Below are 144,179 nucleotides of genomic sequence, written 5' to 3'. Positions count from 1 at the left end.
CTTTACCGTTTTGAGGATACCCCTATCTAAAGTGGTTTCAGTGACCATGAAGCAGTTACAAAAACAGTGATTACTGAAGGGCAACTTAATCAACTGGGGATATTAGGTGTTCAGTGAGTCAGGTAAACAGGCAGACAGTCAGATTTAAAAACGGAAATAAAAACATTTACATCCAGGCAAGTGCAGGTAGAGGAACTGTGGCTCAAGTTTAAAATAACAGTTTTTCATTCGCTGGATAGAATTATATCAAGTAAAAGTGCTAGTGATGGACGGACATTGTACGGTATATGGTCACTGAAAAGGAAACAGCGACCATGGCATAAAAGGTGTAAAGCAAAGCATAAGGCTGACGGAGACAGGATGAATGAAACATGTTTGTCTGTAAAAAGGACAATGCGTAACTTCAAAAATGGCTCTGAGCACTATGGGACTCAAGTACTGTGGTCATTAGTCTCCTAGAACTTAGAACTACTTAAACCTAACTAACCTAAGGACATCACACACACCCATGCCCGAGGCAGGATTCGAACCTGCGACCGTAGCAGCAGCGCGGCTCCGGACTGGAGCGCCTAGAACCGCACGGCCACCGCGGCTGGCTACAATGCGTAACTACTGTAGTACAATATTATCAAAAGAGCTCTCACAGAACACAAAGAAATTCTGGTCGCATTGGTAAGGCTGTTTGTGATACAACGTGTTGTCCTGACACTCATAGGTGACACTGACACAGGAACTCGAATTGAAGAAAAAAAAAAAAAAAAAGCTGAAATGCTGAACTCCGTCTTCAAATTTTCCTAAGGAACATTAGGGAGTATGGTACCAGTTTAATTCCGCAAACATGAGTCGTTTGCAAACTGGTAGTGGTGTTGAGAAACAACTGAAATCGCAAAAATTAAACGAGCTGCTGGGTCGAATGGAATGCCCGTAACTATAGAAAATTTGCTGCTGAGTTAGCTAACAAACCATAAGTTATACGAGTGAGTTAATACGCTACAGATCCGTTCTACAGAAAAGGTGCACACAGTCATTGGAAGAAAAATCAAGTCAAATTCATCTACAAGAAAGGTAGCAGAAGTGATTCACAAAGTTACTGTCCGATCTAATTGACGAACATCAGTTGCAGAAGCCTGTAATATATTTGAACTCAAACATAATGGGGTATCCCGAACAGAATTGCATCAGTGCAACCAACATAAGTTTCTAAAACATTCCAAGTGCAAGAACCTCAATATACATTAATCAAGAACAAGTAACAACAACTGAAGCAAACTAAGTGAATAAACACAATATAAAAGTACCTGTGTTATTAATAAGTATGATGCAATGGTCCCTCAGACATGTATGCTTCATGTCTCAAGGAACATTGCGCGGTATTTCTTAATAATACAGGTACTGCTATTTCTTATTTATTCGCCAATTCCAGGCCCTCTACATTTCAATAAATATGTCCTTCCGGGGTGGGAATGTCTATAACATACGTGTGCAGGATGTGACACGTAGACTAAGACCCACGAACGTTCGGGTCTGGCCTTGATTCCTGCATGGACAGCTGAAGTAGTTAAGGCGACTGCTCACGTTAAGTGGGAAATGCGGATTCGTGTCCCAGTTTAGCACTAATTTTCATTGCTGTCATTCCAGTATACAGCCGATTGTGGTTCATATTTGTAATTGCGAATACATTTCCTGTAAACTAAGGGCCTACTTAAGACGTCACTGAAAGGTAAATCATGCAACATTTTCTTTACTTTAAGTCTAAGGAAAAATGACAAAATGTTTATAAAGGGATAAGATAAGAAGATTATAGCGATGAAAGAGTTGGGTACACCAAGTTCCCATGTAGTACCCAAAACATTAAACAGCCACTTCCAAGGCGTTACACTGAATGTTGCGATAATTCGTACGCTGATAAAAGCTATCAAATGTCAGTTAAAGTATGTGGCACACATGTTAACAAAGGATCACGTGTTGGCAAGAGGCACAGAGTGGGGATTGAAACTGTGATAGGCCAGTAAATCGTAATGATTGCTAAAGAAAGGAGGTGATTATACTTCGTGGCAGTAACCTTTGAATTACTGGGGGTGAGGAGAAGGGGGGGGGGGGGGGGGGGCGAGGGGACAAGGAGGCTGTCGTGGGAACAGCAGGGGGCATAGACTGCGGGCGTTGGCGTTTGACACACGCCATATGCCATCTTCACTTGGTGTGTATTGAGGCGGTTTCTGTCTCCAAAGAGCTGGGCGCTTGGGTACTCCAACCAGCATTTAGTAATTCCATGCTACAAGAAGAGCGCTAAAATAAAACTTACCAAAGAAATAAAATTGATAGGCCTGTAGGTGTTCGTTCTCACATTTAATCTCCAAAGTATGTACCGCAGAAGAACCAAGATTCATAATAATGATGTCCCATACTCCGAGGAGCGTAGGGGACGATGTGGGAAAGAAGTACCGCCGTACTCGGCAAGGTCCTAGCGGAGGTGGTTTTCCATTCGCTTCCTCCGACCGTAATGGGGATGAATGATGATGATGAAGACGACACAACAACACCCAGTCATCTCGAGGCATGGAAAATCCCTGAGCCCGCCGGGAATCGAACCCGGGACCCCTTGCGCGGGAAGCGAGAACGCTACCGCAAGACCACGAGCTGCGAACAAGATTCATAATTTGCAGGTTTAAACACCAATTTTGATGATGAATTTATGACATCAATTCTGTACACAAACTGAAATATCTTAGTCATAAATGTGAGAGAAAACATTCTCTCTTATTTGCCCATTACCGTCATATTCCTACAATGAAGTTACAAGAACTGAAGTAAAATCGAATTAAATTCACATGAGAAAGATAAAATGTGCATTATAGAACATGGAGAGCCATTAGTTACAACACACAGAAAGATCACAGTGAAATGTCAACATTTAAAATAGATGAAAGTTTGTTTCTTAGCATCTAGCTCAAACTCTATAAGAACTTCGTAACAAACGACGATCACGAAAGTTTCAACGATTACAGCGATATGCAACAGAAATGGGGAAATATACTGCACACGACCTAGGTGTATTTGGGGGAATTAGTTAATTTCCGACTTAAACGGCAGCAAATTTTAGATAATGTTGGCCACCAGCTCTGAAACTCGTGTTTCGCATTTCAAAACCAACATGACAAAACAAAAACTTTAAATATCTGGAAGTACTGGAACTTATTTATTCACTTACTTATCAATGGCCTTAATATACAGCCATTCTCTTTATCAATTGCCGCTGCAATAAACATAAATTATAACAATGACTGAATAATTGTAACTGCTATAGCACAAGAAACAGACAGGGGTGTTACTACGCAGGGGAAACTAGGCCAATGGTCGAAGGGAAAAAAGGGAGAAATATTAAGGGGAAGTTTAAATGGCAAGTAAAGTGGAAATATTACTAAAAGCTATAAGTGAAGGGATGTATTTTGCTGTGGTAATATAATCATACAGGTAGATGGTTCTGTAAGTACTTCAAAAGTAGCAGTATGTGAATTGCTTACGTCCTTTCCTCATGTCAAAGATGAATCTATGTTAGGATCCGAACATTAGTCACCTGGATCTGTAAAACGAAAGGGAGTAAATGTGAGTAAACATTGCTGCCAGTCGGTGTAACGGAGCGTCCTTCATGAGTGACATGTAAAATGCTATGCAAAAAAAAGGGAATCCCACCATTTAAATTTAGTCCTCATAGACGCTGTGAAACTTATCAGGAGACACCCACGCATAACAAAACATTTGAGAAAATCAACGAATGTTTTGGCCACTGGTAGTAGCGTTCAAAAATTTGTTCTGCGAGTACTTCCGACGTAACATCATGGTGACTGAATCTATAACGTCGGTTTGAATACATGACGCGAACTACGCAAAGAGAGATTCACTGGCGTTCTTAATGCTAGTGAGAATCGATATAGCGACTAAAGATATTGAAATCTAGGAGTGTGGTCGTCACAGCTCTTATGTAAAGAAATGTCGGAACTGCTGCCATTAAAGGATTATTCGATAAACTGCTTGGCGAAAGTTTCAGGATATTTTAACGATGAGGCATGGAGTGCAAATTCCCTGTCAAACCAATAAACACCGTAGATAAGCACTTCGACGAGCTTTACCAGGACGAGAGGCTGAAATAACAATGTCATAGCTAGACTTACAGTGATGTCTATTTCTCTAATAATTGCTCACCTTAATTCTCAACTAAATACTTATTCTATGGGACTAAGCAAACTGTAGGAGCAAATAAAGCAGTACGACTTGTACCCATTATGGCCACATTCACTTTATGTTACTCGTAAAATTCACAGTTATTCAGAGAACACGAGCTGTTCTGAAAAGTGAAGTTGAAAGTATGGGTTATTTTAAGATGAAATCGAAGTATAAAAACATTGTTACTCTTAGATTTTTCTAGTTTCAGCGTTTTGAAGCCTGTTCTGCAGCTGCAGAAATTCATGAGAAGTAAATTGTAAGAGTCACAATTTACTGGGCTCCAGCTGGTGATTTTGAGTTATACACTAAAAAGCTAGATGTGTGATTGCACTTTTTAATCTCCAGACACAATTAGTTATATTTAGAGAAGGCCTAATTTAATTTTATGGCACACCTATTCGAGAACCACAGTTATCTTGCCAGTTCATATAATTTATCTCCCCCTAATACATTTAGAAAATGGGTTGTGTGAACCAGCAGAGCTTCTGTAACTAACATTTTTATAGAGATATCGGTATTGCCTCGCTATTGTAGAACTATTTTTTGTTAAATCACAAGACTAACGTACGAAAAAGGAATTGAGGACTTGAAGATATATTTTCGAAATACAGACTGCAGAGACCTACAACACATTTGCTGTTAACGAAAAATATATATTCTGTCACAAAGAGATAGGCTAGGAAATAGATAAAATGCGCTTAGAGTGTTGTGCAGAATAAGTATCAAGTAACGTAAATGATGGCAGTGTTAAATCACATTTCAAACTTAGCTGTAAAATTTTAGGAAATATAATCAGAAACTCATAATGCATGTATATGAGAGAAAGAAGGAAGAGAGGTTTTAATGTCCCTTCGACGTCTGTGTAATTAGAAACGAGCACAAGGGCAGTAATTTGGCCGTGTCCTTTAAAATGAGTCATCTCGGCATTCGCCTTATCAAATAAACCGCAAATAACGTAAATCTACGAATATGGCCTAACAGAGTTTTAACCACAGTCTCTCCTAAGACCAGAACAGTGTGACGCTATTGCATGTGCTTTCAAGAAAAAATGAATGCATACAGCATGAACTATTTGGAGGTAGGAAAAAGGAATCATGAACATAATAAAATAACTTTAAAAGCAAATAATGAAGTAATCATAGGCAGTCACAAAATTGTGACGCTTCCAATTTTTTTTCTTATTTTTAGTTGAGCAGCAGATGATTTAGATTTGAACGCTGCCTAAGAGGATACATTACATATTTCAAAAAAAGTGTTGCAAAACAAGTTCAATAAATTTAAAATCCTGTTTCTTTACAAGTATCAGCCAACATATGCTGATCAACTGCCACTGCTGCTAAACAAAACAGTTCGTTTAGCAGAGCACAACTTGCTGATACAGAGATGTTTGAGATACTGAATGTAACTGCTTCCTTAATCACTCATGTGTGGAGGGATCATAGAGAGCGACCGAATGCAGGTGATGTCACTGCTGAGACTGGCGGCGATTATGGCTCCCGTATGGGGCCCTCTATGAACTCATCGTTGATGGGGCTATTTTACGTACTACACCAGGGGCTATACATTGTAGTACGAGGTCATTGACAAATGATACTTCCTGCCTTAAATTATCAACGAATAGGAAACAGCATTTAGAAATGACGATTACTGTGACAGACCTGTTCCGTGCAGCACCGTTTTATCACCAAAGGTAGCAGCGGTAGATATCAAAATGGTAACATCTCCAGTACCACCGACCTCTTAACGATTCAAGGAGACTAGAACCGTAGAACGCAAGGTCACCTTGTACTGGGACTGAGTTTACGAACTCCAATACCATGGAAAATCGCATTTCTTCTTATTGATAGCCATGCTTTTCGAGACGTCAGTAACATAAAAGGCAAAATAATTTTCCGTGAATACTTTAAATCCGAAATATGTTAGAAAGTCTTATAAGAATGTATTATTTCTGTTCACACGTGAATGGAGAAAGTGTGTTTCAAAACATAGTGACACACTCGACTTGTCGGACATCATCTACTCAAGTCACTGCAGGGTGCTTCGTAGGGTAATGTGTACTTTGTAGTACTCATATTTTCCTGTAATTACAAGATTTATGAAATTCTGCATTCCCTGCTCAAACTGCTTCAGATATAATAATCCGTAATAAGTAGCTTGGTAATTTCCAAGAATGATTGCCTATCGAAGTTGAAGCGCTCCAAACGATACATATCGAAGTTGCCATAGTAAATCGATTATGGAAGTCTCGTGGCGCGTGTTACGAGTATGTTTGAACGTGTCACTACAGAACGACAAAAGAAAAGCGTTAGAGAAGCACTCGCAAATGGAAAGGAGACGACTTACCTTAGTCGTTGTCGGTGTTATCGTCATGTGACAGTCCGCGAGATGTATAAGCTGCAGGGACAAGTCCTTTTTTCCCATACAACACCCAGAGTAAACTCTGCCAATATCGCGTAGGAATATCGGCAGAGTGTCGCATGCGTCGACTTTCCCCTGCAAACGCAAGTTGTGAAAGTATGGGTAGTGGAACAAATACAGTTCGTTCCTCTGTCGTGGACGTTCTTCCCTTTTAATGGTTGACTTGACAGACTACCAGAGGCGTTCTATGTTCTGGGTATGGACACTGGCGTCATCTGAAGAGACAAACTCGACACAGTGGTTCACAAATTCGTGCTCGAAGCCTTCAGCTTTGAGACTCTGGTATGACTGAAACTCCTCGGTGATGACTTTTGTTCCTGGCAGTATGAAATGCTTTAGATGGCTCTGAGCATTATGGGACTTAACATCTGAGGTCATCAGTCCCCTTGAACTTAGAATTACTTAAACCTAACTAACCTAAGGACAACACACACATTCATGCCCGAGGCAGGATTCGAACCTGCGACCGTTGCGGCCGCGCGGTTCCAGACTGTGTCGCCTAGAAGCGCTCGGCTACACTGGCCGGCTGAAATGCTTTATAAGACCCACTAGAGTGACCTTGTCTCGCGACAATACCCTGACAACGAAACACTTGCGTGACTCCCTTTCTATCCCACTAAAAACCCAGATATGATGTACTTCACTTTTGCGCTGGCCGGTGTGGCCGTGTGGTTCTAGGCGCTTCAGTCTGGAACCGCGTGACCGCTACGGTCCAGGTTCGAATCCTGCCTCGGGCATGGATGTGTGTGATGTCCTTAGGTTAGTTAGGTTTAAGTAGTTCTAAGTTCTAGAGGATTGATAACCACAGGTGTTAAGTCCCATAGTGCTCAGAGCCATTTGAACCATTTGAACTTCACTTTTAGAAGGTTGTCCTCTCTGATTCTTTCGTCTAGCAATGTGAGACTCGTCTACTTCCACTATTTGATTCGGTCCACCAATTGGCACACTGTCATTTGTCACTATGACGTAGCACACTTCTCGGCAAAACCGGAAGTAATCACAGACGGTATTCGCTGATAGCTCAGTTTCTGATGCTGTGGCTTGCACGGTATAATCACGAATCCAGCACGACACAAGAATTACACTCGTCTGAATCGATAGTTTAGAGGACTCGTACCACGTATTTTTCCTAATGCTGGTTCGCTTTCCACAAAGTCCGCAATGAAATTGCAACGGAATCTCAGTGTCCGCACTCCTCTTACGCAGTTTCACAGACTTCACAGCACCACAGTCAATACAGTCTCTCCTGTCGTCATCCGGCAGAAGTCCATATTACCGGGAAAAAGTCAAACATATGTCTACACTGCATATGCATGGAATTAGAGTTTTCCATGTGAGGCAATCCGCAGAAGAAACTTGAGAAGCAGCACACATTACACTCGCTATGAAGAGAAACTGTCACAGACAATTAGGGCGTGAGCGTATTGTACTCAAAGTGAAAATACAACGCAAAACTGATACAAATGACGATCACAAGTAATTTATCATAATGCGTGCCACGAGGCTTCCATAATCGATTTACTATCGCAACTTCGATATGTATCGTTTGGAGCGCTCCAACTTCGATAGGCAATCATTCTTGGAAAATACCAATAGCTTGGACGAATGGTTTGAAAAATCAAATTACCCTGAATATTACTGCCTTGTCAAAGACCCCACATTCTGTATACATTTATGACTGTCAGAATGTCGTTGTGCGTCCGCCAAAAGGAATAATCGGCTTATTGCCTGAGTTTTGGGTAGGCACGGATTAACAGAAGTAAGACGTTGGTAGCGTACCTTCTGGCTGCTGTGGTTGCTCCATGTTCTTACTGCATTTCAAGGCCATTTTACTGACTGGGACGAACACATTCATGTTGCTCGCCAGTTGTCTTCGTCTCAAACTGATGCTGGGCAACGGCTTATGCCGCCGCCGAGTCCCCCCTGTATTGAGATGTGCGACGCGTCGTAGTGTGTTGTTTACTCTAGGAGGACGCACGACAACCGATCACTGAGTAATTAAGAAAGCTGTTAAGTGACGGTAGGAGGGCGTAATGAGGCTGGAGTAGTAAGGCCATTGTCGCATACCTCTTCCTTCCACCTTCCACCCCCTCCCCCGGGACACAATGGCGCACGAAGGATAGAAGAAAGAGAAAATGTATAAGAAGGAACTGAAACGGAAAGGAAAAATTTGCAAATCACTGACTTCTTTACCCAGTTCAAAGATCAATCCACATTAAGATTCTAACATCTACTAACTCAACCTATAGAACGAAAGGAACTAGACGTGCTCAAATGTTGCGGCCCAGGCTATGGTGGAGAATCCGTCATCAGTTCTGAATACAATAGTGTGCAAAAATGAATTAGTCCTTAAAGTTGCTGTGAAGCTAATCAAAAAACACCGCTGTATGTTGAAGCAAATACGCACATCTACAACTTTTTTTTTTTTTTTTTTTTTTTGCGACAAATGCTCCATAGGCAGTATTTAAATACTGGTTCCGTTAAAACTTCCCAAAATAACACTAAAGACACTAAATCTAACCCGTTAAGTTGGCGTATCTGAACCCGTGTATGCAGTTTAAGAGAGTTTAATTGCCAACAAATTGGTCACGCTCAGGAGACATCACGATAATTCTTTGCAACATTGCCCGTAGCCTTCACAATGACCTCATTTCGGCGAGAAAGAGGCGACAGGTTTTTTCAGGTATGTCATAACCAGCTGATGATTAGATCCCAGACTGTGAGGATGCTGGTTACTATGTTTCATCCACCGTTGCAAATAACCGCATATGGTTTCTACGGGATTATCTATGAAATACATCATCCCTCATGCGACATCTAATCTAATCTAATCTTATATACCGCTACGTAGCTCGAGGTCTACGTCCAAAGCAAAGCTACGTAGCGGCGTACAAGTCGCATGATGATGATTTACTTCATAGCTAGGTATCTAGCTAATTTACAGGCTTCTACTCTTCGGGTAGAAGGCAGTTTTGCCTTGCTGCAAGCAGGCGTCGAGTATTTGGTGTAATTAGCTCTTTAGTACCTGTAACTATATGCTGATGCACGTGGACGCCGAGCTACAATGGCGTAATAGAACGTTTTATTAATGATAGCCTACAAGTATTCAAGTATTAACTATTTTAGCCCATGCTGTATCTCTGGCGTATTCTGTGAGTTATTCAGAGTACCATCCACAATGGGTTGCCTTTGTGTAGGTTGAAGAATGAAGACAGATAGTTGGCTACACGGCAATGTTCCTAGGCATCGCTATATATATGTTAGTAATTTATATTCATGTAGTGAAATGAGTGAGATTTCGTAGGGTTGTGATTCAGCAGCACGTTTTGTTTTTTGTTCAGTATTATTTGGCTACATACGTCCGTGTGCTCATTCTAAGAAGCAGGCTGTAACAATTTTGACCGCTTTCTCCTGGCATGCCAAGTAGTAATTACTGCCTTGATATAGGCAATCGCATCGCCTAATCTTTCCGTGCTCTAAGCATGGTGTGCTGCACTATAATAGTATAACTTTAAGATTAGATGCGCTAGCTCCACACTTTGGGCTGAATACCGATGTATTTTAATAATTTCCTAAAAGTTTTTTTGTCATTCAGTCTAACTTCTTTTTATAATGTTTTTTTTTTTTTTAAATTATTTTCTCTTGTATTTATGATGGCACTTATTTAGCTATGCTGTCATAAAGGTACTTGCAGTTTTGTGATGATATAATGCATTTATCGTAAATATGATGTGTAGCATGTCTTAACTATGTTTCGTCAGGGAGAAATCATCAGAAAGTTTTTTTAGCATTTTAGAACTTTTATATTTGGAATCATGGCTGATTTTAAATTACGTATTTTACTTTTAATGGTAGAAACTATGCACTGCAGCGACGCCTGTCGTGCTTGTTGTCAGTTCATTTCACGCGTTGGCTGTTGACAGTCAGTCTTTTGGCGCCCTAGTAGGCATCGCGTGTGATCATATGGATGCAATGTTGTGGTGATTTGCGTACCTAGTAATTTTAACTTTTACTTTTGACGAGCCAAAACATCATTCATGTCATACGTTGTGCATCTGGAGATTTAATGGAAAGATTTTGTGAGCATCAAGCACAAGATTTTTGTAATAACCTGTGCGAAGGTATGTTGCCATTGATTCCTCTATGGGTTAATCTGGAATTATCTATTAAACAGTTTTTGGCACCTTTTATAATGTTATTACAGATCTGATGATGGTAACATAGTTTACCGAAACCGGTTATCCACAATACAGTGTTTTATTGCGGTCCTGGCAAAGAATTTTTTTTCCCCTATGGAAGTAAATACGGATAGCCCTTTTATACTCAATACGAGTAAACTGACTTTTTTTCAACATTATCTCCATTCATTCCTTACGTCACCTTCGAAGGAGAGCCCGTGTGTGCCCGCACAATACCACTATAATGGTCGACGCCCAGGCTGTAAGGTGGATGAGGACGAACAGTCCTAGGAATTTTTGTGAGTTTCTCCCAGGTGCGCAGATTTGTGCGTTGTTTTGCTCTGTCATGGCGAAGGAGAAGCCCGTTCGCATTTTTGTGGCGACGAACATGCCGTAGTCATGTCTTCAATTTCCTGAGAGTAGCACGATATCGTTGCACGATAATGGAGGAAATGAAACAGAATGACTGCTTCAGAGTCCTAGAGGACCTTCGGCACGACTTAACGGGCTGAAGATACGGCCTTGAACTTTTTCTTCGAAGGACACGCGGTGTGGATTGCTGTGCTGTTTCCAGTTCAAAGTAATGAAACTATGTTTCATCGCCTGTGACAGTATTCTACAATAATCGCTACGATCAGCCTCGTAAAGCGCAGGCAATTAGATACAGATGGTTCTTCGTTGCCCTTTATGGCCTGCTGTTGGGCGGCGGGGAACCCAGCAGGCATATGCCTTTGAGTATCCCAACTAGTGAGCGAGTGTGTCAGCACTAACAACAGAGACGTCCAGTTGAGCAGGGAGGTCTTCGATTGCGATTCGTCGATCACCTCGATTGAGAGTGACGTCACGATCTAACATTACAGGAATCACAGGTGTGTGCGGCTGGTCGGCACGTGGGAGATCCGACCGGGTTGTGCGACCCTGCTGCGAGGATGAGTGATACCTCGCCCAACGGCTCACAGTGCTTTTGTTCACTGCCAGGTCTCCGTAGACATTCTGCAAGTGCCTATGAATATCTGCGATGGTATGGTTTTTCGGCAAAAGAAACTCAATGGCAGCTCTCTGCTTGTAACGATCCTCCGTTACAGACGCCATTTTGAGGGCTACGTATAGCGCTGCAGCCTATGGGAACTTCACAAAATTACAGGGGCTGAAGCGGCAATATTCCACGATGTCCCACAACAAATTCTGCGGTTTTTTAACCGAAACTGGCCGAGAAAAAGAATGTGTTGCATTATTTATTCAGTGCCCCTCGTAGATGCGTCTTACTGCGAAGAGTTCATGCAACCTACTACTGACACATACACAGCACATCTCTGTCGTGATTGACTTCACAGGTGGAGAGTCAGTTGACCACCTAGTACTATTTTTGCACGATAAAAAGCGCTCCTAATACATTAGTGTCTTTTTTAAGTGGTTGAGCGACATTTGCCTCGGTGATCGTAACCCCTACGCGTAAAAAATTTAACGAAGTGCACCAGTAGGTCTTCGTAACGTAAATAAATCCTTCAGATTTATTCTTCAATGTAAAATACAAGAAGAAATGACTACACTGCCCAAGGCCTTGAAATCTGAGAATATGGACAATGCAGCCCGATATGACCACAATGCAGTCACAAAGGACCAATCGAACAGCTGCTTGGCTAAATTTTCGGCATCTACTAAGGATAGGACCACGAGTGTAAGTTCTCCAAGAAAGGAATAAAAACGAAGCACCTCGACGAGTTTTGCGAACATGAGAGGCTGGCAAAGCCCGCAGTCAGACTTAGAATTACACATTGTTTGCCTAATAATTGGTAACACTTATTCACAACCAGTTACTTGTTGTTAAGGAATGAAGTAAGTTATAAACCCATTAAAAATGGTCCCTATTCTTTGTGAAATTCCTATCCATACTTCTCATTCGTATACAAAATCCCAGATGTTATTCTCCGGGACACCAGTTTTGTAATACGGCAATGACATCCGAAGAGCTGTTTAATTCTTGTAAAAGACGTAAAAGCATTTCCATAACACACTCCCACTGTCTGCAGCGTTGTGTGAAGTCCATACGAAAATTTGTTTCATTCACCGTGTAAGTTAAATGAATACGCAGTGCAAATTACTGCTGAGAGTTAGACACGACTATAGAGGGAACTGACTTCATTACGTATTTGCCACACATCTCCCGAGCAAAAGCCTCTTTGTATCGGTGTTTTCACAGGGAGATTGAAGTCGGAGGGTGCCTGATATTCCATGAAACTGACCTTCCCTCGCACGGTACACTTCGTGCATCAAGAGACAAATATTACCGTTATGGTTCCTTCAACTGAAGTGGGGATTTTCACTAATCAGTCGTTATCTTTAACACCAACACGGCGTCTCGGTGTGACACAAATACTTTAGGAAGAGTCGTAAACTCTATGAGTCTCACAACGCACGATCATGCATGTGACCTAAAACTATGGTAACAAATTACACAGTATTTACATACCACAGTATACCACTACCGAATTACAGGAGGGTCCAAAGGAACAAGTATTCAAGTCCACCATGTTCACCATGGTCTAAATAACTTCAATGAATCGCAACCTACTGAGACCTTTTCCACGCTATGGATATTCATTCTATTCAGAAAACTGGATATGATACGTGTGAAAGGAGCTATCGAAGGTGTATCCAGTTCCTAAACCAGTCCATTAAAAAATATAATAAAAATTGGCAAAGGCTGAGTCACGCAAATGTAGATACAGGTACAGGGATTTGTTGCGCTCGGCATGCCGAGAATTTATCGATTGGCCAGTCTTTTACCAGAAAAAGAATCTACTCATTTCCCACGTAGTGGTTGGTATTACACATATGTACAAGTCCATCCTGTATTATCATACATGAAACAGAAATGCGATTAAAATGACCAAAATGGAAAACAGAATTACAGATAAATCGCCGAAAGCGATCAATAATAGAATGACATAAACATTTTTATATGATGATAACTTGATACAGAGGTCACACACATTGTTAAAAAAAAGCAAGAAATTTATTCAGTTATTCACATCATACGATACAACAGCGCATTAACCAATTAGTAACTAACGATCATGCTGAAAACAGTGGTTCAGCCCCAGACCTAGCTTAAAGTATGGAATCATCAAAATCCACATTAAAATGAGAAAATAAAAACGCAGCCTTTTTGAACTGAATTTTTTGACTGTTAATTTAAGAAAATGCGATGATTACCTCGATTGCAACACCAAAGGTTTAGAAAATCCCGACCAAAACTGAAACTGCTTGGCGTACTCCGAGGAGCTCGATATACTCGCAACGACGTCCTCAGGTAGAGTGTTTTCCAAAAACCTTTCTACTCACCCCTGTCAGCTGCCTTTGTCCGCCGCTTCTTTGCAAGGTGGGGGGAAACGTTGGCCAGTCGCGAAACACTAGGAAAGCCGGCCGATGATTGCCCGATCGAAGGATGCTAAAAGAGGCAGGAGACCATTGTTCTGGACCACGCCACTTTACCGGACAAACTTTTGAACTATACAACACCGGGCTACAGGGCACGATTGAACATGACTCAATGGAAAGTCCCATGACTTTATACAGGATAGAAGTAAAACTGATCTGGTTGGTAATGGTAAAAATGCTCACTGAATGACCCCCACATTCAAATACACTGACCGAAAGAAAATCGCAACACCAAAAAATAACTACTGTAGAGTAATGAAATTACGGGAATATATCTGTCTAGGTAACACATTTAAGTAATTAACATTGTAAGATCACAGGTCAATGTGAGCGCAAGGTAAGCCATTACAGATGTGAAATGCTAATACTTTAATAACCGGTGTAACCGCCAGAATGTCGAATACAAGCATGCAAACGTGCATGCACGTGTTGCACAGGTGCCAGATGTGAGTTTGTGGGATGGAGTTCCCTGCCCGTTGCATTTTGTCGGTCAACACATGGACGGCTTATGCAGTTTGTGGATGACGAGTTGTCGTCGGATGATGGCCCAGATGTTCTCGATTGGAGACAGATTTAATGATCGAGCAGCCCAAGGCAACATGTCGACACTCTGTAGAGCATGATGAGTTGCTTCAGCGATATGTGGGCGAGCGTCATCCTGTTGGTAGACATCCTCTGGAAGGCTGTTGATGGATGGCAGCACAGCAGATCGAATCAACAGACTGACGTACATATTTGCAGTCAGGGTGAGTGAGATAACTACTAGAGTGCTGCTGCTGTCATATGAAACCGCACCCCAGGCCATAACTCCAGGTGTAGGTCCAGTCTGCCTCGAACGCAAACTGGTTGGTTGTAGGCTCTCAACTGGCCTCCTTCTAAACAACACACGGCCCTCACGGACACCGAGGCAGAACCAGCTTTCATCAGAAAACACAACAGACCTCCACCCTGACCTCCAATGACCTCCCGTTGGACACCACTGAAGTCGCAGATGGTGGTGGTATGGGATCAGTGGAAGGCACGCTACAGGACGTCTGGTTCGGAGCTGTCCTTGAAGTAGCCGATTTGTAAGAGCTCGTTGTGACCCTGTGGTGCCAACTGATGCTCAAATTGCTGCTGCAGATGCAGCAAATGCGCCGGACCCACTCGCCGAACACAATTGTCTCACCTCTCGGTAGCGCCACGTGGCCGTCCAGAGCCCGGTCTTCTTGTCACTGTACATTCTCGTGACCACCGCTGCCAGCAATCATGCACAGTGACTATATTTGTGCCAAATCTTTCTACAGTATCGCAGAAGAACATCCAGCTTCTCGTAGCATATTACACGACCTCGTTCAAACTCAGTGATGTGTTGACAATCGCGTCTTTTTCGCCTTGACTAACATCAACTCACCACGTCTAATCTCTCACGACTGTTAGAGCGTGTATTTAAAGCAAGCCTGATTTGCATCCTCATAGTGGCGCTACTAGCTCCACTATTATGCGAATCACGTGAAATTTGAATAGACATCAATTTTCAGATGCAGAAACACAGCTACCAACTTCCGCGAGTGTCACACAACTCCTACTTGATGATGTGACTTTTTCTCGCCAGTGTATTACAGAGCGTATTCATGATGGTGATTAATGAAAAGTAAAAAGGTCGCTATTGCGAAACACAAAATAAAGTAGACTGGTCCTCAATTATTTCTCGAACCACAGGATGTAAAAATAGCAGAAAACTAGGCTGCTAGACAAATTCCGGAGTAAATGACAGTTAGATGAAAGTGGGCTGAAAGAGCACCTCTTCAACATATAAACCAACTCAACCTTTATTCATATTTATCGGCTATCACGATGATCTTAAAGATGAGACAATTAGGTTTGCCTATGCCATCCGCTCATGATAATTATCTTCTGTCTTTTACACACATCGAAGTGATGATATGTTCGAAGAAAATGTAATACCATAATTACAGATTTTTGTAAAAAGTATATCATTCTGCACATACGGTACGAGGAAAACTGATTTAAGTAAGAAAAGAATTTGGTGCAGTGAGGGCAGAAATATCATTAGCAGTTTAAAATTTACGTTAATTTACCTACTTCTTTGAATTATGTTTTCATTCCTGGTTTGCCTTTTCTCTCTTTTCTGCGGGGAGATGGGGCCCACATTGTATCATTGCCCCCAAGTTCCCATTACTATAATTACGCCCCTGAATACCAAATGAGTTCAATCATGGTGTTACATGAGTAACGACGGCCAGCAGATTTCATTTACACTCATTTACACATAGAATGATATTTGAATAGAGGCAATTCATTTTTTTTAATTAATAAACCAATGCCTGTCTGAGGCAGAAACGAAGTTAAAGTTTTGTAAATGGTATAATTGTTCCCATGCAATAAAGCAGGTACTGAAGTGGGAAATGCAACACCTTGTTTCCAAAGTTACTTGTTTAAGTCTATTTGCCCTTCCCTGTACTTTTTACTTGCCGGGATGATGTTTCTGAGATCATCTATTTCGAAAGATATCTCGGGTCATCGGGACAATATTGCCCGTCCTTCACTTTTATTCTTTGTAGATAGTTCTGATAATGCACATGTCAAAGGTGCATCATGACCATAGATGTAGTATGTCGTATGCAAAGATTCAGTTACAAAATTCATGGTTTTCGTAGGCTAACACGTTGTATTTGGGCGTGCTGTAGAGAATAATGCAATTGGGATTTAAAGTAAGTGAGTTGCGTTGGGCTACAGGGAAATTCATCGAATATATGCCTACGATGAATTACAGTGTCGCAAACTTTAAAACGAAACGCAGAAGGCAAACAATCGACTGTACACAAATCGCAGAGACCGGTAAAATCAAAACTGTGCGCAACATTTCTTGTTGTTACGAGTGACGCCTGGAAATAACAACGAGAAAAGGTATTTCGAAACAGGAGACAGGCAATTCTCTAAATGTTAATAACAGTGTAGAGCGTAATTACTTTTGAGGTACTAGAACGGATTAGTCAATCGGAATAGCTGTTCTTAAATGTGGCGGACTTTATACAACTTTTTCGTTTCAAAGAAATGCATAACCACCCAGTACTAGTTCTATACCATCAACACCGACCAATATGGATTTTCAAGATCTGCTGAGCTCACATAAAACACAAGAAAATTGGGGATCATTTCTGCTCTAGCAAGAGAAACTGAAACTTCAGATAATAGGTGACAAACATTACAGAGATTTGCATAAAAATATTCTAGCTCTTAATGGTACAAAATCTATTCCACAAAGATCTGGTCAGAAGAAGGATGGCAGAAGGTAGAAAGAGAGAATCATTTCTGATATAAACACATAAAAATCACTTCAAATTAAAATGTTTACTAAGTAAACATTGCATAAAATAATACAATAATTTCGTTCAGTATTAAGAATTCAGAAATTAATTACATTACTTTAAAAACCAGAATAATGTAATAACCTATAATTAAATGAACAAAATAATCTCTCAATCAAAAAGGTTGCAGACTATTCCCACAAAATACTTCGTTAAGAACAGACTAAAAAGTGCCTTAAAAGCGTGTCTCCGACTATCCTAGTTGTTAAACATTGAACCGTAACTAGAAGTAGCACTGAAACTATCCTCGCATATAAAATGTGACATTATCATACGGAAGCACACAGCGAACCGTTGATTAACAGTTTTGCAATTTTTAATAGTCTTTGATCGAAAAGTTTTTTCGTTTGTTTTATTACTGTTTCGATTTATACGATCATCACAAAATACAGTATGTCTAAAAGACATGTAGTATACTATTATAGCTTTTAATGTCTTTACATCTGTTGACGGTGTCTAAAATTTTTTGTGTTTTATAAAATAGTGTAAAATCGAAGGTATGTTCCCTCTTACCTGTCTTACATAATTTACATAAATAGCCTCTACAGTATCGTTGTATACCACTGTAATGGCATTTCTGATAAATTTTGGACATTAGTTTTGTTTTCAGACATACATTATGATTGTATAGATCGAAACCGCTAATAAAATAAACAAAAAAATGTTGCGACGAAAGATTGTTTAGTATTCTGAAAGTATTCTCGCACATTTCGGTTTGATTCTGAACAGTGAAATACATGGTTTTTCTTTCGATATGAATATACAGCCTGTCTCGCGTCTGTCGCGATACTCTAATGGAAATTTTCTTTCACGTAATATTTAGTGCAGTTTATAAGACCGACCTAGAACACTAATGTTTCCATATCAGGTCGTCAAAACAATATTTATCGCGTCTGTCGTGACATTCCGAAAGAAATATTCGTCTGGTAAGCCAAGAAAACAATATCGAAACTGCAAAAATATTTTTTTCGTGAGATGTTCGATGATTCTGAGCGGTTGATTCCCAACACCGAGTTTTATACAGCTTTGGGCATTTCGTGGTCATAATAAAAGGGGATCAGATTTCGATGAAAGTCGTGAGTTAGTGATTAATCAAAATGTTCAAATGTGTGTGAAATCTTATGGGACTTAACTGCTAAGGTTATCAGTCCCTAAGCCTACACACTACTTAACCTAATTTATCCTAAGGACAAACACACACACCCATGCCCACGGGAGGACTCGAACCTCCGCCGGAACCAGCCGCACAGTAGTGATTATTATTGGTGACGCACATTTCCTTGAGTCTTTCACATCTGAAGTGCACAACTTGCCGTATAAGACGCCAAACATACTTCGAATCAAAGGTGACGAAAGAAATATCTTATTCTTTTTTAAATTTTTAAATGCGGTGTATTTGAGATTTGTGGACGGCTCTGTTTTGAAAAAATCAAGAAAGTTAGTGTAAGGAAAGGAGTGTGATGGAAATAATGATGGTTAAAATAGCTCTAAGCACTATGTGACTTAACTTCTGAGGTCATCAGTCCCCTAGAACTTAGAACTACTTAGACCTAACAAGGGAACCTCCCAATCGCACCCCCCTGAGATTTAGTTATAAGTTGGCACAGTGGATAGGCCCTGAAAAACTGAACACAGATCAATCGAGTAAACAAGAAGAAGTTGTGTGGAACTATGAAAAAAATAAGCAAAATATACAAACTGAGTAGTCCATGGCAAGATAGGCAACATTAAGGATTCTGGGAGGTCAGCAGCGCCGTGGACCCGTGGTTAGCTTGAGCAGCTGTGGAACGGGAGGTCCTGGGTTCAAGTCTTCCCTCGAGTGAAAACGTTAATTTTTTATTTTCAGATAATTATTATCTGACAAACTCTTATGTTTTCATCACTTTTTTGGGAGTGATTATCACATCCACAAGAAAACCTAAATCGGGCAAGGTAGAAGAATCTTTTTACCCATTCGCCAAGTGTAAAAGTTACGTGGGTCGACAACATATTCCTGTCATGTGACGCACATGCCGTCACCAGTGTCGTATAGAATATATTAGACGTGTTTTACTGTGGAGGAATCGGTTCACCTATGACCTTGCAATCAAATGTTTTCGGTTCCCATTGGAGAGGCACGTCCTTTCGTCTACTAATTGCACGGTTTTGCGGTGCGGTCGCAAAACACGGACTCTAAACTTATTACAGTGAACAGAGAGATCAATGAAAGAACGGACAGATCATAACTTTGCGAAAATAAAGAAAGTAAACTTTTCAATCGAGGGAAGACTTGAACCAAGGACCTCTCGTACCGCAGCTGCTCACGCTAACCACGGGACAACGGCGCTGATGAGCTCCCACTATCCTTGATGTTGCCTATATTGCCATGGACTACTCAGTTTGTATATTTTGCTTATTTTTTTTCATAGTTCCACACAACTTCTTCCTGTTTTCTCGATTGATCTGTGTTCAGTTTTTCAAGGCCTATCCACTGTGCCAACTTATAACTAAATCTGAGGGGGGTGCGATATGGAGGTTCCCTTGTAAGTAATCTAAGGACATCACACATCCATGTCCAAGGAAGGATTCGAACATGCAACCGTAGTAGTCGCGCGGTTCCAGACTGTAGCGCCTAGAACCGCTCGGCCACTCCGGCCGGCGAAATAATGATAATAGGAAGGAACGTCAAACACAACTTGCACACTCCGTAGTATGAGCTCCAGGATGAAAATGTAACTTTTCATAAATCATCATCCTAACCAAACTGCGTAACCGTTACAGAGCACTCAACCTACGAAACACTGATGTTTACAATGCCTTGGAATACACCGGGACAAAGCTGAAAAGAAAACATACGATAAAAACTTCTTGGGTCGTTACAGGCAGCGGCATTCACTAAGTGGCTATGTCTGCTCTGTGTCAAGGTTTCACCAGGCTACACACAAGCTGTGAAACACTTACAGTGGGTCTACTGCTTCCAGTGCCCGCAGCGACGCGGCTGCGGCACAGAGCGGCCGGCAGTGAGGACTCAGCGGCGCCAGGGGGAACCAGCAACCACAAGACGGCTGTGAGCGCTTCCCCTAGCATAACGTACGTACATTCACGCACACTGTCCCTACGAATGTGGCCCGGTTTATCGGTCCTAACTTTGGTGCACCTGTACAGAATATATGAAAACGTTCGCTAGACGGTCACCCTGTAAAGCGGGGGAAAGAGGAATTCGACATCGCACTTCTGGTCATCGATTTGCACAGGACACTTCTGGTACAGGACACCGAGTAGATTGTAGATGGAAAGTAGTAGGTGATTGAGAGATATGAATACAACAGAAAAAAGTCTGTGTTTATTGTAGAAATGTGGTTTACATTGGCAGCTTTCAGAGTACATGAGCTACAGGGATAAGAGGCAATAGTTGAAGACGGTCGAAAGTAACCGTTACGTTTTTATGGGCGAAGGAATAATGGAGAGGCAGAGAGAGATAGACAGACGGCCCATTTCCTCTGGAAGAGAACTCAGCAAGAAGATGCTGATAGTGGCAGATCAGAAAAAGAAAAGATGCAGCCTTCTGCTTTGCAACAGAAAAAACACAAGATAGCAAAGGCAAATGGCCCAATCCAACCGTCCTAATTCCCCTCTCACCGTCCGAACAGTCCAGGGAAGGCCCATCGGTACCGACCGACCGCCGGGTCATCCTAAGACGAAAGCGCTATTGAATGCGGATACTGAGGGCCACATGGTCAGCACACCGCTCTCTTGTTCATTGTCAACTTTCGAGACGGAAGCCGCTACTTCTACATCAAGTAGCTCCTGAATTGCCCTCACAAGTTCTGAGTGCACAATACTTGCCAAGAGCGCTTGGCAACCTGAACAGTCACCCAACGAAGCGCTTTCCAAGCCTGACAGAGCTTAACTTTGGTGATCGACAGAGCTTAACTTCGGTGATCCGACCAGAACCAGTGTTACCACTGCGACAAGGCCGTTGGCCATACGTCATAAGACAGAGCTAAAACATAAGAGACCAAGACTTCCAAGTTTCTGTCTGAAGGCAAATCAAATGACTTCACCCCCACTATTTCTGATTGGTTATTGAAGGAATGCAGGGCTATACTGCGTGTTCGCACGGAATCTGCACCGTCCTCGTACTTCGGATAGTTCAGTATTCAGATAATCGACACGTGTACCTAGCTAAACAAATGGGTACTTAATGAAAAATGTTAAGAAGATCTGAGAAATGATAAAAAATTGTAGAGGTCGCGTTCAGACCGACGACTGTCTTACACCACCCCTCGTCGCCGACAAAACTTCTAAACAGGAGCTTCCTTCCTTCGAATAAACCACCACCTGTCTTTTCAATTCACACCTACATAAATAAAACTTTAATTTCCATCCGCAGCAGCACCTGAAAGTTCTGAAAAAAAAAAACAAACAGATTGGCGTAGTTTCTGTGGCAGATCTACAAAAATTTGTAGTGATAACTTTGCTTGCTGCCATCGGCATACTGTACAGTTATTTCTTTGCATGCATATTACAGCAAGAATTAGGTAGGACAGAGCTGCAGAGAACTTTTTAGCTTTACAGATGTGACCTTCGTGAGAAAATTGTGAAAAGCAGTCAGATCAGCTTGCAATAGTACTTTTTATTAAAACCCCATGACCTAGGTTTCGACGCCTGTGAAAACGTCTTCTTCAGACAGATCAATTACTAACACTGGCTATATAATGTTCTGGAGGTACGGTAAATATGTAGCCATCAGGCACAAACGAAGATCAAATTCACCTTCATAATAATAAACCACAAAAATCGTGCTGACTGTCGTTAGAAAGTGCTTCATGAATGCAACTAGTTTACTAATTTAGGTCAGCAGGTTCTTAATAAACTTTACTACTGAAATTGATTTGGCTGTTTTCTACCTTCTCCTCACTAAGACTGCATTCTACAGTTGCTGCCTCCAGCCGTGTTCAAAATTTGAAAATTTACCGATGTACTTTCTTTGTGACAAAGTCTATATCCGTTGTTCACTTCCTAGGATCAGTACCGGTCTCCCATAGACCCATCCGTGAATATAGGTCATAGCTCTCGTTACTATCCCACTTATTTAGTATTACAATGGGGATAAGAATTTTCTTTTGTTCAGAATTTGATGATTTGTGGTCACTGCATTCCACGTCACCCTTAGATGACTTCTGTAATTTAGTTGCTTAGTTAACGTGTTATTTTTCTTGAATAACGATCAACCATTATTCCTATTTCTCTGTAATTATCGTTCATCCCGGAACCATTAATTATTTATCGTGCTTTCTTGGTTGCATGTGCCATAACCATGGGAGCGCACTTGAACAATTACGTTCTGCCTCCAGTGGAACTGTTTTTTATACAAGCTACCATCGGCAGATTATAAAGTTACTTTTTTGCATGTATATTGCAGCAAGAATAAGATAGGTCTGAGCGGTAGAAAACTTTCAGGCATGTGCTGTTCTTGAATATATTGAGAATGACTAATGTGCTTCATGATTCTTCTGCACAAGTTTTAGTTTATACGACAATGAGTCTGTATCCCCACTGCAAGCATGCTGCCGCCTTTAGGGGAGAATGCTATACACTTTCATATCGTGTTAGTAAGCTTTACATTGGAAGTAATTTTACATTGCTTGAACATATGTTCAAGATCCACTACATTTACTGTTGTGCTATGAAAATTTTTCCTACCCCAAATACGTAATAAAAAGAAATCGATACCGTTGGCATTCAATTACGAGCCAAAATCTTGTACACGAGGGAAATATTTTCAAGGCGTTGACACTAAAGACAGTACTCAGATTAAATTTGAAAATGGTTAGGAGGTTTTCAGTGTGTGACCAACACACTGCCAATGTGATGAACGAAACACGAACTACAGACTTTAACATACGGGAGTATGTGTTTTATAAATTAATATTCGAGACTGATGTGGGAAAATAAGTTTATGATTTTAAATAACAAGAATTATTTCCACGCATCACGCTCTGCGACAAAAAGATTTCAAGCTTTCGCTGCTACTAATGTAACGTTTTCGTTGTATACACCACTTCACAAGACGTAAATGCACGTTAATATTGGCTATTTTATTTGATTTTACATATCGCTTGTTCAACATTTATAAAGAGAATTTAAAAAAATGTTCCATATACCTATTGGACGAAACAAGGTCCTGCAAACATATACCTGGAAACAAATACTTCTTTTGAGATAAGGGCCATTCTGTTGAACGATAGTCGCCTGTCGGTTGATACAACAGGGGGTGATCAATGAAGTAACCACTCATTGCGATATATTCCTTGGTCATCCTACTCAAATAATCACGAACTCGTATGAATACACCCGACTGCCCTCGTATTTAGCAGTATTCATGGGACACATAGGGTTGTAATATGTGCACATTGTTGGTAGCTGTGAAATACACAAATGTGTTGAATATTTCCAAAACCATAACTCTAAGTGATTAAGGTCAGGTGAACGAGGTGACCATGATGCTAGATCTCCACAATCAATCCATCGTGCGTTACTGTCTTACCAGCCTTAGAAAATGTGGTTGTGCCATGTCGTGCATAACCCCGTTCCCTTATCTTTCTGAAGGGCAACTTTCACCAATGCCGCGGATACTTTATCATACCGAAACTGATGACAAATAGCACCTGTTATTTTGTCCCGTAAATGGAATGGCCCTAAGAGTCTGTCACCCACAATTCTTGCCTACTCTATACTAAAGTGAAACAGATGTCTTGCTTCCATTATCGCACGACGAGGTTATTTGTTATCGTACTTCGAGCGTATCCTCTCTCATTAAATCAACTGCAAAACTGTGAACTGAAGACCTTCATCGCCCCGTCTTAGAACCTATCGGCAGAAGTTTAATCCGACACGGTGGCCTAGACGACCGAGAGATTGCTCACATGACATGATTAAAGTAACTGCTTGTGCAGGACTTACCACACAAGAGCGTAGTTTACCTCTTCAGCAGCTCCAATTCTTCACACGCTTGTTTGAAGATCACGCTCGACGCAACACTCGCTCCTCGTATTTCCAGCGTGCGGGGGTGTCTTCATAGTTCTCTCATCCTTGTTGAGGATGACTCCGTGACTGCAAGTCGCTGCAACAGCCTGCTGAATATTTGCTTCCACAGGAGGATAGCAACGTTGCGGATATCTTTCGTCGCACGTGACATGATCTGTCGCCTGATGCTGCTGCCTAAACCATAACAGAATTCCAGCTCTGTCATTTCCAGCGCGAAATAATAGGATTCAATTTCACTGTATACTCACAAGGAATCACTAGTCTTGTTCTGATGCCAGCCCAGCCTCAAATGTACGATATGGTAGTAAGTTCTGCGCCTTGCAGCAGCATCACAGTCAGACAAATACAAACAAATTAAAAACTGAACTGAACTGAGTACTTCCAGAAACACGGTATGCGAAAAGATAAGAAATGCACTTCTATGAAGAAAACAGCGGATAATTAATAATCAAGTCAACTCGACTTCTTAACCTTTCGTTAGTCACGTATGTACCTGTGAGGCACATGGTCTAATTTTCCTTCAATATTACCGCGATAAATAGAGATTAGTGCTTTCCGGCCCAGGAGAGCTTGCATCCTGCCCCTGCTGTTGTTTAACGGAAGTCTCAACATTATCTCCATAATGCCGATTTCGCGAACGAGGCAGATGTTAACACGTGTGTCATGCTGCGCCTATTAGGTACATCGCGCCAATTCACGTAACGCGTTGTCACCGCTATTGAATGTAAAAATGTAAATTTGTGGTAAGATCTTATGGGAAGAAACTGCGTAGGTCATCGGTCCCTAACCTTACACACTACTTAATCTAACTTAACGAAATTACGCTACGGACAACGCACACACTCATGCCCAAGGGAGGACTCGAACCTCTGACGGGGTAAGCCACCCTACTGAATGCAACCGTAGCAGTGTTGAGAGTGTGCACAAGTCGGTAGTTATGTTGTTGTCTCGTAAATGAGGGTACATTTCGTTATTAAAAGAAATCCTAATGTTGAAAATTAGTAAAGTTTGATAAAATACTGAGGAATTGGATGATGTTGCGGGCTTTCAAATAATAAATTGAAATGATGGTGGTGTGGTGGCCCTCAACTACGTACCCTCCGACTCAATGTTGAAATATTAAAAGTTTTGACTGGTTTCGATCTCTGGGGCTGTGATACGTAGTTGCAGCATTACTGGCCAAATACTACTGAGTCTACAGTATACAGTATGACTCTACACATGATTCGAATGGCCGAAGGTTCCTATCACTCGGCAATTGCAAATTTAGAACGTAACGAAGACGTTTATAAATGAAAGATTAGAATTAAATAAAATCTGCAACTACTTTCTTAACGACTTTAAATGATGAGTACAATAGTAGAAGTATCTATGAGAATGCGATATATTTCTGCAAAACACTTATTGGTGTCGACGGTCCAGCAATTGAATAAAAGATAAGTTGAATAACAGGGAAACAATAGATTCCTACTGCACGTAATCAGTTATGAACAACAACAAAGCTCGCGAGATATTCACTTCTAAACGCACACTACGTCTTCTCTGTAGAAGCCACGGAAATCTCACAAGTGCGTAAGTCAGCACTACGAAATGTTTCTATCCGCCGCGACCACGCGTAAACCACTCCACACTCTCCAAGTCCCTCTCGCGACTGCCCTCCGTCGCGCCGTCGCGTCCAGCCTCCCCGTCTCCTGTCGTACCGTTCCGAACTACTTCTCCTCTCTCAAACTGTTCTCCCACTTCCATACAGTCACCCCATTCACGAGCGCTGTGATTGGCTAGAGCGCTCCCACCCTGTCTTCAAGCCAACGCACACTCACAATCATAATGAAACATTTTCGACATAACTTGAAATTAAATAAATATTCCTACGGCTGGATCATAAACACGCTCTAACACACATTATTAAATACATAAAAAAATTAAATAGACATATATCAAAGGTATAGAACAAAAGGAAGGCCAATAGCCTAATGTCTCTATACTTTCTAAAACACAGTAAATATTTAACTAATTTCTTTATTAATAGTATATATCGGATATAAACGAAGACATAGGTGAATAAATATATTTATAAGCACGCTGCTACCGTTATTTCGTGTAACTGTGGAGTACTTATGGCCCGACACGCTCGATAGGATTCGGCCACTTTGATCTCCAATAACTCATATACTATTCAAGTTACATGCCTGTAAGTCATACCAATTTAGGTTTACACTGATAGCTTTCTAAAGACACGAAGATCGACGTAGAACGGATGAAACGTTTAGATTTTGGATATTCGTTGCTGGGTGTTACTTATATAATTTACTGACAGATACTAAACTTTAAATTAATAAAGCTATTGAAAATCTGATTACAACATCAGAATCGTTGTGCAAATAATGGTAATGTACGTGTTTATTTTTGAGGTATCATCATTCATCTGCCTACTATTAATCTTTATACGAACTGTGAAATGTCTGCCATTAAGGTTTCACAAAGACCGCCATCTTTGGAACTCCCGGCATGTCTCCTTCATCAGCACAGCGTCACCATGGAATTCCCAGCCACATGGCTGAACCATGCGCTGGGGCTACCCCTCTCGTCCGACTAACGTTCAGCATCACGTGTTAGCTACCGGGCCGCAGCTTTGTCGAGTGCCCTGTGCGGCCGCTCCAACTACGAACATATAATATTTCTAGGGCGCCACAGCTCGCCTGTTAACTCATACACCTCCATTTATTAACATTCTGGCTTGCCAGAATGTTCAGAAGTAGCACCCTTCAGTTCATATAAGTTGTGAACGTGGGGTTGATCTGAGATTCTGTTATTCTGCGCAATGGATTAACCTCAGATGTACCCTTTACCCTGTGGCTCCTGCAAGATGCAATTTCCACCCCCACACTACTAAAGAAGTCAGACAGACGCTCCTAACGTTCTAAGGAGAAATGCCTGAAAAACTTTCAGCAATGAATATCTTCTGGAGTCGTCCACTGTAAGCAAATGAAATTTTTTTTTTTTTGGTCATCAGTCTACTGACTGGTTTGATGCGGCCCGCCACGAATTCCTTTCCTGTGCTAACCTCTTCATCTCAGAGTAGCACTTGCAACCTACGTCCTCAATTATTTGCTTGACATATTCCAATCTCTGTCTTCCTCTACAGTTTTTGCCCTCTACGGCTCCCTCTAGTACCATGGAAGTCATTCCCTCATGTCTTAACATGTGTCCTATCATCCTGTCCCTTCTCCTTATCAGTGTTTTCCACATATTCCTTTCCTCTCCAATTCTGCGTAGAACCTCCTCATTCCTTACCTTATCAGTCCACCTAATTTTCAACATTCGTCTATAGCACCACATCTCAAATGCTTCGATTCTCTTCTGTTCCGGTTTTCCCACAGTCCATGTTTCACCACCATTGCTGTACTCCAGACGTACATCCTCAGAAATTTCTTCCTCAAATTAAGGCCGGTATTTGATATTAGTAGACTTCTCTTGGCCAGATATGCCCTTTTTGCCATAGCGAGTCTGCTTTTGATGTCCTCCTTGCTCCATCCGTCATTGGTTATTTTACTGCCTAGGTAGCAGAATTTCTTAACTTCATTGACTTCGTGACCATAAATCGCGATGTTAAGTTTCTCGCTGTTCTCATTTCTACTACTTCTCATTACCATCGTCTTTCTCCGATTTACTTTCAAACCATGCTGCGTACTCATTAGACTGTTCATTCCGTTCAGCAGATCATTTAATTCTTCTTCACTTTCACTCAGGATAGCAATGTCATCAGCGAATCGTATCATTGATATCCTTTCACCTTGTATTTTTATTCCACTCCTGAACCTCTCTTTTATTTCCATCATTGCTTCCTCGATGTACAGATTGAAGAGTAGGGGCGAAAGGCTACAGCCTTGTCTTACATCCTTCTTAATACGAGCACTTCGTTCTTGACCGTCCACACTTATTATTCCCTCTTGGTTGTTGTACATATTGTATATGACCCGTCTCTCTCTATAGCTTACCCCTACTTTTTTCAGAATCTCGAACAGCTTGCACCATTTTATATTGTCGAACGCTTTTTCCAGGTCGACAAATCCTATGAAAGTGTCTTGATTTTTCTTTAGCCTTGCTTCCATCATTAGCCGTAACGTCAGAATTGCCTCTCTCGTCCCTTTACTTTTCCTAAAGCCAAACTGATCGTCACCTAGCGCATTCTCAATTTTCTTTTCCATTCTTCTGTATATTATTCTTGTAAGCAGCTTCGATGCATGAGCTGTTAAGCTGATTGTGCGATAATTCTCTCACTTGTCAGCTCTTGCCGTCTTCGCAATTGTGTGGATGATGCTTTTCCGAAATCAGATGGTATATCGCCAGACTCATATATTCTACACACCAACGTGAATAGTCGTTTTGTTACCACTTCCCCCAATGATTTTAGAAATTCTGATAGAATGTTATCTATCCCTTCTGCCTTATTTGACCGTAAGTCCTCCAAAGCTCTTTTAAATTCCAATTCTAATACTGGATCCCCAATCTCTTCTAAATCGACTCCTGTTTCTTCTTCTATCACATCAGACAAAACTTCACCCTCATAGAGGCTTTCAATGTATTCTTTCCACCTATCTGCTCTCTTCTCTGCATTTAACAGTGGAATTCCCGTTGCACTCTTAATGTTACCACCGTTGCTTTTAATGTCACCAAAGGTTGTTTTGACTTTCTTGTATGCTGAGTCTGTCCTTCCGACAATCATATCTTTTTCGATGTCTTCACATTTTTCCTGCAGCCATTTCGTCTTAGCTTCCCTGCACTTCCTATTTATTTCATTCCTCAGCGACTTGTATTTCTGTATTCCTGATTTTCCCGGAACATGTTTGTACTTCCTCCTTTCATCAATCAACTGAAGTATTTCTTCTGTTACCCATGGTTTCTTCGCAGCTACCTTCTTTGTACCTATGTTTTCCTACCCAACTTCTGTGTTGGTCCTTTTTAGAGACGTCCATTCCTCTTCAACTGTACTGCCTACTGCGCTATTCCTTATTGCTGTATCTATAGCGTTAGAGAACTTCAAACGTATCTCGTCATTCCTTAGTACTTCCGTATCCCACTTTTTTACGTATTAATTCTTCCTGACTAATGTCTTGAACTTCAGCCTACTCTTCATCACTACTATATTGTGATCTGAGTCTATATCTGCTCCTGGGTACGCCTTACAATCCAGTATCTGATTTCGGAATCTCTGTCTGACCATGATGTAATCTAATTGAAATCTCCCCGTATCTCCCGGCCTTTTCCAAGTACACCTCCTCCTCTTGTGATTCTTGAACAGGGTATTCGCTATTACTAGCTGAAACTTGTTACAGAACTCAATTAGTCTTTCTCCTCTTTCATTCCTAGTCCCAAGCCCAAATTCTCCTGTAACCTTTTCTTCTACTCCTTCCCCTACAACTGCATTCCAGTCGCCCATGACTATTAGATTTTCGTCCCCCTTTACATACTGCATTACCCTTTCAATGTCCTCATACACTTTCTCTATCTGTTCATCTTCAGCTTGCGACGTCGGCATGTATACCTGAACTATCGTTGTCGGTGTTGGTCTGCTGTCGATTCTGATTAGAACAACCCGGTCACTGAACTGTTCACAGTAACACACCCTCTGCCCTACCTTCCTATTCATAACGAATCCTACACCTGTTATATCATTTTCTGCTGCTGTTGATATTACCCGATACTCATCTGACCAGAAATCCTTGCCTTCCTTCCTCTTCACTTCACTGGCCCCTACTATATTTAGATTGAGCCTTTGCATTTCCCTTTTCAGATTTTCTAGTTTCCCTACCACGTTCAAGCTTCTGACATTCCACGCCCCGACTCGTAGAACGTTATCCTTTCGTTGATTATTCAATCTTTTTCTCATGGTAACCTCCCCCTTGGCAGTCCCCTCCCGGAGATCCGAATGGGGGACTATTCCGGAATCTTTTGCCAATGGAGAGATCATCATGACACTTCTTCAATTACAGGCCACATGTCCTGTGGATACACGTTACGTGTCTTTAATGCAGTGGTTTCCATTGCCTTCTGCATCCTCATGTCGTTGATCATTGCTGATTCTTCCACCTTTAGGGGCAATTTCCCACCCCTAGGACAAGAGAGTGCCCTGAACCTCTATCCACTCCTCCGCCCTATTTGACAAGGCCGTTGGCAGAATGAGGCTGACTTCTTATGCTGGAAGTCTTCGGCCGCCAATGCAAATAAAATAAAAATTCACAAAATTTCTTACGTAACTAGTGGGATACTTGGGTACTGCAGTAGTGCTAGTTAGTGTAAGAAAAGCATGAAACTAAAGGAATTTATTATTTATTTTGCCAAAATTCTGAGAAATCACAATGGCACTTTTAGTTATGAATTGAGCAAGTTATATCCTGGTTCTTTTTGGAATGTGAAGTTACCTCTTAAGGATAGGATTCGCTAATGAAATTTCTATACAAAGTTTAAGATTGTTGTTGACTTGGCAAAATGGCTGAGAGGCGCGCCTACTCAACTTGCATAGTTATCCTTTAGAATGTTGTTAGGTACGGTCGAGGCTGTCCCGTGTGAAATGCAGTGAAGTGTACTGTTGTGGAGGAAATATAGGGCTCGCAGTAGCTGTAGTGCACAATACCGTAAGCTGTGATGACTGCTGTCTGCACCACTCGTTGCTGACAAATAAGATAACTCTCGTTCTATCTGGATTGACATTCGCCAATCAAACTCTCCCTACGCCTTGATGAAGTCAAGGGTTCCCATTCGCCCCTAATCTAACTATTGGCGTGGTACACCGGTCAGATAACCAGTCCACCATGATGCCACTCAAAAGTTCCCTCGCAGGCGTTTAACTATAACTCTGTCCGATTACACCGCACAATAAGTGTGTCAGCCAACACAGTGAACAATGCTTAATCACAAGGACTCAATATGGAGAGTCGCACTTCGATTCGCTCTCGACAGAGGTGCTCTCCCAGTGAAGTGCTGAGGAGAGACTTGATCTCTGCTCCAAGAGTGAGAATGGAATGGCGCCTCTCCATGCCAGATGTGAAGGGGTATATCTTCCGGTCTCTTCCATTAGTCCTTCAGCTCAAGGCGTCAGAAATATAGTCTGCCAATCAGCATTGATCTTCTAAAACAGGAGAATGACGTTTTGTTTAAGGCAACCAATCCGGAAATCTGTAGTATCGGCGTTTGGCGTTTGCTGTCTGCCTGTGAAAATCTCTGAAACTGCGTGCTATGTGTAAAGAATGCATAGGCTGGCCGCTCCCATACAATGTAGCAGAATTTGCTTTTAAGCCGAACACGGGGTTGTTCCTCCTTTCCCTCAGGCGAACGCTGTCTGCTCCATGGGCGTCGACCGGCCGACATAGATGGGTTGGGACTGGCCTCTTGGTGTGCAGTTGCCTCTCTCGAACTAAAAGCTCCTGTGACCGTTATGTCTGGAATGTATGTGTGTACGCCAGCCTCAAGTATTTCAACCACGTTTTGCACTTGGGATTTATTAGTTATTTGCATATCGTTCACATGAATTCATACAACATTGACTTTATCTTATCGAGTCTGGGTTCAAATGAAGCGTCTTGATGTGCGAAATATAATTGTGAGGGTGGAATATGTAAGCAATGAAGGTCAAGAGACCTCGATGTCTTACATACCTCCCTCCTTCTGACAACATTTTTGTCTGGGGTTTGTCAATGCCGAGGAAAACATTGACAATGTCAGGCAAAAATTGTTCTTTTAGGTTTTCCAATAAACGTTTCTCAGCCATTCTTAACAATTTTGTCTAATGATCTCTTTATAGCTATTGTTTCTATTTTTTTAAATTCTACAATTTATGTTTTGTTGTTAGGCAAATATAGAGGCCCTTGAGCCTTGGGCAGTGCCCTATAAATTAGTAAGGGAGAATATCCGTTCCCCAATGATGTTATCAACGATCGGGCACATGGTTGGAATGACGGAATCCTGGCAGGAAACTGCTGAGGTCCTCCTCCAGTGCCTGCTGATGATAGGAATGATGATACCGAAGGACAGCAACAACTAGAAACCAAGACCTTGTTAGGTACGAGAATGATGGAGCAGTCCTCCCCTTCTCTGAGGAGGAGGTTGCCACTCTCATCAAGTCACTAAAGAGAGGGAAATCTCCTGGGCCAGACGGCATTGTGGCGGGTGTGGTGCAGTTCTTAGCCCCACAGCTAGTTGCACCACTTACACGCCTTTTCAATGAATGCCTCCGAAGATCTGGAAAGTTGCTAACGTAGTGATTATTAAGGAAAGCCCTGAGAAGGATCCTACCGAGGCCAAATCCTACAGACCCATCTGTCTGCTGGATGGCTTTGGTAAACTTCTGGAAAAACTACTAGCTAACAGACTGACCGCTCACCGCATGCTGCATGGGATGAGCAACAGGCAATTCGGTTTCAGGCCTGGACCATCGGCATCTGACGCAATCGCCTTGGCGGCAGGGGTCTGCGGCTCAGCCCTGTGTAAGTATGTTGTTGGCATCATGGTGGACATCAGTGGCGCCTTCGACAACTTGTGGTGGCCTTCGCATTTCTCCTGGCTCCGGGAGAAAGCGTGTCCAGGGCTGCTATATGGCTGTCTGAGGAGCTATTGTGAGGATCGGGAGGTATGGCTATCATCCCCTAGCGGGAAAGTCGGAAAAACTATCACCAAGGGATGCCCCCAGGGCTCCGTGTTGGGTCCCCTTTTCTGGAACAACCACATGGAGCCTCTCCTGAACAGCTTGCAACGGGCTGAAGGTGTGCTAGAGGTGATAGCTTACGCTGATGACCTCCTCCTGTTGGTCGGCGGCCGAAGTCGCGAGGACATACAACCTAAGATAGAGCAATAGACAAATTACAACAATGGTGCCACAACACTAAGATAACTATTTCACCTCCTAAATCGAGTTATCTCTTACTCAAAGGGCAGCTAGTTAGAAACCCAACCGTGAGAATCAAGGGCACGCCAGTTCTCTGGAGACGGGAAACACGTTACTTGGGAATCATCATCAACGAAAGGTGGAACTTCGCAAAGCACATTTAAACCGTAACCCAGAAAGCATTACAACTATTAAATAACCTCGTTTCCATTGGACATAAAAGATTTCACCTTCCGCCTTATCTAATAAAATTATATCATAACAGTATATTGACGTCAATAGTGGGTTACAGCTCGGGAGTCTGGGCTCACAGTCTCACGAGGGTGGTGCCCGCCATGACGGTGAGAAGAGTGCAAAGGAACATGCTACTAAGATCTGTAGGGGCTTATAGAACATCCTCGGGGGGAGCCCTTGTTAATGGGGCTGTGTCCTGTGGATATAAAAATAAGAGAGCAGGCCGCATGGTACTGGGCCAAGAAAGATAACATTACAAAAGTAGAAGAAATTATGGGAGCATCTGTTAGGGATAAGGGGGAGATAAGGAGGAGGGGTGAAGATTTATGGCAGGAGTTATGGGAGATAGATGAAACTGATAGAAGAACTTTTCAGTTCCTACCAAATGTAAAGGAAAGAATTGAAATGAAATATTTTGAGCTAACTCGGGGATTGTTCGACTTCCTCACTGGTCATGGCCTCTATCCGACATATCTATGTTGGTTTGGGAAAAGGGCGACGCCCGCGTGTGACTGGCGCATTAGAGGGTACTCCTGACCATGTGGTTTACGAGTGCCCCATTTTCGATGATGTAGCAGCCGCACTAAGTCAACAACTACCAAGTAACAATACCTGCGACCTACTCAGACAAGAAGAGACCTTTCAGAGAGTGAACACGCTAGCCAACGAGGTATCACGAAAAGTACTAACAATTTTCTTGAGAGACTTTCGTGACTAGTTAGTAATCACTGATCGCATCCAGCACTCCAATCCCGTACCGCCTGTTCGTGGATAGGTCGACTCAACAGTTGGAATCCGCCACGTGCAGGACTAGGGGGACTGGGGTGATCTACTTCACGAACTTGACAAACGCACCGATTATGACGTAGATTAGGTAGTAGTTTTTAGTAAAATAGAATAGGATAGTAGATTAGGAGCCTGCAGCGACAATTAACTTCTTGCCTGCACTGTGCCAGGGGCATGCGCATAGGGTTTAGCTCTATGAGCCAGGCACCCAAGTAGGTTTATATTAACACTGGCACATATGTAACGCTGCAGGCAGTTAACACCAATCACTTGTAATTATTAGAAATTATGCTAACACTAGAAGTAGTCTGCCCATTAACCCATGTAGTGCTGTCTGTAGTAACGCAAATTAAATATGTAGTAGCTGCTATTATAATAGCATTATAGAAACTTAAGACCCACTAATCATTAAGGTGGTGGGTTACTTTTGATAATTATTATTACGGAAATAAAGATTTTTTCTTTTTAAATATAGAGTTTACAAAGGTAGTTATTCTTTGTCGTTGCCAGTACGTGTCTCTGTTTTTCTTTTTCATTTCCAAAAATTTGTTTTTGCAATATTAATTTTCCTAAACTCGTAAGTGTCAGTGTATCGTGTTTTAGTGTGGTTATATCTTTTCTTTAGTTAAGCTTGCCTAAATGTTCGCAAAAGCTCTGTTGTGTTACTTTGTTTTATTTATTTAGGCATTATCTTTTTCTTTGTGTGTCACTGTTTCTTTTTTTTGTATGAATGAAGGAGTGTTTCCTCTTAATTCTATCCTTGATATTAACATATTAATATTATTACCCCAAAAAGGTGTTTTTGAATGTCACTTAAACAAGAAAATTCCTGCATAAATCCTTTTCTAATTTTACATATGAAAGAAATAAATAGACTTTCCATGAGTTTGTGAGATTATATAACTATACTAACTAAGTTTCTTTCCAAAAGGTTTAAGGTATCTATAAATTGTGGACTTAACATGCATAATAAAAATAATTACTTTTACAAGAAAGGAAAAAGGTACTTTTACAAATATATCGTTTCCTTAACTTTACATTTGTGTTATATCAGTCTTTTCCTTTTTTGCTGCGTCAGTTTCTGTGCTCGACGATCCCCACTGAAATACTGGAAGGCGTCGACTCATTTGTATGGGTGTCACAAATCATGAGAAAAGCACTCTAGCATGCGATACCGGGTCTTACTTGTTGACATTGTCATCATGGAGTGGTACTTTTAACTGATGATGATGACTGTGGTTTACTTCATAAACAGTGTTGTCTTGGTACTCCTTTGCTGTCACACCTGAGACGGTATGGCAGTTCGATGATTGTAGTTTACTACCGACGATCGTCACCCAATATTGTGCTGTGACGTCTTGGTACTTGACACCTGGTTCGGTATGGTGATTTGATGATGTGGTAGGGAAAATACTGTTCGTTTTGTTGAATCTATTTCTAGATAATGTTGGTTGGTACTACTTAATATTCCGTTTGCCGTTCGCTTGTATTGTTTGACGATTCAAGGTTTATTTTTGGAGAGGTGGTTGTAGTAGTTGCCATGCCTCAAAGTTCATGGAAAGACGTTTGTAGCAATTTGCTTTGTAGGATAGGAGAGAAAGGTATCTTCCTGTCTTCTGCCCTTCTTCATCTTGCATCTTCTGTTCTTCTCTTCTTTCTTGCATTCTTCTGTTCTTCTTGGGCTAGGAATATGTGAATTTTAGTGTAGGAGTGATACAGGATTTGTAGGATCTGACTGCCTTTCCAACTGTTACTTGATGAGTTTGTAGATCTTAGTAATTTTTTGTACCTTCATTGTCGTCTCGTCATATTATGATTCTCCCCACGCTCTTCTGTTGTGTAGCAGTGTCGTGACATATGAAATGTCCGTGCTGCGCGTTGTCCTCCTGAAGTCCAACCTGGTTGCAACCTGCATTTCGAGTGTGGCGTTGGACTTCATGTTGTTGTTATTGCCCTAAGTGCTTTCTCAACATGTCTGTACCCTCTCCGTCGCTATCTCGAAGCATCTGGTGTTAAGGGAGCTGGTGACTGGTGCTGGTGGCGATGCCCCTCTGATGCGTAGAAATATTTACAATTTTTGTTTTACATATATTTGTTTTTAAAAAAACTCTGACTTTATATAATGCAAACATTTTCTGATAGTGGCAAAAATTATTGTATATATATGGTTTCTTTTCTTTATTCTAATTATGTCCTACCACTTCTTCATTCTTTTAATTGTTGTGTACCATTCATTATTTGTGTGCATATTGTAGTATACTTGATACTACAAGAGATTGTTAGTGTGTATTGTGTCTCTTTTTCTTTTAATTAATGTGTTATTTTGTTGATCAATTGATTTAACTTTTATTTAGTGGTTAGTATAAGATAGAGAGGACGTTAGTTTGCCTAACCTCTTCCGCATTTTTCAATTCAATGTTTATGGTTTGCAGTGTTCGGAGGCCTAACTTCTGCATCTGGTTTCTCTTTGCTGTGTTGTTCTTGTCTTTGTGGACCATAATTTCCTCAGTAATTATTCGCGCCCTGTTTCTAACATCGTGACCTCTTTCGAAATACCCTTGACCGTTGACATTTTGATTCCTAAACCCAAATCCGCCACTGTATGAGTGTCCATTACCGTTCCTATTTCGGTACCAATTATTCTGGTTATCGTTTCTATGCCAGTTGTCTCCATTGTGCCACTGTCCTTGTCTGTTAAATTGCCTGAAATTATTGGTGTTAGGATTACTATTATTATTATTGGAATATTCGTTCCGAGTTCTCTCCTTTTGCTGTTCTCTTTCCTTTCTTTTTCCTTTCACCTCTTCTTCTTTAAACATAAATTCAAGTTCCCTTAAAACCTCGTTGAATTCTTCATTATTTTCATTTTTTTCCTACACTCGCCTGTTGATACTTTACCGGTAATTTCATTCTACAAAAACGTATCAGCTCTCCGTTACTGTATGGTTTGTGTAGGCTTTGATTCTTTTTGTCCGTTGTATCAAAGAATTTTACCACACTTTCCTATCCTGAGTTTTCATGTGGTGTCATCTGAAGTAACTTGTATTTAATTTTGTTTTGCGCGACCAATATCTTTCGAGAAATGCTGTTCTGAACTGTACGTAAGACGTACAGGTAGCCGCGATCTTTTGCATCACCTCTGCTACTGTCCCTGACATGTGTGCACAAATGAAGTCAAGTTTGTGAGCTACGCTCCAGTGGTTTGGTAAGCCTACTTGAAACTGGTCGATGAATGTGCGTGCATGCAAGCTACCGCCTTCTTCCTTGAAATGTTGAAATTTTCTAACTGTAAGGAAGTGGTCTGCATCATATCTACTCATAAATCCTGTTTGTGTCGGATTCATGGACTCAAATAATCTGTCACTGCTTGTGTCGTCGTGTTTATTCTATGGTAATCTACTGCCTGTCTGCCTATTCTCAATTTCTTGACTCATATCCGCGTCATATCGTATCATTGGTGAACAAAAGTGTTGTTCGTGTGTTTCTACTCTCGTCGTTCGTGGTATAGTACCTGTGCTGCTATTATGTTGTGTCATTGGATTTACTGGTTCAGTTGTCTGTCTTTCGATTGGTATCGGCTGAATGTATGTGTTCCGTTTTTCTAGGTACTGTGCCTGGTCCTGTGGCATGCCACGTATTACTTTAATCGGGGTTTTCTGTTTCGATTTCTGCGCGAGTGTTACGTCTAGCCTTGGTTCTACTTGAACTTTATTAGACGGCGCGTGTTCGTGTACTGAATTAATGCTTGACGCGTCAGTTGTTTCGCTACAGGTGTAATCGGTCTCGATCTTTTCTTCGATAGTTTGTATCAACTCTGTTCGAAGCTTTTCAAACTGATCTTTGTTTTTAAGATCTATTTTATTGATCCGCTGATCATATTTTTTCAGTACAACCTTTGCGACCTTGCTTTGAATTGCTTGTTCTTCCGAAATTTGCATTGCTGTTCGAGTGGCTTTTTTCGTAAAACGTTCCACCTTTTTGTCAACGTTTACAATGTCCAATTGGACCTTGTCCACGTCAGTGCGTAATTGCTGCTGACCTTGTGTTAGTACCTGAATTTTTTCTCTAGATTCTTTCGCGTCTTTGTTTATATGAGTGATCTGACTATCAATTCTGGCGATCCCTTCTTCCATCTGGATTTTAACCTGTTGGAACTGTGTCTTAATCTCTTGTCTCAAGTTCTGATTATCCTGATGGATCTGTGTCTTAATAGCCTGATTCTGTTTCGTCATACTAGCGTTCATTTTTTGTAACATCTGCATGATCGCGTCCTGTCCTGTAACACTACCTTCTGCTGAACTATGTATTCTCGATCTACTGTTTTCCACTCGGCCGGTTGCGTCGTTTACTGGGCTATGCTGTGGCGTTTCTAAGTTTGATAACGGCAATAACCCGTGCTGTCTGTGTTGAGGACTAGTTGCGTCTGTCATTGAACCATTACGTGGCGCAAACAACTCCGCATTCTGCCCTCTCTGTTGTGTATGTCTTGTGTTTGCAGGTACAGTTGCGTCTGTTACGGAACCTTTCCGTGGCGCTCGTAACTCCGCAAAATTCTGTGTCTGCTGTTGGGGCATATATAGAATGTGCACGATAGGTTCGACGTATTCTAAATGTTCCCCCTCTTCCCCACTGTCTACTTCTCTGTGAACGTTAGCTAACTGCCGGTTCATTGACTGTATTGACGCGTATTCTGTCCCTGAATATGCGGCAAACAAACGCGTTTCCTGTGCTCGTTTCGCTTCTTATCTTTGCCATTTCCTACGTATGTTGTCTATTTCTGGCTCAGAATGTGCCCTACCTGGAATTTCATATTCTGGAAATTCGATGTTCTCGTCCCTTCGATTCCTATCTGTCTAATCTGTCTCAATTTCATCACAGTCTATCTGAGCCTGCTGATTCTCCAACTCCGCAACTGCCCTATTCTCTGATTCACTGTCTGTCCTATTTTCAGGTTCACCTTCTGTCCTATTCTCAATACGCTCGTTTACCTGCTGTCTATCTGGTTGATTCTCCCCCATCTTGTCTACTTGCTGCTCTCACATAACCTTTTGGCTTGTGCTCTCGTTAACATGGAAATTCTTTCAACACACCACAACCCTATCTACAAAACTGTACGACCACTTACTAGTTGGTTGAACCAACAACAACAACAACAACAACGTCGTGACTTCTCAGCTAATGTTCTGTCTGCTCTGCTACAGTCTCCAATCTCCACCTGTGCATTTGCAAAGGGAGAAAAATGTTATTTCTTAATTCTAATTTATATGATGCTGCGTCTCAGCATCACTCTGCGTCTGTGCCTATCACCTGAAAATTCTATGCCCTAACAGCTACACAAAAATAGTAAAAAATGCAAAATTTTCCAACACAGTAACACACGCCCTTTTCCTTACAATTCTGCTTTCTTCACTACCTGTATCTATTCTGATCCCAATCTTTTCAAATAGCTATTCTATATATGAAAGAAAGTTCTTCAAAGTGCTACTGCTGCGACCTGCCATACCTAACTATCCTGACACTTTCCTATCCTGGTAGTTTACCTATTTTTCCTATCCTGGCAAGGTCGCCATTTTCTGTGCACAACAGATTGATCTGCTATTCTGTTATTATGCTCAACGGATTAATCTGAGATGTATCCTTTACCCTGTGGCTCCTGCAAGATGGAATTTCCACCCCCACACTACTACAGAAGTCAGACAGACGCTCCTAACGTTCTAAAGAGAAATGCCTGAAAAACTTTCAGCATTAAATATCTTCTGGAGTTGTCCACTGTAAGCAAATGACACAAAAGTTCACAAAATTTCTTACGTAACTAGTGAGATACTTGGGTACTGCAGTAGTGCTAGTTACTGTAAGAAAAACATGAAACTAACAAAAGTTATTATTTATGTTGCAAAAATTCTGAGAAATCACAATGGCACTTTTAGTTATTGAACAAGTTATATCCTGGTTCTTTTCGGAATGTGAAGTTACCCCTTAAGGATAGGATTCGCTAATGAAATTTCTATACAAAGTTTAAGATTGTTGTTGACGTGGCACAATGGTTGAGAGGCGCACCCACTCAACTTGAATAATTATCCTTTAGTATGTTGCTAGGTACAGTCGAGGCTGTCCCGTGTGAAATGCAGTGAAGTGTACTGTTGTGGAGGAAATATAGGGCTCGCAATAGCTGCAGTGCACAATACCGTAAGCTGTGATGACTGCTGTCTGCGCCACTCGCTGCTGACAAATAAGATAACTCTCGTTCTATCTGGATTGACATTCGCCAATGAAATTCTCCCTACGCCTTGAGGAAGTCAAGGATTCCTATTCGCCCCTAATCTAACTATTGGCATGGTACACCAGTCAGATAACCAGTCCACCGTGATGCCACTCATAAATTCCCTCGCAGGCGTTTAACTATAACTCTGTCCACTCGCACCGTACAGTAAGTGTGTCAGCCAACACAGTGAACAACGCTTAATCGCAAGGACTCAATATAGAGAGTCGCACTTCAATTCACTCTCGACAGAGGTGCTCTCCCAGTGAAGTACTGAGGAGAGACTTGATCCCTGCTCCAAGAGTGACAACGGAATGGCGCCTCTCCATGCCAGACGTGAAGGGGTATATCTTCCGGTCTCTTCCATTAGTCCTTCAGCTCAAGGCGTCAGAAATATAGTCTGCCAATCAGCATTGATCTTCTAAAACAGGAGAATGACGTTTTGTTTAAGGCAACCAATCCGGAAATCTGTAGTATCGGCGTTTGGCGTTTGCTGTCTGCCTGTGAAAATCTCTGAAACTGCGTGCTATGTGTAAAGAATGCATAGGCTGGCCGCTCCCATACAATGTAGCGGAATTTGCTTTTAAGCCAAACACGGGGTTGTTCCTCCTTTCCCTCGGGCGAACGCTGTCTGCTCCATGGGCGTCGACCGGCCGACATAGATGGGTTGGGACTGGCCTCTTGGTGTGCAGTTGCCTCTCTCGAACTAAAAGCTCCTGTGACCGTCGTGTCTGGAATGTGTGTGTGTACGCCAGCCTCGAGTATTTCAACCACAGTGCGCACTTGCGATTTATTAGTTATTTGCATATCGTTCACATGAATTCATACAACATTGACTTTATCTTGTCGAGTTTGGGTTCAAATGAAGCGTCTTGATGTGCGGAATATGATTGTGAGGGCGGAATATGTAAGCAATCAAGGTCAGGAGACCCCAACGTCTTACAAAGTGCATATAAAACAATTTTCAAAGAACAGAATTCAATCATTAAATGCCAGGCCAGTAGTATTTAGAATAAATTGGTAGTGGTGCGGGAGCAACATGAATTTCAAAGTAACTTAAACTAACACATATTTTGAACAAAATGGCATATTAGTTAAACGCCTGCATTTCAGTTATGCATCATCAAGTTTTTGGACAAGAAATAAAATTTTTAAATCACTTTCACTTTTGTGTGGTTTTATAAGCACTTCTTGTGCCAGTCACTCAGCGCTAAGGCTCCTTCTTGCACAAATTTTTTTCGTCACACTACACACACTCACATGGATTTTGGCACTAAGTATTGATCAACTCACATCAGTCTTTTGACCATGTGCCTCACAGAAATCGTGTCTGTCTCTTAATTCCGAGTTCCACCGTTTATCGTGACAAATCTGTATACAATGAAAACCAGAAGTAGAAAGCCATCAACAAACGATTTCCCAAAACCAACCAGGATCCTCGCTAACGCTTCCCTCCAGCGGAAAACGATGTTTTAGGATCAAAGTCACAAGGCAAACGACTGAATCACAGTAAGCTCAAATTCCCATAAGTTCTATTTAATTGATCTTAATAAATCCTTCCTACCTCCACGCACCAAAAAATGGATTCACATACAATTACAATTTTAATACTCTTCCAATTGACCACTAAATTCTTTACCACACTCATACACAAGCATAAATCAATACAGATTTTTACTTAAATCCACGACGTCACTCACCTCCAAGCATCCTCAGGGCCTAAAATTCCTCCTTTTGCATACTTACAATGCCACAATAAACTAACAAATTACTAGTGAATCCCCAAATAAACATATAAATTATCCCTCCAAAATTACTACCACTAATTACAGATTAGAACAGCTTTTCACTTCTGCCCTTTCTCTATATACTCTTAGCAATTTTAAACTTCTGTCGTTTCCATATATGCGGCAGCAACGACAGTAATGTTCTACCATACCAACGCCAGTCAGTCTCACTAGAATCACACTCCTCTTTCGTATACCAATTCGTACGAACTTCATTACACAGACTATCCCCATCCATACTATTTACTTCAGTCCTCTCTAAATTTTCCGTTTGTTCTTCCACACATTCGCCGATTCACTACCCACAGCATGCACAACTTTACTGTTTTTCCCCTCCAAATTATCGACACTTGCAGCTCCAACAAAATTACTCATCTGTTCACTGTTAAACACTTTATCTTCCTGAGATAATACATCGATGCCTAAGCCATCATCACCATAAATATTCATCCCACCAACCTTATCTCCTGATACACCATTTAAATCACTACAAAAATTCACATCAGAAACCTTACTTTCCTCCGTCGACAAATTAACTTTACGTGAATCGTACACAACTTTATCCCGCGCCGCTACATTACAGAAATTGCTGCTACCCTGTTGTACAATTTTGGGCCTTCCAGACTTGCTACATTCCGCTGTGATCGGACAAAAATCATCACACACTGCCATTTCTGCATACTTTCATCCAGATTAACCCCCATCCTACTTCACGTACATTCTCACATTCATACTCTGACAAACGTTTTAGATCCACACATTCATCAATAATTTTCGTTACGCCTTCATTCGTGACTAGAAACACGTAAATTCCTTCCTCCGAAGTATCAATACCAGTAGCTTTTACATCATTATATAAATTACCATCAGTCTGTTTCTTTAAACAGAAATTATCTATCTCTGCCGACACGTTTTTAACTTCAACTGCTGACGAGGCCAACGCTAAACCCCCCTTAGTAATATCGACGCTTTCCGCCGAAACACAATCACCCTCACTTGCAGCTGGCGCGACCAAACCTACGTCGCCTTCACTAACATCGCCGCTTTTCGCCGCTTCACAGATACTGCAATCGCTACTATTTGCTAATACCTCTTCAGAACTCTCCACACGATTTGCTTTCACAAAATTCATCTCCTTTTTAACTTCTTTTTGAACCACTGAATCTTTCCATTCATCACCATTCACACACTCATTCATTACACATTCATAACTTACATCATTTCCCGCAAATTTATTCTCATTACTTTTACTTAAATCTCTCATAAATCAATGCTTCCGCCGTTCGCGCCTGCTTTTATTGAAAGAGACACCTATATAGCCTTCGTCTTTAAAATACCCCATATACATATTTGTTGCCTTTCTCCAAACCTATCAACATTTCTACCATTACCATTATCTCCACCCCTTTTCATCTGTTCAGATCTGTTCAGATCGCCATCGCCGGACCTGAGATGTGGCGAACATCAGTTTCCCAACCAGTTGTTATGCGACTGCACTTCGCGCGAATTTCTCCCTTCAAATCTGCGTTCTTTACTCGGATCCCATTCACGGAGGTTCCTGTTCGTTCTCCGACCATTCTGCTCATTCCAGCTACTATCTCCCTGAGAATTCTTTTGATTTCTCTCACGATTATTATTTTGGTGGTGGTTATTTGGATTCCCATTTTGATAACTACCACCCAGTTTCCTCTGAGGTTTGAACTTCAAAGCCCTCTCTAATTTTTCTACAAATCCCAGAAATTCGTCCACAGAATCACATGGACTATGGACCAGATCCCACTGCAAATCTTCGTGTAATCGCCTTTTTAACATGGTGATTTCCGTTAAAACCCCCAACGGATTTTTCACATGCATAAGTTTGTCAAGTTCTCGCTTGCAAAAATCTCTCATCGTCCCATTACCGTACCTGTAACTTGGCCCGTTTAAGAATTCATTTTGGATTCACATCTGTTTTACCTTTCTCCAAAATCTATTCAAAAAACACTTTTCGAACTCTTCGTACGATTCACACGAACTACATTTAACATTTGCCCAAGACTGTGGATCTCCCTCCAAATGCCGTTTAACGTACTTTATTTTCGCTTCGTCCGACATGCCGTGAACAAAAGCGTCCCTACACGAAGCCAAGAAATTTACAGGGTGATATCTTCCGTTATCTGTGTAACATTTCACAGATCCGGTATTTGCCCAAGGGATATTTATAACCGCCGTGGCCTGTTAGAAGGCTACCAAATTTAAATCGCTTTTTATCTGTTGCATTTGTTTTTTAAATTCATTTTCCCTAGTGATACTGGACTCTGTTTCATCTCTAATTTTTCCCACGTCTTTCTCCCCCTCACCACCTACACGATTGGCAATGCCACTAGTTGTTAAATTTACATCGCTTTTATGAGCATCTTGCGCTTTTCTACAGTCGCTTACCTTGCCCCCAAAAGTTCTGTCTCTATCTTATCCATTTCTTCCCCAAGATCTATTTCCCTTGATTCGATTTTAGATTTTACTATTACAACTTCGTCTGTGATTTTCCCCATATCCACTCGGACACATTTTATCATCAATTGCTTTTTCAAGGTTACCCATAAGTTTTTCAACATCATCTTTCACAGCGGAATCTATTTCAGTACGCATTGTAATCAGTCCAAATTGTATCTGTAACTGTTTGAATTTTACTGATATTATTTGCCATTGTTTTCATATTAGTTCCCAATCCCTGGATCATTTGCATTAGCTGAGACACCATATCTCCCCCACACTCATTCCCCTTGCCTGAATTCCTTGTAGTTACACTTACGCGCTCTGATTTCGGACTAACCGGCTCACTTCCGTTTTCAGATTTACACATACTAGATGACTGTTTTATATTCACGAGATCTGTAAGTGGAGCTTGAACTTCAGAGTTAAACACTGTTTCATTACTTGCGCAGGCACTTATCTGATCTGAAAGGGTTCCCTCTGCCGTCGGTTGTAGTGGAAGTCGACATTGAAGACTGCCCTGGAGTACTCGAAGAAGCTGCTGGCGTACTGCTGTTGAAATGCGTCCTCCACTGGAGAAAATCGCCTCGTGAAACTGTAGCTGCTGCCGATGACCGTGTGTTCCATCCGTCTCTGATGCCGCTGTCTGTAAAACGCACTAACCGCTACTGTTCCCTGCACTCAGTTTATTTAGACTCTGAGCCCCCACGCAAATTGCCTTTAACGCGATAGATTAGGACCTCTATCGATAGCATGTGTTAGTTGTGAAAATTACTGCGTAATTTCTCTATTTGGAGAAACCTACTTGCGGAAAAAAAACCGATCTCGCACTGTATTTTGTGGGAGGTTCACTCTGCAGAAATCTCTACTGGTTTTGCGAAGGATTTTACACTTCACACAGAATGCTGAATAACAGAGAGCAAAGGAATTACCATTTTGCAGGACACATATCCTGGACGAGCCCCCAATTGCGGGATTTCAAATAATAAATTGAAATGATGGTGGTGTGGTGGCCCTCAACTTCGTACCCTCCGACTCAATGTTGAAATATTAAAACTTTCGGCTAGTTTAGTTGTCTAGGGGCTGTGATACGTAGTTGCCGCATCATTGGCCAAATACTACTGAGACTACAGTACACAAATGAATCTACACTTGAGTCGAATAGTCGAAGGTTCCTAACACTCGGCAATTGCAAATTTAGAACGTGACAAAGATGTTTATAAATGAAAAATTGCAATTAAATAAAATCTGCAGATACTTTCTTAATGAGTTTAAATGATGAGTACGACAGAAGAAGTATTTTTGAGAGTCCGATATATATCTGCAATATACTTATTGGTGTCGACGGTCCAGCAATTGAATAAAAGATAAGTTGAATAACAGGGAAACAATAGATTCCTACTGCACGTAATCAGTTATGAACAACAACAAAGCTCGCGAGATATTCACTTCTAAACGCACACTACGTCTTCTCTGTAGAAGCCACGGAAATCTCACAAGTGCGTAAGTCAGCACTACGAAATGTTTCTATCCGCCGCGACCACGCGTAAACCACTCCACACTCTCCAAGTCCCTCTCGCGACTGCCCTCCGTCGCGCCGTCGCGTCCAGCCTCCCCGTCTCCTGTCGTACCGTTCCGAACTACTTCTCCTCTCTCACACTGTTCTCCCACTTCCATACAGTCACCCCATTCACGAGCGCTGTGATTGGCTAGAGCGCTCCCACCCTGTCTTCAAGCCAACGCACACTCACAATCATAATGAAACATTTTCGACATAACTTGAAATTAAATAAATATTCCTACGGCTGGATCATAAACACGCTCTAACACACATTATTAAATACATAAAAAAATTAAATAGACATATATCAAAGGTATAGAACAAAAGGAAGGCCAATAGCCTAATGTCTCTATACTTTCTAAAACACAGTAAATATTTAACTAATTTCTTTATTAATAGTATATATCGGATATAAACGAAGACATAGGTGAATAAATATATTTATAAGCACGCTGCTACCGTTATTTCGTGTAACTGTGGAGTACTTATGGCCCGACACGCTCGATAGGATTCGGCCACTTTGATCTCAAATAACTCATATACTATTCAAGTTACATGCCTGTAATTCATACCAATTTAGGTTTACACTAATAGGTTTCTAAAGACACGATGATCGACGAAATCGGATGAAGCGTTTAGATTTTGAAAATTCGTTGCTGGTGTTACTTGTATAATTTACCGACAGATACTAAACTTTAAATTAATAAAGATATTGAAAACCTGATTACACCATCAGAATTGTTGTGCAAATAATGGAAATGTACGTGTTTCTTTTTGAGGTGTCATCATTCATCTGGATACTATTAATTTCTATACGAACTGTGAAATGTCTGCTATTAAGGTTTCACAAAGTCCGCCATCTTTGGCACTCCCAGCGTGTCTCCTTCATCAGCAGAGCGTCACCATGGAATTCCCAGCCACGTGGCTAGACCATGCGCTGCAGTCATGGACGGTGTGGCTGATCCCGGTGTAGGTTCGAGTCCTCCCTCGAGCATGGGTGTGTGTGTTTGTCCTTAGGATAATTTAGGTTAAGTAGCGTGTAAGCTTAGGGACTGATGACCTTAGCAGTTAAGTCCCATGAGATTTCACACACATCTGAACATTTGACCATGCGCTGGGGCTACCTCGTCCGGCTAACGTTCGGCACCACGTGTTTGCTGCCGGGCCGTGGCCTTGTCGTGCGTCCTGTGCGGCCGCCCCAACTCCGAACATATAATATTTCCAGGGCGCCACAACTCGCCCGTTACCTCACAAGGTACAGCGCCTTCTTCCCTACTGTGAGGTACCCACTGAAGATCATTTTGTAGAAATTGATTCTGAATCTGAAGACACAACTGAAAGATAATCCGTAGACTCAGATACACATCCTGAAGTTGATGAAAATAATGAAGCACAGGAAAGTATTGCGAATTATTATTTTCGTGAGTACAAAAGACAACATAAAAAAAGAATTTGTAATAACAATGTAACAATAATAATAATAACAGTAATAATAACAATATAGTAATAAGGACATAATAGCATCTATTTTTTATTCAGGTAAGGATGGAACGAAACAGAGAAAAGTGCCTTGAAAGCAATACAGCACAGTCGCATAATACACGGACCAAACTGTCTTATGTAGTGGGAAATGCTAAGAATTGACTACTGTAACCTTTTCATCAGTGATGATATGCTACTTTTAATTGGGGAAAATACCAATAGGCAAATAGATGATTTGAACAGCATCTTTGAACACTGTAGTGATTGCAAGCACACAGACTAACTCGAAATGAAAGTCTTTTGGCTTATTATACATAGCTGGTGTGTTTCGTGGAGGATGACAGAATATTTACAACTTAAGGACAACAAATGACCTTGGTGTCAACATCTTCAGAATGAATACCTCCGAAAACCGATCCAGATTTCTAATAAGATACATTCATTTTGATGATGGCAGCACGAAACAAGAACTGCGCAAAATAGATAAACTGGATACGGTGAGCAACATGTTTGTGAATAACTGGAAGACACGTTACTTCCTCGGACAAAACGTCACTGTTGATGAGCAGGTAACAGCATTTCGAGGCCAATGTGGATTTCGCCAGTCCATACCATCAAACCATATCAAGATTGCATAAAAACCTTTTGTCTGTGTGACGCTAAGCTATGTTATATTTACAACATGCAGATATATCGTAGTCGACAGCCAGAAGGTCGCTTTCGGAATAACATTCGTGTCAAAGCAGTAGTTTTGAGCAGTACTCAGCCAATATATGATACTGGCAAGAACACTACGGCGGAAAAATTGTTTACTATTTTGTAATTAATAAGAGTGCAGAAAAGGAGGTTATCCTTAGCAGGTACAGGTGGAAAAAAGAAGAAAGAGACTTCAAATTTTATATCCCCAAAGGGTAGACAGCAATATAGTATCCTGTCCGCCTACAGCTACAACAAAACACTTGCTTCGTATATCCTAAATCAGGAAAAACCGTGTTCCTCCTTTCGAGTATGAATGTATCATTGAGACTTTGGATTAGAGAAAATGCCAGCAATTATATTTCACTATAATGATACTAAACTCTGTGTAATCCACAGTACAGCTAGATCAACAAGGAGATGGCCTATGGTGGTTTTCCATACACTACACGTTGCAGACATCAACTCACGAGTAATTTTCTTTCGGAACATAAAGACTCAGATAGGAGTGAGTACCTCAGTGCTTTGAACCTGACTCTGCTGGAAGATCAGCTCAAAGGAAGATGATATAAAGTCAATGTCGGTAAACAAAAACAAACCTAAAGGACCACAGCAAAAAAACGCTGAGTTTTCTTTGGAAGCAGGCGAGAGGAAATCAAAAAGTTGCTACTCATTGTTACCAGGAGAGAAATAAGACTTGCCTCATCAAAATATACTTGTAAAAAATGCACTACGAATGGTTGTCTACGAAATCATGCATAAATAGTTTGTGAACATTGTCTATCCGTAGTGAGCAATCAAGACCTGAGATACACTCTGATTGGTTTAATAATTTACTTAAATCTGTAATATACTTCTGTTTTTCTATTTACTATACTTCTGCATTACATTAAGTTAATTATTGATGTTAATTTTAAGATATAATGAGCCTGATGTTCAGTTCTGTATTTGCCAAATCTATGCCAATCAAGAGAACCGCCATCTTTCAAAAAATTAAAATCGTCACATGTGTCCAAGAGATACATCTCGAGTAGCGGCGTCACGAAACTGACGGAAGGTTAAATGCCACCAAAGTTTCTGAAAGCAGCAAACCCGACTATGGTACATATGACTGAATACATACAAGTACATAAAGGAAAGAGAAGGAAAGAACCACCATTGTGACCACAGACAGGCTGATGGGAACCAACCAAGCACCGTGTCATCCTCAGCCAATGGCGTCATACGGGATCGGTATGAAGTAGCGTGCGGTGAACACGCCTTTCTCCCGCCGTTGGCAGCTTTCTAAATCTTGGAGCCGCTACTTCTCGTTCAAGTAGCTCCTCAGCTGCCATCATGAAGCTCAGTGGACACCGTTTCAGTCCTACCACCAAGTAAAAATTCATGGCAGTAACATGAACCGAATCCAGGTCCCTAAAATGGCAGTCAGCTGAGGCTAACGACTCAGTTACGGAGGCGAACAAGACTACATACATAATGATCCTTAACTCCTTAGGGTTACAACATGATCTCTGACGATCTCATATATGGCGAGAAGCCTCCGCATTTAAGATTCAGAGCAGCTAAACGTCATTACATAGGCCTTGGTGTTGCAGAACAATGGCGAGCAAGTTTTGGACTAACCGTTATGTCAGGGATATTTGACGGGTAACACAGTGTGTGGGCCGACTCTTCTTCGAAGATGGCTTGCACTTTTCAACATCTACATACGCTGAGGTGACAAAAGTCATATAATACCTGTTACTATCGTGTCGGACCTCATTCTGCCCGGCGTAGTGCAGCAATTCGCCGTGGAATGGACTCGACAATTCGTTGGAAGTCCCCTGCACAGATAGTGAGCGATGCTCCCTCTACAGCCGTCCATAACAGCGAAAGTATTTCCGGTGCAGGATTTTGTGCAAGAACTGACCTCTCGAATACGTCGATCTGGGTGCCCAAATCATTCCCTCGAATTGTCCAGAACGTTCTTCAAACCAATTGCGAACAATTGTGTCCCGGAGAAGGGCTGCAAATAGTCTCCAAGTAGCCGAACATAACCATGTCCTATCAATGATCGACTCAGTTGGACCAGGTGACACAGTCCATTTCATGTAAACACAGCCCACACCATTATGGAGACACCACCAGCTTGCAAACTGCCTTGTTGACAACTTGGGTCCGTAGCTGTAGCTTCGTGAGGTCTGCACCACACTCCAACACTATCAGCTGCTCTTACCAACTGAAACGGGACTCATCCGACCAGGCCACTGTTTTCCAGTCACGTAGTGCCAACCGATAATGTCATGAGCCCAGGGAGACGGCACAGGCGATGTCGTGCTGTTACAAAGACGCTCGCGTCGGTCTTCCGAAGCCATAGCCCGTTAACACCAAATTTCGCCGCACTGTCGTAATAGATATATTCATCGTACGTCCCACATTCTGCGGTTACTTCAGGCAGTGCTGCTTATCTGATGCTAATGACAACTCTACGCAAACGCCGCTGCTCTCAGGCGTTAACTGAAGACCGTCGGCCACTACGTTACCCTTCGTGAGAGGTAATGCTTGAAATTTGGCATTCTCGGCACACTCTTGACACTGTGGATCGCGTAATATTGAATTCTCTAACGGTGTCCGAACTGGAATGTTCTATGCATCTAGCTCCAACTACCATTTCGCGTTCAAAGTCTGTTGGTTCACATCATGCGGTCATAACCGAGTCGGAAACTCTTTCACGTGAATCACTTGAGTACAAATGACAGGTACGCCAATGCACTGTCCTTTTATTCTTCGTGTACGTGATACTGCCACTTTCTGTACATGTGCGTATCGCTGTCCTTCGACTTTTGTCACCTCAGTGTAAAGCTCTCTGGGCTTAAGCTTATAATTCTCCAAAACAATTTCTGTAAATCCTGAAGCAACTTCCCCAATTGTAAAGTTCTAACGTAGCCGCCTGCCGTTAATTTTGTTACTCTGCATTTGTCGTAAGTGCTATTAAGGTTCTTTGAAATGTTATTTACTCGACTTAAGATTGGTAGCTGTTATCGGTAAACTGGCCTCAAGGCCGAGAAAACTTGTTTCTTAACGAACTGTGTGGCTTGAAATAGTTTCGTCAAGGTAGACACTTAGCATTGGGCCTTAAGCCATTTATGCAGCTGTTGAGAAAAATTTGTTTGGTCTTGACCTGTAATTGCTTGTTAAACGCTTGTACTGTATCTGCTTTAAACTCTAAATTATTTTTGGCTTTGTGTCAAAGATGTGTATCATTGGCCCTTAAAGCGTTGGTGCAGTTTCTAAGTATGATCAAATGGCGTAAAGAACAACGCCGCAGGGCGATTAACAAATTTCTAGCAGCTACTTAGTACATGAATTATTTCGTAACTTTCATTTTGGTCCTCCAATGTGGGGCGTCCCTTGTTGTTTTTAATTATTATCTTACTAGCATTTCAAGAATTGTTTTTAACTGTGTACTTTACTATTGCAAATACTTTAATTTTTTGGGCCATAAGTTTCTGTTCTAGTGTACTTTATTTTGTGGTCCTAGTACCCCCGCACCCCCCCCCCCCCACCCCACCCCCCCACTGCCCAGCGAGCTCCTTGCCGCCTCAAATGCTTTTATGAAGTCAGTAAATGCTGCAGCCACAACATGTGACAGAACATTGTACTGCTGATCTGTGGGACGTGCAGTTGTTTGAAGGACGAACGGCACCTCAGGCTCTAAAACTTCCCTGCTCCCAAGACTGCCCTAGTTCCATAGTTGTTCGCTGTGCCGATCTGCAGTAAATGCTGCCCTTATGCTGGCCACACGGTAATGTAGTCCTCGCTGTAGGACAGACTGGAGCGCCTTCGTCCCAAACCACGACATTTTGTGACGTCGACGTCTTGTTGTATCAATGACCCTCGTACTGCTTCGAGCGAAGAGCCTCCTTCATTGGGCCAAACAAATGGACGTCGGAAGGTGCGAGATCCGGGCTGTAGGGTGGATGAGGAAGAACAGTCCAACGAAGTTTTGTGAGCTCCTCAGGTGCGCAGACTTGTGTGAGGCCTTGCCTCGTCATGAAGAAGGAGAAGTTCGTTTTATTTCGTGACAACAAACACGCTGAAGTTGTTTTTTTTTAATTTCATTAGGGTAGCACAATACACTTCAGAGTTCATCATTGCTCCTTGATGGAGGACATCAAACAGAAAAATCCCTTCAGGGTCCCAGAAAACCATCGCGATGATTTTCCGGCTAAGGGTTCGGCCTTGAACTTTTTCTGTTTCCGGTTCGAAGTGATGAACCCCCGTTTTGTCTCCTGCGGCGATGTTAGAAAAGAAAAAAAAAGAAACAGTCACGATTATTCTCATAAAGTGCGAGCAATTCCGCACTAATGGTCTTCCGTTAGGCGGCGAGGAAACTAACGGGCACACGCCTTTGAGTATCCCAACGGGTGAACGAGTGTCAGCAGTGGCAAACAAAGACGTCCAGTTGAGCAGCGAAATGTCTGGTTGTGATTCGTCCATCACCACGAATGGGAGTGTCCGCACGTTCCAAAATTGCAGGAGTTACAGTTGTGTGTGGCGAGTCGGCACGTGGGATATCGGACAGGTTTGTGCAATCTTGTTGCGATATGATAGATGCCTTGCCCAACGATTCACGGTGCTCTTTCACTGCCAGGTCTCTGTAGATATTCTGCGAGCTCGTATAAATACTGCGATGCTCTGATTTTTCGCCAAAAGAAACTCAATGGCAGCTCTCTGCTTGGATCGCAGCTCCGTCACCAAAAAACAAAAAAACAAAAAAAATGGTTCAAATGGCTCTGAGCACTATGGGACTTAACATCTGAGGTCATCAGTCCCCTAGACTTATAACTACTTACACCTAACTAACCTAAGGACATCACACACATCTATGCCCGAGGCAGGATTCGAACCTGCGACCGTAGCGGTCGTGCGGTTCCAGACTGAAGCGCCTAGAACCGCTCGGCCACACCGGCCGGCCAGTTCCGTTGCAGACGCCATTTTGAAGGCTACGTGTAGCGCCGCCACCCATCGGAACTTCATGAAACAATAGAAGCTAAAGCGGAAATACTCTAAGATGTTCCACAACAAATTCCGCATTTTTTAACCTAAGTCGGCAGAGAAATAAAAATGGTTGCATTATTTACTGAACGCCTTTCGTAGAGCTGCCTAGTGTCTGTGTACGAGTACAATGAGTTTCTACGAAAATATCTTCACAATAATGAAGAAGCCCGTAATATACAATAACGAAAACGTACAACACAGTGTAACGCAACAATTCTCGGATGCGAAAGTAATGTGAAGTGGGTGCCATCGGTGCGGAAACAGCTCAGTAGAACGTCGTTATGCCACTCTTCCATTGTATTCTGTGAACTCATATACCAAGTACATATCGGCCAGCTCTTCATCAGTAAACCTATCCATAGTACTGTTGTTTATCACTGTTAACACACAAATAACACATCCGGAAAACAAAGCCTCAGACTGAACGGAGAAGTACTGAACGAAAACTGGAGACCAACGAGTAAAATAGGGTATTAATATCGGCAGCAGCAGGCACCATCAGCGAATGAAAACGAGACACACAGCGCATAACTTCGACTGTTGCACAGTTATGTACCATTTTCAGTGCGGTATAGATACAAAGCTGATACAAGAAACCAAACGCAATAGCTCTGTAACGAGCCTTTATACCAAAATACTCTGATAGTATCCCTGAAAACGTCTGAAAGCTTGTCGGTAGAGTTCTGATTCACCTGTACATATCATGAACAGCACAGTGATTGTGGTAAACCAAAATCCACTTACCGAGCGAAGTGGCGCAATGATTAATACAAAACCAGCCTCCGGTAAATGGTGGTTCAAATCACACTATGGCCATTCAGATTTAGGTTATCCTTGATTTTCCCGTAGCGCTTGAAGCAAATGTCGGGAAGATCCCTTAGAAAACACAGGGCCAATTCCCTCCCCTACCCTTTATCAATCCTAGCTTGGACCGACGACGCGTAGTTGACAAGACACGACGCTCTGATCTTGTTTTCCTTCCTAGGAGACGTTAAACTAACTCCCTTCCTGTGTTCCAAAGCTACATTCACCACTGGTGATTCATCATTGTGGGGAAAGACGCACTAAGTTCTTTTACACTGAGAAGGTTTTAATTTACTCGTAAAGTTCGTCCGAATTCCCTAAACTCGTAGTTTTTCAACTACGTGACTGTATATGCCTGCATGCTGAAGTCAAGAAACAAGGCACCAGCTTCAGCGCTGCTATCTATTTGCCTTCAGGATCTTACTGACGAACCAAGTGAGCTGAGTTTCATACGATTCATATCGACGAAATCAATATTCGTTCATATGCAAGAGACGTTCACTTTCCAGGAAGGGCATAAGAAGCGAGTGTGTAACGTAATTGTACAACATACTTGCGACAGTATATGTCTATATGCATTGCGCAACTCAACTGAAGGATCACTTTTTTCAAACACGGTAATTCATCTCCCATTCCGACGTAGAAGTTTGAAATTTGACTCAAAGTTGCCTGCAATCGTCCTCTATAATAGTGTAAAAGCGTGGGGCCCTGCGACGCCCCCTTTGGACTCGGTGACAATTCGAACAGAAAAGTGTCGACACGTGCGAAAACCGCCAGAGCACAGGTGTAAGATGGATTAATGATGTTGCATTGGCACCAAATTCCACCAAAACTCTGCCCAACGTGTGGACGTGTCACATGGTGCACAGGTCGTCACACTCCCTCTTACTCCCATTTCATTCCTTCTTTTGACGCTTTTCAGAGGTCAGAACCGCGATGCTTAGAGTTGAAACCACCAGTTCTCTGATGAACATTTCAGACAAACCGTTGCTCAGAATCGACACGATAATGTCTCAGGGGGTGGCGTAAAGGGCGTCAATGAAACCATCCTTTCCTCCGAGCGTTGTGTCCCACACATTTCGCCTTCGAAAACGACAGTTCGCAGTGTGACGTACAACAGAACGACGTTGTTGACCTTTGAGACTGCTGACATCCCTACATGATTCAACTATTCTCTAAGGACATCGTGGACCTGTAACCGCACTGAACACGATCGCACCCCACTGGAGTGTAGCGAGACCGCAATTTTTCCTCTGGCGTACAGGGAGGGACCAGTAGGGACCGTTCAAAACCATTCGACGAAATCTGATTCAAATGGCTCTGAGCACTATGGGACTTAACATCTATGGTCATCAGTCCCCTAGAACTTAGAACTACTTAAATCTAACTAACCTAAGGACATCACCCAACACCCAGTCATCACGAGACAGAGAAAATCCCTGACCCCGCCGGGAATCGAACCCGGGAACCCGGGCGCGGGAAGCGAGAACGCTACCGCACGACCACGAGCTGCGGACGACGAAATCTGAAAGTGATCTGAAGCAGCTAAGGGGGTTTATGCTATTTCAGTCCTTCTGTTTTGCGCCCTCCTGTGGTGTGGTCATGGGAAGTTCGACATTGACAAATGTGTGAATAAAACGGCTAAGGGTCCCTCTAAGTCCCCTACAGTTGGGCAATGCCCTCAATGCCGCCATGAACTTCGGTTGGGTACTTCAGAAAATGTACCTGCACAGAGCCAATCTATGACGGACTCCTAGACGCCTGCAGGCAGACAACCATTGACACTTCTCAGATTCCACATGTCCAAACCCAAGCCCTTCTTTTACGCGCCTTTCTGTGCGCCATTTAACTGAAAGGTATCAAGAAATTTTTGCAGGCGCCCAGGAATCCATCACGGGTAGTCTCTGTACAGGGTTTGATGTGCTTATCAAAGGTGCGTGGGTGGCACTGAGGGTGTTGTTGAACTGGGCCGTCTTGCAAGGACCCTTCGCCATTTTATTCACCCATGTGTCAATATCACTCTCCTACGCCACAGGAGGAAGAGAAACAGGAAGGTTGAGCACAAGCACCCTTCACTGCTTCGTTCAGATTTCGTCGAATGGTTTTGAACGATCCCTTATGGTTCCACCCTGTACCTTTGAGCAAAAACTGCGGTCCCGCTGCACTCCTAAGATCCCATGATGTCTTAGAGAAAAGATGAATCGCCCGGGAGTGTCAGCCATTTCAAAGGTTGTCAAGAACGTCGTCCTGTTGCACATCGCACTGCGAATTGTCGTTTTCGACAGCGAAATGCGTCGCAGTCAACGCCCCAAGGAAAGAGGTGGTTTCATTGACGTCCTTCATGTCACTCTCTAAGGCCTTTTCTTATCGATTTTAAGCTGCGGTGTATCTGAAGTGTTTTCCTCGGATACCCAGGAGAAAACAGCGTGATTTCAATGGAGGGCGTTGCGTTTCTGACCTCCATCCCACAGGTGTCAAAAGAATGGGTGAAATGTGGGTAAGAGGGGGTGTGAAGGCTTTTACATCATGTGACACGCCCACGGTGGCGTCAGGCGGAACTGTGGTGAAATATGATTTACCCGCCTAATACTGCACGTTAACTCCTGAGTTCCGGACTTTTTTCGCTGTCTCGACACATTTCTGTTTGAAGCGTGGATGAGCCCGAGGGTGGCGCCGCATGGCGCCATGCTTTCAATAATGTTCAAATGTGTGTGAAATCTTATGGGACTTAACTGCTAAGGTCATCACTCCCTAAGCTTACACTCTACTTAACCTAAATTATCCTAACAGACACACCCATGCCCGAGGGAGGACTCGAACCTCCGCTGGGATCAGCCGCACAGTCCATGACTGCAGCGCCCAAGGCCGCTCGGCTAATCCTGCGCGGCGCCATGCTTTCGCATTTTTATGGAGGACGGTTATAGGCACCTCTTAGCCGAATTTCACATTTCTGCGTCACAATGGTAGATAATTACTGGGTTTCGAAAAAATGGCCGTTCAATTACGTTGCGCTGTGTAGCTATGCATATCTATGCGCGAATAATTTTGGTAATGAGACTGACCTACATCATGTTCCAATTGCTTCGAACAGTTTATTGGCACTGTGATCTACAACAAACTGCTCTAATTCGACAGCAGGTTCTCTAGTATAATCTGCATAGACCAGTGTAAATATTACTTCAGATCCTGTGGCCTTCCCTCTCTGAGTGATTGTACTTCATCTATATCGGTATTTTTAATATTCGTACGTCGATCAAAAGGAATCTTTACAAAAAAATTTCGAAAGATAAATGTCAGTGTGCTCTGCCTTGCCGAGCCGTTTCGGTGCCAATATGAACAATAAGTGACAAGGTAGACGACTAACTTCACTTACAATCAAGATTTGCTATGTTTCTTTCTTCAGTCTAATACATGCTTTAATTTACGTCTACATCTACATACATACTCCGCAATCCACCATAGGTGCGTGGCGGAGGGTACCTCGTACCACAACTAGCATCTTCTCTCCCTGTTCCACTCCCAAACAGAACGAGGGAAAAATGACTGCCTATATGCCTCTGTACGAGCCCTAATTTCTCTTATCTTATCTTTGTGGTCTTTCCACGAAATGTAAGTTGGCGGCAGTAAAATTGTACTTCAGTCAGTCTCAAATGCTGGTTCTCTAAATTTCCTCAGCAGCGATTCACGAGAAGAACGCCTCCTTTCCTCTAGAGACTCCCACCCGAGTTCCTGAAGCATTTCCGTAACACTCGCGTGATGATCAAACCCACCAGTAACAAATCTAGCAGCCCGCCTCTGAATTACTTCTATGTCCTCCCTCAATCCGACCTGATACGGATCCCAAACGCTCGAGCATTACATGCTTGTCCCACTTGATTTCGCTCTGCAATGTTACGCCCAAATATTTAATCGACGTGACTGTGTCAAGCGCTACACTACTAATGGAGTATTCAAACATTGCAGGATTCTTCTTCCTGTTCATCTGCATTAATTTACATTTATCTATATTTAGAGTTAGCTGCCATTCTTTACACCAATCACAAATACTGTCCAAGTCATCTTGTATCCTCCTACAGTCACTCAACGACAACAGCCACACATTGCTATCCGCTCTATCCAAAAGATCATTTCTGTAGATAGAAAAGAACAGCGGACCTACCACACTTCCCTGGGGCACTCCAGATGATACCCTCACCTCCGATGAACACTCCCCTTCGAGGACAACGTATTTGACAGTTATCATTTATCTTATTATTGGCTATATTCAGCTATTGTTTCACTTTAAGTCTTTATCTTTGTTTATAACTGTAGTAAAATTCACTCTCCATTAATAGTATCCTTCTAACTTAACTACGGTCTGTCTTTTCCATTCTTCAGAACATCGTTCGTCACATACCTGTCTAAAACACATTCGAATTTTTTCCCTCGACCCTTCACACTTTTAGCTCAAGAGATGAATATCGTACTTGCTAAGCAACTGCCTTAACTTTCGTAAGGTCTGTTTCAACAGACTTAGTTACTGATGCTAGATCACTCTTAGGTCCACGATTAACGCCCCTTCGTTAGACTTCGTTTCCTAGCTGGTGTTATTTTACGCATCATTTTCAAAGTTCCAGCGAAAATTGTTAGTCTGAAACTGTGGTTCAAAATTTCTTTAGCTCCTGTATTCTATGCGAGTGCCGGCTTTCTCGGCGGATTTCGTATATGAAGTCTTCACGGGTAGTCAGCCGAGTAGCATCGTCGTCTCGTAGCAACGTTTCGATGGAATGCGTCTCCATCATCTTCGCTTGAAGATGATGGAGACGCATTCCATCGAAACGTTGCCACGAGACGACGATGCTGCTCGGATGACTACCCGTGAAGACTTCATATATGCTGTATTCTATGCTTCTAATAAATGTCATCAAACTCGAAATACAAGTCATGCAGTAATTCTTGATTTTTCACTGGTTTATGGAAATCGGTGTGATTTGCTTTTTATTAAATCCGTAACTTAGATATTATGAGTCAATGTTTACAAACTCTTCCTGAGCGCTAGCGACAGACGACAATGAGTGCCTTCTTAACACTTCCGTCATATCTAGATAAACCCTTGTTCTTCTTCCTGTGAAGTAACCTTCACAAACTCTTACCAAGCACTTGAGCTTTTTAACAGACCTGCAGTTTGGTAAGCCCCTGTCCCGGTTTGTTATCACCTGAGATAATGACGTAGCTATTGACTTACACCGATGTCACGCACTTCCTGCCCGTAGATTGTGAACCTTTGAGTAAGTACTCTGGGAAAATGACTTCGCCGACAAATATCTCATCAAAGAATCCGTCTTAAGCACTTCTCTTCCTGTCCTGATAATATATGGTACAATCATTACGTTGTGTTTGACAGCAGACTGCAGGTGTATAAACACGCACGCTAACAAGCTATTGTCGTGTTTCGCCGTATTTTCATTCCTACTTTTCGTATTCCAAGCCTGTCTTGATAATGTTTAGCACATCCGCTACGTCGCTTTTAGTCTCATATATTACACACACTGACGAATTATTCGCATGTGTCTGCAGAGTTATCATCCATGTGATTTGTAAAAAGTTGTTTCTCTACAACCTTTCGCTTCATATTCGGAATGTTAGTTCATATTTCCCTCTTTTGGACAACGACAGCATTCTCATGATGCTCCTCGTTCACAATTCAAGGTTGCTTCCCTGTATAATTTTACTATTCAAGCGTGATTTATCAGTCGAATCGGCAAAACTGTAAACAATGAAATGTTGTTAAATTTACACTTCATAGACGGCCGAGTGGTAAACTTTAAAATGCGCATCATTTTCAACAAATTCACCCATGGCGTTCACAGTTCAGTACTTTAGCTGCCTGAACTTCATCTCAAATGCTGTCTCATCTTCGCATATTTATCAAAAACCACTAGTCTGATTCATTTTGTAGTTGTACCCTCGCCATTTTCATTCGTTATTGGTTAGTTATTGTCCAGCTTCACTGCCTTCAGATGGAATATGTGAGGTAAATCAGTCGTACCTGGATATTTGTCTATAAGAGAATTGTCCGCGAAGGACAGGACGCAGGTTCGATTCCGCTGGCAAATAGAATTAATCTGTCAGAAAGGTATGCGGCAGCACACACACGACAGATTCTTTCTGTATTTGATGACGTCATTTGATAACGGCCATTGTACAGCGCTTGACGTACCACGCACTAGTAACGAAACCAACTGCATCTCACTCACAGACTGAAATGTCTAGTGCGCCATTTGATGTTTACGTTTGTTACTCAGAGTGGTGAATACAGGTAATGGAAGTAACTGCAGAACGCCGGCCGTTGTGGCCGAGCGGTTCAAGTTGCTTCAGTCCGGAACCGCGCGACTGCCACGGTCACAGGTTCGAATCTTGCCTCGGGCGTGGATGTGTGTGATGTCCTTAGGTTAGTTAGGTTTAAGTAGTTCTAAGTTCTAGGGGACTGATGCCCTCAGATGTTAAGTCCAATATTGCTCAGAGCCATTTGAACCATTTGAACTGCAGAACCTGTTAGTTCAGTTAGAAAACAGTTATTTAAACTGAGTGAGACACACCGTGGTATGATGTAACTCACTTGGGTTCCGTGAGACTTTGGCTAATACCAGCTGCAAACACGCAACAAAGACAACCTTGGTAAGAAAAACAATAGATCGCGATGTGTCTGGAGATTACGGGCACTCAATGGCCCTTATGCATATTAAATAAAACGAATGTGGATAAAGTTAGGAAAATTGTTATTGCACAGCGAGGAGGAAACCTAAAAACACTCGCAGGTACTATACCTGCGATTAAAACGTAAGTAAATGCACAGAACAACTAAATGAAAGGCCCCTCATAGGGCTGTGGCCTAAGCGAAGGCGAGTAAGGAGGACAACGCCCCTTCGACGTGGCTGGAAGGAGGCACGCCACGGCCGCGCCATGGGCCCTATTATATGGAGGTTATTGTCTGTCACTTCTAGCCCCTCATCTTCCCACTGACACATGACGCTGCACCCAGCGAGCGGGAGGATGGCACACTGAACTTTGCTGCGATCAGTCAAGGATGGTCTAGGACTCCGGAAACTGGGAGTTTACCGCATCCCTTGCCAGTGTAGGAAAATGTATATAGGCAAGACCATCTGGATGATGCAGGGGAGATGCACTGAGCATAAACGAACAGCCGACAAAGTCCGCTGTGAGAGAGTACAGAACATTCCCATCCCTCATTATTTTCTCTAGATTTCCTCCATCTCGTGTTGTGGTGTCGGCTCCTGGCGACTAATTTCCTGCCCCAGTTCAGACCGCGCACTCTCATAGAGCGAGGCCGTTGCCTCTACGTACAGCATGAACAACATCGTAAAGGTAACCTCGGAGCAAAATGGACGAAAGTGACGTGGATGTGTTAATAATTTCTTTCTTATGTATGGAAGAAGAAAGGTTGAAGAAAAAGCAAGCAAGAAAAACACGACGCATATTGTTGTATAACATACACATCAAAAAACGTTTTGCATCTCCTCGGTTCCGAGAGTTCCGGAACCTGTACAGAAAAATGGAATAGAGATAAACATCATTTCCGTCATTTTTATTGCTCATGAAAACCACACATTGCATGTTGTAACACCATACGACGAGACCTTGAGAGGTGGTGTTCCAGATTGCTGTAAACACCGGTACCACTAATAGCCAGCAGCACGTCCTCTTGCATTGATGCATGCCTGTATTCGTCGTGGCATATTATCCACAGGTTCATCAAGGCACTGTTGGTCCAGACTGTCCCACTCCTCAACGGCGATTCGATGTAGATCCCTCAGAGTGGTTGGAAGGTCACGTTATCCATAAACAGCCCTTTTCAATCTATCCAGGGCATGTTTCATAGGGTTCATGTCTGGAAAACACGCTTGCCACTCTAGTCGAGCGATGTCGTTATCGTGAAGGAAGTCATTCACAAGATGTGCACGATGGAGCCGCGAATTGTCGTCCATGAAGACGAATGCCTCGCCAATATGCTGCCGATATGGTTGCACTATCGGTCGGAGGAAGGCCTTCACGTGTCGTACAGACGTTTCGGCGCCTTCAACGACCACTAGAGGCGTACGTTGGCCCCACACAAAGCCACCCCAAAACAGCAGGGAACCTCCACCTTATTGCACTCGCTGGACAGGGTGTCTAACGCGTTCAGCCTGACCGGCTTGCCTCCAAACACGTCTCCGACGATTGTCTGGTTGAAGGCATATGCGAGACTCATCGGTGAAGAGAACGTGACGCCAATCCTGAGCGGTCCATTCGGCATGTTGATGGGCCCATCTGTACCGCGCTGCATGATGTCTTGGTTGCAAAGATGGACCTCGCTATGGACGTTGGGAGTGAAGTTGCGCATCGTGCAGCCTATTGCGCTCAGTATGAGTCGTAACACGACGTCCTGTGGCTGCACGAAAAGTATTATTCAACATGGTGGCGTTGCTGTCAGGGTTCCTCCGAGCCATAATTCGTAGGTAGCGGTCATCCACTGCAGCAGTAGCCCTTGGGCGGCCTGAGCGAGACATGTCATAGACAGTTCCTGTCTCTCTGTATCTCTTCCATGTCCGAACAACATCGCTTTGGTTCACTCCGAGACGCCTGGACACTTCCCTTGTTGAGAGCTCATCCTGGCACAAAGTAACAAAGCGGACGTGATCGAACCGCGGTATTGACCGCCTAGGAATGGTTGAACTACAGACAACACGAGCCGTGTACCTCCTTCCTGATGGAATGGCTGGAACTGATCGGCTGTCAGATTACTTCCGTCTAATAGGCGCTGCTCATGCATGGTTGTTTACATCTTTGGTCGGGTTTAGTGACATCTCTGAACAGTCAAATGGACTGTGTCTGTGATACAATATCCACAGTCAACGTCTATCTTCAGGAGTTCTGGGAACCGGGGTAATGCACAACTTTTTTTATGTGTGTATTTCAAATTCACGGTACGAAGAAGGAGAATAGTACACACTTTTGCCACAGTTTAAAAAGGTTCGAAAGAGATTTCATACTTCCTTTAGCAAAAGCGCATACACTATTCAAAAACTCGATAGGCTTCGAGAAAAAAATCCTCTTATTAACTATTAGATAATTATTTTTTTATTTGCTACAAGGTGCAAATCATTATAGTCATGTGTAACATTTTGCGACTGTAGAAACCCATTCGACGTTATGCCATTCTATGTGGTTTGTTTATTCGGATTTACGTCTGAAATGCTTTCACAACCGTTTTCCTTCCCTCTGGGATAGTCGTAGGTGGCTGTATCAGATATTTGTGCTGATGATTACTAGAAGCAATCAGAACTTTCTGTATTTCAATATTCTGAGGACGTGATATCGGTATATTCTCCAGTTTGAGGAACTGTTTGTTTAAGTCACATTTAGGTGAAATTGGTTTGTGAAATAGTTTATTTATATAATTAGATTAGCTAGAGCTGTTTCCTTTGTTACTGCTCTGACTTGTCCTGTGGACGATGTCGAATTCCTCAGTAGATTCTCGTATACCCTGAGCTATAAGTCTGGAGAGAAGGTTTCGACGAAGTCAGCCATAGCTCTGAAAAAGGAATGTATAGGGTCTCCACTTTCGGTTGTTGCCACTTTTGTCGTAGCTGGTCGTGAATTCAAATAATTCTGTGGAACACTGGTTACTAATAATTGATGCGTTCGGTTCCTTTTCCTGGCAGTAACATTTTGGAACACCGATGATGTTCCCGTTGAAGAAGATAGAGATGAGTTTACTGGCTCAGGAGAAACTGCCACTACACCGCGAAGAGAAATGTCATTAGCAACATTATCGCTACTAATAAATGACTCAGTGTCTTCAGTCTTACTCCCTGTAACTCTCTCCCGAAGATACGGCCGTAAGAACTTAATTTGACTCGCGTATTTCCAATTTTTACTTTTAGTAGCACCATCTCCACTCTTTTATTGATAGCTGCCTCTCAAAGCTTTCCATTTCTCTTTGTAGAGAATACCATAAAAATATTAATTTTAGTTCGTTTGTTTTAGATTCCTTATCATTGGCGATTCATTCACGATTATCACAGAATATTTTCGTTTGGTATATGCAACCATTCAAGAAATCGTACGCACTACATGTGCAGCATTGTGGGTAGTGTTATCGAGGACGGTAATGCCTATACCAGATGAAAAGAAATGGAAGAAAAGTGAAACAGAAGTTTCTGAAAAATGGAATTATCCCTACCGTATTGGTGCATTATATGGGAAGGACATAGAAATTTAGTAGCCACCAAAACGTGGACCAGTATATGTTAGTAGCAAGAAGTTTTTCTCTCTAGCGCTATTTGCTTCAGTAAGTGCAGACTGTAAATTTATATATGTGAACATTAGTGAACTTGGACAGAACAGCGATGCGAGGATCTTTTCACGGTCAAATGTAGTTCAAATGGCTCTGAGCAGTACGGGACTTAACATCTGAGGTCAGCAGTCCCCTAGAACTTAGAACTACTTAAACCTAACTAACCTAAGGACATCACACACATCCATGCCCGAGGCAGGATTCGAACCTGCGACCGTAGCGGTCACGCGGTTCCAGACTGAAGCGCCTAGAACCGCTCGTCCACGGCGGCCGGCTCAAATTTAGTAACAAAACTAGAAACAAATACCTTGAATATAACAGACCTATAAGTACTACTGGGAATGAGAGCTCGACTGCCTCACGTGATGGCTGGATACGAAACTTTTCCATTAAATACCTATTTGTTGAGGCCTTGTCATAGTACACATTTAGATGGCTAATCGACAAAGTGTACAGTTACAGACATAACAGAGCACGAAGAGTTTCAGAAAATGCTTTTTGAATATGTTTCCAAAAATTTAGGATTCACCATCGCAACACCTGTCCACAATATGTGGAGAAAGCGATTCTTGCCACTTGTGTCTTGTACAATTTTCTCAGACATGATACACAATGAAGAGACTGAAGAGATAGGCGATTTCGTAAATAATTCCATGTGGGCTAGATTCAAAGCTTATTTTAGTTCCTCGTTAGGTAGTTTAGTCTAGCAAACTGACATGGCAAACAGGGGATGTCGTCTAAGAGAAAATGATTAGTAAAAAATTTTAATAATAAGTACGTGGTAATAAAAAAAAGAAATACCAAGGCGCCTGTATTACAAAATAACAAACTATCTAATTTTCAGGTACTTTGTACGTTACTTTTTACAAAAATAAATAAATGTCTTGCACCAACACATAAAAAAATATGAAATTTACTTACCTTTTAAACCATTTACCTTGGAAATTCCTTTCGATATGTTGCATTTTTGGTACTATCCATATAATGTTCGTTTTGGAGGTCATGTAAATCTAGCGCCATTTTGATAAACAAACTTCCGTTTCGAACGTTAAAAGAGTTGCGATATGAATGACGTGCAGTGTCACGACACTTGCTACACTACAATAGTGACAACAGCACTACGCTTCGCCGCAAGGCGCGTCATAGTTGACCAGTTGGACAGCTTAGCAGCGAGTGTTGCGTACGCATTCGTGGTCCAGTGGCTAGCGTTGCAGCCAGTGGATCACGGGGTCCCGATTTCGATTCCCGCCCGGGTTGGTGCCTTTCTCCGTCCGGGGGCTGGATGTTTGTGTTGTCATCATCATTCGTGAAAGTGACGAGATTGGACAGTGTAAAGGTAGGAAATTTTTATGGGCGTTGATAGCCGCGCAGTTGAACGCCGTACAAGCCAGTCATCATCGTCGTCAAGTGCTGCGCCGCGCCCCGCCGTTCCGCTGCTGCGTAGTGTGTTCCATGTCACACGATTTCATACAAACAATATTTGGTCGCGTCGTGTCGCACCGCTCTGCTGCAGTGTAATTCCACTCAGTGCGGTCTTAACCTTCACTTTCAGCGCAGACGACCGTGCCTCCACAGGGCACGGCAGGCGGTCACATGCCCTAACAGACGTTCGAACCGGGAGCTCATCATGACACCTTTGACTTCTCTGTGTCAGCATCAAGTGTCAATATCTCATGTGTTCAACACGTCACCAGATTCTAAGACGAACTTTTGCAAACGTTACTTGATTCTCTCTTTGGTTCATCGATTTGATTGTCTTTGCTCAAGTGTTATACGACCTGGGCTCTTTAGAGATCACGACTGTTACATTTATTTCTGTGTATGGTATTTACGTATTTGACATACACTTGGTTCACTCGCCGTACTTGCTGATTGCAGACCCTTATTTCACGATTCTCTGTGAAGTCTGTCCCACAATTTGGTCAAGTAAGAGGTGAAATATTTGGTTCGCAGGAGAAGGTAGCCGCCTGGAGGAACTGAACTGCTCGTTAATGGACATATTTGTTCTCCTGTTTCTCCTGTGACAGCACCAAGCTCAAAAGCATTAATTCGCTACCTGTCTCTGATCTGAAGGAACCATATTTCGAAACCACAAAAGAAGACGGAAAACACGAGTTTTTCAACAAGCTAGACCTTTGTGCTGCTCGTTATTACTCTGCTAGATCTTGGCAAGCTTCTTCATAGTCACCTAGCATGATACATCTTCTTATCTCATCTTCACAACTCGTGTCGCAAATGGCTGACCCAAGACAGATAAAAGAATACACGGCTTCCACTTACTTTAATCGACCTCTGAGTTGGACCCGTGTTCCTCGATCAGTTATGAGTTTGGACTTCCTGAGATTGATGTCTAATCCCTATTACAACATAGCGAGTCTAGGAGAAAACCTGTGGCTGGAACTGAACACAACAAGTAGTTAGTGTTTGTTGAACGATAGAAGTAAAGTTTCTACTCCGAAAGTGCGACCAGGGCGTGCCTACAATGGAAGACTTTAACTTAATGAGTTTTGGGAGAATCGCGAGCGAGCAGTGGGACGTACCAAACACTGAAAGTGGGTTTTGAGCCCTAATAAATATGAACAGCAATCTGAAAGGCTGGAAATGGTTTGCGCAGAGCAGGTACAAAGATGGCCTACGGACAATGAGTGAAGACAGCTGATTTTGCCGACATAGCGTTTACAGGTAGCCCGGGGCGCACTAGAAGTACAGGCCCTTCAACGAACTTGTGACATCACACTAGTCGGCTTCATACCATACTTCGCGAAGGCTGGGCTCCGAGCAGGGCCCGCAGGAAATCAGTATGTAATTGAAAAGGTGCACCCTAAAAATCTTAACTTTCTCGTGTGCTATCGAGAGCGTGCAAGCATTTATACGTGCAGTAAGAATTATTAAACTCGTCTGAAGTAGTTACTCGCTCTTCGCCAGAGACGGCTACTGGCACTCATAAGACACGCACCGTCACCTGCCGTTACGCACGCGCCACGTCCTGTTTGTCTCATGGGCTTCAGGTAGCCGCAGGTCAGCCGCACTGGACTGCAGATAGTTGGACCCTAAGTAGGGAATACGGTTGGCGAACGACAGACATAGCACGCGCTTTAATAACCTGAAAGTATGTAAGGTGATGTACAGGGTGTTACAAAAAGGTACGGCCAAACTTTCAGGAAACATTCCTCACACACAAATAAAGAAAAGATGTTATGTGGACATGTGTCCGGAAACGTTTAATTTCCATGTTAGAGCTCCTTTTAGTTTCGTCAGTATGTACTGTACTTCCTCGATTCACCGCCAGTTGGCCCAATTGAAGGAAGGTGATGTTGACTTCGGTGCTTGTGTTGACATGCGACTCATTGCTCTACAGTACTAGCATGAAGCACATCAGTACGTAGCATCAACAGGTTAGTGTTCATCACGAACGTGGTTTTGCAGTCAGTGCAATGTTTACAAATGCGGAGTTGGCAGATGCCCATTTGATGTATGGATTAGCACGGGGCAATAGCCGTGGCGAGGTACGTCTGTATCGAGACAGATTTCCAGAACGAAGGTGTCCCGATAGGAAGACGTCCTAGGGGGCACGGAACATTCCAGCCTATGACTCGCGACTGGGGAAGACCTAGAACGACGAGGACACCTGCAATGGACGAGGCAATTCTTCGTGCAGTTGACGATAACTCTAATGTCAGCGTCAGAGAAGTTACTGCTGTACAAGGTAACGTTGACCACGTCACTGTATGGAGAGTGCTACGGGAGAACCAGTTGTTTCCGTACCATGTACAGCGTGTGCAGGCACTATCAGCAGCTGATTGGCCTCTACGGGTACACTACTACGAATGGTTCATCCAACAATGTGTCAATCCTCATTTCAGTGCAAATGTTCTCTTTACGGATGAGGCTTCATTCCAACGTGATCAAATTGTAAATTTTCACAATCAACATGTGTGGGCTGACGAGAATCCGCACGCAATTGTGCAATCACGTCATCAACACAGATTTTCTGTGAACGTTTGGGCAGGCATTGTTGGTGATGTCTTGATTGGGCCTCATGTTCTTCCACCTACGCTCAATGGAGCACCTTATCATGATTTCATGCGGGATACGCTACCTGTCCTGCTAGAACATGTGCCTTTACAAATACGATACAACATGTGGTTCGTGCACGATGGAGCTCCTGCACATTTCAGTCGAAGTGTTCGTACGCTTCTCAACAACAGATTCGGTGACCGATGGATTGGTAGAGGCGGACCAATTCCATGGCCTCCACGCTCTCCTGACCTCAACCCTCTTGACTTTCATTTGTGGGGGCATTTGAAAGCTCTTCTCTACGCAACCCCGGTACCAAATGTAGAGACTCTTTGTGCTCGTATTGTGGACGGCTGTGATACAATACGCTATTCTCCAGGTCTGCATCAGCGCATCAGGGATTCCATGCGACGGCAGGTGGATGCATGTATCCTCGCTAACGGAGGACATTTTGAACATTTCCTGTAACAAAGTGTTAGAAGTCACGCTGGTACGTTCTGTTGCTGTGTGTTCCATTCCATGATTAATGTGATTTGAAGAGAAGTAATAAAATGAGCTCTAACATGGAAAGTAAGCGTTTCCGGACACATGTCCACATAACATATTTTCTTTCTTTGTGTGTGAGGAATGTTTCCTGAAAGTTTGGCCGTACCTTTTTGTAACACCCTGTATTTGGTTTACGTATTTGAGGATTGAACACAACTGTGTGAGCTGTATTGACTTGTTTAATGTCGCAATATTTGCATTGAAATACACGCTTTAACACAGTTTACAATGTACCAATGTTAATACAGTTGTCAGGATAACACATCTTGTCAACATCAAAAAGTGAAATAATCCTAACACAACATTATTAATTATTAACCCTCAGAAAGTTAAATTACCCTAAACACGACAATATTAAATTTTAAGTATAAGTTGCTTTACAAAATTATTCTTACGATTTCTTTATGATGTTGGTCAGTACTATGATAAATCATCCAATTTCGGTTCAAAGTTCGGTTTTATTTTTAGGATGACAATCAAGTCTAAAGTGGATAGTTAGATATGTGACAAATTGAACAAAAGATTACCCAAGTTTGCTCGAGTTCACAGTGGACGCAAGCTTTACGCCTCTGCACGCGATATATGCCTTCAGCTGCGATGAGCTGTCGTCTGCTGGCTGCTCTCTCCTCTGAAACTCCTATAAAACTAATTAAAACCTTTGCTGAACTTTTTCGGCATAAACTTTCCCTATGTCTCTCATTCTGTGAGAAAACATTTACTCATCCCTAGTCTTAGAATATGGCTATATACACGTGCATGCCTGGAGCAGCGTGCATATTATAATGCCCTCAGTTCTCAAAAAAACAATTAACTAATTAGCTGGTTTGTTTCTCCACAGTTGGGGCTAAACGATGCTACAGCTAATTTCTAGCTGGATGTCAGCCACTGTGAACGCAGTGATCACCCAAATTTCTTCTCTGCGTCGTACAGAGAGTTATGTGCTCCATTCTGCATTGACGCCGTTTCAGAGAAGAGTCCACTCAAAATTTCCATGTTCTCTTTCTCATAGCTGAACTATCTCCCCGCCTGGGTTATTTTGTTCGTCATCTCAGACCTTTTTTCGCTCAAGTTTGTGGAATCTCTCTCTACCAATCGCAAGGTCCCTACCATTAAACTGCATCGAAACTTCTGCTCTTTACTCCTTGCTAGTGCGTTTCCGCCAATCGGACGTTTTGTCCGCGCCAGACGCCAAAATGCATACACTGTCTCTCATGCGTGTCCCACTCGCTGGACATGTGATCGCAAATGTGTCACTGGTCTTGTTAGTATCCATTTGGAATTCTTCTTACCTGTCCTCCCTCACATGGCCCGTTAACTCGCTCTCCCCTCCTGAGTCACCTGGTCGGTCGTTGACCTGGCTCTGGACGCCCCTTTAAGTGATTTCCGTTGTATCTCCCGCGGCGCGGCCTTGCCTCTGCTCTCGCCCCTCTGAATTCCAAACTAAAATGCCTCTCGCTGCTTGTTGCACATGCATTATATAGGATCGGTGTGTTAATTACCGTCGATTGAGTGTCATGCCTTTTTGCGTTACTTACTGATAGGCAAATTTGCTCATAACCACCAAATTAAGTTAGGTGTCATATTCCCCTTCCCATTGCGATATATAAAGCTCTCATGTAAGGTGCGAATCAGACCTTCATTTATTCTGCCACCTTACATATCCTCCTTCTTCTGCATTCAGTTTTGTACTGGGTCAATCAATGGTTGAGAAATCGATTGAAGTCAGTGCAAAATTGGTTGCAACTGCTGACTGTAGCAATTGACATATTTACTGACCAACTTCCTATTTTAATATTTTGTATAATTTAAACAGTGGTTCCATTCAGTCTCATTACACTTCTAGTATACGTTGTACTTGGTTTCCTGTTTATGGATTAGACCTCTTAAGTGATTTTCTTTCTTCTTTTTAAATTCTAACATTCTTTTTTATTTTCTGCCTCTTATATAATTCTATTTAACTAATCTAAGGTTTTTTCAAAAAAAAGTTGTCTACATTTTAATTGTAATTTGAAATTCAAGCAATTTAAGTAGATATATAAATTTGTATCACCCCCCCCCCCCCATAGTTTTTCTACTTTGAGACTGATCTGTTTCTTGCTTGCTTAATTTATGTTAAATGATGATGGATATGCATTTAAGTTGAGGAAATCTTCATTTGACATTATCCTCCCCTTTTATAATAATTTTTTTCAGCTTCCATATAAATTACAATTTAAGCAGTATAATTACTTACAATAAAGCTTTATGTTCTATAACTCAACCATTCCCATGACTTTACAGGCATAATCCTATACATGAACATATTTATATTCCCCAAAAATCTTAGCTCTATGTATTATAACTTTACAAAATTTTTCAAATTAGATTCTCACAAACATATTAAATTTCTAATCCTACTAATTACTTTACAAAATTTTAAACTGACATCATTGAATAACTAAACCTCATCATGTTTATCGATCCTATATATTTTAATGAACACATTACACTAGAATCTTAACCCTCCAAAAATGTTAACATTAGGTTTTCTTAACTTAAACATGTTTAAAAAATATATAATTCAAGGAAATATTATTGTTATGTCAAGATAAAAAAACATCGTTAATGAAATCTAGTGCTAACACACAAAAGCTTTCTAATTCAAATTATTTTTAAACAAAAAAAAATTTAGATTGTTTCCTTTTTGTTCGGATTGTAGTCTGTCACAGACAGTTCTTTTCCTATATCTTTAACATGGTTAACTGAAAGTGTCACTTTTTTCTTCATGTGTTTCGACGTGCCTTGTTGTGTCTCTGCTGAGCATGGAATGACGACCTGCAGAGAGAAAGGTTGTTGAAGGTATGAGCGTGTCGTGAATGCGTGGTAGCCTTTGTTCTATGATGCATATGCCCATGGTGACGCTGTATTGGAGATTCACTTTTGGCAGCATAAAAGTTTTCTTCATCATTCGTCGTATTTTTTATGCTGGTTCATCGTTGGTCAATTCGTCTCTAGGTTTCCATACGAAAAGTTATCTCTCATTTTTCGGTATGACATATGAAGGTTTTGCAATTTGCCATAATGAATATCGGATGCTTATATCGGTAGAACAGTTAAATTGAATACTCGTTTGTATTTAAATGCAATAATGGTCTTGTGATTTGAAAAGATTTCTTAATCTCTTCTGGTCCAGGCTCTTCATTCTTCTAGCACACTGGACTCGCATTCGGGAGGACGACGGTTCAATCCCGCGTCCGGCCATCCTGATTTAGGTTTTCCGTGATTTCCCTAAATCGCTCCAGGCAAATGCCGGGATGGTTCCTTTGAAAGGGCACGGCCGACTTCCTTCCCCGTCCTTCCATAATCCGATGAGACCGATGACCTCGCTGTCTGGTCTCCTCCCCCAAAGAACCCAACCCAACCCTCTTCATTCTTCCAAATCTTCTGCGTTGCATCTTCTGTTCTTGGTGCATCTTGCTGTCTTCTCACTTGTATCTTCTCTCTTCTGGCCGGCCGGTGTGGCCGTGCGGTTCTAGGCGCCTCAGTCTGGAACCGCTTGCCGCTACGGTCGCAGTTTCAAATCCTGCCTCGGGCATGAATATGTGTGATGTCCTTAGGTTAGTTAGGTTTAAGTAGTTCTAAGTTCTAGGCGACTGATGACCTCAGAAGTTAAATCGCATAGTGCTCAGAGCGATTTGAACCATTTTTTTCTCTCTCTCTTCTCTGGACTGGGAATTATGATTGAAGACCTGTTTAACACCATTCTCGTTTAATCCGTTCTTATGACGTTCTCATGATGTTGTAAACAAAACCTGCATTCATCCGAAAAAATGACGTTTTGCCATTCGTGCACCCAGGTTCGTCATTGAGTACACCATCGCAGGCGCTCCGGTCTGTGATGCAGCGTCAAGGGTAACCGCAGCCAAGGTCTCCGAGCTGATAGTCCATGGTGCTGCAAACGTTATCGAACTGTTCGTGCAGATGGTTGTTGTCTTGTAAACGTCCCCACCTGTTCGAGACGTGGCTGCACGATCCGTTACAGCCATATGCATAAGATGCCTGTCATCTCGACTGCTAGTGATACGAGGCCGTTGGGATCTAGCACGGCGTTCCGCATTACCCTCCTGAACCCACCGATTCCATATTCTGTTAACAGTCGTTGGATCTCGACCAACTCGAGCAGCAATGTCGCGATACGATAAACCGCAATCGCGATAGACTACAATCCGACCTTTATCAAAGTCGGAAATGTGATGGTACGCATTTCTCCTCCTTACACGAGGCATCACAACAACGTTTCGCCAGGCAACGCCGGTCAACTGCTGTTTGTGTATGAGAAATCGGTTGGAAACTTTCTTCATGTCAGCACGTTGTAGGTGTCGCCACCGGCGCCAACCTTGTGTGAATGCTCTGAAAAGCTAATCATTTGCATATCACAGCATCTTCTTCCTGTCAGCTAAATTTCGCGTCTGTAGCAAGTCATCTTCGTGGTGTAGCAATTTTAATGGCCAGTAGAGTAAAAATAAATGTGTGTAACTGTAAAAGGCAACCAATAGTAACTAATTACGGCCCCGTCCACAATCGTAACCAAATCCTGCCTTCCTTGACAACCAGGTTTCACTATCCTTATCGTGAATCTTACGGACGAACCTCATGTGCACTAATTGTAAGTTCTTTTCTTACGATTACCTCAGTACAATGTCAAAATCTTAACGTTGGTGTGATATCTGCCTCTCAAGGTTGGGTTAGTCTCCTTTCTTGCTGTCCTCCTCTTGTTGTGATTCCCCCTAACCCCAACCCGTCTTTTCTCTTGTGTCACGGATGATAAATTTTGTTTCTAGTTTATTCAGATTTTTGCCTTGACGTATGAAATATTAGAGGATAATCAGTGTCCATACTTTATTACAGAAGAGCATTTATCTAGAGATATCTGAGGTTTTAGTTAACAAGAAGATATTTATTTTTGAACAAGATTTTAGGTTGCACAAACACATTAGACCCCAAGAAATATTCTAGTATCCTAGGAGATTTACAATTTACAATAATGTGTTTAGTTTCCAGAAACATCATTACTGCCAAGGAGAGTTTTGTATCAAATATGATTTTGGTTGTTAAGAAAGAAATAAGATTCCAACAAGAGTTTCTCTTTTGGAGAAGAATTTTCAGTGAATCATATTTCTTTACCCATGCAACGGCTCGAATACTGACATCCAGGATCTCAGGTCAGCAGCCGACACCAAGCCGCAGTTTAGCAGACAAGGCTTCCTCAGCGGGTGCTTCCACGTGACGGGCGTCAGGCGGATTCCCGCCACATCATCGACCGACCTGCCATAGGTCATAGACGCCACTGCACACGTTCTGACGCGGCCTCGTTGTATAGGGCCTTCCACAACTGTGAGCCTGTGAAAACAGGATTTGTAGCACCAGGACCATTCCGACAGCAGGTCGTCACAGCTGGGACATCCGGTGGCGCACAAGCTGTGTCAGTAGTCGCCGCATCTAGGACACTGCCTCCACCCGCCCGCGAACCAACGACCGCTACCTGAGTGTCCAACCCGATCACAAGGACACCGCCGCCATCCCGCAGCCGTCGGCCGCCATCCGCCAGCATACTGTGGTTACCGGGGCGCCGCTAGCGTCCACGGGGAACGCCCGAGTCGATACGCCCGTACTGGTAACTCATCGAATCAGGTGATGTGGGAACGCTATCTGTAGGCACTAACTTAATAAAAGTGTGGAATTTCAAATAATTCAACGTTTATTTAAGTGCACGTTTACTATGCTAAATCACATTGTGGTATTATAACCTTCAAACTCGCTACGCACTGTACAAGGAAACATCAGGCTTAACATAATACAGCCACTAATCCGTTATGTATGAGACACAGGATCGCGGATGACAGAAGATTAGTTGTATGGCTCTATTACTCACGCATTTACGTAGAAATAATTGTTACGCTCCATCTCTTTTCCACTACATCTCTTTTGCTGTAGCCGCCCGGTTTGGCCGTACGGTTCTAGGCGCTTCAGTCTGGAACCGTGTGACCGCTACGGTCGCAGGTTCGAATGTTGCCTCGGGCATGGATGTGTTTGATGTCCCTAGGTTAGTTAGGTTTAAGTAGTTCTAAGTTCCAGGGGACTGATGACCACAGATGTTAAGTCTCATAGTGCCCAGAGCCATTTGAACCATTTGTTTTGCTATACATATTGAACCAGCATTTGAAGCCAACATAGTACCTCACATATCCTCAGAACAAACAGGTTTTCTCGAAGGAAAACATCGAGAAATCGCGAGAGTTCTGTGTTCCTCTTTTCATTACTATGAATTGCTTGTCTGCGTAAAGATGCGGCAGGTGCTTGCAGAGTTCGGTATCCCACCACACTTGTTAGCAGTGATCAGTAGTCTCGTAATCACCTGGGAGCTGTGAAGACAAGTGCTATCACGCCTGATTTCCTTAGTGTATCAAAAGTTGTTCAAAAATGATTCAAATGGCTCTGGGCACTATGGGACTTAGCGTCTAAGATCATCAGTCCCCTAGAACTTAGAACTACTTAAACCTAACTAACCCAAGGACATCACACACATCCATGCCCGAGGCAGGATTCGAACCTGCGACCGTAGTAGTCGCGCGGTTCCGGACTGAGGCGCCTAGAACCGCATGGCCACCACGGTCGGGCAAAAGTTGTTGGCCAGGGTTGTTTCCCATCCTCCCAATTGGCTCTGAGCACTATGGGACTTAACATCTTAGGTCATCAGTCCCCTAGAACTTAGAACTACTTAAATCTAACTAACCTAAGGACATCATACACATCCATGCCCGAGGCAGGATTCGAATCTGCGACCGTAGCAGTCCCGCGGTTCCGGACTGCAGCGCCTAGAACCGCACGGCCACATCCTCCCAACTGTACAACATCTCTGCCGAATATGTCATTAGGAATGCTCTTGATGGTTGGACTAAAGGCATCTCAATTGATAGAATAACTATTAACAGTTTCCGGTTCGTTGATGAAACCATGCTTACAGCCAGCAAAGAAGACCTTCTGCTTTACAAGCTGTTGCTGTATTAGCAAAATAGTTTACCAAAGCTGATCCTGCGGTCGAATAATAGAGAGTAGATAAATTATGCGTAGAGTAGACAAATAACAGAGAGTAGATAAATTATGCGAATTATAAATTAATGAAAATAGGCAACTCTGGCGATTTAACTTTTGAGCTGATATGGTTTATTTAGTAAAGTCCGAACTCCTACTGAATGCTAGTCCTACAGAAATTGTTACGTGCATTACGTCAGTTACTGAAATATATCACCAGCCCTTGAGTTCTGTAATGTGAAACGAACGTGGACCCAGTACATAAGTTCCTTTGCCCGCATTCTTAGACGCCCGTAACGAAGATCCAGTAATTGCTCCGAAGTGTCTCTACACGATTAAAATCACACCACTTTGTCGTACTCTCCGATGGTAGGAAACTAGAACCTCTCCTTCTCGACCGACGTCCCAAACTGTTCTCCTCTTTCTTTGTCCATCCTGTTCCCAATAGCACCACCAACATTCCGCAATGTCGTGACACTTCAGCCAATGAGAGCTCGAGCAGCTCCCCACCAAGTTACTCACTTCGTAGAACAGTTCGACATTTATGAAAATGGACCAACATTCCTACAATAACGATTCTATAACTTAAAACACATATTATAGTTGTGGTATTATTCAGAGACCACGGCACTACGCCAAAGTCAGTAACGCGAACCGATACCACAGACTATTAGCAATGCCTCGCCGCGGTTTGCGACAGCCAGGGGGAGGCACTGCAAAAAACCACCCTTCCCTCTGAGCAGAGCAGCGACCTCAAGCTGAAGTCGGTATGGTGCTGAGCATCCAAGAACTCAGCTGAGTTCATAATCTCATATGAAGGATTCAGCGTCATAGTGTAAGGCCAACGAGTCGTTAAAGCTTCAGATGAACTACTATTGTAAATGACGAACATTGTGCCTCAGGAGAAGAGTTTGTCACTTAGTGCATCAAGTGATGCATTGATAAGCAATGATGGCTGTAGGTTATACAACAGTCCTGTGGCAAAGAAGTGTGTCAAATTTAAGTAAATCTTTTATTCAATTACGCCATAAAGTGAACTAATATTTCATGCATTCTAGTTTGATAATCCTTCTCCTAGAGCAATAAAAGCACCTGCAGTTATAGCTAGACGAATTTAGATCCATATGTACGTGGTGTCTGTTCTTTCAGACATGTCTGAAAGAACTGACACCATTTTCATCCTGCATCCACTGTGAACCAAGACACAAAGGAATTAAAGACATTAGCTGCCAGCTGCCATTGATTTATATCAATGGGGCATGTTTGAAATTTGAGGAAGACTGGGAAATTCCAGTCTCCTGCTTACTAGACAGATGTGCAGACCACTACCCCATCCAGACACAGTGGTCACTGCAACTGCATGGACTACCCCAGCGCACATCCCTTCTGATCCAAATTCTCAAGTTATACCGCATACTACCTCCTCATTACCCTCATTACTTGCGACATATCGTTGATTCCTGTAAGAATTCGAGCTTGGTGTGCATCAGCAGTGTAGAGATCATTAGCTGTCATCATCATGCGGTGTCAATGCATATGCACATCAAACTCGCACTTACGGGAATCAGTCGTGTGTGGTAGCCTACAAGTTGAGAGGCATGATAGGAAGCGTAATAGAATAGTCTGTGTGGCGGTGGCGACCACTGTGTTCGGATGGCGTAGTGGTCAGAGCATCTCTTCAATAAGCAGGAGACATAGTTTCGAATACTGGTCTGGCAGAAATTTTCAACTTACTCCACTAAATTAAATCAATGCCCACTGGCAGCTAATGTCTTTAATTCCTTTGTATCTTGAAAAAAAGTTTAGTCTGGTCACAGCAATAATGGCCAGATTATGTCATGACGTGCCTTCTGATACCAATTTTTAAGATTTTTAATTACATATCTTACATATCTCATTAACATCGATATATCTGCACTTCTAGTGCATCCTTCTTCATATTATTATCAGCACTGATGATAGATTTAATAAATCGATTCTCTAAAAATTATATGCTGGTTCATTGTATCATTGCAAGTGTGGAGATTGATCTGATTTGTCGCCCTTAGACATAAAAACTAAATGCTGCAGAATATTTAACAAGAATGTACTGTGCAGTGCCTTTACTGGACAAACGGTATACTACTGTAGCATATTTGTTCCTCAGTAAGTGTAAACATTTGTGTTGGAATGAAAGGTTTAATTGTAAATTTGTTTATGACTGTAGTTAGTAATTTTTTACAAGATGTACTGCATTTCACTGATTGACTTAATGATCATGCATTTATTGCACCATTTTTTTGGGTTCATTGTAAGGTGGCAGAATAAATGAAGGTCAGATGCACACTTTTTACATGAGAGCTTTATAATCGCAATGGGAAGGTGAATATGACACCTATCTTAATTCAGTAGTTATGAGCAAATTTGCTTATGTAATGCAAAAAGGGATGACAATCAGTCAACAGTAATTAACACACCACTCCTATATAATGCATGTCTATGAGCAGAAGATGCAACAAGCAGCGAGAGGCATTTTAGTTTGGAATTCAGAGGGGTAAGGTCGCACCATGGGAGATACAACGGAAATCACTTAAAGGGGCGTCCCACGCCAGGTCAACGACCGACCAGGTGACTCAGGAGGGGAGAGCGAGTTAACGGGCCATGTGAGGGTCTAGTATAAAAAAAAGGGGTAGAGTCTTTGATTCATAATCAAAACGTCTTCGGTCCCGGGTTCGATCCCCGCCACTGCCTAAATTTTGATAAATAATCAGCATTGGCGGCCGAAGACTTCCGGCATAAGAAGTCAGCCTCATTCTGCCAACGGCCTTGTCAAAGAGGGCGGAGGAGCGGATAGAGGTTCAGGGTACTCTCTTGTCCTAGGAGTGGGAAACTGCACCTAAAGGCGGAAGAATCAGCAATGATCAACGACATGAGGATGCAGAAGGCAATGGAAATCACTGCATTAAAGACACGTAACGTGTATCCACAGGACATGTGGCCTGTAATTGAAGAAGTGTCATGATGATCTCTCCATTGGCAAAAGATCCCGGAATAGTCCCCCATTCGGATCTCCGGGAAAGGACTGCCAAGAAGGAGGTTACAATGAGAAAAAGATAGAATAATCAAAGAAAGGATAACGTTCTACGAGTCGGGGCGTGGAATGTCAGAAGCTTGAACGTGGTAGGGAAACTAGAAAACCTGAAAAGGGAAATGCAAAGGCTCAATCTAGATATAGTAGGGGTCAGTGAAGTGAAGTGGAAGGAAGACAAGGATTTCTGGTCAGATGAGTATCGGGTAATATCAACAGCAGCAGAAAATGGTATAACAGGTGTAGGATTCGTTATGAATAGGAAGGTAGGGCAGAGGGTGTGTTACTGTGAACAGTTCAGTGACCGGGTTGTTCTAATCAGAATCGACAGCAGACCAACACCGACAACGATAGTTCAGGTATACATGCCGACGTCGCAAGCTGAAGATGAACAGATAGAGAAAGTGTATGAGGATATTGAAAGGGTAATGCAGTATGTAAAGGGGGACGAAAATCTAATAGTCATGGGCGACTGGAATGCAGTTGTAGGGGAAGGAGTAGAAGAAAAGGTTACAGGAGAATATGGGCTTGGGACTAAGAATGAAAGAGGAGAAAGACTAATTGAGTTCTGTAACAAGTTTCAGCTAGTAGTAGCGAATACCCTGTTCAAGAATCACAAGAGGAGGAGGTGTACTTGGAAAAGGCCGGGAGATACGGGAAGATTTCAATTAGATTACATCATGGTCAGACAGAGATTCCGAAATCAGATACTGGATTGTAAGGCGTACCCAGGAGCAGATATAGACTCAGATCAGAATATAGTAGTGATGCAGAGTAGGCTGAAGTTCAAGACATTAGTCAGGAAGAATCAATACGCAAAGAAGTGGGATACGGAAGTACTAAGGAATGACGAGATACGTTTGAAGTTCTCTAACGCTATAGATACAGCAATAAGGAATAGCGCAGTTGGCAGTACAGTTGAAGAGGAATGGACATCTCTAAAAAGGGCCATCACAGAAGTTGGGAGGGAAAACATAAGTACAAAGAAGGTAGCTGCGAAGAAACCATGGGTTAGAGAAGAAATACTTCAGTTGATTGATGAAAGGAGGACGCACAAACATGTTCCGGGAAAATCAGGAATACAGAAATACAAGTCGCTGAGGAATGAAATAAATAGAAAGTGCAGGGAAGCTAAGACGAGATGGCTGCAGGAAAAATGTGAAGACATCGAAAAAGATATGATTGTCGGAAGGACAGACTCAGCATACTGGAAATTCAAAACAATCTTTGGTGACATTAAAAGCAAAGGTGGTAACATTAAGAGTGCAACTGGAATTCCACTGTTAAATGCAGAGGAGAGAGCAGATAGGTGGAAAGAATACATTGAAAGCCTCTATGAGGGTGAAGATTTGTCTGATGTGATAGAAGAAGAAACAGGAGTCGATTTAGAAGAGATAGGGGATCCAGTATTAGAATCGGAATTTAGAAGAGCTTTGATCAAATAAGGCAGAAGGGATAGATAATATTCCATCAGAATTTCTAAAATCATTGGGGGAAGTGGCAACAAAACGACTAGTAGTAGTAGTAGAGGGGCTTTTTTGGGCGCACGACAGCAAGGTCTTCAGCGCCCGTACAAAACGACTATTCACGTTGGTGTGTAGAATATGTGAGTCTGGCGACATACAATCCGACTTTCGGAAAAGCATTATACACATAAATTCCGAAGGTGGCAAGAGCTGACAAGTGCGAGAATTATCGCCCAATCAGCTTAACAGCTCATGCATCGAAGCTGCTTACAAGAATAATATACAGAAGAATGGAAAAGAAAATTGAGAATGCGCTAGGTGACGATCAGTTTGGCTTTAGGAAAAGTAAAGGGACGAGAGAGGCAATTCTGACGTTATAGCTAATAATGGAATCAAGGCTAAAGAAAAATCAAGACACTTTCATAGGATTTGTCGACCTGGAAAAAGCGTTCGACAACATAAAATGGTGCAAGCTGTTCGAGATTCTGAAAAAAGTAGGGGTAAGCTATAGGGAGAGACGAGTCATATACAATATGTACAACAACCAAGAGGGAATAATAAGTGTGGAAGATCAAGAACGAAGTGCTCGTATTAAGAAGGGTGTAAGACAAGGCTGTAGCCTTTCGCCCCTACTCTTCAATCTGTACATCGAGGAAGCAATGATGGAAATAAAAGAAAGGTTCAGGAGTGGAATAAAAATACAAGGTGAAAGGATATCAATGATACGATTCGCTGATGACATTGCTACCCTGAGTGAAAGTGAAGAAGAATTAAATGATCTGCTGAACGGAATGAACAGTCTAATGAGTACAGAGTATGGTTTGAGAGTAAAGACGAAGGTAATGAGAAGTAGTAGAAATGAGAACAGCGAGAAACTTAACATCAGGATTGATGGTCACGAAGTCAATGAAGTTAAGGAATTCTGCTACCTAGGCAGTAAAATAACCAATGACGGACGGAGCAAGGAGGACATCAAAAGCAGACTCGCTATGGCAAAAAAGGCATTTCTGGCCAAGAGAAGTCTACTAATATCAAATACCGGCCTTAATTTGAGAAAGAAATTTCTGAGGATGTACGTCTGGAGTACAGCATTGTATGGTAGTGAAACATGGGCTGTGGGAAAACCGGAACAGAAGAGAATCGAAGCATTTGAGATGTGGTGCTATAGACGAATGTTGAAAATTAGGTGGACTGATAAGGTAAGGAATGAGGAGGTTCTACGCAGAATCGGAGAGGAAAGGAATATGTGGAAAACACTGATAAGGAGAAGGGACAGGATGATAGGACACATGCTAAGACATGAGGGAATGACTTCCATGGTACTAGAGGGAGCTGTAGAGGGCAAAAACTGTAGATGAAGACAGAGATTGGAATATGTCAAGCAAATAATTGAGGACGTAGGTTGCAAGTGCTACTCTGAGATGAAGAGGTTAGCACAGGAAAGGAATTCGTGGCGGGCCGCATCAAACCAGTCAGTAGACTGATGACCAAAAAAAAAAAAAAAAAAAAAGTGAGGGAGAACAGGTAAGAAAGCTTTTAAGAACTGCGTTTCAGAATTCCAAATGGATACTAACAAGACCAGTGACGCATTTGCGATCACATATCCAGCAAGTGGTACACACATGAGAGACAATGTATGCATTTTGACGTCTGGCACGTGCACAAAACGTCCGATTGGCGGAAACGTACTAGGAAGGAGTAAAGAGCCGAAGTTTCAACGCAGTTTAATGGTAAGATCATTGTGATTGGTGGAGAGAATTTCCACAAAATAAGAGAAACGCTCCTATTGGTCGAAAAAAGGTGACGTGACGAACGAAAGAACCCAGGTGGGGAAAAAGTTCGGCTGTGAGGACAACATGGAAATTTTTTGTGGACTCTTCTCTGAATTGGTGTCAAGTGCAGAACATAGCACGTAACACTTTTTATGATGCAGAGAAGAAATTTGAGCGAACACTGCATTCACAGCAGCTGATATCCAGCTAGAAATTAGCTGTAGCATCGTTTAGCTCCAACTGTGGAGAAACGAAAAGCCAATTAGTTAACTGTTTTTGCAAGAACTGAGAGGGCGCTATGATATGCACACTGCTCCAGGCATGCACGTGTATATAGCCATATTCTAAGAGTAGGGATGAGTACATGTTTTTTCACAGGATGAGAGACATAGGGAGAGTTTATGCTCAAAAAAATCGTCAAAGGTTTTCATTAGTTTTATAGGAGTTTCAGAGGAGGGAGCAGCCAGCAGACGACAGCTCATCGCAGCTGAAGGCATATATCGCATGCAGAGGCGTAAACTTCTTGGTTCACCAGCTTGCGTCCACTGTAAACTCGGGCAAACTTTAGTAATCTTTTGCTCAATTTGTCACATATCAAACTATCCACATTAGACTTGATTGTCATCCTAAAAACAGTACCGAACTTTGAACCGGAATTGGATGATTTTTCATAGTACTGACCAACATCATAAAGAAATCGTACGAATAATTTTGTAAAGAAACTTATACTTAAACTTTAATATTGTCGTGTTTAGGCTAATTTAACTTTCTGAGGATTAATAATTAATATTTTTGTGTTTAGGATTGTTTCATTTTTTGATGTTGACAAGATTTGTTATCCTGACAACTGCTTTAACATTGCCACATTGTAAACTGTATAAAAGTGTTTATTTCTATACAAATATTGAAACATTAAACAAGTCAATACAGCTCACACAGTCGCATTCAATCCTAGAATAAGTAAACCAATAATATCACCTTACATATGGCGACCCTGCCAGGATGGCAATTGGTCTGCCTGGATGACAATTAGTCAAAACTATAAAGAAGGAAACTCGTCTAGCTTCAAGGAGGAAACCAGATGGCGCCATGGTTGGCCCGCTAGATGGCGCTGCCATAGGTCAAACGGATATCAACTGCGTTTTTAAAAAATAGGAACCCCCATTTTTTATTACATATTCGTGTAGTATGTAAAGAAATATGAATGTTTTAGTTAGACCACTTTTTTCACTTTGTGATAGATGGCACTGTAATAGTCACAAACATAGGACTGGCAGTTTTAGACGAACAGTTAGTAACAGGTAGGTTTTTAAATTAAAATACAAAACGTATGTACGTTTGAACATTTTATATCGGTTGTTCCAATGTGATGCATGTACCTTTGTGAAATTATCATTTCTGAGGCATGCTGTTACAGCGTGATTAACTGTAAATACCAAGTTAATGCAATAAATGCTCAAAATGATGTCCGTCAACCTCAACGCATTTGGCAATACGTGTAACGACATTCCTCTCAACAGCGAGTAGTTCGCCTTCCGTAATGTTCGCACATGCATTGACAATGCGCTGACGCATGTTATCAGCCGTTGTCGAGGATCACGATGGCAAATATCCTTCAACGTTCCCCACAGAAAGAAATCCGGGGTCGTCAAATCCGGTGAACGTGCACGCCATGACCAATTCATCTGTCATGAAATATGCTGTTCAATACCGCTTCAACCGCGCGCGAGCTATGTGCCAGACACCCATCATGTTGGAAGTACATCGCCATTCTGTTACGCAGTGAAACATCTTGTAGTAACATCGGTAGAACATTACCGAGGAAATCAGCATAATTGCACCATTTAGATTGCCATCGATAAAATGGCGGCCAATTATCCTTCCTCCCATAATGCCGCACCATACATTAACCCGCCAAGGTCGCTGATGTTCCACTTGTAGCAGCCATCGTGGATTTTCCGTTGCCCAATAGTGCATATTATGCCGGTTTACGTTACCGCTGTTGGTGAATGACGCTTCGTCGCTAAATAGAACGCTTGCAAAAAATCTGTTATCGTTCCGTAATTTCTTTTGTGCCCAGTGGCAGAACTGTACACGACGTTCAAAGTCGTCGCCACGCAATTCCTGGTGCATAGAAATATGGTTCGGGTGCAATCGATGTTGATGTAGCATTCTCAACACCGATGTTTTTGAGATTCCCGATTCTCGCACAATTTGTCTGCTACTGATGTGCGGAGTAGCCGCGACAACAGCTAAAACATATACTTGGGCATCATCATTTGTTGCAGGTCGTGGTTGACGTTTCACATGTGGCTGAACACTTCCTGTTTCCTTAAATAACGTGGCTATCCGGCGACCGGTCCGGACACTTGGATGATGTCGTCTAGGGTACCGAGCAGCATACATAGCACACGCCCATTGGACATTTTGATCACAATAGCCATACATCAACACGATATCGACCTTTTCCGCAATTGGCAAACGGTCTATTTTAACACGGGTAATGTATCACGAAACATATACCGTCCGCACTGGCGGAATGTTACGTGATACCACGTACTTATACGTTTGTGACTATTACAGCGCCATCTATCACAAAGCGAAAAAAGTGGTCCAACAAAAACATTCATATTTCTTTACGTACTTCACGAATACGTAATAAAAATGGGTGTTCCTATTTTTAAAAAACGCAGTTGATATCCGTTTGACCTATGGCAGCGCCATCTAGCGGGCCAACCATAGCGCCATCTGGTTTCCCCCTGCAAGCTAGACAAGTTTCGTACTTTGTAGTTTTTCCTTTGACGCTTATTTCGTGAGATATTTGGCCCGGTCGCTATCAATGGACCACCCTGTGTATGAATAAAAATAGGTTATCCTCGAATGAGAACACCACGTGCTAGTTACTAGGCAACGCTCGCATGGGGTCCGCTAGGAGCAGAAATGCGCGAACTCCGAGTAGGTAATTTTCGCCAATTTATTCTCAAATACAAGTTACAATAATATGCACGCTTTCCAACCCGCTATCACTGTGTCTGTTCCGTAGCCCGAATAATTACAGACTTACTGAGACTCACCAGTGTGATTCGAGAAAGACCTTCACTTGTCCGATCCTCTCGCAGCTAAACAGCTTTTCCGATAGTTTACCACGTGCAGGTGGCCAGCGACCCAGGTGGTGAGGCAGTGTGTGGCGGGTGTCCACCTGTACTATGACGCAAGCATGCCTTCAGTTCCACACCCTCCTCAGAGAAGAGGAGCTACCAAAGGTGACGTCATGAATCCGTCGTGCTAGTTGCGGCCTTAGAAGGGAAGGAACTCTATTGTCAAGTTTATTTCTGAATGCGAAAAGTATTCGCAGTTGCGAATACGAACAACCCTCGGCTGTAAAAGGGAATGCCGGATTTCCCGCATGCGGGAGATCGTCTTAAACGCTTTGACTCTCTGTGCAGGACTCACGGCCATATGCAAAGTTCCTGCTTCACGACCTGTAGTCGTACTCACATTATGTAATTCCCGTACAGGTGAGGACATTTTAATTGAATGTCGCTGCCTGGTATCGGCGGATAAACACGATACTGCGGTGCCTGTGTTGCATCGTTCTTCTTAATAAAGCAGGCACTGCAATTTCGTGTTTATTTCTTTACCAGACACAGTAACGGTTAGTACTGACGTACGAGCTTTTAAAATAATAGCTTGGCGCATGACATATGCTACAGACGCAAGACAAATTAATACAACTATTACGAACACAATACTGGATTAACGTTACATAAAAATTCAAAAGACTTAATCCTGTTTGTTACTTGGATGAAACTTAACTCATTACTAATAGTCATTACGTTTCAATAATTAAGTCGTTATCCTTGAGCAACTAGACAAAAATGGATTGCATAATTATTCATCGCAATAAACTGATAACATTCTCGGTAACGAACTCTTTCCAGATGCGTGAAAAATAGTTAGCAACATAGGCAGCACATCAAGCAAACCGTATGATAGGTCACAGTGGATAGCATTCGCAATTAATCCACTAGCATTCATTTGAGGGTGAAAATTATTTCAGTTGTATCAACATTTTTCACCTAAATGTTACACTGAAGATTCGATTGAAGGAGTAAATTTTCTCATCAGAATATCGTTTAAGAAGTGGCTGATACAGACGCATTAAAATTCTAGGGCAGTCTTCTCTCGGGGATCATTTATTAACAGTTGTCTCTCATAGCTCTATATACTGGTATGTAAGAATATTTCAGAAACGGAGCAGTCTAACTTGTAATCCGTGTACACATATGTGTATCTTCCTTGTTCAGAGATACAAAATACCGTCAATCCTTACTGATCAGTAAATAATCCCTGATACATGATTTGAATGCCGGTTTGTCAGCACATCAAAGATGTCTCGGAATCTTGCAGAAAACCCAAAGAGATTCTGGTCATACACCAGTGGCAAGACGCAATCAATACCTTCATTGCGCGATAAAAATGGTGAGGTCACTGATGACAGTGCTACTAAAACAGAGTTATTAAACACGGTTTTCCGATACTACTTCACCAAAGAAGACGAAGTAAATATTCCTGAATATCAATCAAGAACAACCGCCAAGATGAGAAACAATGAAGTAGATATCCTCGGTGTAGCAAAGCAGCTTAAATCACTTAATAAAGGCAAGGCCTCCGGTCCAGATTGTATACTAGTTAATTTCCTTTTAGAGTACGCTAACACAATAGCTCCATATTTAGCAGTTACATACAACCGCTCGCCCACAGGAAGTTCCGTGCCTAAAGATTGAAAAATTTCTCAAGTCACACAAAGACCAAAAAAGGGAAAGTAATCCGCTGAATTACAGGCCCATATCACTAACGTCGATTTGTAGTAGGGTTTTGCAACATATACTGTGTTCGAACATTATGAATTACTTAGAAGAAAACGATTTATTGACTTATAATCAACACGGATTTTGAAAACATTGTTCCTGTGAAACTCAACTAGCTCTTTATACTCATGAAGTAATGAGTGCTATCGACAGGGGATGTCAAATTGATTCAATATTTTTAGATTTCCAGAAGGCTTTCGCCACCGTTCCTCACAAGCGTCTTCTAACCAAACTGCGTGCCTATGGAATATCGCCTCAGTTGTGCGACTAGATTCGTCATTTCCTGTCAGAAAGGTCACAGTTCGTAGCAATAGGCGAAAAATCATCGAGTAAAACAGAAGTAATATCCGTCGTCCCCCAAGGAAGTGTTATATGCCCTCTATTATTCCTGATCTATATTAACGACATAGGAGACAATCTGAGTAGCCGTCTTTTATTGTTTGCAGATGATACTGTCATTTACCGTCTTGTAAAATCATCAGATGATCAAAACGAATTGCAAAATGATTTGGAAAAGATATCTGTATGGTGCGAAAAGTGGCAATTGACCCTGAATAAAAAGAAGTCTGAAGTTATTCACATGAGTATTAAAAGAAATCCGCTAAATTTCGATTACGCGGGAAGTCACAGAAATCTTAAGGCTGTAAATTCAACTAAATACTTACGGATTACAATGTTCTACGAATAACCTAAATTGGAACGATCACATACATAACGTTGAGGGTAGAGCAAACCATAGAGTGCGAGTCATTGGCAGAACGCTTAGAAGGTGCAAGAGGTCTACCAAAGAGACTGCTTACATTACGCTTGTCCGCCCTATTCTGGAGTATTGCTGTGCAGTGTGGGATCCGCATCAGCCGGGATTAACGGATGACATCGATAAAGTTCAAAGAAGTTTTGTACTACCGCGAAATAAGGGAGATAGTGTCACAGACATGATACGTGAATTGGAGTGGCAATCATTAAAACAAAGGCGTTACCCGTTGCGGTGAGATCTTCTCATGAAATTTCAATCCTCAGTTTTCTCCCCGATTGCTGAAACGTTCTGTTGGCACCCACCTACATAGAGAGAAATGATCATCAGATAAAATAAGAGAAATCAGGGCTCTCACAGAAAAATTTAAGTGCTCGTTTTTCCTGCGCGCCGTTCAAGAGTTGAATGGTAGAGAGAGAGAGAGCTCGAAGGTGGTTCATTGAACCCTGTGCCAGGCACTTTATTGTGAATAGCAGAGTAATCACGTAGACGTAGATGTAGGGTAGAAAGATCAGTGTATGGACCTTATACATCTCCAAATTATGCTTCAATGTATCAGTTAGTATAGAAACAATTACAATCATTAAGGAGTGGACTGTAGTTATAAGAAGGGTATAAATTATAACAATTAACATGATAAATCATAGTCGATGCTGAGTCCAACTTACGTTCAGCTAATAGTAGGACCTGCAGACTGGTCTGGATGGAATAGCACGCTGCTCAAACAATCAGTCGAATTATTTTCTAGGGGTTTTCATTAAATTCAGGCAACAATTCTAGTATTTGATAGACTGTCAGTATTTCTTGAGAATAGGCTCTTGAAATCTGAGCACTCAACATGCAATTCTTGGGACAACTCACGGAGGGTTCCGTTCATCTCATCACGAATTATGAATTGCTTTAAAACCTGTTCCAATAAAACTATGTGACTACTGATGGTTCTTTGTATGTTTATTAATATAATTATTTCATTTGAGAAGTTGATTCAGTTCGTACTAGACTGTTGTTCAAAACCTAATAATTTGTTTTTAATGTCCAATACCTCTCGTCCAAATACGGTATGAAGGATACTACTTCCAAAATCAAACGAGGTATGTTTGTGTCTTTACGAAGAATGGTCCGGCAAAAAATTTACGAAGCAGTTAAACCCTCACTCATAATTAGCGTATGTAGACTCTACGAGCCTTTTCGCGGCGATCCATTGCACATGCACTAGTACTAGCACCAAACAAGGAAATTTCCTTGTCTCAGTTCTAAACGATCAGGTTAGTCTTGAATGCTCTTAATCATTCCCCCAATCGCATACATTTCCACTGTTGACTGGTGGACAGTATACTGCTAAAATGATAAACTTGTTACTAGGGTTATTTCTCATCATCACAACTGCCTATTGGATACAGTAAACTTCCACGCCACACACACTATATGCGTTACGACACAGAAACTTTAAGACTTTTTGTGGAAGAAGCAGCCAGCAGAGAGCATTCACAGATACAACCAAGAAGGAAGACATAAGAACAGATTAAAAAAAGTGTCTAAAAACAAGTGACACAAAAATGACAAACATTCTCCTTTCTTACCCTAGGAGACAAGATTTAAAACAGGCATTGTTGTAAGTCCAAATAGCATGCAGATCCTTTTTTCGTAATAACAGTATTATTTCCCTTTCAATACATCAAATCAAGTTATGGAGGCTAAGAACGAAGAGAAAAATATCATTGTGTTCTTTCTTTCCCCCCTTTACTGAGGCACGGGAATGGTTACACTGGAGTGCTAAAAGCAATTATAAACACTTGTCACTAAATCACAATTTTCATACGTCATGAAGATTCAGCAGGATTGATGTATTATAAATTCTCCTTTTATTGCAAATGCTGTATTTTCCGACCTAAAGGTCTGGATCAATATAATACACTCAGCTGGGTTAATTAATTTTTGTCCCCCCAATCGGGTGAAGCCAAAAGGAAAACACTGAGAACAAAAACTGCTGCGGGACCTTCAGACTTTATCTTTGATTTATACAACAAATTAGTTTAGAGTTGAGAACAAGCCATTATGCATGCTTTTTTTTAGTTAATAACATATTTTGTTCTTATGTGCACAGTATATAGAAGCAAGTTTTCATCTGACACTACACGTTTTAATTTTTGCAATGTTTATGTTGGTTATATCATCATTATGAGTAAAGTTTTGTTAATTTTTAAGTTTCTGTATTCACTTAATATCTTAACGCAAGAGCACGAATTATTTAATTTTCGTGGAAGCTTCTTTTTAAAGGGTTTCAAATGGAAATGAGTTTCTTCATTTACTACAATTTCAAGAGTACGAGTAGGATCGGTTACTGATGGTTGCGTTGCCGAAAATTGATAGATTGCGAAGAACAGCAGACATGGCTGCATAATGGTGCAGGAACCATCATCGAAAATCAGAGACATCCACGACGGGTTATCGGAATCCATGGAATGGGTACCTAGAGGCTGTTCAGGGTAGGAGACAATGAGAACGCCCGCGTTTGGTGGATCATATGAAAAGTTACATATGCTCGAATTAGAATTGTTGAGCAAGCGAAATACATATGTCTGCAGAAACAAAAGTCCACGTTAGTGATTTGCTTTGCGAATTGATACTAGTCAATATTATATTAAGCTGATATTTATTATGCATTCTCGCGGCTTTAACAAGAGGCCGCAATTTTATCCCATAACCATGACAACTTTAATCTCAACACAAACTATTTTTGGGAGACGCATAGGGTTCCTTTCTGCACTAGTTAATGATCAGTCAGTAAATAGTCGCACAGCATACAGTGCCTGTGCGTCATTTTCCAGGTGGTAAAAACCTTTTACATGTTCTTAACTCCCATAACAACCGAGTCTAAACCACTTTATATCACCACTTCACATTATCTTCACTTGGGCTAACAGCTCTGAATGCACACTACACCGCTTATTAATTGTACTGGACCAGTTAAGTTCATTTTTCCTCTTGCCTTATTTATATAGTATTTTATACAGTCTGGCCCCACTCACGAGAGTTTTAATTCCGAGATAATGAGAAATTCTCCTATTAATTTTACATCGGGTTACAGTACTTATATTTTCTCTTTCTCTTGTGCAGTGAGAACGCACAATTGTTCGGGAAGTAATATTTCGTGTTCAGCGATATCAAAACTGGAACATATATCAATATACCTGGTACCCTCGTTAGCTGTATATGACAAGGCAATGCCACTCATTCATTTTCTGATGGTTAAGTTAATGTCTTTCAATTATGCAAAATGATACGTTAGAAGCACCAATTCGTGCACTTACTAGTATCAACTGAAGGAGACGGAACAAAGACTTTATCGCGAAATTACGAAGGAAATTTATTTATTTGAGACTCACCCCTGTAATTTCACAGCATCCCTTGTTTGAGTATTCATACATCGAACGCAACATGTTTCCTGGACAAGATAATGGTGACTTCTGCTAACTAACCTAAAAACTAAAAGATATCCTGACTACCTACTATTTACAACCTTATTGATTAAGTCAATCATTCAATGAAGCTATTATTTTACCAAACTGTTATAAAATTAAGATTTTCGTAAATAAACCAAGGAAAAAAGTCATTGTTCTGCTTCATGGAACAAGTTAAATGATATCTTACATCTGAGGGGCTGTAGTGCATCTCTACGACCCGCTCCTTTTTTTTAAAAAATGCACATTTTGTTTCTCAGAACATGCCTTGGGGAAAATGCATTTGAAAGGTTTAATAAAAATGATCTGGTGTACAATTTTCTTTTCTGGAGTAAGCAACTGAAACTACCGGTCTTTCAAAAGACTCTCTTCCAGCAAAGCAGAAGAAAGAGAGGACACTGCCCCTATACTCCCTGTTATAAGACTTTGTGGTAATCGATTGATACTACATACTTCATCAATATACATGTTTTTGGGAGACTCTGGACTGTGACAGACTTCATTAGTCCTAACCATACGAGCTGCACCATTTCTTACTTATTCCTTAACACCATTCCATTCTTTCTCTGTACTCTCTCTCTAAGTAATAAGCTGACACAACTCTTGTGTCAGCGTCTTCTGTATTTGTCCTAAATCGTTCTTAATCGTCTGCGCTGAACTGCTTTGCTCGGTATACACTTCAGTAATGGTTATGACTCTAAACGTTCTGTAATCTGATCATTGTTCTCTCTTAAAAACTGATCTACCTTTTTTTCGTGTTTGGTAGGATGATCTCCTACTTATGTTACTACCTGCTGGGGTGTTGAATTTAAAGTGTTTTATTCTAACTGTAGAGTATTAAGATCTTCAGTTAATTCGTTTACCGATTCAGGGATACCCCTAATTGTTTTTTGTACTCCTGAAATTTCGTTTTATCTTCAAGATCTCATTGTAACAAGCCGGTTACGTGATTGGCAACTGCTGTTTTCAACTGCTCGTTTTAATTTTTAACCTGTTTAGTGACGTGTGCGACTGGACTAGACAAACTGTCTGTTTTTGACTTATAGAATCGAAATCTTTAGGCAAACTACACTCCTGGAAATGGAAAAAAGAACACATTGACACCGGTGTGTCAGACCCACCATACTTGCTCCGGACACTGCGAGAGGGCTGTACAAGCAATGATCACACGCACGGCACAGCGGACACACCAGGAACCGCGGTGTTGGCCGTCGAATGGCGCTAGCTGCGCAGCATTTGTGCACCGCCGCCGTCAGTGTCAGCCAGTTTGCCGTGGCATACGGAGCTCCACCGCAGTCTTTAACACTGGTAGCATGCCGCGACAGCGTGGACGTGAACCGTATGTGCAGTTGACGGACTTTGAGCGAGGGCGTATAGTGGGCATGCGGGAGGCCGGGTGGACGTACCGCCGAATTGCTCAACACGTGGGGCGTGAGGTCTCCACAGTACATCGATGTTGTCGCCAGTGGTCGGCGGAAGGTGCACGTGCCCGTCGACCTGGGACCGGACCGCAGCGACGCACGGATGCACACCAAGACCGTAGGATCCTACGCAGTGCCGCAGGGGACCGCACCGCCACTTCCCAGCAAATTAGGGACACTGTTGCTCCTGGGGTATCGGCGAGGACCAGTCGCAACCGTCTCCATGAAGCTGGGCTACGGTCCCGCACACCGTTAGGCCGTCTTCCGCTCACGCCCCAACATCGTGCAGCCCGCCTCCAGTGGTGTCGCGACAGGCGTGAATGGAGGGACGAATGGAGACGTGTCGTCTTCAGCGATGAGAGTCGCTTCTGCCTTGGTGCCAATGATGGTCGTATGCGTGTTTGGCGCCGTGCAGGTGAGCGCCACAATCAGGACTGCATACGACCGAGGCACACAGGGCCAACACCCGGCATCATGGTGTGGGGAGCGATCTCCTACACTGGCCGTACACCACTGGTGATCGTCGAGGGGACACTGAATAGTGCACGGTACATCCAAACCGTCATCGAACCCATCGTTCTACCATTCCTAGACCGGCAAGGGAACTTGCTGTTCCAACAGGACAATGCACGTCCGCATGTATCCCGTGCCACCCAACGTGCTCTAGAAGGTGTACGTCAACTACCCTGGCCAGCAAGATCTCCGGATCTGTCCCCCATTGAGCATGTTTGGGACTGGATGAAGCGTCGTCTCACGCGGTCTGCACGTCCAGCACGAACGCTGGTCCAACTGAGGCGCCAGGTGGAAATGGCATGGCAAGCCGTTCCACAGGACTACATCCAGCATCTCTACGATCGTCTCCATGGGAGAATAGCAGCCTGCATTGCTGCGAAAGGTGGATATACACTGTACTAGTGCCGACATCGTGCATGCTCTGTTGCCTGTGTCTATGTGCCTGTGGTTCTGTCAGTGTGATCATGTGATGTATCTGACCCCAGGAATGTGTCAATAAAGTTTCCCCTTCCTGGGACAATGAATTCACGGTGTTCTTGTTTCAATTTCCAGGAGTGTATCTATCTATTTTGACGTGTTTCGTTGTTCATTCGTCAAACTATCTTGTTTCCGATTCATAGTACCCATCATAGTTTCTAATCTTTGGAGCATTTATACAATAAGATTTGATGTCACAGCAGTAGACTCAACAATAATTTCCCTCACTTACTGAAAAGGAAAGTTTATCTACATTTCCACTGGCGAATTCGCCTTCTGGAATTTGATCAGATAAATACAGAAAATGTAACGAAACCTGCTTAGGAATGTGCCGTCCTGTTTTTACCACATTAATGTACAAGGATAACTGGTTGAAGTTACAGCTGAGCAAAGTTCGATTACACGTGTACAAGTCACAGATGGTATTGGTATACATAGCAACGTTATTAATGAAAAATATTTCTTTGAAAACAACATCACCTCGGGATTACAAAATGCGCACATTCAGACATGAACGTCCGCCATCTTATGGTTCACTTACAAAATTAGAATAATTACAAAGCAACTACAATTTTGGCAGATGATAATTTCTCTACACACGGTGGGACATTAACAAACAGATTTCGAAATTTTACACCATCATTCGCTTCTGAACGAGTCTAATAATACCCTACCTTGTGCTCCGTTGCAGGCAACAACGTAGTTTCAACGATTTTCTTGATTTTGTAATTTTACCAGTAGCGACCTTTCTATTAATTTTTATTTGTTTTTAAATTATTTCTTGATTATTATCATAATTGTTTTCGTTCATTTGAATGTGTCTTCGATTCTCAGGTGCATCGCATGATTACATGGAAAAGAAATAAGTAGTTATTTAATATGCATTTCTGAGTAAAATTACACATACAGACTATTACATTATCCTCGATCAACATTGTATGCGATCTGAGCAGAGAAAAAATTACGAAGAATATTTCTGACTAAATAATGTCCAAAGTCGGACCGATTTGTTAACGAATTGTGGTTTCAGATCACATAAAACGAAACATTTGTGAGAGAGAAAACTAGGTTGAAATTGTTCATTACAGATGTCCTACGCAAAATATCTTTCTTTCACCCTTTAAATTAATAACGTTAACGTGAAGTATTACCTTTTGGATTAAAAGACTTGATTAAACAAAACTGAATGATATTTACTATTAAAAACAGTCTTGATCACAATTTATTCATCAAGGTAACCGGTTTCGATCACTGCTGTGGTCATCTTCAGACCATTGAGTAGGAGCTTCTTTCTGTTGTTGAGTAGTGATTCTCCAACAGAAAGAGGTTCCTACTCAGTGGTCTGAAGATGACCACAGAAGTGGTCGAAACCGGTCACCTTGATAAATAAATCGTGATCAAGACTGTTTTAATAGTAAATATTTGTAACACATTGATCACTGCCACTCCCACAATGTATTCAAAATTAATTAAAACTGAATGATGGTGAAATTTAAAATTATGTGTGCACCAATTTCTATTCACACTAGCAAAACTGACTTCGTCACTGTAAAAAAAGTAGGTTCCACATAATATAAGTTATAAATTATCTTAATTAAATGGCCGCACTGGCGGATGAACAGATCACGGCCAAGCTGACTAATTCTGATTACAAAAACTCACTTGTTATTCCATGAGATAAGTTATTATTGTGATTAAAGTGAAAGACCACAATGCAGTACACTCCTTTTTATCTTATCACTCAATAATTAGACATACATGGACCATATGTCCATGCATCAAGAAGAAAAACATAAGAACAGATAACAAGAGAAGAGTCTAAAATCGAGTGACACAAAAATGACAAGAATTCTCCTATCTTATTCTTCGAGATAAGAATTAAATCAGCGTTATTGTGAGGCCAAACAGCGTGCGAGTCCTTTTCTCATAATAACAGTGTTATTTCCTACACAATAAAACATAAATGTCGTTTCAAATCAAGTTATGCATACTAAGAAAGAAAAGAAAAGTATCACTGAGTCCTTTCAGCTTCCTGAAGATCCTACTACCCCGCGCGGACTAAGAAGAATGGGGAAGGAATTTATAAAGTTTTGAAACACTGGGAAACACTCATAGGAGGCGGAGTAGTAAGAAACGAGGAAGTTCCATCCCCTAGCTGATAAGCATCCCCCTTCATCACTTTCACTTTTTTTCCTTTTTTAAATTTTTACGAAAACCCGTTCATTTTTTAAATACATCTATTATAAGAAAAAATATTTCTAGCGAAATTATACTCAAAGAAGGTCATATGTACGATTAAAGCAGGACTACTAATTTTCAAGGCGTTCTGTCTGGAAGATTAAAAATCCTTTAGCCTGTGAGTTTGATACAATTTTCAACTTAGGTTTTAATTCAGTTAAATCTTTCTTTTGGTTCTCCACAACTACTTGCCTTTTATACATATAGAAACGTACATGTAGCACACAAATGTTAGTACTAAAATCGGAAAGTTTTGAAAAAAAGGAAGAGAGAGAGGGAAATTCCTTTTAAAACTGATATTTATTTATCCGCAACATTTCTGCTATATAATTTTTTGTTCAGTATTAAGCACCTTAATGTTTATACTGGGATCAACATCATTTGTCATGAGAATTAAGAATTATTATAGAAGTAATCAAGATATACTGTCCTTATAATAAATTCATAATCATCACATGTACGACGCTTACACAATTGAAATACCATCATATATGTTGTATTAATAAGCCATTCTGTATAATTATTAACAGAAAACCATGACGTAAATCTTGTGTCAAATCGCTGCGAGTCACGTTTGTGCAGCTTTCATCTCGACAGCTTTTACACATTGTGGTGTAGCGTAAGTCAGCCTTCACATATTTGCACTTTCTTCCGAAATCTTGAGCGCTTTCCCATGAAATCAGTAGTAATATCATGTCTGCAGCTGGTGGTCGTTTCATGTGAATTGTAGAGAGGATTCAGTTTGATTTCCTCTAACCCAGTTTCTGGGGTCCAAGCTGTTCCCAACCATACCTGCACTTGTACAGATACTCTTTAGGGTTGGAGGTATGCTGTATCTTTAGGGGGTGACAAACGAGGGAGTATGGTAGCATTGTTTGTCTGGCCCATATGTACATTAAAACATTGAAATCTGATATCGTTTAAGGTTTCTTCACCAGGATTCTTTCCTGCTTTTCCGTAGGGAGAGAGGCCTCAAGAGACGAAGTTGGATCACTGAAACTAAATGAGTAAACGAAGACGATCTTATTTTACCATCTAATTGTGCAGATTTCTGGTTAACTAGTTTCTTTACATTACATTGCTTAATACCTCCATGTCGATATACCTTACGCACTTCAATAGTTCCAATGTTTTGCGGAAGAGTATGGGCCCCATCCATCCGTTCCTTGCTGACACGTATCAAAATTTCCAACTCCTTAATCACTTTTAATGTTTCTCCTTCCGAAAGAGATTTACCGAAAAATAAAACAGATGATAGGATCCAGCATTATTCCTCTCTCAGTCCACAGAAAAGAAAATATAGTAAAAATAAAAGCTGCGGAACACAACAATCTGAACTGTCCTGCACTATTTTAATATGTCCACCACATAAACTGAACCCAACTGGAAAAAACGGTAGCGGCAGTGGTGGGAAACGGTGAGTGAATGGGAGGGCGAACTCACCGTTGTCATTGTAGGGCCCCTAATCCTGATTTCAATAATACTGAACACGCAAGAAATTTCATCAAGTTGCATGTTAACGAAATATTTCCATAGAACTTAACTAGTCCTTTCATGTACATAACTGACTAAGCAAAAAAGAAAACTAACTAAAATTGTGCGTTAACAGAATCCTGTTCCAACTCTTGTGTTTCCCAAACTATTTTTCAAACTTAAAATACGCACATGACGAATTTTTTACAGAATTTATCGAGGGATGTTTTTGTAATTACAGTTCTCTTCCAAAAATGAGACATTTTGTGAAAAATTTTGACTGACGTTTAGTGGGATGGAAAGGGGGAACGCACCTTCCCTATGAGGGGGAACTGTTTCTTACTACTTTACCCTAAAGGAGTATTTCCCTGAAGTCTGACAACTTCACACATTCCATTTGCTTTTTTTCGACTAATTTGCCTAGGGTATATTATTATGCAGTGTGAACGTAATTGATAACGGCCAAGCTAATCTGATCCGGAATTTGAGGAGATTCAAGTAGAGAGACATTTTCTGTGGCCACAGTCTCTGTTGTCAGTTTCAGCAAGTTACAAGAAGAGGGCAGTTTGACGTCTCTTCTAAATGGCCCGATAATGCTGTTAAAATGGAACCTTTTAAGAGACCAGATCATTACATTAAGAGACAAGTCTATAAGGAGAAAGTCCATCACTAGACATCTCGGCGCCTTCTTAGACGAACGACAAAATTATGGAGCGTATGCTGAAGAATTGAGCAAGAGAGCTAGGAACACGATGAACAAAACTACTAGTCTCGCCATTTACGGTTATATGATGCCAATGCAAACAATAAGAACGTATCATAACGCTATCTTAAGTGCGATAATGGGATACTGAGTGAGTGCTTTGGCCCACAAACGTTTGCTCGTGATACCGACAGGGATAGTTTGCAGGCAGTTAGGGCGTTGCAAGTAGTACTTGTAATGCGTCCACTCGATCTCCAGATAAGGAAAAAAGCGGCGATGTATTGGCTGAAGAAAGAACAATATCATGAAGTGCTGAATTTAATAGGAATAAGGGCCTCAAGCAAGCAGCAAGTTCAAAATCAGATTCCCTACCTGTGTCAGAAAAGATGGGATGGTGCCCAAATAGTGAGGCGCACCTGTGGTTTTCTGCCAGATATGAGACAGAGACTAGGAATGAAATACCTGAATCCTTCAAAAGGTCTGACACGCTTCTTGACTGGTCGTGTTAGGTCTTACGCCGCTTACTGGCATCGAACTGATAGAAGACAGAATTCCGAGTGTGTCTGTTGTGAAGAAGGTACGTCAGAACATAAGGTTACAGGCTGCATTGAAATGGAATAAATGAATAAACACTTGCAGTTTCAGGACCAGGTGGTAACTGCACTGGGCTTGCGTTCCAGAGGAATTTGGCATAGGGTCGTCCAAATGTATGTATATATTATCCGGTGGATAAGGTCGGAAGTTATACGCGGCTATTCGCAAATGGTGTTGTATATAGAGAAGTCGCAACGCTGGAAAACTGTAACGAAATTCAGGAATACCTGTAGGTGATTTTACTACTTAAAAAAATTAGTTTGTCTTGGTGGTTTAATAAAACTTTTGTCTTGAAACAATTCTTTATTTCATTGCTTTAACCCTTACGCGTTTCGGCATTAAGCCATTTTCAAAGGAACATGTAATTAATTTCTTCGCGACACTTTCTATCAACAGGGTTTTATTCCTTTGACAATGGCATAATAATGGAATGCGTAAGGATTAAATAAATATAGTAAATAATTGTGGTAAAGACAGAAGTTTTATTTTGAGTGTAGAATATGACTGCCGCTTTATGCAATAAGTACCTGGCTTGTGGTTACAGAACCGTACTTCAAACAATTTGGTACAAATATGAAATCATATACACGGAGAAATTACAATATAATCCACCTGAAGAACGATGTGAGATTATTGTACAGTGCCCACGTATGCGCAATACTGACAGCTACAGAATCTTCATATGATATCAATTATAGGCAAAATACACTGCATGACAAAAATGTGAGCACCCACAAGACATGGTCAGATGTCAATATAATTTCTTAGACTTACACACCATCAACGGAGTGGAGTCGAAATTTTCTGTGACAAATAGATCGGCCATCAGAATGCATTGTTATCTTTCGGGTTTATTGTTGGTATGAGGCCTGGTAGGGAACAGAAGGGGCGTGAACAGCGTCAGATGCTGAATGATCACTGTGAATCGCAAGCTTCGGTGGTATGGGCAGATAATGAGAATGAACAGCGAAAGAGCTGCCAAAAGTATTTCAACCTGAACCTCAGAGCAAGAAGACCACGGGGAAGACCAAGAAAACGCTGGATAGAGACTGTAAGAACAGATGTGGTGGAGAAGGGACACAATTGGGAAATTATCCTGGAAAAGAAGATGTGTGAAGACAGGATATTGCGCCGCTTCTACACCACACCCGGGAAACTGGAGTTAGAAAACGATGATGATGATGATGATGATGACGGAGGTCACGGAGATACTGCGTACTCGAGCCAGACAACATTATTACTACCTGACAGAGTTTCAAAGGCGTCATGTCTGTATTGGCCGCCTGGTCGAATCATGCAATAACCATGTTTGAGGGGCATTCAGATGAGACAATGGTGCAGTGATGGCAGGCATAATCATCGTCAAGCTTCTGATCGAACACATCTGCCCACCACAAGAGAGGATTACCGTATAACGCACCAAGCACATCGTAACGCTTTCACACCTGCGTTGCCATCCAAGGACAGTAATTAATGGACGCCCTGCAGCATTCTCTGTCTTCCCCCGAGGTTGATCGGCAACCAGCGGCGGCCGGACTAGAGTATTTCCGCCCCATGCGTAGGCTGGCGTTAACAGTGCAACACAAACTACCGTGTTTGGAGAGGATCCGTAAAAGGGAGGCATGGGCTGTGAATAAATGGCGTCTTATTGTGTTCAGCGACGAACCGCGGTTCTACGCTACCCAGAAAGGTACAACGGCTTTATGGCAACCCTTTCAAGCGAATCAGTGCCTCCATTCCGACCAGAGGGAGTGCACGTCATGATGATTGGTGTTTTTGTTATGTCCACCCTTTTGACTGGCGGTCTGGAGGACACGGCCGTTTACTATTGTAGCCGACCGGGTGGCCGAGCGGTTCTAGGCGCTTCAGTCTGGAACCGCGCGACCGCTACGGTCGCAGGTTCGAATCCTGCCTCGGGCATGCATGTGTGTGATGTCCTTAGGTTAGTTAGGTTTAAGTAGTTTTAAGTTCTAGGAGACTGATCACCTCAGATGTTAAGTCCCTTAGTGCTCAGGGCCATTTGAACCATTTGAACCACTATTGTAAGAAAATGAAACACCTACATCATAAAAACGGCTGTAGATGTTCCATTTTCTGATAATAATGATAAATGGGCTAGTACTGCCAAGTTCTTTGAAAATTTGACTCGATTTTGTAATCACTCAAATAATATGAATCCATTCTTAACCTGTGAGGTCTCATGTAGTTTCCCACTGCTCTTCTGGGTATGTCACTTTTTTTGTCAAGCAGTGTGGACTATGGTTAAAATCTCAATAGAGATTGCGGAACATTCCCTGCTTTCTGATTTGCATTTAGCTCGTATGTAAACTGGATTGGCGTGGTTATTATCAGATTTGATAATGTTAACTGGATGCCATTCCTGTCGCCGTCTCTCCAGGAACGATTTACTGTACTCCAACTGTCTGTGTGTAGTGTTATCCACGTCGAATTGTGAGGACGTTTTCGAAATATTTGCGAATCGTGTAATAGAGGCGATACGTGCGTACCAGTCCGGTATTCACCTGGTCAGATTTGGGAAACCGCATAAAAAGCACACCTAGGCTGGCCAGCACACCGGCCGTCGTCTTTTGAGCCGGAGCGCCCACCCGAATCCCGGAAGCGGCGTACTGATACGTACTGCTATGTGGGAAGGTTAGAGACTAGGGAATGTAAGCCTGGAGATTACAGTGTTTATGCAAGCACAGATAGTACGTCAAATTTCAGACCCCCACGTTACTGTCTCGTACAAAGTAGGAAAGGGTTTTGCACAGGGGGAATGATCAGTATTCAGGGATATAATAGAGACGATCATTCTAAGCAAAAATGCCAAGTCAAGACGGGGTCTAAAATGAGTACCTTAAGAACTATGAGCACTTGTTCAGTAGAAGAGGTGTCTTTCACAGAAGTGAAGATGAACAAGCGCTCAAATCTCTTAACATATGCATTTTAGTGCCCATTGGTGGCTTCTTGTTTTGGCCATTCTACTACATTTCAAAATATGCAACAGAAGGTACCTGCAGTAAAAGGGATTTGTTTCACAGCACCTAAAATGAAGAAGTGCTCATAGCTCTTAAGGTATGCGTTTTAGAGTGCACGTATACTAGACTTTTTGCATCGAATAATCGTTCCTGTCATATTCATGAATATTGACCATCCATCCTGGGACATCATGCATATCCGAGTATTCCCATGACACAAGAAAACAGGAACATTTGTTGGAAAGGGACACCTCCTACTTCACAAAGATTTGAAACAAGCGGTATGGATGTGGTTTGAAGAAACTGCAGGAACACAGCAAGCAGTTTATTCTTGTTCTTTTTCTTCTGATAGTTACAGCAAACGTCAACCTACATATCTATCCGATGTAAGTACAAAGGCCTTATACCATTATCCTTGGTGCACACTCGACACAGACAGATGTAGTGTACTGTGCATAAATGTGCTCTAAGAGCCATTAGTAGATATCTGAGAATCTGAGACTACGCGTACGGCGTGATTTTAGCTGGGACAACCACTTAACGCTCGTCATAGGAAAGGCAAATGCCACATTGAGAATAATTGGACGGATTCTCAGGAAGAGCGGCACACCAATGAAGGAGGCAGCTTAAATATATTTTGTACGACCGATACTTGATTATTCCTCTTCAGTCTGGGAGCCTCGCCGTGTACAATTGATGCAGGAGATCGAGAAGATCCAAAGAAGAGCAGCACTGTTCGTCCTGGGTACACAGCCAAGTTCACTGTTAAAATTACGAGAGCGTGCGATTTTAGAAGTAGCCTTCTCATAATTTATCTCACGACAAGACAACGAGGGTAAAATTATATAGATTCGAGGTCACACATAGCTTTAACTAAAGTCATTCTTCCCTCGCACCCTTCACGACTGGAACAGGGAAGGTGGTAGTGCAACAGCTTAACCCCGCCGTAGCAGAATTACAGGAGTTGAACAAAAAAATGGAAACACCACGAGAAATTCATTCTTCAATATAAAAAAATATGTTAGGCGAGCCTGCAGGCTGCGCTGTTGTTGAGCACGAACAGCACCTGTGCAATGTCCTCAGTACGTCGCAAGTGTCTGTCGTGCCCAGAACATTATTCTGTGTGGTTGTGAGTGTGTTATATCGTAGCCAAGTGAATTCGATCGTGACATCATTGTTGGAGTTCGTATGGTGGGTGGTTCCGTAAACAAGGTAGCCGAAATGTTTGGTGTTTCAAGAAGCACCGTATCGAATATTTGTACTGCATACGGGGAAAGCGGAAAAATATCATCCGCTAATCCACGACGCAGACGAAATTATGTGATGAGTTATCATGACGGCGGTTATTGAAGAGGACTGTGACGAAAAGAGAGGACGACAGCTGCAAAAGTCACTGCAAATTGAATGTCGCACTCGCCAACCCTATCAGCACCAATACAACACGAAGGGAACTCCATAAGGAGGACTGTGGGGCAATGGAAGAACATCATTTCGTCGAATGGGCTTGTTTCACGCTCAAATGCTTTTTTTCCAGTCTTTGATCGCAATATAGGTTCGCCTGCTTAGCTGGGTGATAACGTGCTCCCCTCCCACGCAAGCGGGCCCGGGTTCGATTCCCGGATGAGTTGGAGATTTTCTCCGCTCAGGGACTGGGTGTTGTGTTGTCCTCATCATCATTTCATCCTCATCACCTGCGTGCAAGTCGCCCAATGTGGCGTCGAATAGACTTGCATTTGGTGGCCGAACTTCTCCGAATAGGGGCCTCCCGGCCAACGATGCCATACGCTCCATTCAATTCAATCGCAATATAAAGCCCTTCGGCGATGACCGGTTTCAGTCAGTAATGACCATCTTCAGATCTACAATATAAAAAATACACAACTACTGGGCAGTCCATCTTTCACAACAATACAGTATTTCACATCACGATACACTGTCATACAAACTGGGAATGTACAGATAAAATAAGGTAAAACGTAGCTGTACTACACCATGTCCTAATGTGATAAGGCCATAATGGCATCGTCAAAAGTGAAGCATTATCACGTACAACTATAATATGGTGTAAAATAGGCTAAATCGTACACCCACTCATTTGGAAACTGGCGTTACTGTTAAAAACATACTGAAGTGCGGTAGCTACCAGAGATATGTTTGTTTCACGCTGTTTCCAACTCCTGGCCGAGTTTACGTCCCAAGAGTGAAGCATGGCAGGAGTTCGGTAACGAATTGGGCAGCCGTATCGTGGTATTCTTTGGGCCCCAATGGATACTCTGCAAGGTCGAATTACTGACAAGGATTATGTGACCATTTTGGCTGATCAGGTGCATCCCATGGAACCCCAATGGTGGTGCTATGTTTCAAGACGACAGAACGCCTGTTAAAACTGCTCGCATAGTCCAAGACTGTTTCTGTCAGTACGAGTATGAGATGCTACACCTGTCATGGCAACCACTGACAATAGATTTAAATAGTAGTGAGCCTTCGTGGTCTACTTTGTAGAGTAGGATGTGGTCGCTATCCACTTCCATCATCGTTACCTGGACTGGCCAGTATTTTGCAGAAAAGATGGCATAAGACAAGATTTCCTTGAAAACCCTACAGGACTTGTATTTATCCATCCCGAGACCACTAGAACTTCGAAAGCCAGCAGTTTACGTATTAGGCAAGGTAATGTATTGTGTTTGTGGTGTTCCATATTATCCACTCGCTGTAGATGTATGGTTCTTCTACTTTCCGTAAATCATTTCAGACAAATGCGGAATTGTTCCTGCTCTCCTTCGCCTTTTCTTATCAAAGCACAGCCTGTGTTCCATCTTTGTATCACATCGTTCCCAACAGCACGTTAAACTGTTGTAAGTAGGCTGTTTGGGTTTTTACGTTGGTAGTGCCACGTAGTGCTGTGTACGAAAATCGCTGACTGCGCTGTGTGCAGTCTGTGGCTGGTTGGACTCACTGTTGGATGTGAACGGCGCGTAGCGTTGGTCAGTTGGAGGTGAGCCGCCAGCAGTGGCGGATGTGGGGAGAGAGATGCCAGAGTTTTGAGCGGACGATCTGGACGTGTGTCGGTCAGAAAAAGGAAATTTGTTTAATTGGATGCCACAAAATTATATACCCTACTAGCCATTAAAATTGCTACACCACGAAGATGACGTGCTATAGACGCGAAATTTAACCGACAGAAAGAAGATGCTGTGATATGCAAATGATTAGCTTTTCAGAGCATTGACACACGTTGGCGCCGGTGGCGACACCTTCAACGTGCTGGCATGAGGAAAGTTTCCAACCGATTTCTCATACACAAACTGCAGTTGACCAGCGTTGCCTGGTGAAACGTTGTTGTGATGTCTCGTGCAAGGAGGAGAAATGTGTACCATCACGTTTCCGACTTTGATAAAGTTCGGGTTGTAGCCTATCGCGATTGCGGTTTATAGTATCGCGACATTGCTGCTCGCGTTGGTCGAGATCCACTGACTGTTAGCAGAATATGGAATCGGTGGGTTCAGGAGGGTAATACGGAACACCGTGCTGGATCCCAATGGCCTCGGATCACTGGCAGTCGAGATGACAGGCATCTTATCCGCATGGCTGTAACGGATCGTGCGGCCCCGTCTGGATCCCTGAGCCAAGAGATGGGGACGTTTGCAAGACAACAACCATCTGCACGAACAGTTCGACGACATTTGCAGCAGCATTGACTATCAGCTCGGAGACCATGGCTACTGTTACCCTTGACACTGCATCACAGACAGGAGCGCCTGCGATGGTATACTCAACGACGAACCTGTGTGCACGAATGTCAAAACGTCATTTTTTCGGATGAATCCAGGTTCTGTTTACAGCCCGTGTTTGGCGACATCGCGGTGAACACACATTGGAAGCGTGTATTCGTCATCGCCATACTGGCGTATAACCTGGCGTGATGGTATGGGGTGCCATTGGTTACACGTCTCGGTCACCTCTTGTTCGCACTGACGGCACTTGGAACAGTGGACGTTACATTTCAGATGTGTTACGACCCGTGGTTCTACCCTTCATTCGATCCCTGCGAAACCCTACATTTCAGCAGGATAATGCAGGACCGCGTGTTGCAGGTCCTGTACGGGCCTTTCTGGATACAAAAAATGGCCAGCACATACTCCAGATCTCCCATCAATTGAAAACGTCTGGTCAATGGTTTCCGAGCAACTGGCTCGTCACAATACGCCAGTCACTACTCTTGATGAACTGTGGTATCGTGTTGAAGCTGCATGGGCAGCTGTACCTGTACACGCTATCCAAGCTCCGTTTGACTCAATGCCCAAGCGTATCAAGGCCGTTATTACGGCCAGAGGTGGTTGTTCTGGGTACAGATTTCTCAGGATCTATGCACCCAAATTGCGTGAAAATGTCAGGTCTAGTATAATATATTTGTCCAATGAATACCCGTTTATCATCTGTATTTCTTCTTGGTGGAGCAATTTTAATGGCCAGCAGTATATATATATATATATATATATATATATATATATATATATATATATATATATATATATATGACTTTTGAACACTATTAAGGTAAATACATTGTTTCTTCTCTATCAAAACCTTTCATTTGCTAACTATGCCTATCAGTAGTTAGTGCCTTCAGTGGTTAGAATCTTTCATTTAGCTGTCAGTACTGCCGCTCGCTGTATTGCAGTCATTCGAGATTTTTGTGAGATAAGTGATTCATGAAAAGTATAGGTTATTGTTAGTCAGGGCCATTCTTTTGTAGGGATTATTGAAAGTCAGATTGTGTTGCGCTAAAATATTGTGTGTTAGTTTAGTGATGATGAGAATGAGTAGAGAGAACTGTCTGAGTATGTTCAGTTTTGCTCAGCTGTTTGAAAATCAAATAACGTAGAAGTTTACCAGCACATCATTCATAATTTTTCAAAGGGGACGTTCCACTCTAATCGTCATTCTTTCCTTAGCATCAGCACCACTAATTTCAAAGCAAATTGCCTGCCGACATCACCATACAGCTGCTTTCTGCGCCAAATGACTGATAGTACGCGTCCTGTTTTGCTTAGGTTAGAGGGAGGGGCATCTCACTATTCGTGGATGATGCATTCGCTTTAAAGTTGTCATCTATGCTGAGCTTTGTCTTGATGTTTTAAGGACGCACCTAGTGTACCGACTGACAGCGAATGCAAAGAGTTGTGCGGAAGTAAAGAAAGTAGATTGTGTTGATTCTCCGTGTTAGATTCAGCGATAAAGCAACAGAGTAAGCTACATACATTTCTTACATACACCTGTTCCTTAGAAAGCTGTGAAGGAAATCCAAAAGAAGTTTGAAAAGCAAAGTAAAGCTCAAGAAATCAGACACTAAACGTGTTAGATGATTTTTCTTATTTGGGCAACTGAGTAGGCGATGATGACCGAAGTAGAGTAGATACAAAAATGCAAACTGGTAGTAGTTAGAAAATCAGTTCTGAAAAAAGGAAATTTCTTAATATCCAATACAAATTACAATGTAAGGAATTTTTATTCTGGAGATATTTATCTGATATAGCCTTGTACCGAAGTGAAACGTTGACAGAAAGCAGTTCAAACAAGATGAGAGTAGAATATTTTGAAATGTGGTGGTACAGGAGAATGCTAATCGAATAAATATTTTGAGGAGATACTGATTCGAAATGTGAGAAAGAGTAATTTATGATACTACTGGACTAAAAGAAGGAAGCAGTTGATGGGACGCGCCCCACGCATCAAGGAATCGTCAATTTGATAATGGAGCGACGTGTTGCGGAAAGGGGAAGGTATGAAAATTGTAGAGCGAGACCAGGTTTTCATTATAATAAGCAGGTGCCGACTGATGTAAGTAAAAATAAAATCTTATGGCACTGTTGGATGGAAGATCTTGAAGGGCTGGTTCAACTGCCTAATTGTAAAGGTTTTTCTGGAGTACTGCGTGGTGTCATGCTTGTGTTGGATGATGATGAAGAGGGTGTAGCCCGGTGTCGTCTCTCGAGTAACACTAAGGGTGCGTCAAACTTAACGCCCCCATGCAACGGACGCACCACCATCAAGTGTTCATGAGACACTGTGGTGATCTTTGGAATTCAGTCCAGGACACTGTCGCAAAGTTTGGTGACTAAGGACTTTACGCCACCACCCCTCCCCCTCATAGGCCAAGGGAAAGCAGCCAACAGTACGTGGCGTACTCAGGTGGCTACCCATCCAAGAGATGGCCATGCCCGACTTTGCTTAACATCGGTGATCTGGCGAGAACCTTTATATTTGACGAGGCAAGGCTATTGGCGTTGGTGTAGGTTGCAGTAGTTATGCAGAGGTGAAGAGGCTTACACGTGGTAGACTAGAGTGGAGAGCTCAGTCATACCAGTCTTCGGACTGGAAACCACATCAACAACATATATTGGTGTGATCAATCCGAACGAACGTAGGTGATATACTGCATTCATCGGCAAGATTCTGCTCCAGTAATTATGAAGTTATTTACAGGAAGATCGTGCGACTTGTGAAGTACAGTATTACACCGTCTGGCAGCCGCTTCATGCTGGAGTATGGCTGACGTTCACATTAGAGCTGTATGACATCAAAGGTGCATCTACATCAGATGCCCTTCCTCCGAAGTATTTATTCCGCGAAAAGATGCAATAAAAATGTTGTAGAAAGTTCATTACCAAACATCTTGTAGAAGCCTCTTTAGGGTGCTAGAGATTCTTTCAGTTACATTCCATGTACACATAACCATAATGGTATTTGTGATTAGTAACGGAAGTGCGTTTAAGATACGCCGCGCTGCTAATGACACAGAATTGCGAAACCCGTACAGTACAGTCCAGACCCGAGAAGATAGGAGTACGCAAAGTACTCGTGGACGCACAGCTGCCTCCTGTTCATACGTGCGCATCGCCGAAAATGCAGCGATCCAAAATTACCAGTGCTGTACTTTCACAAACAAAGGAAATGGGAAAACATTGCCACCAGTAGATAACCTCACGTATTAAAAATGTAGGAAAACATTTGACTGAAATAATTCTTTCAGTATACTATTTGCAGAGAATCATGGAGAGACGGAAAATTTTATCAAACGTCTCCCGGTCACTTTGAATGTTTATTAACATTAACTGAACCGGCAATAATGGACGACACAAGCTATTTGAATGCTGTAACTTGAAAAGAGAGATTCGCAATGAATCTATTCTATTTGGAAATGGAAATAGCTCTAAGAGCTTGATGTACTTTCAAAACATCCAAAGTGTATCGATGATTGTCAAGGAAACTGGCACTGATTTATTGAAACCCTTTATAAAGGAGCTACTGTTCTTTGTCTTTTTATGTAAAGTATCGTTTATAAAGATTGTAATTATTTATTTTAAGATGGAAAACAATTTGAGCTCACAAGGTTAGGGTAAAAAATATTAAAGGATAGAACTGTCTAGAGACAAATTGAAAGCATTATTGCCCTTGGGACAGCTATTTACAGACATTTTTTTCTTGTATTTAGTGATGTGCCTGGCTACAAAAATTTACAAATACCGAGCAAATTAGGCAGTAAATTAGTCACCCAAAGGAGACATTACACTAATGCCGTTGACACTGCCTCTATTCTTGATAATGGCTGAGCCGTAGTAGAAATTGCTGTTTTTATGAGCGCGCCGCAGCGCGTAGTGTAAAGCAGGCGCCTTCCGTTTCTGGCGGTGGCCCCGCTGTGGCAATCGCAGCTTTGGTGTCTCTCTCTGGTGGAAAAGGGGAAAGGTTGCCTCTTCACTTGAATTTAAGGGGCGCTAGAAGCTCGCCAGGGAGATTCGAGGGTTGGATTCCTTCACTTCCTCATCGAGGACTCGCACTGCCTGGGCTACTCTCAGGGTGTATCTTCGACGTGGAAGAGCCCCAACCGCCCCTGTCATGTTGTTGCCCGTCTGCACGCCGTCACTGCTGCCCGCCGTCCGGTCGCCGCCGCCGCTGCCGCCGCAGCCGTCTCTCGGTCTTCGCTGCTACTACTACTGCTGCTGCTGCCGCCGCCACCGCCGCCGCCGTCTCTCGGTCTTCGCTGTTGCTACTACTGCTGCTGCTGCCGCCGCCGCCTGCCGCCGCCGCCGCCGCCGTTTCCCTGCGCTCACCGCCGCCCAGTGCTCGTCGCCACCCCCAGTTTTCATTCCCTTTGTCCTTCGGCGTCTCCTGTCGCCCGTGGGGACTGCCTGCAATCATGGATACCCCAACTACCACCATCATCTACACCTCCCCTTCACCTACCCCCACTGTAACATCATGGAGTGCTTCCTCAGGATTACCCTGTCTCATCCACCTCCTCTAATCACAGTCTCCTCCCCATCTATCTCCTCCCCATCTCTGTATCCCCACCTGTATGTCACTCCTGCCCCTACCCCTGCTACTGTATCTGCTGCTGCTCCTGCCCCTGCCCCTGCTCCCACCCCCCGTTCCGCTCCTGTAGCCCGCCGAGACGACTTTCCACCTCTCCCTCCCTACAACTACCACTGCTTCCCCTGCCCGAGTCACCGCGCACCGCGCCACAGTCGCCGCCACAGAGCGCCCTACCCTCTCATCCAGTGCTACTGCCTCACAGGAGAGCCCTGCCTCCCACCACCTCCCCATCCATCCAGTCCCTCATACCTCCTCCCAGGCAACACCCGCCAAAAAATCTTCCAAACGGCCCAGTGGCGACCTCTACTCCCTCATCCAAAAAGCCACTGCCCGCCCCACCTCCCACTGACCCCGCTATGGATACCATGCCCTCCTCTCCAGCCCCTCCCTGTATACCTTCGTCCTAGCTGACCCTCACCGCCGTCGTCACAAAACTCAGCCCTGTGGTCATGGAGGCTGAGGTGTTGCCAGAACTGAACGCCCACCCCGCCCTGGAAGTCAGCTTGGCCTGCCGTATTTACAACTCCTCTGGCCCTACTTTCCTCATGCGTATATTTACAGAGTCCGCCTCCTCCATCAACCACCTCCTCACGCAGGGAGCCCTGATTTTCAACTGCCGCCACCCTGTTGACCTGTCCCGTTCCCCTCCTCTATCCTACGGCTGCAAGAACCCACCCACCTGCCCCCATTGTAAAGCCTCCCACTTCCTTAAACAGTGTCCCAACCTCGCCTCCCCCCCCTTCCTGCAACACCTACAATTAACCTCACCCCACCTATTCCTCCATATGCAAAGCCAAGCCCCCTCCCTTTTTTTTTTTTTTTTTGTCATCAGTCTACTGACTGGTTTGATGTGGCCCGCCACGAATTCCTTTCCTGTGCTAACCTCTTCATCTCAGAATAGCACTTGCAACCTACCTCCTCAATTATTTGCTTGACGTATTCCAATCTCTGTCTTCCTCTACAGTTTTTGCCCTCTACAGCTCCCTCTAGTACCATGGAAGTCATTCCCTCATGTCTTAGCAGATGTCCTATCATCCTGTCCCTTCTCCTTATCAGTGTTTTCCACATATTCCTTTCCTCTCCGATTCTGCGTAGAACCTCCTCATTCCTTACCTTACCAGTCCACCTAATTTTCAACATACGTCTATAGAACCACATCTCAAATGCTTCGATTCTCTTCTGTTCCGGTTTTCCCACAGTCCATGTTTCACTACCATACAATGCTGTACTCCAGACGTACATCCTCAGAAATTTCTTCCTCAAATTAAGGCCGGTATTTGATATTAGTAGACTTCTCTTGGCCAGAAATGCCTTTTTTGCCATAGCGAGTCTGCTTTTGATGTCCTCCTTGCTCTGTCCATCATTGGTTATTTTACTGCCTAGGTAGCAGAATTCCTTAACTTCAATGACTTCGTGACCGTCAATCCTGATGTTAAGTTTCTCGCTGTTCTCATTTCCACTACTTCTCATTACCTTCGTCTTTCTCCGATTTACTCTCAAACCATACTGTGTACTCATTAGACTGTTCATTCCATTCAGCAGATCATTTAATTCTTCTTCACTTTCACTCAGGATAGCAATGTCATCAGCGAATCGTACCATTGATATCCTTTCACCTTGTATTTTAATTCCACTCCTGAAACTTTCTTTTATTTCCATCATTGCTTCCTCGATGTACAGATTGAAGAGTAGGGGCGAAAGGCTACAGCCTTGTCTTACACCCTTCTTAATACGAGCACTTCGTTCTTGATCGTCCACTCTTATTATTCTCTCTTGGTTGTTGTACATATTGTATATGACCTGTCTCTCCCTATAGCTTACCCCCACTTTTTTCAGAATCTCGAACAACTTGCACCATTTTATATTGTCGAACGCTTTTTCCAGGTCGACAAATCCTATGAAAGTGTCTTGATTTTTCTTTAGCCTTGCTTCCATTATTAGCCGTGACGTCAGAATTGCCTCTCTCGTCCCTTTACTTTTCCTAAAGCCAAACTGATCGTCACCTAGCGCATTCTCAATTTTCTTTTCCATTCTTCTGTATATTGTTCTTGTAAGCAGCTTCGATGCATGAGCTGTTAAGCTGATTGTGCGATAATTCTCGCACTTGTCAGCTCTTGCCGTCTTCGGAATTGTGTGGATGATGCTTTTCCGAAAGTCAGATGGTATATCGCCAGACTCATATATTCTACACACCAACGTGAATAGTCGTTTTGTTGCCACTTCCCCCAATGATTTTAGAAATTCTGATGGAATGTTATCTATCCCTTCTCCCTTATTTGACCGTAAGTCCTCCAAAGCTCTTTTAAATTCCGATTCTAATACTGGATCCCCTATCTCTTCTAAATCGACTCCTGTTTCTTCTTCTATCACATCAGACAAATCTTCACCCTCATAAAGGCTTTCAATGTATTCTTTCCACCTATCTGCTCTCTCCTCTGCATTTAACAGTGGAATTCCCGTTGCACTCTTAATGTTACCACCGTTGTTTTTAATGTCACCAAAGGTTGTTTTGACTTTCCTGTATGCTGAGTCTGTCCTTCCGACAATCATATCTTTTTCGATGTCTTCACATTTTTCCTGCAGCCATTTCGTCTTAGCTTCCCTGCACTTCCTATTTACTTCATTCCTCAGCGACTTGTATTTCTGTATTCCTGATTTTCCCGGAACATGTTTGTACGTCCTCCTTTCATCAATCAACTGAAGTATTTCTTCTGTTACCCATGGTTTCTTCGCGGCTACCTTCTTTGTACCTATGTTTTCCTTCCCAACTTCTGTGATGGCCCTCTTTAGAGATGTCCATTCCTCTTCAACCGTACTGCCTACTGCGCTATTCCTTATTGCTGTATCTATAGCGTTAGAGAACTTCAAACGTATCTCGTCGTTCCTTATTACTTCCGTATCCCACTTCTTTGCGTATTGATTCTTCCTGACTAATGTCTTGAACTTCAGCCTACTCTTCATCACTACTATATTGTGATCTGAGTCTATATCTGCTCCTGGGTACGCCTTACAATCCAGTATCTGATTTCGGAATCTCTGTCTGACCATGATGTAATCTAATTGAAATCTTCCCGTATCTCCCGGCCTTTTCCAAATATACCTCCTCCTCTTGTGATTCTTGAACAGGGTATTCGCTATTACTAGCTGAAACTTGTTACAGAACTCAATTAGTCTTTCTCCTCTTTCATTCCTTGTCCCAAGCCCATATTCTCCTGTAACCTTTTCTTCTACTCCTTCCCCTACAACTGCATTCCAGTCGCCCATGACTATTAGATTTTCGTCCCCCTTTACATACTGCATTACCCTTTCAATATCCTCATACACTTTCTCTATCTGTTCATCTTCAGCTTGCGACGTCGGCATGTATACCTGAACTATCGTTGTCGGTGTTGGTCTGCTGTCGATTCTGATTAGAACAACCCGGTCACTGAACTGTTCACAGTAACACACCCTCTGCCCTACCTTCCTATTCATAACGAATCCTACGCCTGTTATACCATTTTCTGCTGCTGTTGATATTACCCGAGACTCATCTGACCAGAAATTCTTGTCTTCCTTCCACTTCACTTCACTGACCCCTACTATATCTAGATTGAGCATCTGCATTTCCCTTTGCAGATTTTCTAGTTTTCCTACCACGTTCAAGCTTCTGACATTCCACGCCCCGACTCGTAGAACGTTTTCCTTTCGTAGATTATTCAATCTTTTTCTCACGGTAACCTCCCCCTTGGCAGATCCGAATGGGGGACTATTCCGGAATCTTTTGCCAATGGAGAGATCATCATGACACTTCTTCAATTACAGGCCACATGTGCTGTGGATACACGTTACATGTCTTTAATGCAGTGGTTTCCATTGCCTTCTGCATCCTCATGTCGTTGATCATTGCTGATTCTTCCGCCTTTAGGGGCAATATCCTACCCCTAGGACAAGAGAGAGCCCTGAACCTCTATTCGTTCCTCCACCCTCTTTGTCAAGGCCATTGGCAGAATGAGGCTGACTTCTTATGCCGGAAGTCTTCGGCCGCCAATGCTGATTATTTATCAAAATTTAGGCAGTGACGGGGATCGAACCCGGGACCGAACACGTTTTGATTATGAATCAAAGACGCTACGCCTAGACCCCCTCCCACCAAACCTGAATTCACTGTCCCCGTTCACCCCATCGACCCACCCATCCACCCTAACAATTCCCTCCACCCTCCCCCTACAGCAGAAGACATCATTCGGTTCCTCACCATCGTCCTGCAGAACATCCACCCCTTCCCCCCTTCCAGCGCCCCACACACTCCAGCATATTTCCCTTGCCGCCCGCTCTGTTTTCCACTTAAACACCTACGCCACCTACTCCCACAACCAGGCCCACTTTACCTTCACCCGCCTCCCTCATTTAACCCCCTCACTCCCCTTCCTGCACTTCCCACCTCAAACCTCCTGGTGCATCAACAGTATCGTCTCCTCTGCCTCAACATTCACTCTCTCCCTGCAAACAAGTTCCTCTTCATGCATACCCTCCCCCAGCACCAGGTTGACTCCTTCATCCTTAATGAAACCTTCCTCCAACCCTACCATGTTGTCCGCACCTCCCCCTATCTCCTTCGCTGCACTGACAATACCCTTTCCCTAGCCTGAGGCGGGGTCGCTATAGGCCACCTCAAGCATCTCCCTGTCCAGCCACAACCCCTCCTCCATGACCCGACCGAACACCTTCTCCTCAGCCTATTTTTCCCTTCTTCACCATCACCTGTGCCACTATCTATATCCGCCCCGCAGCTCCTCTCCCTTTTGACTTCATTTCCCATGTTGGCCGTACCTTCTCTACCTATGTGATCGCCGCTGACCTCAACATCCACGGCCGTGACCCTGCCACCCTTCGGCGGTGGCATCAGTTCCTTGCCACCCTCCATGATGACCTTGTTCCTCTCCCACAGCACACCTGTCCTGAAAGTAACTCCACCCCCGATGTTATCCTCACTTCCCCCAACCTCCTTAGTCTGGAACCGAGCGACCGCTGCGGTCGCAGGTTCGAATCCTGCCTCGGGCATGGACATGTGTGATGTTCTTAGGTTCGTTAGGTTTAAGTAGTTCTAAGTTCTTGGCGACTGATGACCTCAGAAGTTAAGTCACATAGTGCTCAGAGCCATTTGAACCATTTGAACCCAACCTCCTTGGTCGTATTGCCATTGATGTCCTCGATCCCGTCGGTAGCGACCATCTCTTCGTCCTTCTCACCATCTGCTCTACTCGTCCCACCACTGCAGCCACCCACCCAGCTGCCCCTCCAAATTCTGTCCATGACTACCACTGTGCCAATTGGGATACCTACCGGGAATCCATTGCCTTCCAGGTCGAAAGCCACCCCCTCACCTTTCACCACCCTGATGACATCACTCATGCCGCTTCCTTCCTTCAGAAGACCATCTCTGACGCTGTGGAGGCTCATGTCCCTACCAAACTCATCCACCCTCACCGCCCTATGCTTCCTCCACAGGCCATCCTTCTTCTGTGGAATCCCGCAGGCTCTACCGCTTCTTCCTCTGCACTCATGACCGGGATACTCTCACCCACCATTGGCCATTACAGGGACACATCTGGAACCTCCTTACAGCAAAGAAACGACGGGACTGGCGCCAGACATGCACACACTTCAACTCCGCCCTCCCTGTACTGGTCAGCCTTCCACTGCCTTACTGGTAGCCATCCCACCCCACATTACCCCATCCTCCATGACGATCGACCCTTTCCTGACAACCTAAATAAGGCTAACCATATTGCTTCCCACCTATCCAAGGTCTTCTCCATTCCTGATGATCCCCATTTTGATTACTCCCTCTTCCCCACCGTCCTTGAGCGCACTGACACCTCTGTCCCCCCGCTCGCCCCTAGCTTCCAGTACTTGGATCAGTTACCCCCCTCAGACATCAACACTCCCATCACTGCACAAAACATCACACTCGTCCTCCGCTCCGAACGCAACACTGCCCCTGGGGATGATGGTGTCACCTACCGTCACCTCAAGGAATCCCCTCCATCCTTCCTGTCTGTCCATGCTACCCTGTACAATGTCCTCCTCTCCACTGGATTTTACCCCAACCTGTGGAAGACTTCCCATGTCCTTCTGTCCCCTAAACATAACAAACCCCCCTCTGATGCCTCTTCCTATCGTCCCATCTGCCTCACCTCTGTGTTCAGTAAGGTCTTTGAGGCCATCCTCTCTCGCCATATTCACTGCCATCTTAACCAGCACCGCTTCCTTCCTTTTACCCAATGTACCCGCCAACGACCAGCTCCTTAACCTTACCAATCTTCTTTCCCTCCAACTTCTGTCGCTCTGCTATCTTTGTTTCCCTCAATCTCCAGAACGCCTATGACCTTGTCTGGCATCCCAGGCTCCTCTTCAAACTCCAGACCTATGCTCTCCCCATGAACTTAGCCCGTCTCGTTGCTTCCTTCCTCTCCCATCGTCCCTCCTATGTGACTATCCACAATTCCAACTCCCGTACTTTCTATTCCTCTGCCGGCGTGCCCCAAGGTTCTGTCCTTTCCCCTCTCCTCTATCTCCTGTACACTGCTGATATGCCCAAACCTCCCCCACCTGTTCATCTTCTCCAGTTCGCTGATGACACCACCTTCCTAGCCCTTTATCCTACCCTTCAACGGTCCCAACGTACCCTCCAAACCCACCTTGACCAATTCACCACTTGGTGCAACCAGTGGTTCCTCCATGTCAATCCCTCCAAGACCCAGGCGATCATCATAGGCAGCACCACCAACTCCTTCCGCCTCCATGATTTCTACCTCACCATTTATGGCCGTCCTATCCACCTCACTCCTACCCTCAAATACCTTGGCCTCACACTTGACTGCCACCTCACCTGGACCCCCCATCTCCTTACCATCCAAAACAAAGCTCACAACCGCCTCAGACTCCTGAAACTCCTGTCTGGCTGGATGTGGGGTCTGCATCCTTCCACCATCCTTCACACCTACAAATCCTTGATCCACCCCATCCTCTGTTATGCCAGTGTAGCTTGGATTTACAACCCTCCCCAGTTCTATAAAGCCCTCCAAATCCTCGAACGCCATGCGCTCCGCCTTGCCTTCCGCATCCACCTTCTGTCCCCCACGTGCATCCTCTATGACCTCATCCCCTTCCCCCACCTTCTCCTTTTCCTTGAACACATCCACACACTATATATTGTCCGCCACCTTGATCCCCCTCACCCCCTGGTGTTTCCCTTCCTCTCCACCCCCAACCAGTTGCTGCGCCTTTACCGTTGTGTCCCACCCTTTCTCCATCTCCACACCCTCCATCTTCTTTCCCCACACAACTTCCATCATCTACCCCTCCCGGATGATGAGCTTCGCCCTGACATCTACCCTTCCTACCAACTCTAACCCCATCTTCCTGCCTCCTCCTCAGGACTCCCCCTCCTCCCCCTCTCCTCCTGAGCGGCTTCCCCTCCCCCTCCATCTCTTGTGCCTCCTTTCAGTGTCTCTGCACTCCCTCCTGCCCTGTCTTCCCTCAGCATCTCCCGCCCCATGTGTCTCCTGCCTCTTCGTGTACCCACTGATGCCTCTCCTCTCTTCATCCTGCCGCTTCCCCTGCTGCCCCTTGCTCTCCCCTCCTTTTCCATCCTCTATGCCCTTTTCCACAGCAGGTCCTGCCTGGCAGTTTTATTCTTCGTCGTGTGTGCTCCAAGTGGGTTTTAAGTGTGTTGTTCCAGAGTGTTTTTACTACTGTGGCCGACTTTTAACCTGTGCATATCCATTCAGTGTCTTCTCTGAGTTTTGAAGAATCGCCAACTGTGTTTTTTAACTTTCTGGTGACTTTTTTTAACTGTCCTCCATGAACGTCTCCATGTTAGTCTATTTTTACCTCCATTTTTCTCCCATTATTCTGTTTTAAGTTCCCCTTTATCACCTTATGTATGTAATATTTTATTCTTTAAGTTATCATGTCACTCGGCTGAAGAGCGGCGGATTGTGCCACTGACTGCCCTCCACTGCCCATATGGGGCATGGGAATGAAATCACAATAAAGAAAAAAAACGAACTCGCCAGGGAGAGTCAGTCAGTCGGAGGCAGTTGGACAGCCAGGGCAGTCTGTCAGTCTGGGCTAGTCTAGTCAGTTGGTCAGCCAAGTTAGTCTCGGTCTGTCTCTCTTCCACATTGGTGAGGCAGCTAGTGTCTGTCGGTCGTACGGAGTGCTAGTATGTGTTAGGCCGCCTGTCTGCTCGAGTTTGCTCAGGCAATAGGTATTGGCGGTTGGATCGATCGGTTGGTCGGTCGCGCACTGAGACACAATATGACTTCCACGCCTGGAGCGTTGGCGCATGTGAGCTCGCCACATGAGTCCAGTGGCCGCGCCGTATAGCGAGGGTAGTGGCTTCGCGGTCAACACGAGAGCAACAGGAGTCAACCCACGACATCGGTCTGGCCGAGACAAGTTGCGACGACATGAGGCGGGAGATCGGCGCGCCTTCCTGCGTCCGTTGAAGAGGCTGGCAGCGGACAGTTCGGGAGAGCGTTTTTGGGGTGCTGCGCCAGTTCTTCGCCAGAAATCGCAGTTTATTAGAAGCTAAGCGACTGGAGATATGTTGTTTCCATTTACTTGTTAAATTCTACTTGTTTTCTTGGTTAGTCTCTCGTCCCCTGCTCGCTCGTCTGTCTCCATCAGCATCTGTTAGGCAGTTAGTGTCTGTCTGTCAGTCTGCCGTACATTAATAGCTGCCTCTGTCATGTTTGTCGGATTCGGTGTGTTAACGAAATTATTGCTTGAAGTGACGGCCGAATTCTTGAAATATGTTTTTAACTTGCCTATCATCTTTCGAGGTGGTATATGTGTAATGTAGAGCATGTTGTACGCATTATGTAAGTCTGAATTTCATGTGTTTTATTTAAATAGTCATTTTTATACAGTTGCCACCCTTCCACCGTAAGAGTCCCTTTAAAAACAAAATGCACTTTTGGTGGAAAATAAGTTCTTAGTGTGAATATTTGTACCATTTCCATCCCTCTTATGGGGAGTATAGTCAATGTGTTTGTGTGAGTTGTTAAAAATTTTAGTTTAAAGTAATCTGGTGTGTTGCAGATGTGCACCAGTGTAGTTTTTCAGAGGTCGTTGTGAGCGGTCCTGACTACGGTCGTGTCAAAAAAGAGCGACAAGGTTCTCAGCCCAAAGGCTCCTACTGTGACAAAAAAATTTTTTACTCTGCCTCTGAATAATTGTAACTTGATATTTCGAGGGTGCTTTTCTGCTTATAAATTTTAAATCTGTTTTTGAAAAGTCTTATGAATAAAATTTCCATTGGTTGAAATTTGTTTCCATCATTAACTCCTTTGCAACTACTTCCATGCTCACATAGTGTGTTGATGTTCTTGATGAATCGCTAGTAAATAAACTAAATTCTTTAAGAAAACAGTTTGAAAGTAAATTTTCACGGCTCATTGCTGGGTAAAAAAAAGAAAAAAAGAATGTTATTGCTAAAAGATTTTTGAAAACGGTTTTAACATTATAAGCAGAAAAGCATCCTCGAAGTATCAAGTTACAATTATTCAGAGGCAGAATATATATGTATATATAGTTACAGTAGGAGCCTTCGGGATGAGAAGCTTCCGCTCCCTTTCAACACAGACGTAGTCACGACCGCTCACAACGACCTCTGAAAAACTACACTGGTGCAAATCTGCAACACACCAGATTACTTTAAACTAAAAATTTTAATAACTCTTTCAAACGCATTAACTATGCACCCCGTAAGAGGGATGGAAATGGTACAAACACTCACACTAAGAAATTATTTTTCCACCGAAAGTGCAATTTGTTTTTAAAAGGGCTCTTACAGTGGAAGGGTGGAAAATTTATAAAAATGACTATTTAAATAAAACCCATGAAATTCAGACTTACATAAAGTGTACAACATGCTCTACATTGAAACTTCCTGGCAGATTAAAACTGTGTGCCGGACCGAGACTCGAACTCGGGACCTTTGCCTTTCGCGGCAGAAGTAAAGCTGTGAGGACGGGGCGTGAGTCGTGCTTGGGTAGCTCAGTTGGTAGAGCACTTGCCCGCGAAAGGCAAAGGTCCCGAGTTCGAGTCTCGGTTCGGCACACAGTTTTAATCTGCCAGGAAGTTTCATATCAGCGCACACTACGCTGCAGAGTGAAAATCTCATTCTGGAATGCTCTACATTACACATATACCACCTCGCAAGATAATAGGGAAGATAAAAACATATTTCAGGAATTCGGCCTTTATCTTAATTCTATAAATTCGTTAACACCGAATTCGACAAACATGACAGAGGCAGCTATTAACGTATGGCAGACCGTCAGACCGACACTAACTGCCTAACAAATGCGGACGAAAGACAGACGAGCAAGCTGGGGACGAGAAACTGACCAACAACACAAGTAGAATTTAACAAGTAACTGAAACAACATATCACTAGTCACTCAGCTTCTAATAACTGCGGTTTCTGGCGGAGACATGGCGCAGCACCCTCAAAACACACTCCCGAACCGTCCGCTGTCAGCCGCTTCAACGGATGCAGGAAGGCGCGCCGATCCCCCGTGTCACGGCGTCGCAACTCGTACCGACCAGACCGATGTCGTGGGTTGACTGCTGTTGCTCTCGTGTTGGCCGCGAGGCCACTACCCTCGCTACACGGCGCGGCCACTGAACTCACGTGGCGACCTCACATGCGCCGACGCTCCAGGCGGACAAGTCATCTTGTGTCTCAGTGCGCGACCGACCAACCGATCGATCCAACCACCAATACCCATTGCCTGAGCAAACTCTAGCAGACTGGCGGCCTAACACATACTGACAGACAGACACTGACTGGATCCTCCTCATCCGCTTGTCTCACCCATCCTCTCCCACCCCCGCCCACTGCCGCGCCTGTATTCCCACGTCCCACCTGGTCTCCATCTCTCCACCCTCCTCACCCTCTCCCAAGGTGGCTTCCGCCAGCTCCCCCTCCCTGATGATGTCCTCCTCCCCTCCATCTACCCCTCCTATCAACTTTGATCCTCCTACCCCACTTCCTGTGTCCTTTCCTTTAGGCAGCCTCCCTCCCTTCTCTTTCCTTTTCCCCCATCCCCTCCCTCCTTCCCTCTTCCCCCGGGCTTCCCCTCCACCTTCCTCCCTTCCCACTATCTCCCCAGCCCATGGCATCTGCTCTCCCCTCTCTCACCCCTTGCTCCTCTCTTGGCAGGTACCCGGACTCGTACACGGTTAGTGAACATTCGCTCGATGGGGATCAACGCCTCGTGTTCTGTGTGTGCCGTTGTTTTGTGCTTAAGTGCTGAAGTGTTATTCGTTTTGTGCACCTAAGTTCACGTGTGACAATTTTCGTCTCTGTCTGTGTCCAAGTGTCTGAACAATTTTATCTTGGACTCTACGCCCGTGAACGGCACCTTGTATTTTAAAAAGTGTTTGTCTCTGTTTCTATGTCCACCATGTTTTTTCTCTAAATGTCTTCATTTGTATATTTGTGTTTCTCTGCGGCCAAAGAGCGGCGTAGTACGCTGCTGCAGGCCTGCCTGTAATACAGGTTTCAAAATAACAATAAAGAAGAAGAAAAAAAAAAACACTGACTGGCCCACACTGACCCGGCTGACCAACTGACCAGACTCGCCGAGACTGACCGACTGCCGAAATCATAGCGCCCCTTAAATTCACGTTAACAGGCAGCTTTTCCCCTTTCCCAGCAGAGGGAGACACCAAAGCTGCGATTGCCACAGCGGCGCCACCGCCAGAAACGGAACGCGATTGCTTTACACTACGCGCTGCGGCGCGCTCTTCAAAACAGAAAAGTGTGCAGTATACTGCTGCATCCATTTTCAATAAGCTACCACTGGAATTCAAAAATGTTGCCAGTAATCCACGTGCTTTCAAATCGAAACTGAAGAGTTTCCTCGTGGGTCTATCCTTCTATTCTGTCGAGGAGTTCCTTGAAAATTTAAGCTAATTCTTGTTGTATTGTTGATAGCGTTTACTTAAACTTATGGCTTGACTTTTTTAGGTTTCATAAACATTTTATTTTATCTGTCATTACTTTTATATTTTAATTTCATGAACTGACTCGTTCCATGACCTTGGAAATTTGCTCCTAGTTTTGGTCCTACGGAACTTGACGTGTAAATAAATAAATAAATATCTAGGAAGTATGGAGTATCCACAGTATAATCATCATGAAGACGTAGAAGAAAGAGCAAAATAACTGGTCTCCGAGAATGTTTAAATAAACATCCTGGTTAATGTTCAAGGTAATCTGAACGAGTGGACCCAATTCATGCCGAGGAAAACACCTCAATATATGACAGTCTTGAATGAAACCCTCCACACATTGTGAGTCAGACGCCTCGTTCGGCCGTTGGTGCACTCGACGCTTCGCGTCATTTGAGAAGGGGCGAAAGCGCGACTCGCCGTCAGTCAGTTACTGCCTAGTTTCTTTGTTGTATGGCCCACTGAAGGCTTCACGGGTCTGTGAGCGATGGCCTTTTGCAAGGTATCCGACTTGAAATGTTCGTTGTGTGGAGGTCCCTTTGCAATGTTTGGCAAGAAGCTGCACGAGGTGGACCTGCATTCACTGACAGCAGTACTTTCTGTAGGATTTGACATGAACTGCTATTGTCAACGTGTGACACTCTCCCCAATCCCTGTAAATTTGGGTCTTATTACGACATCTATTCTTACGTTCTGTTGCATGCCTGCGAGTGGTTCGTCATTCCCTGTACACACGCTGACCAGTCTCCGTTGCTGCACCAACAAATCAGACAACTTCTTTGACAGTTAGCTATGATCACTCCCATCCACGACAGTCTCATTTTGCCTTTCTGTCATCTCTCGACGTTGACTTGTCTTACTATTATGATTCCATACAATCTTGTGACACATACACACCACTTCATTGACACTACTTGCGTCAGCGTTGGAGGGTCACGTGACTACCTGCAGCGTTCCACTGCCACCAGTGGGTGCATTTAAGAAGGTGACTAACATCCTGTCCTATGAGCTTATTTAAACATCGTTACAACATTCACCGTACTCAAGAAATGATTACTGCATTGTCGGCCCTGGTAGTCTAACGGCACACATTTCCGCTTGCAACGCCGTACGGGTAGGGCGTTCTTTACTTCTGCTCCGTCACAGCCCTATGAGTGTTGGAAGTTTGGTATTTACGTGACTTTTGTGCTTTGTGAGTGTGTACCTTACGTCGAATTAGTCTTTGTGTTCCTTTAAGTGTCCTCTTGGTGGCAGCGTTGTCCGGTTCTTTTGTCCCATTGCGTCCAGGCGTCTTCCATGTAATGGCACTCTGAATTTTTCTTTTGATAAGCCGACCCGGCATGTGCATCCCAGTTCTCTGGGAATCCATGATTGATTGGTAGATACTTTCACCTTCACTTCGGATCATGCACACACAGCGTATTTCGACACTGAATTCGATTTTCTTTGTTAAATTTGTGTACCCCTTAAAAGTCGAAAAATGACTGCTTAAACATGGTTCTCAGGCTGTTTTCCGTCACAGAGATGACTTAGTGCGTGCAGTCCTGCTTGCGAACGCTAACGTTGAAAACACGAACGTGCGCGTGTACATTCTGCCTCCCGAAGTAGATAATGTTTACCTCAAAGACGTTTTGCTTAAGCGTGGTGAAGTCAGAAACATTCGCCTTGAACGACGGTCCAGTCAGTACAAACTTCAATCTTACAGCGGGATTCGTTGTGTAGAAATGCAGGCGGAACACAATATTCCGTCTTATTTACAAGTAAGTGGCTACCGTATACACGTTACATACAGTGGCCACGTGGGGACGTCCTTTTTGTGTAACGAGAGTGCCCATCATCTCAATAACAGTCCGCAAAAGGTTTTTGTTTTGCGTTTTTGTCTTGAACAGTGGCGTAAGCTAACGGTGGCGGACCTTGTCCTAAATGGTACTGAATCAGGGGCCGGACAGTCTTCTGCTTCCACCGCTACTATCGAAGACGGCTTCTGATGTGACTGCCCTTCGCACGGATGCTCAGGTGATCCCTACGCTGGATGTGGATACTGCTGCTGATGTTCCCCCTGCCCTGCCCCCCCCCCCCTTTCTCCCTCTCTCCACCTGATCGTCGTGTATCTGCTTGTCCTCTGGATGATGGGTATTGAGCCGGGAATTGTGACGGGGGACTATATTTCCCCTTCTGAACCTCTCCACGGATCGGAACACCCTCCCCCCCCCCCCCCCCCCCCCGACTCCCATTCCTTGCCTAGTACTCCTGTTCTCTGCTCTGATTTCTTGCTCTTAGAGAAGCCGGACTTGTAGGTGGGTAGTTTCACATATTTCGTCTACCGTGACGCGCGTTCTCCATCTGATTGTCATGTTGACCTGGGTCAGTCACTTTCGCTAGGGTCTCTGCTGTGCAGACAGCACCCGATTCAGGGCCAGCAATGGTTGACTTGGATGCAGTGAACGACCCTCCCACCACGCCGGCGGCGGAGGGTAACTTGCCACATAGCCTGCATAAACAACGAGTAGAGCCGGATCGTGCTGTTGCAAGAAAAAGCAGAACCGTGAAGTTTCTACAGGACGCAGCACTATCCCCCCTCCCTCAGATTCGTTGAAGAATGCCGCGATGGACTGTGACGATCGAGGGGTGAAATAAGTTTTGTTTCTTTGTTTCTGTTTTCATCTGTTTCTTATCTGACCAATGACTCAGGTTTACACCTTTATTACTCAAAAATGGCATAGTTGGCCGGGAGGCCCCATCAAGGGAAGTTCGGCCACCGAGTGCAAGTCTTATTTCAGTAGACGCCACTTTGGGCGACTTGGGCACCGGTGATGAGGATTACTTTAAATGTTAGTAGAATTGACACGGATGCGCGTTTAGCTTCATCACTTTGTTTATGATTTCCGCGCTGTAATCCTGCTTTTGCAAGAAGCTCTGTTCACCAGGTTTGCTTTCCCTGTGTATCAGACAGTTTTTAATGTGGCCCCGCATATGCGACGTTTACTGCCTTGTTCTTTCGTGAGAGTATTATCATTGCCGACATTGAATAACTTGTTTCTGGTAGGGAGATAGGATATCGTGTTTTTAATATTCTCCGTCTGGTTCGGGTCACGCAGTGGGGGGTTCACAGTTTCGCAGAGAGGATATTGGCTATCTTTTGTGCAAGAGTCATCGGTGTCTCATGTTAGGTGGTGATTTTAATTGTTTTAATTCCTAGCAGTCAGTTCCCACATTATAATTTTTGTCCTGATTTAAGTGAGTTGGTCCATTCGATGCGTTTCCGTGAAGTGTGAGGCCAGAAATACCTCACCTTGGTTAGATACAAATTTTTTACCGCCACCTATCGTAGCCGTGTTGACAGGTTTTATCTATCAGATTGTGATATGATACCCGCCGTTGACGTCATCCCCGTTTCCTTTTCTGACCACTGTGCTGTAGCAACCACTACAGACTTTAAACGGCAACCTACGAAACTGTTGCGGACTCAATGGACGCTGAATGTCTCCCCCCTCACGGATAGCGCGTGGTATTATGTGATTGGCATCGTGCGGGAGCGTTGCCTTCGCACCGGTGTGCGATACTCTTAGCTGTTGGATTGGTCGACAGATTTAACGAACCTGAATCTTTGTCAGTCCTTAATATCATACTGTGCTGCTTGAACCAGGACTTTAGGAAAACTTTCGAATTTTATTACAATCTTCTGTGTGAGGTTTACAGGTCAAATCTAAACCTCGGGCGCTTGTTGAAGGAGAGTTAACACCATTCTGTCACCTGCTTTGCCATCAGACACGACGTCGTCGCTCCTTCATTATGTCGCTCACAATTGCTGAAGACAGTCACCTGACTGCGCAAGATGATACTGTTCATGTTCTCCACCAGTATTACACGGAACTATATGTGGTGGACGACAATGCGACACCCCTTCCAGATGATGTTCTTGGAGCCCTATGCAGGAGGATCACGCCCGCGCAGGTCGTTGAATTTTTAGCCCGCCTTTCAGGCAGATGAGGTTCATTTTTTCTATTTATTTACACGTCAAGTTCCGTAAGACCAAATTCAGGAGCAAATCTCCAAGGTTTTGGAACGTGTCAGTACATGAAATTAAAACATAAAAGTAACAACAGATAAAAATAAAATGTTTGTCAACCCGAAAAAAGTCAAGCCATAGGTTTAAGTAAACGCAATCGACAATACAACAAGAATCAGCTTAATTTTTCTAGGAAATCCTCGACGGAATAGAAGGAGTGATCCATGAGGAAACTCTTCAGTTTCGATTTGAAAGCACGTGGATTACAGCTAAGATGTTTGAATTCGAGTGGTAGCTTATTGAAAATGGATGCAGCAGCACATTACACACCTTTCTGCACAAGAGTTAAGGAAGTCCGGTCCAAATGCAGGTTTGATTTCTAACGAGTATTAACTGAGTGAAAACTGCTTATTCTTGGGAATTTATTGTTAAAAGGAAATCACAGTAAGGAAGATATAAATTTAGAGGCCAATGGCAGAATACGCGGACTCGTGAACAGGGTTCGACAAGAGGTTCGTAAACTTACACCACTTATTGCCCGAACCGCCCGTTTCTGAACCAAAAATATTCTTTTAGAACGGGAAGAGTTACCCCAAAATGTAATACCATACGACATAAGTGAATGAAAATAAGCAAAGTAGACTAATTTTCGTTTCGATCGATTACTCACTTCAGATACCGTTCGAATAGCAAAAATAGCAGCATTATGTCTTTGAACAAGATCCTGAAGGTGGGCTTTCCACGAGAGTTTACTATCTTTCTGAACACCTTGAAATTTGAACTGTTCAGCTTCGCTAATCATATGCCCCTGTAGAATTGTGTGTAACAAACTGTAAAAACTGATTCTTACTGTGATTTAGCGTCAGTTTATTTTCTACAAGCCATGAACTTAAGTCATGAACTGCTCTATTTGATATCCGACCTAATGTTGCACACAACATCCTTTACTACCAAGCTAGTGTCATCAGGCTCTGAGCACTATGGAACTTAATTTCTAAGGTCATCAGTCCCCTAGAACTTAGAACTACTTAAACCTAACTAACGTAAGGACATCACACACATCCATGCCCGAGGCAGGATTCGAACTTGCGACCGTAGCGGTCACGCGGTTCCAGACTGAAGCGCCTAGAACCGCTCGGCCACCCTGGATGGCGCTAGTGTCATCAGCAAACAGAAATATTTTAGAGTTACCAGTAATACTAGAGGGCACATCATTTATATAAATAAGGAACAGGAGTGGCCATAATACTGATCCCTGGGGCACTCCCCACTTGACCATACCTCACTGAGGACCCACATCACAGCCATTCTCAACTTTGTGAATAATGACCTCTTTCTGTCTGTTGCTAAAGTAAGAGGTGCACCAATTGAGAGATACGCCCCGTATTCCGTAATGGTCCAACTTCTGGAGCAATATTTTGTGATCAACAAAATCAAATGCCTTAGTTAAATCAAAAAATATGCCTATCTTTCGAAACTTTTTGTTTAACCCATCCAGTACCTCACAGAGAAAAGAGAATATTCTAAAGTCGAACTGTACATTTGATAGCAAATGGTGTGATACAAAATGATCAATTATCCTTACATACACAACCTTTCCAGTAACTTTAGCAAACACTGATGGCATATACATAGGTCTAAAATTGTCTACATTATCCCTTTCTCCCTTTTATAAAGCGGCTTTACTACTGAGTACTTTAATCGCTCAGGAAACTGACCATTCCTAAGGGAAAAATTACAAATATGGCTAAATACAGGGCTAACATGTACAGCACAGTACTTTAATATTCTGCTAGACGCTCCATCATAACCATGAGAGTCCTTAGTCTTCAGTGATTTAATTATTGACTCAATCTCCCTCTAGTCTGTATCACAGATGAGTATTTCAGACATCAACCTCGGAAAGGCATTTTCCAAGAAGGTTATATGATTCCCTGTAGAAACTAAATTTTTATTTAATTCACCAGTAGTGCTCAGAAAATGATTGTTAAATACTGTACATATATCTAATTTATCAGCAACAAAAATATTTTTACTAGGAATTGACTTTATATCGTCGACCTTCTGCTGCTGACCAGACACTTCCTCCACAACTGATCATATGGTTTTAATTTTATCCAGTGAATTAGCTATTCTTTTTGCATACCACATACTCTTTGCCTTCCTAACAACATTTTTAAGCACCTTACAATGCTGTTTGTAATGGGTTACTGTAACTTGAGTGTGACTACTTCTAATATTTTGATATAATTCCCGCTTTGTTCTACACGATATCGTTATCCCACTAGTCAGCCACCCGGGCTGCCTATTACTGCTAGTACCCCGTTTAGAACGTTCTAATGGAAAGCAACTCTCAAAGAACGTTAGAACTATGTTAAGGAAAGCATTATATTTGTCATCTATGTTATCAGCGCTATAAATATTCTGTCACTCTTACTGCTTGAAAAGGTTTAAAAAACTCTCTATTGTTGTTGGATTAACTTTTCACATAGTTTGTAATTATATGTGACATTTGTTTGAGTACAAAAGCCTTTTAGTGTGAAACTTTGTGCATCATGGTCGTCTTTCACCCTTTTACTGACAGAATACCCATCTAGTAATTAACAATGAATAAAAATGTTGTCTACGACTGTGCCAACGTTCCCTTGCACCCTGGTTGGAAAAACACAGTCTGCATCAGATCATATGAATTTAGGAGATCTACCAACGTCCTTTTTCTTGCACCATCGTATACAAAATTTACATTGAAGTCACCACATATAACTAATTTCTGGTACTTCCTACAAAGTGAATCAAGAACCCTCTCTAGCTTGAGCAGAAATGGTCTGAAGTCAGAGTTAGGGAACCTATAAACAACAACTAGTTTAGTTTCACGAAATTCAACTGACCCTACACAATATTCACATATCTGTTCAGTGCATTGCCGTGATACGTCTATGGACTCAAATGGAACATTGTTTTTTACGTACATAGCCACTTCCCCACTTCGATGCTTCTCCCCACCGTAAACCACATAAAGAGTTGTGTGTCCGCTCTTGGCCCAACTTGAGAGCGACGTTCACGGCGATGTTAAACGCTGTCATGCGGGGGAAAACTGCACCCACAGCCTTTAAGGAGGGTAACGTAGTGTTACTGCCGAAACACTCTTGTCGTGTCGCTGTAGATTCTTTTCGTCCTCTCACTTTGATTAGTTCTGATTATAAAATGTGTTGCGAGGCCAATAGATAGCAGGTTATCTTCTCTGTTGGCGACGTGGTAGTAGAGCATGAGAGTTGCCTTCCTGGTCGCTCGATTTTGACTCCAGTAGCGGATTACCGAGTGTGATTTCAGTTATCCAGCCACTTCCGTTAACTCTTCCCTCACTTTTCTTTATTTTAACAACACAATGTGTTTCTCGTAGTTATTTCTCCCGGTTATTGGAGATATTCGATGTTACCCCCGCGGCTCCTGTGGTTCTTTCCCATATGTTTCAGGGCATTGCGGCGAAGTTACTTGCGAATGGTCAGCTGACACCGCCGATCCCGATCAGTCGGGATGTGCCACACTGTAACGTGCTTCCCATTGCGTTGTTTGTTGTCTTCCTGTAACCGCTGCTTCGCCGTCTCTCACTAGAGTTACGTGAGTGGAATGACTCCCTCTGGTGCGATCTTCACGGTTAGGGCGTACGCCGTTGTGATGAGTTCCTTTGCTAAAGACAGCATTAAATGATTATTCTTGAGTGTCAGGTGACGAGATGAATGAGAGTAAAATTCTTTCTCTTCGGGGCTTCGATGATATTGCTGTTGTGTACGCTAGTCTGGCCTACGTCATTGGGGATCATTGTCGCTCTTTGCCCTATTAATCAGATGACACTTGACGAAAAACTGTAACTGACAAATTCCAGGAGGCGTGCTGGAATACGAACGGCGCCGAGTTACAATTCTCCTACATTGTCCAGTTGTTGCCACTCCCTGCGATGATGGCAAAAAATTGAAGCAATTCTCTGGGCGCTTTTAAGGAAACGTCACATATTTAGGTTGTGCTATGCGATCACGACAAAATCAACTATCTTAGTGGGTCTGGGCATCTCTGACATCAAGAGCAAAGCTTCTGTTTTGTACATTCGGCACACGGTTTTGATTGTTACGCAGAAGTCATATATTTTCACAGCTCGACTGTCCACACTTGTTCGCCTTGCTCCGCCTGTTGGCTACGCCACGTCAGAGAATTTTAAAAGTGTCATGATGATCTCTCCATTGCAAAAAATTCCGGAATAGTCCCTCATTCGGATCTTCGGGAGAGGATTGCCAAGTGGGAGGTGACCACGAGAAAAAGAAATAACGACCGAACGGAAAAAGTTCTTCCAGTCGGGGCGTGGAATGTTTTTGATGCTTGAAGGCGACAGGGAAGCTAGAAAATATGGAAAGGGAAATGCAAAGACTTAGTATAGATACAGTGTGGGTCAGTGAAGGGAAATGGAGAGAAGACAGAGATTTCTGTATCATATGAGTATAGTTAATATCAGCAGTAGCAGAAAATAGTATAACGGGAGCAGGATTCCTTATGATTAGGAGGGTAGCACAGAGAATGTGTTACTGTGAACAGTTCAGAGATGAGGCTGTTCTCACCAGAATCGACAGAAAACCAAGACCGACAATAGTTCAGGTATACATGCCGACGTCGCAAGGTGAAGATGAAAGAGAAAGTATATGAGGATATTGAGCGGGTAATGCAGTACGTAAAGGAAGGTTGAAATCTAATATTCATGGGGGACTGGAATGCGGTTGTGGTGGAAGGAGTGGAAGAAATGGTTACGGAAGAATATGGGTTTCGTACTAGGAATGAAAGAGGAGAAAGGATAATTGAATTCTGTAATAAATTTCAGCTAGTAACAGCGAATACTGTGTTCAAGACTCACAAGAGGAGGAGGTATACTTCGAAAAGGCCGGGAGACACGGGAAGATTTCAGTTAGATTACATCATGGTCAGACATGGATTCCTAAATCTGGATACTGGATTGTAAGGCGTACCCAGGAGCAGAGACAACTCGGAGCACAATGTAGTAGTGATGAAGAGTAGGCTGAAGAGATTATTCAGGAAGAATCAATGCGCAAAGTTGTAGGATACAGAAGTACTAAGGAATGAAGAGATACGTTTGAAGTTCTCTAAGGCTGTAGATCCTGCAATAAGTAGGCAGTACACAGAAGTTGGCGAGAAAAACATAGGCACAAAGAAGGTAACTGCCAAGAAACCGTGGGTAAAAGAACAAATACACACATCAAAAAAAGTTTTGCATCACCCTGGTTCCCAGAAATCCTGAAAATAGACGTTGACTGTGGATATTGTATCACAGACACAGCCCCTTTGACTGTTCAGAGATGTCACTAAACCCGCCCAAAGATGTGAACAACCGTGCATGAGCAGCGCCTATTAGACGGAGGGGGCCCAACAGGCGATCAGTTCCAGTCATTCCACCAGGAAGGAGGTACACGGCTCGTGTTGCCTGTAGTTCAACCAGGCCTAAACGGTCAATTCCGCGGTTCGATCGCGTCCGCTTTGTTACTTTGTGCCAGGGAGGGCTCTCAACAAGGGAAGTGTCCAGGCGTCTCGGAGTGAACCAAAGCGATATTGTTCGGACATGGAGGTGATACAGTGAGACAGGGACTGTCGATGACATGCCTCGCTCAGGCCGCCCAAGCGCTACTACTGCAGTGGGTGGCCGCTACCTACGGATTATGTCTCGGAGGAATCCTGACAGCAACGCCACCATGTTAAATAACGCTTTTCGTGCAGCCACAGACGTCGTGTTACGACTCAGACTGTGCGCAATAGGTTACGTGAGGCACAACTTCACTTCCGACGTCCATCTTTGCAACTACGACACCATGCATCATGAACCGTACAGCCACAGACGTCGTGTTACGACTCAGACTGTGCGCAATAGGTTACGTGAGGCACAACTTCACTTCCGACGTCCATCTTTGCAACTACGACACCATGCATCATGACCGCTCAGGATTGGCATCACGACCTCTTCACCGATGAATGTCGCATATCCTTCAACCATACAATTATCTGAAACGTGTTTGGAGGAAACCCGGTCAGGCTGAACGCCTTAAGCACACTGTCCAGCGAGTGCAGCAAGGTGGAGGTTCCTTGCTGTTCTGGGGTGGCGTTATGTGGGCCGACGTACGCCGCTGGTGGTCATGGAAGGCACCGTAACAGCTGTATGATACGTGAATGCCATCCTCCGACCGATAGTGCAACCATATTGGCAGCGTATTGGCGAGGCATTCGTCTTCATGGATGACAATTCGCGCCCCCATCGTGCACATCTTATGAATGACTTCCTTGAGGATAACGACATCGCTCGACTAGAGTGGTCAGCATGTTCTCCAGACATGAACCGTATCGATCGTGCCTGGGATAGATTGAAAAGGACTGTTTACGGACGACGTTACCCACCAACCACTCTGAGGAACCTACGCCGAATCGCCGTTGAGGAGTGGAACAATCTGAACCAACAGTACCTTGATGAACTTGTGGATAGTATGCCACGACGAATACAGTCTGCATCAATGCAAGAAGACGTACTACTGGGTATTAGAGGTACCGGTGTGTACAGAAATCTGGACCACCACCTCTGAAGGTTTCGCTGTATGGTGGTACAACATGCATTGTGTGGTTTTCATGAGCAATAAAAAGGGCGGAAATGATGTTTATGTTGATCTCTATTCCAATTTTCTGTTCAGGTTCCGGAACTCTCCGAACCGAGGTGATGCAAAACTTTTTTTGATGTGTGTACTTCAGTTGATCGATGAAAGAAGGAAATGCAAAAACGTTCAGGGAAATTCAGGAATGCAGAAATACACGTCGCTGTGGAATGAAATAAGTAGCAAGTGTAGGGAAGGTAAGACGAAATGGCTGCACGAAAAATGAGAAGAAACCGAAAAAGAAATGAGTGTCAGAAGGTCTGACTCAGCGTATAGGAAAGTCAAAACACACTTCGGTGAAATGAAAAGCAAAGGTGGTAACACTGAGAGCTGTAAGGACACAGTCTCCCTTACATATGATTTTTATATCCATGTTGTGTAGCTTCAAATAGATGAACAACCAGAACGAGTAGAGAATTAGGATGTTCCTTATTAAGCAGATTTTATTTTGCTTTTTGAACTCTTTCGTTTTCGTAGTTTGCGGTTGTTGTATTCTTATCTGAGGCATTACTTTCGAGCTACGTGCAGTGCTGAGAGCAGTCGGTCGGTCCGTGACGTCGTCGGAAGTAGCAGCAGAGAGACCCCAACCCATGCGCAGCTCCCAAATAATACCGAAGACAGAAGCTGACAAGAACGTCAACGGGAAAACTCAGTTGTTCATGGTTTGAGAAAGAGATTGGTCAGTCCTGCCTGTCTGCATTCGGTATGTTTGTGAAGAAATAATAAACTATTATTCTGTATTTAAGGAATGGTGTTACTCAAAAGGCTCTGAGCACTATGGGACTTAACATCTATGGTCATCAGTCCCCTAGAACTTAGAACTACTTAAACCTAACTAACCTAAGGACATCACACAACACCCAGTCATCACGAGGCAGAGAAAATCCATGACCCCGCCGGGAATCGAACCCGGGCGCGGGAAGCGAGAACGCTACCGCACGACCACGAGCTGCGGACGAATGGTGCTACTCCTTTAGTAAAGTAGTATGAGACAAATAAAAAAAAAGGGATTTTGTCGAGTCAGTCGACGTTTGCTCCGCTGAACACGCAAGGTAGTTGAAGACCCACGCAGAGTGCAGCATTAATTCCACTGTTACATGCAGAGGAGAGAGCGGATAAGTGGAAAGAGTACACTGAAGACCGCCATGAGAGGGAATATTTGTCTGATGTGATAGATGAAGAAACACAATTCGATTTAGAAGAGATAGGGGATCTTGATCTGGAATCAGAATTTAATATAGTTTCGGAAGACTTAATATGAAATAAGGCAGAAGGGACAGATGATATTCCATTACAATTTCTAAAATCATTGGGGGAAGTGGCAACAAAACGACTATTCACGTTGGAGTGTAGAATGTATGAGTTTGGCGATATACCAACTGACTGTCGGAAAAATATCACCCACATAATTCCGAAGGCTGCAAGAGCTGACAAGTGTGAGAATTATCGCACAATCTGCTTAACAACTCATGCATCCAGGTTGTTGACAAGAATAATACATAGATAAATGGAGAAGAAAATTGATGATGTGTTAGTTTGGATTTAGGAACGGTAAAGCCACGAGGGAGGCAGTTCTGATTTTGCGGTTGATGATGGAACCAATACTGAAGAAGAATCAAAAAACGTTCATAGGACTGGTCGACCTGGAAAAAGTGTTCGACAATGTCAAATGGTGCAATATGTTCGAAACTCTGAGTAACTTATAGGGAGAGACGAGTAATATTCAACATGTACAAGAGCCAAGAGGGAATAATGAGAGTGAAAGACCAAGAACGAAGTACTCGGTTTAAAAAGTGTGTACGACAGTGATGTAGTCTTTCGTCCCTACTGTTCAATATACACGACGAAGATGCAATGATGGAATAAAATGAAGGTTCAGCAGTGGAATTAAAATACGAAGTGAAAGGATATCAATGATACGAATCGCTGATGACATTGCTGTCCTTAGTGAAACAGAAGAAGAATTAGATTATGTGCCGAGTGGAATGAACAGTCTAACGAGTCCAGATTACGGACTGAGAGTAAATCGAAGAAAGACGGAAGTAATGAGAATTAGCAGAAATGAAAACAGCAAGAAACTTAACATCAAGATTGATGGTCCGAAGTACATGAAGTTAAGGAATTCTACTACGTAGGCACCAAAATAACCAATGACGGACGGAGCAAGGAGGACATCAAAAGCAGACTAGGACCGTCAAAAAGGGCATTGATGGCCGAGAGAAGTCTATCAGGGTCAAATAAAGATTTTAACTGGAGGAAGAAATTTCTGGGAATGTACGTTTGAAGCACAGCACTGTGTGGTAGTGAAACATGAACAGTGGGAAAACCGGAAAAGAAGCCGGCCAGTGTGGCCGAGCGGTTCTAGGCGCTTCCGTCCGGAACCGCACGACTGCTACGGTCGCAGGTTCGAATCCTGCCTCGGGCATGGATGTGTGTGATGTCCTTAGGTTAGTTAGGTTTAAGTAGTTCTAAGTTCTAGGGGACTGATGACTCCCGATGTTAAGTCCCCTAGTGCTCAGAGTCATTTGAACCATTTGAACCGGAAAAGAAGATACTCGAAGTATTTGAGATGTGGTGCTACATACGAATGTTGAAAATTAGGTGGTCTGATAAGGAAAGGAATGAAGAGGTTCTGCACAGAGTCGGAGAGGAAATGAATACGTAGAAAACACTGACGAGAAGAAGGGACTGGATGATAGGACATCTGTTAAGATATGAGGAAATAAGTTCCATTGTACTAGAGAAGTGGTTCCCAACCTTTGGGTTATTACTCCTTGAGCGGTAAAATGTAATTTTCCGAGGGGTAAAAACAAAAGGATTCAACTGTGCTTCTATCATGAAACCATATTATCCGTAACATATGACACTTTGTTGTGGGGGTTAATACTTGTGCAACACATGTATGAATATCATCTTTCTCTGATAAATCACCCATTACTGACATACTTTGAACTTTGTACCCTGCATCTATGACAGTAAAATTGAGACATAAACGTCACATATGCTTAAATATCTCATGAAAATGCCTTCTTTGAGTTGTAGGTCGTTCCTGAAATAGATCAGAAATTGCTTCGTTGTTCGCTTTGCGACAGTAAGCGAACTAATTGACAGCACAAGAGCAACTATGTAATGGATACTATACTGCCATAAGGCCTACACTGTATTATTATTATTATTATTATTATTATTATTATTATTAGTGATAGGGGCAGACACAAAGCATTGGCAGCCAGCTTAAGAGTAAAGAGTCCAGCAGTCAAATGACCTAAAAACATTAGGCCAAAGTAAAGTGTATACATTTTAATTCGGTAGATTTTAAATAGATGTGCAAGAGATGGGTGAAGCAAGTGTCGCTAGGGAGAGAACTGGCGCAAAGGAAGCATGTTTTCTAACGAGTATTAGCTCAATGTCGATAGACAGCTTTCTTTAAAAATGGCTCTGAGCACTATGGGACTTAACGTCTAAGGTCATCAGTCCCCTAGAACTTAGAACTACTTAAACCTAACTAACCTAAGGAAATCACACACATCCATAACCGAGGCAGGATTCGAACCTGTGACCGTTGCGGTCGTGCGGTTCCAGACTGTAGCGCCTAGAACCGCTCGGCCACCGTAGCCGGCCAGCTTTCTTTGGCTAGTAATAGTTTTGGGTAACACTCGCAGTACACTGAAAATTACTCTATGATTCTGTAAAAAAAGATTGCTCGAAGTAAGCCGTACCTACAGTCTGTGATCCACCGCCAAGCATGATATTTGGTATTTTGTATTATAGTTACTGTGCTAGATGTTTCACTTTTCTCTGTGAAGTTCTATGAGTTGTTCAGTTCGTCTGCGGGTCCACTCAGTACAAAATACCATTCAGCTGCACTGCAAATACACGGACCCAGCGAAATCACCCTCCAACAGAGTGGGCGAGCGGTCCGTCCAAAAACGAAAGAACGCACGAACGAACCGCTCAGTTTGATGTACTAGCAGTCAGCGGACCGTGCTGGTCGCTGGTTGGAACAGTACAGTTAGACGCAGTGAACCGACCATAGAGCTGCGCATCTACTAACTGTACTCTGCAGCCCTGTGCGATCTGCGTGGACGCAGCTTCGGAACACAGATGATAGCGCTCCAGATGTATCAGTAAACTCCGGTGGCAAAGTTCCTTAGAATCGAAAGTCAATACACGTAAGCTTCCTGGAAGCACGTAGAGAATCAGTTTCCAATGGAGAGTAGAGGGGCTACTGGTCAACACTACATACACAGAGAGCAGTGACCGTAAGGACTAGATTACATTGAAAACTTAACATGCAGCAATACACAGTGGGCTACTGGATCTACAGCGGCAGTCAGAAACGTCTGTGCTTGTGATAGTGTTTTACAGTGGGAGGAAACAAAGAATGTGTTACAACTATTTGATAAAGAGGCAGTTCTTTCACGAGATGATTTCTCTCATGGTCTTTGTTATCTTTTCAAACGAAAATCAGGCGGATGCACTCTATGTGCGTGGCAGTTCTCCTTTCCATTGCACTCAGTCACGACGGAAGATCGTAATTGTTTGATTCTTAACAGTGAAGTGATTCGTAGTTATCAAGTTTCTGACTTCCTGTTGTGAGTAAAGCTGATAACGACACCTGTTGAAGTGCGATTAAGGTGAGAATTATAGTTTAGATATCGAAATAATTCTAAAGGTAATCTTTCATAATGTCTTCAGTTTCCGTTAACGTGATCACGTTGTCATGTTATTGTTTTGTCTAAAGTTTCGGCCGCTGTTGCAAGTGTCGTTCCCTAAGCTGCAGCCACTGTTGGCCCGGTAGGTTTCTTTCCTGCTGTTTCATTTGCCTTTGAGGGAAGCGGACTTACAATTTCTGTTTGCTTTCTTCATCCATAAGAATTCAGAATCTGATCAAAAATATCTGAATACCCATATGTAAAGCATGATTGGCCACTACATGTCACGAGAGGCGCACAAGCAAGTGCACTACTGGCCATTAAAATTGCTACACCACGAATAAGACGTGTCCGCAGCTCGTGGTCGTGCAGTAGCGTTCTCGCTTCCCGCGCCCAGGTTCCCGGGTTCGATTCCCGGCGGAGTCAGGGATTTTCTCTGCCTCGTGATGACTGGGTGTTGTGTGATGTCCTTAGGTTAGTTAGGTTTAAGTAGTTTTAAGTTCTAGTGGACTGATGACCATAGTAATCAGAGCCATTTGAACCATTATTATTTTTTTTTTTTTTTTTGAAGATGACGTGCTACACACGCGAAATTTAACCGACAGGAAGAAGATGCTGTGATATGCAAATGATTAGCTTTCCAGAGCATTCACACAAGGTTGGCGCCGGTGGCGACACCTAGAACGTGTTGACATGAGGAAAGTTTCCAACCGATTTCTCATACACAAACAGCAATTGACAGGCGTTGCCTGGTGAAACGTTGTTCTGATGCCTCGTGTAAGGAGGAGAAATGCGTACCACCACGTTTCCGACTTTGATAAAGGTCGGATTGTAACCTATCGTGATTGCGGTTTATCATATTGCGACATTGCTGCTGTTGTAGGTCGAGATCCAATGACTGTTAGCAGAATATGGAATCGGTGGGTTCAGGAGGGTAACACGGAACGCCGCGCTGGATCCCAGCAGTCGAGATAACAGGCATCTTATACGCATGGCTGTAACGAATCGTACAGCCACGTCTCGATCGCTGAGTCAACAGATGGGGACGTTTGCAAGACAACAACCATCAGCACGAACAGTTCGACGACGTTTGCAGCAGCATGGACTATCAGCTCGGAGACCATGGCTGCGGTTACCCTTGACGCTGCATCACAGACAGGAGCACCTGCGGTGGTGTACTCGACGACGAACCTGGGTGCACGAATGGCGAAACGACATTTTTTCGGATGAATCAAGGTTCTATTTACAGCATCATGATGGTTGCAACCGTGTTTGGCGACATCGCGGTGAACGCACATTGGAAGCGTGTATTCGTCACCACCATTCTGGCGTATCACCCGGCGTGATGGTATGGGGTGCCATTGGTTACACGTCTCGGTCACCTCTTGTTCGCATTGACGGCACTTTGAGCAGTGGACGTTACATTTCAGATGTGTTACGACCCGTGGCTCTACCCTTCATTCGATCCCTGCGAACCCTACATTTCAGCAGGATAATTCACGACCGCATGTTGCAGGTCCTGTAGGGGCCTTTCTGGATACAGAAAATGCTCGACTGCTGCCCTGGCCAGCACATTCTCCAGATCTCCCACCAATTGAAAACGTCTGGCCAATGGTGGCCGAGCAACTGGCTCGTCACAATACGCCAGTCACTACTCATGATGAACTGTGGTATCGTGTTGAAGCTGCATGGGCAGCTGTACCTGTACACGCCAACCAAACTCTGTTTGACTCAATGCCCAGGCGTATCAAGGCCGTTATTACGGCCAGAGGTGGTTGCTCTGGGTACTGATTTCTCAGGATCTATGCACCCAAATTGCGTGAAAATGGAAACACATGTCAGTTCTAGTATAATATATTTGTCCAATGAATACCCGTCTATCATCTGCATTTCTTCTTGGTGTAGCAATTTTAATGGCCAGTAGTGTATAAAAGGAGGTGACGAGTTCTGTGTTGTCAGTAAAGGAGCACTAACAGCAGAACGTATCGGTCAAGAGAGCTCTGTAACTTCGAACATCGACGAGTCATTGGATCCCAGCTCGTCGTAAGGTGTACATTTCTGCAATCTGTGCTAAACAGCGCTTGTAGTATGCTAAAAAGCGACGCCACTGACAATGGATAATTCGAAACTAGTAATGAATCACACTATGCCATGTGACAATCTGATGGAATGGATTGGGGTGGTCATTGTCTGGAGACCCTTACGGCATTGTGTACTGCACGCAATAGAGGAACAGTTCGTAGATGATGACTGTTTGTATCAGCACGATAAAGCACCCTGTCGTAAAGGAGCATCGGTTTGTGGACAACAACATTCCTGAAATGAAATGGCCTGCGCAGAGTCCCTATCTGAATCCAATGGAACAGCTTTAGGATGAGTCAGAACGTCGACTTTACTCCAGACCCCAGGGTCCATCATTACTACCTTTTCGGGTTCTCGCTCTCAAGGAAGAACGGTTGCCTTTCATACACAGACAATAGGCACCTCACTGACGGTGTCCCCAGCATAGTTCAAGCATGATAAAAGCGGATATGGTCACACCTTGTATTAACGTCTGGGGATATTTTTGATCGGATAGTTCACAAAATTGTGAACAAAATATTACAATGTTACGCAAGTCATTAATATGGAGGTTATGATGCCCAACTTAGAATATGAATTTAACCCTAGTTGTCGACATTTGATCTTTTGTCACTGATGTTGAGGTACCATGTGTTCACGGAGAAAGCAGTGCTTTCGGCCATGATTTGTTTCTGGTGCTGTTGACGTTAATCAGTTCAAAATGGTTCAAATGACTCTGAGTACTATGGGACTTAACATCTGAGGTCATCAGTCCCCTAGAACTTAGAACTACTTAAACCTAACTAACCTAAGGACATCACACACATCCATGTCCGAAGCAGAATTCGAACCTGCGACCGTAGAGTTCACGCGGTTCCCAACTGAAGCGCCTAGAACCACGCGGCCACACCGGCCGGCCGTTAATCAGTTAATGTGGACGCAATTTGGAGGTGATTGTGATGGAAATGGTAAGACAGTGTGGTGGGAACTTTCAAAGAGTGAGGTTATGGGAATCGTAAGTGCATGGGAGCAGGGTAGAGAAGTAGGAATATAAAAGCTAGATGAAACAGTGTTATTTTAGCTAAAGATATTGGAACTTTCCCGTCTCCTCTATATCTCTTTTGTTACGCAACCTTCCCTTCTACAATAATCTATGAAACCTTCCCTTAAGATTTCTATCTCTTGCTTAATAGTAACAAATGATATCTTCCCTTTGAAATTAATTATCTTTCTCAATAAGTGCAATCTTCGCATACAAATTTAAATGCTGCTTATTAAAAGTGATTTGCTGATTATTTCGACGAAACATAGAATGTTTCGTCGTCGTGGCCCTCAGTCGTTATCTGCAATAACCCAGAACTGTTCCTTACCTTTTTTACTGTTCCTGGATCGCCATCTGACTGCTACATCGAACTGCGACATGAATATACTTACTGTGTTTTACTATACTCTATTAGCTGCTGGTGGGCTGTCATAATAAGTGGCTGTATTTATTACCAAAGCTGACGTTATTCTTTAATAGCAAAGCTGACGTTATCTATTAATTAATTTGGCTGAAGTTACCTAATTTATAGTTAAACTTCTTCTTGACAACAATAAAATTTTGCAAAGTTTTACGTTGATGATATTTGGGATGGATTATAATCAGTAATGCAACATTGCTGGCAAAAATTAATTATATTCTGAAAACGATTCTTCAAATATTTACTGTTGGTAATGAAATGATTTTACAAACTTTCAAATGAGTTTCTCACAAAAAAAATTCAATAATGTTAGTTCCTCTTATGATAATAGTTAACCGATGTCTCTGTACATCCGTTTATAATCTCTTGTAAATCATAGCTGGTGGCTGGCAGGCACACCGCTCCTCTCAACCTCTCGCTTCAGACCTGCTACCGAGTCGCTTCACATCTCGCTTACTACTGACTTCCTACGAACGCTGAAGAGCGGTCTCTCCCCCCAACAATGCTCTCTGGTGCAGACAATCTCTGCTACCATTACAAAATCTATCAATACGCGGTCTTTCCCACTCTTTTCTAAAAATATATCCATACGCGGTCTCTCCCGCTCTTTTAAAAATTATATCAATGTGCGGTCTCTCCCGCCAACAATACTTCGGTGCAGACATTCCTTGCTACCACAATTCTTTCCAAAATGACAAATATTAATTATTCCTACTTAATCCTATTAATAAAATATAAACAACTTTCATAAGTTGTGGTTTGACAACAGACAATAGAAATATACACGTCTTACAATATTGCCAGAGTAGTGAAAAGTCTCATGAGTGCAAATATAATAACACTAGCGTTTCTACGTCTATGGAGCAGAAGCAAACTTTTTAATGTATATGTGGCATAGACACCAAGACGGAACTACTGGTGAGAAAAATCAGTCTTCTTCAAATAAAGTATGTCAGAGGCATTTAAGTTTTCAGTGCCGAGGTTACTGTGTATTTAGCCAAACTTCTAGCAGTAAGATGAGATGTCAGCAGCGGCTTGGGTTGCCCTATGGCCTAAAGCCGTTTCCTAAGATCCCTCAGTCCTCTGCTTCCAACATTCTTTCATTCGGTTCGGCATACGTATGTCCCAGGTACTCGCACGTGTCTGCAGGGTGTCCTGCAGGCCTATCCATGGCGCACCGTTCTGCCGGCGGCTCAAGACATGGCCGACACACGTAGACACTGCTAAACCTCTGCAATGTAAAGCTCAGAGCAACCTCAACCCAAGCCCGAGTGCTTTCAAACGTCGGATTCTGAGGTCAAAACGACCATTTCGCAAGCTGATCACGTGGGAGCAAAAATCTCAAGACAGTATTGTTATTTAGCAGTCGGTCCTTGTGTGATTCGTCACGCATTCAACTCAGAGGGCTGCAAGCACTCAGTCAGCACGCTGTCTTCAGTGCTGGTTGGTGAGCTGTCATCTGTATTTGTTCCTGATGAAGCCGTCCATCGAGGTGTTGCCTTCCGGGACCCAACTACACTGAACATTAAGATCTATCCTGTTTGATCATATTAATCCTCACAAAGCTGTAAGTAACAGCTCTCCTATCAGCCCCAAGTTGCAGTGAAAGATATTCATGCAAAGAACTGCACATATTTCGCGTGACTCAACAAAAGCCTTTGACTGTTTAGAGCAAGGTGCACGGCTAAATAAACTGGAACGTTGTGGATGTGGCAGTAGGACACACAGTTTTTTTTTTTTTTTCAGCCATATCTGAGCATCAGGAGCACGAAGTTACGATATCCCTCACGTAACAAGAAATGAACTAGCTGTAGATAGGGGTACTGTGACAAAAGGACGTTACGTGAGATCAGTAGTACGACCGCTTCGTTTCATTGGGTACTTTAGTGGCTGTGAAAGCTTGACAAGATTCCAAGGGGAACTATTTCCCCGACAATTAATTCTTTCTCACTCTTCTTTTTTTTTCCTTCCTTGTACCACCTCGGCTAAGGGCTCGGCACTATTCTATGGGTTGAGGCAGTATTAGCGGAGATGGTGGCCGCATACCCTTTCTGACGTCACCAATACCCTTTGGAAGGAATCTGTGTACCCCATGTGTGTGCGTCTAGCGTAAATCTATGTTGAAGTGTGAGAGCGTTTTCTGAATGTTTGTGTAGCGTGTATCTGAGATGGAACGTGTATATCAGTCGAATGTTTATGTAGCTGGATGTGGGAAAACCGCTGTCTAGCGTAAATCTATGTTGAAGTGTGAGAGCGTTTTCTGAATGTTTGTGTAGCATGTATCTGAGATGGAACGTGTATATCAGTCGAATGTTTACGTAGCTGGATGTGGGAAAACCGCTGTCTAGCGTAAATCTATGTTGAAGTGTGAGAGCGTTTTCTGAATCTTTGTGTAGCGTGTATCTGAGATGGAACGTGTATATCAGTCGAATGTTTACGTAGCTGGATGTGGGAAAACCGCTGTCTAACGTAAATCTATGTTGAAGTGTGAGA

Source organism: Schistocerca piceifrons, chromosome 1 (assembly GCF_021461385.2).
Source record: "Schistocerca piceifrons isolate TAMUIC-IGC-003096 chromosome 1, iqSchPice1.1, whole genome shotgun sequence".
Classification (NCBI taxonomy): domain Eukaryota; kingdom Metazoa; phylum Arthropoda; class Insecta; order Orthoptera; family Acrididae; genus Schistocerca; species Schistocerca piceifrons.
The sequence above is the reverse complement of the archived record's forward strand: the minus strand, read 5'-3'. Positions refer to the sequence as shown.